The sequence below is a fragment of the Brachypodium distachyon genome, chromosome 2 (genome assembly GCF_000005505.3).
Source record: "Brachypodium distachyon strain Bd21 chromosome 2, Brachypodium_distachyon_v3.0, whole genome shotgun sequence".
NCBI lineage: Eukaryota > Viridiplantae > Streptophyta > Magnoliopsida > Poales > Poaceae > Brachypodium > Brachypodium distachyon.
In genome coordinates this window covers 12,454,942-12,598,523 of record NC_016132.3, presented here as the reverse complement: position 1 = coordinate 12,598,523, position 143,582 = coordinate 12,454,942, and the positions used below count along the sequence as shown (strand labels likewise).

Genomic DNA, 143,582 nt, shown 5'->3' with positions numbered 1-143,582 from the left:
TGATATGTAGTGTCCTTATTCTTCAAATACGTCTTGATAACTCTATGTTGTAAAAATATAGAAGACTGGAGCTGGGCTTACTACTTCTTAATATTCTCATGATCCTAGGAAAAAGAACAAAATATAAAGTTGCGAGGCCTTAACATATTGATCGCCTAATATAGTGTGTTATCTAGGTTTCATACCATACAAAGAAATATTGGTTCTAACCGTAACATATTGGACAACTCTGGGTCTTAAACGCTTCCCTACTAACGTAGTGGGCCTAACCAATTTGATGTTTCATCTCTAGCCCATCAAATATATCCACCCGTTAGATATTTCCTTAAACCATTTTTAGTCGAGATGACCGTGCATTTACATGGTGTCTTGCCTTAGGAACCTTGTATTGTGCTTTTACTATATAATGTATCACACTTATCATATACTCTCTCCGTCCAAAATCAACTGATGTGGATTTGTATAGATTCTTATACAATTCAGGACAGAGGGAGTAGTACATTCTATGCCATTAAACTGCAATTATTTATTTGAGCTAGCATTATAAGTATACCGTCTACCTCTCTCCCAGAAGATCATGAACCAACTCTTATTCCAATCCAAACATAAAACTTGGAGAGGCAAGCCTTGGGCAAAAATTGGTTTTAAAAATATGATTATATTATCCACCTCACCTAGTCCGTTTAAGCTAGGTTTTGAGTTTGTAGGGAACTTGTTGGACATGAAAAAACTATACTATATGTAATATCGTCCTTCCTAGACACTCTACTAAAAACTATATTATATGTAACATATATATGTAACCAAACTATATGACTATTGCTAGTTGGATGACTAAACTTTCCTGGTTTTAGAGTTGAGTGACCAAAACTAGACTTCCATACAGTTAAGGGATTGAAAAAATATATATACTTTTCACTTTTTATAATATTTTTATTTTTGTTATTCATTTCTTCTAAATTTTCTGATCTTCAAGTTTTTCATTTTGTCGGAACGTAACTTTTTGTAGTATTTGTATGTTTTTTTTCAATGTTCATGTTTTCTGTTCTTTTGCCATAAATGTATATATGTTTTAGCTTCTTTTTATTTTTAGATTTCCTCGGATCCTTTTTCTGTTCAGTAGACAATGGTGTTGGCGAAACGGCCCACTACTATATCATTGGTCACAAATATTTGTGTACAACCTGAAAAAAATACGTCATGTGCAATTTAATCATTAGGATCTTCAGAACATGAAATATTTCCAATTAAATCTTTGAAAGATAGGGAGCTAAATAATAATTAGTGGTGGTACATATTGTGTGTCTTGAGGAAGAAGGAATAAAATGAAGAGTTTGTTTTCATCTAAAAAGGGGATGTACCACGGCCACTTATAATGAATACAACTACTCGGGTAAAACAAAAATCAAAAGAGTTTTCAAAGAATTGTTTGTGGCAAAATACCACGTAAGATTCATATGACCAAATATTGAAAATTCTACTTTCATCAATAACCACTTTACATGTTTCCTAGTTTATACAGTAGCAAAAATTATAATCTAGCATGCCCATGACTAATTGTGCATCGTCACTGAGTGGTTAATTAGTTGAGAATACATTTTCTATTTGACGAAAGAGTCTAAGATTGATATTTATTGCCATAGAATGTCGAAAACCAATTGACCCAGGGAATTCATATCGACAACACACACAAAGAGATGTACATATAGCCAGAACACAAATGTATCTTTTGTGGCCAGTTGGACATGAGCAAATAATGAAGAAAATTAAATTTACCATTGATTATTGATATTGCCATAGAGGTTGTGGGGATAATAAGACTATCAAGAGTTCAAGGACACATATGAATCTTTTGTGCTTACTTTGGACCGGTCTTTGGATTGTAATGATATTATTGGCTGCAGAGCTGCATGAACGTTTACACGTTGAGATATAGATGCATCTTGAAATGCACTAAATCTTTTAGTTTCGGTTTTGTCTAGTTTAGCTTGTCATCAGTCATTTTGAAAAGGTTGCCTTTTCCAAAACCAAATGTATACAAATTGATTTAATCATGGGGCACCATGTACTATTCATAGTATAAATTTACTTTATGAATTGCGGAGACGAAACATAATCTTTAAATATTACCATTAAAAACGTTTAATTCAACCGGACGGATTGGCTTGAAAGCTCATCAAACTATTGTCAATATTTTGTCAGTGAAGTATTAATAAAGATGGATAGTGCCAAAAAATAATGAGCTGATATATTATTATTTGCTCGTAAAGTCACTAATGACCTAGTTAGTTTCAATCAATAGGAGGATGTCTTTCTGCTTAGTCTCAATCATGGTTTGCTAAACAATCAACTATGTAGTTAAGAGGAATCGAAAGGCAAAAGCTCCCTTTCGACTCAACTATCACATTAGTTCAACAATAGAAACATGAAGAAAGATGAATAAAGACAATATTCTTCTCACAGGCAATTAATACAAAGCACAAACTTGATTAAAGACTTATCGGTAAACAGTTAGACAAAAAGTAAACTAGCAAAAATCTAGACATAAGCCTTTCTCCTTCTATAAAAGGATTTCTTTTGAGAGAAGGAATCACACAATAACTGCAACCATTATGATCAACCAGCACATTTGCACACTTAGTTTTCAGAGAAATCAGATGCTTCACCTGGTTATCGATGTAGACCCAAAATCTGCATTCGCATTGTAGGACGGCACAGCCTTCTTGCTATTTCTCCCGTGATGCCCCCTACCCTGGCGATTTAGCTTCACGCTTCAATTTTTTGTCTCCCTCGTCTATATATGAATCCTCCCCATCTCAAGGCACCCATTGCCAAGAGATCCAGTAAACACAAGGAATATTTGCAGCAGCTGGTAAACTGCAAACAAAGCCAGATGCGCAGTCGCCTGAGGCGCACGGGCTTTCAATACGTACCTCTGCTTCCTTCCGTGTTCCTCCCGAGTCCAATGGTACTCATCCTGCATGTGCCTTGGCATGCATATATTCCTCTTAGTAGATATACTTGTAAATTTCAGGGAGCTCACGCATGCTGCCGGGTGCGCGAGGAACATGTAAGCCGTGCTTCTGATGAGCAGCAGATCGATCGGTCGGTCTTGGATTGCTTGTCGCTGTTCAAATAGATAATAACCAGCGTTTTGTTGTGCAATGATGTCTAAACGGCAACATTAACATGTGAATGGGTTGCACCTTGACACAGTAGATCATTCTCAAGATTAGCACACCGATCGACCTCACTAATACGTACCGCAATGCCCAAATTTAATTCCGGAATGCTATATATTAATTTGGAGCTAGCTTCCTAAGTACTCACTCCGTCTCAAATTAAGTGAGTCAAATTTGTCCAAATATGAATGTATCTATGCTCAAAAAGCGTCTAGATACATGTAATCCCTCCTATTCTAAATTATTGCCAAAATATTACATATATCTAAACGCTTTTTAAGAATAAATATATCCATATTTGAAAAATTTAAGTCAAAAATTTAGAACGAGAAAGAGTACAAAATAATGGAATAATCTTGGTAGCAAAGCTGGAGGGGTTCGAGCTATGAAACTTGATCTAATCGAAGCATTATGGAATAATCTTGGTAGCAAAGCTGGAGGGGTTCGAGCTTTGAAACTTGATCTAATCGAAGCATTGGTTCCCGTTTGGTGATGAGCTGTGATACAGGAGCAACAAAATGGGTGCAGTAGCTCATCAATTAATACTACAGTAGTACAGTACAGTACAGACGGCATGATGCAATATTCATAATTAACTCGTGTGTAGACATGTACATGTTCCTGTACCAGCAGACAAGGACAGTAAACAAATCCTTTGCTTGTTCGTACTGTCACATGTAGGTTTGGCACACCCACATGCAGTTCAGTTTTTAAAATGATTTAAACTAAAGCACATCATGAAAGGCCGCACCGGGAATCTGAGCGGAGAGCGGTGCTCTCCCATTTATCCCAACGGCCTGGTGACAACCATCCAACGGGCTACCACAACCAGACAGCACCCAACTGGTATGATGCTACTGCACCAGATACCAATATATTAAATTGGAGTTGGTGATGATGGTAAGGATGTCGTGTTACGTCATTTCATCGAAATTACGAATCTATCACCACTCTTCTCACGCGCCTTTTAATCCCGGCTTCAGCGGTCCTCAAGCGCAGAAAAAACACGTACCATCCAAAAAAGAAAAATAAACCAACAGAGCCTTCCTTGCTCCTCTCCTACGAATCTCACCCCCATCCATGCCTGATCCGGATCTCGCTGCCGCCCTTCGGATCTTGCCAGCGTCCGCCGCCGCTCTTGGTCGCCTCCACCAGCTCGTGCGCGTCGGACGGCTACGGACCCGCGGCTCCGTCGCGCACCCCCACCGCCGCCTCCACCGGCTCGTGCACGTCGGTGGCTCCCGGAGGGACTTGGACGGCGATGGGATGAGCCTGATGCCGGGATGGCGGTGGCCTCACGCAAGGCAGCAGGGACCGTGTCGGCGCGACCCACCCGTGGCCGTCCCGACCGGTAGTGGCGTGCCATCGAAATTACGTATCTGCCACCGCCGTCCCCACGCGCCTTTTAATCTCAGCTCCCGTGGTCCTCAAGCGCAAAAAAAACGTGTACCGCCCAAAAAAGAAAAAAAACCAACAGAGCCCTCCTCGCTCCCCTCCTACGAATCTCACCCCCACCCATGCTCGATCCGGATATCACCGTCGCCCTTCAGATCTCGCCGGCGGCCGCCGCCGCTTTTGGTCGCCTCCACCAGCTCGTGCGCGTCGGCGGCGTCTGTGTGCGGAAGGTGGCTGCGGACCCGTGGCTCCGTCGCGCACCCCGACCGCCGCCTCCACCATCTCGTGCGCGCCGGTGGCTCCCCGCGGGACTTGTCGGCGATGGGATGAGCCTGATGCCGGGATGGCGGTGGTCTCGCGCAAGGCAGCAGGGACCACGTCGGCGTGAGCCACCGGTGGCCCTCCCGATGGGCAGTGGCATGCGGCGACCAGTGGCCGGACACGATGTGTGGGCGGCGAACGGGCGGACAAGGCTGCGAGAGGGTGCAGGCGGGCGGCGCATAGGCGTACCGGGTGGCAAGTGGGAGCAGGCGGCGCGCAGGAGCGGACGGGCGGCGGGAATCTACAGGCGGAGGCGGTGCGCACAAGTGGGCAGCCGCTCAAGGCGGCGCGATCTTCGGTGGCGGGATGAATCGGGATGGGGAGAGAAGGAGTTTGCACTTAGGATGGATGGAGAGGATAGTCAGAGGGAGAGCGAGAAATTGGGAGAAGGGATTTGAGAAAAAACGTACGGAGTAGGAGTAATAGGAGAGCAGGGCAAGAATAAATATAGAAATAAGACATGTGCAAAAGAGAAAGAGACCAAAGTATAGCCCACGAAAATAAACATATCACAATCATTATATACATATGTGCTCATGAAACACATCAACATTTAATTTTACGTTTTGATACAATTTTCCGTTGTTCCGTAGCATCGCACGGGTTCTTTTGCTAATCCATAATACACATGATGTTATGATATGCTAACCATGTACACGACCTTTGGCACACTTAATTTTAGAGTATTCGATACCATTTATAATCAGGTGAAGTTAATTAGTATTTGTTTTCAATGTCATATGCATGAAGAGGCAGAGCTACTATCTTGCCTCATTTTATTATGTAGGTATTTCGTAGCTTTTCAAGTCCAAGATCAGAATGAGATACAATGAAGGGCAGCAGGATGTGCAACAAGAATTAAGCATCCACCCAGCTGAGAGAGAAGAATTTCAAGCGTACTTCCCAAAAAATGAAACCGAACATGATTCGGAGTTTGCTAGTGTGAGATCAAGATAGGCAATCAGAGGGGGATGAATGATTGCGCGAAAGCAAATTAAAACTTTTAACGAAAGTTAAAACCCTAAATCACCTTTCTGTACGTGATAGTAAAACAGCCGTACCTTTTGATTGGATGAACCAAAAATATGTATTAGCATGCAAAAGAAATTTATTGAAATTATCTAACCAACGCAACAATAATCACCTAAATCGTACGTACTAATCAAAAGATATGATCAAAACAGTAACAGCTGACAGAAAGTTACGAGAATTAATCTATAATCGATTTCGAGGAATAACAAGAAAGATGAAATAATCGCGATCTTTCCTTGATCTCGCGATAAACCTTCAGCAAAGTATTATGGACTCGTGATAAACCTGCATTAAAGTGTTAGAAAGATCTAGCACGAAGAATCCACGAAGATCCGAGAAGAACAGAGATGACACCGCTGTATATGGTTAATTTACATATTCACGTTCATTAATTTGAGAAGAGGGAAACAATTGTTTGGCATGTGTTAAATCAGTTGGTCGCTCTTTTTCCATCGCTGCAGGAACTGAAGCAACCGCCTCCTTACAAGGGTTCGATCTCTGTGCTTATTTGTGCTAGTCCCTGGATCGACTCACTAGCACACACAGTTTCAAGATGTAATACCAAGATACAAAGGTCAAAATGTACTTTATTACATCGTATCATCCAGAACTTAATTGTACTTATAAATATGCATGACCCCTTAGGCCAGCATAAACAAATAGTGTTTCAAGACCATAAAACATTGTATCATAAAACAGTAGCGGAAAGGTAGAGCAAATGGGCCTCAACTACTCCTAGAGGAGAGAGCATGTTGGAATCTAAGCACATGACCCAACGAAACATCGACGAACCTCACTCTTCGTCAGATTCAGTTGCATTATTGATTGCAGCCACTACGTGGTCAATACATTGAATGTATTGGCAAGTTCACCTGGAAGTTATAACAGATCCTACCAAGTATATGCAATTAAGGTATAGTGGGGTTCAGGCTTTATGGCGTGGTAGCAAAACATAGTTTATCCTACTACAATTAAAGGTTACATTATTATTAACTAATGGACACCGGGTAGAAACACCGATGCTCCTATTAATCTAAGGACATTGAGTAGAAACATCAATGCTTCTAATCCCAAGTTCAAACCATTCATTTTATTTAAGAAATTGGAATGAGTGAGACCTTCCTTACAGCCCCCAAATCTAGTTGCTCATAATTGTCCGTAACCGGGGACACGGCTAAGTACTTAGTTTGACACTCTCGAGAGATGGTACACTTTACCCACAAGAAATCGACGTGTTAATCCCTTGCTGTCCTCAGGGTAGAATAGCAACGGCATCGATTACAGAAATTTTCAGAACATAATCCCCCAAACTGCCTGAGGGACGCGCTCCCACCTACACGGCTACATACCGATGTCATCCTCGGATCCGGGTTCATATTTCTTACATCCATCCTGCCAGAGCCCATTTATCATGTGATTGTACTAGAAGCTACTAAATAGGAAACTAGTCCAGTCTCTGGTTACCCCGGGTGGCATTCCACATTTGCGACGCAAGCGCTCCCCGAATCCACGGGAAGACGTCCATGGACGATCCGCCCCCGAGTCCACGGGGACTCGACTCAGAGGGACCCATAGAAATGGACCTAACGTCGCATAACATCTCAAATCCTCAAAGCAGCCCACCCAGGATGGTTCATTAGGGTTGTTTTTGCCAAGTTTCCAAAATAACTCCACATAATCAGTCTCACAGTGATTGAGATTCCCTCCCACGTTTACTAACATAGCATGGCTAAGCAATATCTAATCACGATGGCTATTGGTGGAGGATTCATGGCAAATGTAACCTTATAGCTAGTAGGTCAATCATAGCTAGCATAAGTACGAGTAATAATCCTATCACTGCATCTCTACAAACAACTCTAATGCATAAGTATTTTAAAACAAACAGTAATAGGATATGATCAAAGTGAACTTGCCTTGGTAGCAGTTGTAGTTCAAACACTCGTCACAATCACAAGGTTCGCTCTCCGAGAAAACTATTCAAATACAAACAATACACACACACATAAACACACAATTCAGATCATGACAAAAGAAAGTATGCTATGATACGATGCAAGCATGTGACATGATTTGGTTCATTTTATTTGGGTGATCAACTGATCCTAAGCATTGGTAATTAAAACAAATGCATAGGGTTTTAATCAAAAAGCAAAAGCTAGGGTTTAACCCCTAAAATAAGATTTTATTTGCATCTGCAAAACAAATTAATTAAAAATATTTATTTTTCTGTCCCAATGGACAGAGGATAATAAAACAAACTTTTGGGCACTGGTTTGAATTAAAAAGGATTTCTAAATAATTAGTTATGAATTAGATAGCATTAAACCCTATTCTATAAATTGACTGTGATTCAAATATTCAAATTTAAATTTAAACACTGCAAAAAGATTCTACAGGTTGAGAGATTTCCAAAAAGGTCAAGTTTGTCAATTTTGGCCAAAGGGTTTAAAAGTTATAAGCATTTGAAGTTACAGGGGCTTTTCTGCAAAATTGCCATTTAATTAAACTGGGGGATTAAAATTAGATTTTCATTTTATAATTCGGGTGCCACATGTCGCTATCTCATTTGATGATACCGGTTCGTTTTAAAAGAAATAACACGATCTAATCTCGGCCGTCGAATGAGATCGGACGATCGAGGGCTCTCGGGCTCACCTCCGGCCGGCTAGGGTTCCGGCGAACGGTGTACGGCGGTGGTGCGGTGCGGGCGGGGTGGCGGCGGGGTGTTCCGGCAGTCGCCGGAGCTCGGAAAGCGACGGAGAGAGGCGGCGCGGTGCGGCGAGTCCGGTGACGCGGTCCGTTCGGCGAGGCGAGGACGAGGGCGATGCCTAGGATGACGGTGAGCGGCGGTGGCGCGACGCGGGCTCCGGCGAGGTCGGGAGGCGCTACTCCGGCGGCTGCAAGGCACCAAGAACAAATCCGCTCGCGTCAAAATGTGCGCGCGGACGATGCGGTCCAGAAATTTGAAGACGCGTGCCGAGAGGCTCATCGGCGCAGTCGGCGCGACGCGAAGACGGCGGCGGCGGCGCTAGGGTTTCAGCGAGCAATCGCGGCGGCGTGGGCGCGCAAGAGAGAGGGGAACCAAAGGGGAAGAAGAGAGGGGAGCTCGGGCTTTTAAAGGACGCGAGTGGATCGCTTCGGGAAGGTCGGGACAAGGAGATCGCGGCGGAGACGGCGCGGTGGCGTACATGGCAGGCGCGCGCGGGATCAGCGGCGGCTTTTCCCGAAAGTTCCCGAAAGTTCAAAGAGAGGGGGTTGAATGATTGCGTGGAAGCAAATTAAAACTTTTCCCGAAAGTTGAAACCCTAAATCATCTTTCTGTCCGTGATAGTAAAACAGCCGTAACTTTTGATTGGATGAACCAAAAAATACGTATGAGTATGCAAAAGAAAGGTATTGAAATTATCTAACCAACGCAACAAAAATCAGCTCAATCGGACGAACCAATCAGAAGATATAGTCAAAACAGTAACAGCTGACAGAAAGTTACGAGGATTAATCTAAAACCAATTTCGAGGAAAAACAAGAAAGATGAATTAATCCCAATCTTCCCTTGATCTCGTGAGAAACCTGCAGCAATGTGTTATGATCTTGTGAGAAAGCTGCACCAAAGTGTTAGAAAGATCTAGCACGAAAATTTCACGAAGATCCGAGAAGAACAGAGATGACATTGCCAACGAATCTCTTTATTGCAACGATGTCAATCGATTACAAAAGATGCAACCATGCATCCAAGAACTCTCCAAGGATTGATCTAGATCCAAAGCTCTGAGTTCCTAGCCTAGACGTCCTTTATTTATAAGGAAAAATTCGCGACCCTAAACCGAGTCCGAATCCAACACGAACACCTCTGTCCTGGTCGGTATTCTGCACGTGGAGGCCACATACGACCTCGGATTGAAATGACTCCAAAAGCAAAGTTGTTCATCTTGACGACGCGCACAACTCTAATGTGAACCACGTTTCCATCGGATGCCATCTTCATGACGTTACTGTTTAGTCTTTAAACAGCTCTCATCCAGCCACGTCTGGACCTACATGTCTTCACGTCGATGCCACTCCATGGCATCAACTCTTCTGATGATGTCTTCAAAACTTGACCATCACGTGTCGAATATCTCCAATATCGTACACCTCCGGTATAAATAACGTACGACAAACCAGTGCCCTCCCAGATCATCGTAGCCTTCACTTCAATTGTTCCTTCGCACGAACGTCCCGCATGACATTGATCCTCGACCTCAGCTTCTCCCAAGCTTCGTCCCTCGATCTGTCATCCACCACATTCCTCTAGCTCCAGCAACACCTGAAAGTGAACACACAAATAACCAGTACGAGCACGAGTCCACGACTTGACTCGTGGTAAGTTCCACACAACTCGTGCCACGTTTTCACATAAGAAACTAATGGATCAACACACCAATAGCAAAGCACTAAGTCCAAAACATGATACATGTCATCACATAAGTATCTATATTATCCAAAATATCCACATCAATGTTTCATCTAAAACACTTGCCAATGTTACACAACACCTATGATTTCACAGATCCCGCGTGGGATGGTCCGCGGGCTCAGAAGAATCCGGCACCCACTACACCAGCTATCAGAGGAGCAGGAGACCTGTAGCTCCACCCTTAGTGGCTGTATGGTCCTTCTACAAAATCTTAATGGGCTAGGGGGCGGTGCCCCCCTACCTGAACATAGTTCCACGTGAGCTCCTGTGTTTTGTCCTTAATGGCGCTTACCCTGAACAATCACCTCGAGTGCGACGGCCTGTCACTCAAAGATGCCACGAACAACTCAACTAGGGTAGAAGGGTGGGGGCCATAGAGCATTTGGTCCCTATGATACACAAAACTGCGACAAGCAGGCTGCAGTACCATCATCACCTCGTAGAGGTGGCGGCGAGTCGCTGGAAACTCAAACCGTGTGCGGGAGAGAGCATCATACGATAGCGAAGGCTGCTGCGGCGCTGGCGACGGCGAGTGCCACCGCGATGGCGGCGTCGCTACGGGTAGTGGTGCTTGGCTTGATGACGTCCTACTCGCAGGCGGCGGCGGCGTAAAGAGCATGTCGTCGACGACCCTATCGCCGACTGCTCCGACGAAGACGCGAGCAAGAGGACCAAAACGATGTGCGCCATGAGATAATTGAGAAAGTTAAATTTTTTTTACCGCGCACTCTCCTCAACCCGACCCTTTTATCATCTGCGAATTTCATGGCTTCGCCACCCACTTTGTCCCCCCTATTTAACATTTGTTAAATCTATTCCTACATGTTTATTCCCCGGTAGAAAACTAAACATTCTTACACTCCTTGTCAGCTAGTTCAATGCCATCGATAGATGCGCTATACCGCTCCTTTGTATTTCTGTAAAGACTAAAGAGAGAGATGGGTGCTTGCTCGGCCTGCCCCGGTACGCTCGCTCTACCTACCAACCTGCCTTAAGGGTATTAGATGCCATGCTCATGAGGTTGATGATGAATTCACCTTATTAGCTATAGCTACCTTCTTCTTCAAAATGTTGCATCCCTAGCTAGCACGTAGCTAGGGCACGCTAGCTAGCCATGTCCTAGGTAGGGGTATGGGCAGGCTTCTACATTTTGCCTTGAACCTCTGCTGGCACTATGGCAAAGGCAGAATGTATTGATCGATAGACCAAAATGATACGCCTACGGTTCTGATCCATGATGTCTACTGGACTCGATCCCTGACGTGCAAGTGATGTGATGCTTGCAACAGTTGTTTCGATCAAAGCCAATTAACTAAATTAATCATGCACATGCCATGCATGATTGGTTACTAATTTGAAAAATAATAATGCATATTAATAATTGTTAGCCTGAAAGAATTAATATATATGTATGGTCAGTACACCAGAGTAATCGGGCTAGCTAGCTAGTCTGAGTTTATTGATTAAGCTATAGCTGAAGCTTTTACTACAGGGCATGTGCCTAGGCTGGGCATGCATGCACGCAGAGACACAATGACACACGCATTGACATTTGCATACAAGATGTGAGTGAGACCATGAGAAGCAAAGCAGGTGCATATATACAGGCAGATGCCTATCCAAGTGCTCCTTTTGGCCCTGCAGTGGAATGGAAAGGAGATGAAGATTATTCAGGCAATCAGGCAGGCTACCTACCTATACACACACTGCACCACTCTCTCTTAGCTACCAGCATCTCTCTGAGACTCTGACCCCCTCTTCTCTTCTCTTCTAAAAACAAAGGAGTGAGGGGGGCTCCCTACAAGCATTCCTTCTCTCATCTCATCTCATGACACTGGCTCGAAACAGCTATCATAGGATGGATGGATACACCTCTCCTCTCATTAATACCCACCTGCAGCTTTCTCTGCTGCATGCTGCTAGCTCTGTGCAATTGCTGCAAGGCTTTGTTACCACTACATGCATGCAAACAATTCTATGCAACGCGCGTACAGATCAGATCAGATCAGATCGACCTGGCCTATCGACATCTCTCTGTGCCATCTTTAGCTGCCTAGCTCTTTCCCCCCTTCAATTCTCCCTCTCCTCCCTCATTTAACCATTTGCATGTTCCTGCCTATGCATTATGATTGCAGGGTGCTGGGGTCCTAGCTATAGCTAGAGATGACAGACATATATATATGCCTCTAGCTTACTCAATGCATGTGTCTAAATGTACTTTCCTATCCTATTTGTGGAGCCTAACTAGGGTGTGCCATCCGGAGCCGATAGTTAGTGTTGAAGTATAAGTGGATTGCCTTGCCCCTTCCATAAGATCGGTGTTTTGGTTGCGTTGGCTACCGCATGAAGTTCTTTATGATATCAGAACCAAGAGGTCTCGAGTTCGAAACTTCATGTTGTTCATACTAAATTGTCCTTAGTCATTGAGGTTGTGCTGGACACATAACCTAGACTAATGTGAAAGTTGGCTGATGACTCGGTTCCACTTGTCATGGGCATGGTGATGTCATTCCAGCTTACACGGACTCGGCTAAAGAGTTTAGCGAGTCGGACTGACCCATATTGAGATGCAACGAGTAGGTCGTCATTTGCATGTCTCAATCAATGTAATCCTTAGACCTGAGGTTATCGCACAATCCGAGTTGTGGATCACCAACTTAGGTTCTGTCAAACGTTGTTCCGTAACAGGGCAGTTATAAAGGCAGAGTTCGGGTTGACTGAGAATCAAGTTGTGTGATGTGGATAACCAAGATGGGATTTTGCCCCTCCGACTGGAGAGATATTCTCTAGGCCCTCTCGAGTGATATGATTCGGGAAGCATGGCCATGCGCGACTCGGTTAACTGTTAACCGGGTCGATCGACTAAGAGTTAGTCGGATGAATCGTATATCACAGATCGAGAAGAGAGTTGAACTATTAAAGGGATGACGATTAATCGCCTATAGTTTGACAAGGTATATTGTGAGTCAAAAGGGACTAAGACGTATGTCACATTGGAAGGTACGTCGTCATGACTCGATGGTACTTGGGAGTCGGCACGTTCTGCTAGGAGCCGCTACCGATTGATCGATTGAGAGTCGGACTCCAATCGTGTCCAAGTCGCCATGAGCCTGCGGGGTCACACACTTAAGAGCGGGAGCAAGTATTTGGTCGGGTTGGACCCGAACCGGAATTGGGCTGACAATGCGAGTTGGACTCGCAGAGTGGATGGGCCACAAGTGTTGGAGCCCACTTCCACTCGGTATATAAGCAGGGGCGTGGAATGCCTAAGGGGCACGGTTTTTCCACTCTCATGCGTTGAGAACCCTAGCCCCATTCAGTCCAACCGTCGCATCGGACATAGCAGTCCGCCTCCGGAGCTCCTCCTCGCACGTGTGGATACCGGCAGAGGTGCTGTACGTTCAGCACTTCGACGATCGCGGGATTGGATCGGCTGGATCGGATCGAGGGACTGCACTGCATCAAGGCACCGCATCGATAATCCGCAACTGCGCGTCTAGTGGTAATCCTCGTGGCCTTCTACCTCGGCTAGATCTTGGGAGTTCGCGTAGGAAAAGTTTTTGTTTATCTCTACGCGCCCCTTCACCGGCACACCTACGCGAAGGCGCACTGTATGGAGAACGGTAGGCCTTGCTCGAAGGTGGGGTAGCGGGCGATGAAGGTGATATCCTGTGTGGCAGGCGCGATCTCACGCCGCGGATCTTCGCCTCAATCTCCCACCGTGGTTGCCATCCTTCTGGCACGGCGGGCTCGACTCGGCCTCTGAACCTGGGTGGTGGCAGGTCAAGAGACGCACACAGTGCCGCCAAAGGGGCACTGAACAACTGGTCGTCGTCCGTGGAAGGGTAGTAGACTCTGGTAAACGGTGGTACGTTGCCAAACGGTGTTGGGCTTCCCATCTATAGAAAATAAAAAAGGTAGATAAGGGAGTATCAGTGACATGATCAAATGGTCGGATGTAAGAAGAAGAATTAAAATAAAGTAAAGGTAGTAGAGTGGGAATAAAGTGATAAACATTAATATTAAAGGTGGAAATGCAAGTATAGAATTGGATGCATAATATTATGTGAATAACATGGCAACATGATTATAGTGGTGGATGGTATAATAAAAATAAATATGCATCTGTGGTATAATATAATAAACATGCATATGTGGTATAAAGCATAATATTTGGTGTATGTGGAATAAATCAATAAACATGTCATGCATATGGAAGATATAAATGCAAATATTCAGAAATATTCAGATGAATAGGGATAAGGAGTAAATATATATATATATATATATATATATATAGAGAGAGAGAGAGAGAGAGATCAGATAGGGATAAGGAATAATCCTAAGGTTTGGTCTTAGCCTAATCCAAACTAGGGTCACGTTCCTACAGGCAACACATTGCTCTGATACCATCTGAAGCGATCCTCCCCCTTACGAGGGTTCGATCTCTATGCTTACTGTGCTAGTCCCTGGATCGACTCACTAGCACACACAGTTTCATGATGAAATATACAGAAACAAAGGTCAAAAGTACTTTATTACAACGCATCATCCAGAATTTAATAGTAATTACAACCTCGCATAACCTCTTGGGTCAGCATATCAAATAGAGTTTCAAACGATAAACATTGTTTCAAAATCTGCAGCGGAAAAGAGTAGAACGTAGGGCCACACTACTCCAAGGTGAGAGCATGTTGGAATGTAAGCACATGACCCACAACATAATGACGAACCTCACTCATCATCGGATCCACCTGCATTGTTAATTGCAGCCACTACATGGTCAATATATTTGAATGTATTGGCAAGTTCACCAGAGTTATAAAGGACCTACCAAGTACATGCATAATTTGGCTATGTGGAGTTTGGTTGTTTGCATAAAAGCATCATAGTTCAATCCTATCATTTTTAAACAAATAGTTTTAAATTCTATTGGACACGAGTTAGAAACACCCAAGCTCCTACCCGGTTCAATCCATTCGTTTTATTATGAAATTGGAATGAGTGAGACCTTCCTTACAGACCCAATATCTAGTTGCTCATAATTGTCCATAACCGGGGACACGGCTAAGTACTTAGTTTGACACTCTCAAGAGGTTGTACACATTCGCTACAAGAAATCGACGTGTTAATCCCTTGCTGTCCTCAGGGTAGAGTAGCAACGGCATCGATTACAGAAATTTTCAGAACATATTACCCCAAACCACCTGAGGGTCGCATTCCAACCTACACTGCTACATACCGATGTCACCTCGGATCCAGGTTCAGATTTCTTACATCCATCATGGCAGAGCCCATAATACCATGTGGTTGTACTGGAAGCTACTAAACAGGAAACTAGTCCAGTCTCTGGTTACCCCGGGTGGCATTCCTCAGTTGCAACGCAGGCGCTCCCATAGAAATGGCGAGAAGACTCGTAGAAATGGACCCCATAGAAATGGAGCTGATGTCGCATACATCTCCACTTCCTCAAAGCAGCCCACCCAGGACGGTTCATTGAATTACTTGTTTTGCTATACACTAGGAAAACCATATTGTAATTCAATAGTATCACATTGTAATAATACCACCCTCGTATATTATCATAGCATAGCATTTTACTACCATGATGGCAATTGGGGGTGAGGACATGGCAAAGGTATCTTATACTACTAGGAGAATCATACCTAGCGTAGATACAATAATAATCCTAACAATGCAACTAATAAAAGCTAGTGCATAATAAAAAAATGTGATGATGGTCAAAGTGAATTTGCCTTGATTGCAGTTGGTATTCAAGCACTCTTCACAATCACACAGTTCGCAATACAAACAATACATACATAAACACAAAATACAAATGAATGGAAAAGGAGTATGCCATGATGCAATGCAGAACATGTGACATGATTTGATTTTTTTTTGGGTGATCAACCGATCCTAAACATTGGTAATTATAAACACATGCATAGGGTTTTAATCAGAAAGCAAAAGCTAGGTCTAAACCCTATAATAAGGTTTTATTTGCATCTGCAAAACAATTTAATTCAAAATATTTGTTTCCCTGTCCTAATCGACAGAGGATGATAAAACAAAAATTTGGGCACTGGTTTCAATTAAAAAGGACTTCTAAATAATTAGTTATGAAATAAATGGCATTAAACCCTATTCTGTAAATTGACTGTCATTTAAATATTCAAATTTAAATTTAAACAGTCCCAAAAGATTCTACAGGTTGAGAGCTTTCCAAAAAGGTCAAGTTTGTCAAATTTGGCCAAAGGGTTTAAAAGTTATAAGTTTTTAAAGTTGCAGGGGCTTTTCTGCAAAAGTGCTATTTAAATAAAATCCTGGATTAAAATTTTATTCTCGTTTTTATTTAAGCAGTGACACGTGGCGGCTTCTCATTGGTGCGTACCGGTTCGGTTAAAAATAAAAGCGAGGTCTAATCCTGACCGCCGGATCTGGATCGGACGAACAAGGGGAGGACTAGGGTTTACCGGCGGCGGCGGCGTTCACCGAAGTTGGAGGAGACGGCGGCGTGGGCACGGGGGCGGCGACGCGGGCGGTTCCGGCGATGCGGGCGCCTCGGGGAAGTGACGGAGATGGGCGGCGCGACGAAGCAAAGGCCGTAACGCGGTCTACGCGACGAAACGAGGTCGAGGGCGACGCCTAGGACGGCGGCGGCGTGACGCGGGCTCCGGCGAGGTCAGGTGGGCGGCGTCCGGCTGCTACGGTCTACCAAACAAGAAACCGCGCGCGTCAAAATGTGCACGAGGTTGATGCGGTCCAGAAATTTGAGGGCGCGAGCGAAGAGGCTCACCCGCGTGTCGTCCCGGAGCAAAAGACGGCGGCGGCGGTGTTCTCTGGCGGCAAAATCCGGCAGCCTGGGGGCATGTGCGTGTGGGGGTTTGGGGGGGGGGAAGAAGAGGAGGCCATGGCCTTTATATGGACGCGGTCGGGGCTGCGAAAACAGGACGGGGCGAGGAGATTGTGGCGGAGACGGCGCGCGGACGACGAAAAAGGCAGGTGGCGGCAGACGCGGGCGCTTTCCATCAGGGACGAGGACCCTGATAGGTGAGCCCCCCTGTCAGTGGCTGCGGGCGCGCGTGCGTGCGGCTGGGCTGGCTTGGTCCGGTTCGGTGCGGGCGAAGCGGGGCAGGTTCGGTCCATTTGGCCGGGCCGGTCCGGTTTTCTCCCTTTTTTTTCTTTTAGCCTTTTCTTTTTCTCCTTTTCTCATTTCTTTGATATTTTTTGATTTTGAACTCTAAATTGGTCCAAATAAATTCCATGATACAATTTGTAAAATCATGTTTTATCATGATACAACTTTTGGGAGTAATTTCCCCTCAAAATAAAATATACAAAAATACATTTGCCCAATAAATGCCTTTAGGGCTAAATAACTATTTAAATAAATAGTTTTTCAACTCCAAAAATTATCCAAAAATTATGGGATAGCTCATTTATGCAATAAACCCCTTTTATAAATAAACCTTATTAGTTTGAAGATCCAAATCTCAAATGGGTGAAAACCCTAGGGTTTACTTTGAAATAAAATCTTTTTAAAAGCCTTTTGAGAAGGGCGACTTTGAAATAAATGAGAAAAAAGAGAATATGGTTGCCAGGAAAGCAAAGGATTTTCATGAAGATGACCAAGGAACCATATGGTTCGGAAAACGCATTTGTGTACCGCAGGATCCGGAAATCAGAAGGCTGATTTTACAAGAAGCCCATGATTCACCATACTCAATTCACCCTGGAAACATGAAGATGTACATGGACCTCAAGGAGACATTTTGGTGGTCCGGATTGAAGCGAGACATCGCAGAGTTTATTGCCTTGTGCGATGTGTGCATCAGAGTTAAGGCAAAACACCAGAAGCCAGCAGGATTACTAAGACCATTGCCAATACCGGACTGGAAATGGGATAAAGTTGGCATGGATTTTATCACCGGTCTACCAAGGACCAGATCAGGATATGATTCCATTTGGGTAGTGGTTGATCGATTGACCAAGGTTGCCCACTTCATACCAGTGAAGACCACCTACACTAGTGCACAGTTAGCGAAACGCTACATAACCAGAATAGTGTGTTTACACGGAGTACCCAAGGAAATAGTTTCAGACAGAGGTACCCAATTTACCTCAAGATTTTGGGGACAACTACATGAGTCTCTAGGAACGAGACTAGAGTTCAGCACAGCTTTTCATCCGCAGACGGATGGACAAACCGAGAGGGTTAATCAGATCCTTGAAGACATGTTGAGAGCCTGCGCTCTAGATTATGGATCCAGTTGGGATGACAATCTGCTGTATGCAGAATTCTCATACAACAACAGCTTCCAAGCCAGCATAGGAATGTCACCGTTTGAAGCTTTGTATGGAAGGAAGTGCAGAACACCATTGTTATGGGATGGTGTAGGAGACCGTAGCCTATTCGGCCCGGATATGATAAAGGATGCCGAAGAAAAGGTTAGACTCATCCGAGACCGGCTGAAAGTAGCTCAGACAACGCAGAAGAGCTATGCAGACTCCAATTGTAGGGAAGTTACCTACGAGATTGAAGGTAGGGCGTATCTCAGAGTTTCACCGATACGCGGGGTAAAGAGATTTGGTATAAAAGGAAAGTTAGCACCCCGATTCATTGGACCTTTCAAGATCTTGTCACGCCAAGGAGAAGTGGCCTTCAAACTGGATTTACCGGAAGCACTGTCCAATGTCCACAATGTGTTCCATGTATCGCAACTGAAGAAGTTTCATCCTGAGATGGTCGACACACCACTAAGGGATACGATACCCCTAGAAGAAGTCCAACTGCAGAGTGACCTCACCTATGAGGAGAAACCGATCAGAATCTTGGATACAGCTGAGAGACAAACCTGATCCAAGACCATCAAGTTTTGCAAAGTACAGTGGGACCATCACACTGAAGAGGAAGCCACTTGGGAACGCGAAGATGATCTTTGAGAAGACCACCCACACCTCTTTTCTAGCCACACCGAATCTCGAGGACGAGATTCATCTTAAGGGGGTTAGGTCTGTAACATCCCCAAAATTCAAATTCTTACATGTGCATTGCATCCATAAGCATCATGCCAGAATTGCATATTTGAATTCAAATTTGAATCTCAAAAGCCTTTAAAAGTATTTATTTAAATTTAAACCCTAGGGTTTTCACCTATTTGAGCTTTGGATCTTCAAACCAATTGGGTTTATCTATAAAAGGGGTTTATTGCATAAATAAGCTATCCCATAATTTTTGGATAATTATTTGGAGTTGAAAAAGTATTTTATTTAAATAGTTATATAGCCCTAAAGGCATTTATAGGGCAAATGTATTTTTATATATTTTATTTTTGGGGAAATTGCTCCCAAAAGGTTAATCATGATAAAACATGATTTTACAAAATTTCTGGAATTTATTTGGGCCAATTTGGAGTTCAAAATCAACAGATATGAAAGAAATGAAAAAAGGAGAAAAAGAAAAGGCTAAAAGAAAAAAAAGGGAGAAAACCGGCCCGGCCCGGCCAAATGGACCGAACCGGCCCAGCTTCGCCGGCGGCGAACCGGACCGAGCCGGCCTAGCCGCACGCACGCGCGCCCGAGCCACTGATGCGTGGGACCCACGCGTCAGGGTCTTCTTCCCCGCAAGGAATACATATCAGATGTTCAAAAAAGGACAACTTAATAATCTTTATGAATACATTGGGAATTACATCATACGTGATTGCCTCTAGGGCATATTCCCAACAGCCGAGACTATCGGCACGAGTTCCCCGAGGACTCCCCCTTCCGTCTCCTTGGGAGGTGGAACCATGTGTGCACAGCCGTGGCCATCACCGACAGCGAGAATGCAACTCTGGTGACGACTCACTTCGAGAACTTGGAGGCAAACTCAGTGGACTTGGAGTCTTGCCTCGAGCACAAGATGACCAGGGCCGACCTGGCCGAGGAGCAGATTGGTCATCTGCTGGAGGAGAAGACCCACTGGCAGGAGGATAAGGCATTGCTACAGAACACTATCCTCAACATGGGAGACGCCATTGACAAGCTGAAGTACGAGAGAGACCTGGCTCGCTACTACTGCAAGCAGTTCAAGGCCTTCATTGAGGCAGCAGCCGCAGCCGCCGCCGAGCCAGCACCAGCTGCCGCACCGACACCAGACCAGGCCCCACCTCCACCACAGGATCAGGAGGTGGAACCTCAGGAGGGGGTACCGACTGAGGAGGAGGAGCCCCAGGAGGTCCACGAGATGGACACCCCTGCCACCAACACCCGCTCCAAGAGGAAGAGGGTGAACGAGGCCACGACGACAGCCACACCTCCCTAGTCTCGATACCTGCCAGACTTTATCAGTTATTTATCGTTATCAGTATTGCGAGTTAGTCATTGACCATACAATCCATGTGTATGGCAATGTAGAATGATTGCATTTTTTTCCCGTACACTTTTATTATGGGCAATACCCCATCATGAACAAGTGTGTTTTTGCTATAATTTCCAAAACCTTTTTATGATTGATTGAGTGTATGATTGATATATGCTTGAGTCAATATCTTGTTTCGGGGGTTAGTGAAGCGGTCCTCCCCCTTACAGGGTTCGATCTCTGTGCTTACTATGCTAGTCCCTGGATTGACTCACTAGAACACACAGTTTCATGATGAAATATACAGAAACAAAGGTCAAAGTACTTTATTACATTGCATCATCCAGAATTTAATACTACTTACAACCTCGCATGACCTCTTGGGCCAGCATAAAACAAATACTGTTTCAACATCATAAAACATTATTTTCAAAACTGCAGCGGAAAAGGGTAGAACATAGGGCCACACTACTCCAAGGTGAGAGCAGGTTGGAATGTAAGCACATGACCCACAACATAACGACGAACCTCACTCATCGTCGGATCCACCTGCATTGTTAATTGCAGCTACTACGTGGTCAATACATTTGAATGTATTGGCAAGTTCACCAGAGTTATAAAGGACCTACCAAGTACATGCATAATTTGGCTATGTGGAGTTTGGTTGTTTGCATAAAAGCAATATCTAGTTGCTCATAATTGTCCGTTTTATTAGGAAATTGGAATTAGTGAGACCTTCCTTACAGCCCCAATATCTAGTTGCTCATAATTGTCCGTAACCGGGGACACGGCTAAGTACTTAGTTTGACACTCTCAAGAGGTGGTACACTTTACCCACAAGAAATCGACGTGTTAATCCCTTGCTGTACTCAAGATAGAGTAGCAACGGTATCGATTACAGGAATTTTCAAAACATATTTCAACCTACACTGCTACATACCGATGTCACCTCGGATACAGGTTCATATTTCTTACATCCATCCTGGCAGAGCCCATAATACCATGTGGTTGTACTGGAAGCTACTAAACAGGAAACTAGTCCAGTCTCTGGTTACCCCGGGTGGCATTCCTCAGTTGCAACGCAGGCGCTCCCATAGAAATGGCGAGACAACTCATAGAAATGGACCCATAGAAATGGACCTGACGTCGCATACATCTCCACTTCCTCAAAGCAACCCACTCAGGACGGTTCATTGAATTACTTGTTTTGCCAAACACTAGGAAAACTATATTGTAATTCAATAGTATCACATTGTGAAAATACCAACCTCGTATATTATCATAGCGTAGCGTTTTACTACCACGATGGCAATTGGAGGTGAGGACATGGCGATGGTATCCTATACTACTAGGAGAAACATAGCTAGCATAGATACAATAATAATCCTAAAAGTGAACTTGCCTTGATAGTAGTTGGTATTCAAGCACTCTTCGCAATCACATAGTTCGCTCTCCGAGAAAACTAATCAAATACAAACATTGCATACATAAACACACAATACAATCAAAAGTGAAAATGTATGCCATGATGCAATGTATAACATGTGACATGACTTGGTTTATTTTATTTGGATGATCAACTGATCCTAAACATTGGTAATTAAAATTAATGCTTTAGGGTTTTAAACAAAAGGCAAAAATAATTAAATAAAACCCTAATTTATACTTTTATTGGCATCAGCCAAATAATTTAATTCAAAATATTTTTTGCTCTGTCCCAATGGATAGAGGATAATAAAACTAATTTTTGGGCACTAGTTTCAATTAAAAAGGATCTCTAAATAATTAGTTATGAATTAAATGGCATTAAACCCTATTCTGTAAATTTACTGTGATTTAAATATTCAAATTCAAAATTAACAGTGCGAAAAGATTCTACAGGTTGAGAGCTTTCCAAAAAGGTAAAGTTTGTTAAATTTGGCCAAAGGGTTTAAAAGTTATGATCATTTGAAGTTATAGGGGCTTTTCTGCAAAAGTGCCTTTTATTCTAAACCGGGGGATTAAAATTGCATTTTTATTTTTTTATTACAGTGCCACGTGTCGCATCCCTATTGGACTGTACCGGTTTGTTTAAATGAATTAATACGATCTAATCTCGGCCGTTGATTTAGATCGGACGGACGAGAGGCGGGCTAGGGTTTACCGGCGGCGGCGGTCACCGGAGACGGAAGAGACGGCGACGCGGGCACGGGAGCGGCGGCGCGGGGTGCTCCGGCGATGCGGGCGGCTCGGGGAAGCGCGCAGGAGGTGCGGCGCGTCGAGGCGGGGTCGGGGACGCGGTCGGCGCGACTCGGGGAGGTCGGGCGTCTTGCCTAGGACGGCGCGAAGGCGATGGCGGGCGGCGGACGGCGGTGGAGCTTCGGGCTCGGGCGTCGGGGCGCTGCGGTGGACCAAAATCGACGAGGTTCGCGTCAGAAGAAGCGCGAGAGAGAGAGAGAGAGAAGAATAGAGAACCGAGACGTCGTCGGCGAGAGGAAAAGCGGCGGCGGCAGGGGCATCTCCGGCGAAGAATCGCGGCGGCGTGGGCGCGTAATCGAGGCGGCGAGAAGGGGGAAAAGAACGAGGAGAGGCGGAGCTTTATAGGGACTCGAGCGCGCAGCTTCGGGAAGGCCGGGGTTAGCGGGAACGGCGATGGCAGCGCGGAGTCCGGCGCGGACACGGCGCGCGTGAAGGGCGGCGGCTTTCCATCGGGGACGAACGCCCTGACAGGTGGGCCCCACCTGTCAGCAACAGCGGGCGCGCGCGCGTGGCGCTGGGCCGGTCTGGTTCGGGCAGGCTCGGGCGATGTGGGCCGGTTCGGCCCGAAACGGCCGGGCTGGTCCGGTTTTCCCCCTTTTTTTCTCTTTTAGCCCTTTTCTTTTTCTATTTTTCTTATTTCTTTGATATCTTTTGATTTTGAACTCTAAATTGGTCCAAATAAATTCCAGAAAAGTTGTAAATCATGTTTTATCATGTTTCATCTTTTGGGAGCAATTTCCCCTCAAAATAAAATATATAAAAATACATTTGCCCTATAAATGCCTTTAGGGCTATATAACTATTTAAATACAATAGTTTTCCCACTCCAAATAATTATCCAAAAATTATGGGATAGTTTATTTATGCAATAGACCCCTTTTATAAATAAACCCTATTGGTTTGAAGATCCAAAGCTCAAATGGGTGTAAACCCCAAGGTTTAAATTGAAATAAATTCTTTCCAAAGCCTTTTGAGATTCAAATTTGAATTCAAATATGCAATTGTGGCATGATGCTTATGAATGCAATGCAGATGTAAAAGTTTGAAATTTTTGGGATGTTACAGTTAGACATCCTTAGCTCTACTCTATCTGTTTCCTCATCTATGTTACCCTAAACAGATGCCTCCAAGACGTCAGAACCCCGCCAACAACGCCGAGGCTAACAATGCCGAAGCAGACGGAAATGCTGCCACCATGTAGTAGTTACTGGCCGCACAGACCCAATTCCTACAGCTGATTACTCAGCAAATGGCTAACAACAATCAGCAGAACAACAACAACCAGCAACACCACCCACCTCAAGTGGATATGCTGACAAGATTTCTGCGTTTGCGCCCGCCCACTTTTTCCAGCTCCACTGAGCCCATTATGGCTGACGATTGGTTTCGTTCAGTCAACAAGAATTTGGTCACCATCAACTGCACTGACGAAGAAAAAGTGAGGTTTGCAGCTCATTTGCTAGAAGGACCCGCAGCATCTTGGTGGGAGAACTTTCAGATCACCACCCCTATCGAGGATGTCACCTGGGACATGTTCCAGGAAGCCTTCCGCACCGCTCACATCTCTGCGGGAGTGCTCAGCCTGAAGAAGAAGGAGTTTCACAGACTGTGACAAGGGGTCCGTACTGTGTCAGAATATTTAGAGGTCTTCAACTAGCTGTCCCGCTACACGCCGGACGATGTGAACACCGACGCCAAGCGCAGGGAGAAGTTCTTGGATGGTCTGAACGACGAACTATCGGTTCAACTTGCTGTTGCTTACACCCCCACTTACCAGTCCTTAATTGACAAGGCCATCATTCTGGAAAGTAAGCTCACTCAAATGGAGAGCCGCAAGAAGAGACTCCATCAAGGAGGCTCTCACACTGGCCCGGACCAGAAGCAGCGCACCTCCTATGATGGAAGTGGCAGTTCCTCCTTGAGCAGGAACGGGAACCAGAACAGCCACCGCAGTGGAGGAAATAGTCACCACCACCGCCAGGGAAGCCAAGGACACCACCACCAGGGTGGCAATGTGAACCGGCACCATCAGCAGCACCAGCAGCTTCAGTTCGCTCGCCCAAGGCCCATCAATGGCAATGGCAATGGTAGGACCAACGGCAATGGCCAGGGCAACAATGGTCAGAACCACAATGCCAACAAGGACATGAGCAAGGTGGAATGCTTTAAGTGTCACAAGATGGGACACTACGCCACCAACTGCCCGGAGAACCAGGATGGCACTGAGAACAAGCCCAATCCATTCCAAAAGGGCCACGTGAATCACGTGGATGTGGAAGAGATCACCGAGGAACCAGGTATCATACTTGGCACCTTCCACATTAATGCTTTTGAAGTACTAGTTCTATTCGACACTGGTGCATCACATTCATTCATTTCAAGAGTATTGGTAGAAAGAGGCAAATTACCCTCTGAGACCATCGGTAGACCTATGAAAGTAAACTCACCGGGTGAAACAATACTAGCAACCCGACACTGCCACCAGCTACCCCTAAGTATTGGGAGGCACACTTTTCCCTTTGATCTCATAGTTATAGATTCCCGAGGACTGGACCTAATCCTGGGAATGGACTGGTTGACCCTGTATGAAGGACTAGTAGACTGTGCCCAGAGGACTGTCACACTTACAACCCCAAACAAGAGACGCATCCGGTACAAGTCAACCCATGAGCTTAAGAAACCCAAGGTTAATGCTCTTAAGGGGGTTAGCATGGACGAAGTACCAATAGTAAAGGAATACCCAGACGTATTTCCAGAGGAGTTACCAGGCATGCCACCGGACCGTGACGTTGAGTTTCTCATCGAGTTAATGCCAGGAAGTGGACCCATAGCCAAGAGACCATATAAGATGGCTGTGGATGAATTGAAGGAATTGAAGAAGCAACTAGCTGAACAGTTAGCGAAAGGTTTCATCCGCCCTAGTTCATCACCATGGGGAGCACCTGTCCTGTTTGTGGAAAAGAAGGACAAGAGCCAACGAATGTGCATTGACTATCGTTCACTAAATGACGTGACGATAAAGAATAAGTATCCTTTGCCCATAATCAATGATCTGTTCGATCAATTGAAGGGAGCTCAAGTGTTCTCAAAGATCGATCTGCGATCAGGATATTTTTAACTGAATATCTGAGAGATGGACATTCCCAAAACAGTTTTCACCACTAGGTATGGACTGTATCAGTACACCATGATGCCTTTTGGTTTGACCAATGCACCAGCATACTTCATGAACATGATGAACAAGGTGTTCATGGAATTCTTGGACAAGTTTGTCGTGGTTTTTATCGATGACATCTTGGTATATTCCAAGAGCAAGGAAGAGCATGAGCAGAACCTGCGCATGATATTGGAGAAGCTGAGAGCGCACAAGCTATACACCAAATTCAGCAAGTGCGACTTTTGATTGTCAGAAGTTAGCTTCCTTGGACACATAGTGTCAGGAGCCGGGGTAGCTGTTGACCCAGCTAAGATTGCAGCAGTTACAGAATGGGAGGCACCGAAGAACGTCGGAGAAGTCCACAGTTTCCTTGGACTTGCTGGATATTATCGGAGGTTTATTGAAAACTTCTCCAAGATAGCAAAACCCATGACCGCACTCTTAAAGAAAGAGAAGAAGTTTTCCTGGAATGAGAACTGTGAAGAAAGCTTTCAAGAATTGAAGAAAAGATTAGTGTCTGCGCCCATCCTTGTTTTGCCTGACCTGCAGGAGGATTTTCAAGTATACTGTGACGCCTCACGTCAAGGAATGGGAGGAGTCTTAATGCAGAATGGAAGAATTGTAGCTTACGCTTCGCGGCAACTAAAGAGCCACGAAGGCAACTATCGCACGCATGATTTGGAATTAGCATCAGTAGTGCACGCTTTGAAGACTTGGAGACACTACCTGATGGGACAACACTGTGAACTATTTACTGATCACAAGAGCCTGAAGTATATATTCACTCAGAAGGAGTTGAGTCTGAGGCAGAGAAGATGGCTAGAGCTAATAAAGGATTATGACCTGAATTTGCAATACCATCCAGGCAAGGCTAATGTAGTAGCCGACGCTTTGAGCCGCAAGGGCTATTTGAATGGACTGACAGCTGGTGAATTGCCACCAGAACTGTGCGAACAGTTCAAAGACCTCAGACTGGAAATAGTACCGGAAGGTTACTTAGCCACTTTGGAAGTACAACCCACATTGCTGGATAGGATTAGAGAAGCACAGAAGGGTGATTCGGAAATAATAGAAATAAAAGAGAATATGGTTATCGGAAAAGCCAAAGATTTTCGGGAAGACGACCAGGGTACCATATGGTTCGGTAAACAACATTTGCGTGCCGCAAGATCCGGAAATCAGAAAGTTGATACTGCAAGAAGCCCATGACTCACCGTACTCAATCCACCCTGGAAACACAAAGATGTACATGGACCTAAAGGAAACATTTTGGTGGTCCGGATTAAAGCGAGATATCGCCGAATTTATTGTGTTGTGCGATGTGTGCAGCAGGGTTAAGGCAGAGCACCAGAAACCAGCAGGATTGCTAAGACCGCCGCCAATACCGGACTAAAAATGGAATAAAGTTGGCATGGACGTTATCACCGGTTTACCAAGGACCAGGTCAGGATATGATTCCATTTGGGTAGTGGTCGATCGTTTGACCAAGGTTGCCCACTTTATACCGGTAAAGACCACTTACACCAGTGCACAGTTAGCGAAACGCTATATATCCAGAATAGTGTGTCTACACGGAGTACCCAAGGAAATAGTTTCAGACAGAGGTACCCAATTCACCTCAAGATTTTGGGTACAACTACATGAGTCTCTAGGAACGAGACTAGAGTTCAGCACAGCTTTTCATCCGCAGACGGATGGACAGACCGAAAGAGTAAATTAGATCCTTGAGGATATGTTGAGAGCCTGCGCTCTAGATTATGGATCCAGTTGGGATGACAATCTGCCGTATGCAGAATTCTCATACAACAACAGCTTCCAAGCCAGCATTGGGATGTCACCATTTGAAGCTTTCTATGGAAGGAAGTGCAGAACACCATTGCTATGGGATGGTGTAGGAGACCGTAGCCTATTCGGTCCGGACATGATAAAGGATGCCGAAGAAAAGGTTAGACTCATCCGAGACCAGCTGAAAGTAGCTCAGTCAAGGCAGAAGAGCTACGCGGATACCAAACGTAGGAAGGTTACCTGTAGCGGGCGATGTCGGCGACGTGGCGGTCCGCGAACATTGGCGTCCAGTTCGCGCCGGTGGCAAGGTTCCACGCCGAGTCCTGGCGCTCCTCCGCCGTCAGCCCGTGCCACCAGTGGGTGTTGATGGCGGCCGTGCGGGTATGGCCAGTGGGCACCGGCGGCGTTGGGATGCCGCCGATGCTCAGTGCTCGGTGGACCGGCAGTCGGGCAGCGTCGGGTAGTCATGCTCAGGGAGGGTCTCGGCCTCCTCGAGCGTGAGCGTCCAGCGCGGCCAGTCAAACCGGCAGCCGGCAGTCGGGCAGCGTCGGGTAGTCGTGCTCATGGAGGGTCTCGCCCTCCTCGAGCGTGAGCGTCCAGCGTGGCCAGTCCTCATGACCGGCAACCATGGCGTTGGAGGGCGAGGGAGATGAGAGGGCGAGAGAGTGGAGAGGGCGAGAGGAATGCCGAGAACTGCCGGGGGCGACCGTTTTTATAGCGTCGGAATGCGAACCTGCGGGGGTGTGAACGCGTCGATAAAGGGGCGGGGCGGGGGGGGGGGCGGGAATGCGCAGGGGCGCGGCTGCGTGGAAAACCGGCGAGCCACCGCCATTAATCGCCTCGGGCACGAAGGAGAAGCTGGTGCAAAACCGGTGAGGACAATTAATAGCTGCTAACAAAGCTTGCCTCCCCGTGGGCTGGGTTCGGCCTGGGGACGCCGGCTAACTTTTAGTGGGCCAGTGAGTTGCTCTTACGAGAAACAATGTGCCATCGATCTTTCACTACTGTTAAAAATACGAGTAGTAGCGGTGTGACTCGGCAGGACGAGAGAGGAAGCAAAAACTGAAGCAGGACCCATAATTGGGAAGCGTACACGTGTGGGTCGGTGGTCGAAGCTCATTCTGCTGCCTAAGGTTGGTCATAGTGGGGAGTAACTTAGAGTAGTAACATGTATTTGTTAGTAGACTAAGTTACTACCTCCATAATAGGTAGTAACATATATGTGGTGTCATGCATAGTGTCATTTATTAGGTTGTAGACTCATCTTGCCTTGATTTGTGTGATGTTATGGTAACATATCTAGTTATCAACTCCCTCTCTTTTTTCATTTAATGCCATGTCACCAAAATGCCTAGTTAGCATCTTATGTTACTATCTAATTACTTACCTTTGCGAGGGACCACCACCGCACGGCCGCTAGACATCGAGATCGCCGGAGCAACAGCACAGAGATTCGGCCCCTCTTTCGCCTCGTGGCATCTCCAGTACCACTGCAGTGTGGTCCAGTGAATTTGCCAGCACCAGCCAAAGACCAGAGGCTCCGTCTCTCACACCACGCCAAATAGCAGTATAATTAACCTGGGAATTTCCAGGAAGCTTCAACGTTTTAACGCAGCCTGGTCACGCGCCCTCTGGTTGTTTCTCACCGGACACCAAGGTCACGCGCATCGCGGGAGCTCGTCTTTTGCGGTTATAATTTACTCTGAACTAAAACCGACAATAATTTAGTAACAGAGAAAGTACAAATCAGTCACTCGGTTACGTACTAGTCCCATCTCATGAAACACACAACACACACACAACGCAATAGTGTTAGGTTAGCTTCGGTAGTCATCGCGCGGTTTCTTTTATTTTCTTTTTCTATCAAGTTTTTACATCCATTGTCACGGCATTCTTTCGATTTACCTACTAAAGCGGAAAAAAATTGCTCATTGGTGATCATGCACCGACCCCGGTGTGCCAGTGCAGTCAGATGTGATCGTCGCATCACACGGTGACTACAAGGGAGAGAAATAGCAATGTTTAGAGCATCTTCACTCCCCCTCCCCTAAAGATCCCCAAACGCCATATGGGGGCACCGACACCCCAAAACCCACCCAGCCTGCCCCCCTAAACCAAAACGAAGCCGACGCGGCCCATCAATACATCTGGCGCCGGATGAAGCCAGAAAGGAAGGCGGCCCACCCTGTCGATGAGACAAACAAAATTCCCCACCAAATTTTTGCCGGCCTCTCCATTTTCCCTCCTCTTCCATCCCATTCCCCTGCCTCGCCGACTACTCCTGTCATTTCCCCCTCTTCGCAGACCTCGACATCACAACCGGCGAAATCAACTGCACCATCGTCGTCCGACACAGCAACACTTATACACTTCAACACTCCTCACATCGCCTTCCCACCGCTTCCTCCAGCGTAGCGCCCCGCAGCTCTCCCCCTTGCAGCGCCTCTACGCCAACATCCTCCAACGCGCCTCCACTAACCTCCTCCATCTTGTTAGATGATACTCCTCCAAGTTTAATTTTTTGGAAACAAGATATATACTACTAAAAACAAAGGGGTTACACTACTCTTAAAAAGAGAGCATAGACAAGTGCAAACTTGCACAGATTGGTTACAAGAACAGTGAAAACATTAAGGCTAAGACGGGGAAGACTATGATGGCAGGTCACTTGAGAAGACTCACACAAAGCCACAACTGAAGTCTTCAACATGCCTCGAAGTGCGAACCAGCCGTAGATCAGGGTGGACATTCGAGCCGGGCCGGCTCGGCCCGAGCCTGCTCCTGTTTCAGCCCGAGCCGAGTTCCGAAAAGCGGCTCATTCGGCCTTCGGGCCGAGCCTGGCTCGACCCGGTCTGGCTCGCGAGCTGACCGGCCGCCAGCTACAGTAGCACCCAGCCCAATTTCAAAGCCCACAGGCCACAGGCGACACGAATTAGGGCAGGCCGCATCTCCATTCTCCCCCGAGTCGTCTCCACTCGGTCCTCTCCCCATCTCCCCCGAGTCCGCCGATGCCAGATCTCGCCTGCAGCCGCTCCATAGCCGTCCCGGCCGCCGTCTTCCTCGCCATCTCGCCCACGCTGGCGCCAGTCTCCCGTCGCCAATGAAGAAGGAGAGCAAGGAGAGGGAGAAGGAGCGAAGCATGTCCTTCTTGCAGATGAAGCCCGCGGGGAAGAAGATCCCGCCGGCTGTTAGGAAGGCGTTGGGGAAGAAGAAGCAGCCGGCAGAGGAATCTTCTGGCTTTTGATTGAACATTTAGTGTTTTCTAGTGCTATTATCGTTACTGTGTTGGGTGTTGCTGCTTGCTAAGCTGATTGCTGCTGCTGTTCTGCTTGCTGCCTGTAATTCTAACCGCTGTTCTGCTTGCTGTTGTTGCTGCTCTGAATTTTAGCAGCGCCCAGCTCGCCAGCTCGCCGAGCCAGCCCGAGCTATGTGCCGGACCGAGCCGAGCCGGCCAAATCAGCTCGTCGGAATTTCAGGCCGAGCCAGGCTCGGCTCGCCGGAGGCGAGCTCGTGACGAGCTGGACCGAGCCGAGCCGGCTTGGCTCGGCGTCCACCCTGAGCCGTAGAGCTAGCGACTCTTCATGCAATCGAGCGGGCAAATGCACACGAGGTTAGGAACATTAGGCTGTAGATCTTGAAGGCGCTTCACTGAGCCCAATATGAAACTCTCTCAACCATCTGATCTGGGGATCAACAACCATTGCTATCTCAACTGCCATCTGCAAATCAACCTGGATGATTGAGAATCACCGTCTTCAGCTTGTTCAGTACCTAGTCTTGCTTCCAAGATGCAAAGGAAGCACATGTGACCAATGCACTTAGCACCCTTGATGAACCACTCCAGAGTCCAAACAATAGATCGATCTTGCATAGCCTGGACCTCTGAAGAGGAACAACAAACACCAAGACCGAACTCATCCATCTCCCAAAACATCGTCAAACTTTGGAAAACCAGCAGTGGCCCAAAGCCAACATCTCCTGTCTTCATGGCGCGGGTCGTCGGCGTTAGCGGACAGCAGGAGCGAGGGGGGCGGCGCGACAGCATGAAGGAAGAGGCGGCGGAAGCTTCCACCACCCACTCCTTTTTTTTTTTGCGGGTGCACCACCCACTCCTTCCAAGTGCTAGCCACACCTGGCCGCCCTCCATGACTGGGAATCACCAGACCGAAGTACCCAGATCTGGGCAACCATTGGTTAGCAATCCCAATCACAACGCCATCCACCATAGGCCTGGCTCCGCTAGGTAGACCACCAGAACGAGGAGCAGTCAGATCAGGCCGAAGGCCAAAAGAAAGGGCAAAGACGAGTTGGATATGAGAGAGGAGAGGCATGTGATTTATTGGCAAAGAAAGGAAGAAGAGAGGGAGTACTCCAGGCCAGGATGCATCGGCTCTTGTTCACCCCGTCTGCCTTTGGCAGAGAAGGGGACTCCAAGACAGCCCAGGCAGCCATGGCTCCAAGAAGAACCGCCGAAAGGACGACGAGAAAGAGGCTACTAGGTACAAGCGACACACATAGTCCACTTCCTCTCCCTCTCCGGCTAGCGACGCCGGCAGAGGAGAGAGGAAGGTGGCAGGTGAGCTTAACGGCAAGGCCCAAGCAAGAAGTTTCGGGAGAGAACTGTGCGTGGAGAGCGGTGGGAGAGAGCAGCTGAACTTTCGTACTCCTCCGAGTTGAATGCATCTAAGTTGAAGTACCAAGACTAGACTTCTTTTACGGTAGCCGAGATAAATATAAACCGTCTATCCATCCAAATCTAACGACTAATTTTACTTGGTATTCCAGCAGGATTCCTATGGAGTATCATCTACAGAAACTAGGGAGTACCATGTTGTCAGGAGTCCTATGAAGTATCATCTACAGAAACTAGGGAGTACCATGTTGTCAGGAGTCCTATGAAGTATCATCTACAGAAACTAGGGAGTACCATGTTGTCAGGGCAAAACCGTAATCAAATCAAAAATTTACTAAGTATTTAATTAATCAGTACTTTTGGAAACTGTACTTGATCGCTGGGTATCAATCAACCTTCAAGATAGAATCAAAATTCCTGCTAATTAAACCTTTGTCCCTGGGCGAAGAGATACGGCGGCCCGGCGGAGCTCCGGCACGGTGCACCTGTGAGCGGGGAGAGATCAAGGACTGTTCAGTCGGCGGGGCTCTCTTCTGAGGCTAAAGTCGGTCGAGGTGCAGCGTGCCGCCGTGTGCGAGCTGGATGACCTGACTATTCTGCGCCATCGCACCTCTGAGTGCAGGCACTGCCAGAGTAATTATGAATCTGCAAGACAACATCTCAACTAAAAACCTTGCCAGGCTCTTGAATGTAACTAGTGTCCCTCTGTACGATTCACGTTTAGCCATTCCTCATCAAACATTGAATCAGATTTTTCTCTGGTTGTGAGCAGAGCGCAAACAAAAAATAATTTGTGTAAATTAAACCATAAGAAATCGTGGAGAAGAGAGAATAGATTGATCAGTGGTTAAGCTATCTAGCTATGGCTTCCTGCTTTCTCATTTTCTTGATCTGCAGTCGTTCGGAGGGTGCAGCACACGTGATGGTGTGCAGACGGGATAGGCGTTGGGCCGTCGGCGGCGTGCTCGGCACTAAGGGCGCGGCCGCGGTGCGAGACAGTTGAATAGGAAAGGAAAGCTCCAGCGCAAAAAAAAAAAGAATAGGAAAGGAAAGCCCAAATTACCATGCGCAAAATCTAGATTACCATGTGCAAAATGTCTGAAGTCACCCCTTAAAACGAACGGTTAGATTTACTTGGTACTCCTACCCTTCTCTATGGAGTATCAGGTTACTGTAAAATTCCTCTAAGCACTAACAGCTAATCTGAGTCCTTAGATTAAAAAATGGACAGTTCATATTAATTACAAGTACCATAAAAGAGCTCTATTACTACTACTACTATTATCCTGAACTAGTTTTTTGTGGACAATTATTTCTCTATTCGTACTACAAAACAAATACCCAGCTTACAAAACAAAGCATCTAAGCTATGTTCTAAATCTAAACAAGGACATTTAGAAAGAAAGTCAGAGAATCTGAAATTTGGTCAGAAGATCCTAACGGTAAAATATTATTCCACCCCAAAGATGAATTTACTTTTACGACACCCAAAGCAGCCCAGTTTACGAAAGATATTCAAGGATACCAAGATGGAGTATCCCGTAGGTCAAACAGTAACCAAATGGTGTTCGAGAAAGAGAAACAGCAACTTAATGGGCTCTTTTGCTGTTTAACTGTAGCTACATTCTTGCAGCAGCGACCAGCCATTTGGATAAAACAGTTGGCAGACATGTCAAGAACTCAACAACATACCTATCAGCGCAATAACCACAGTTTAAAGTGTATTGATTTGCTGTCATGACGTCATACAGGCAATGTTCTCAGCAACTGAAGAGCTCGATTCCAGTGTGGGCTTTCCAAGCGAACAATCCGCTTCAATAAAGGTACTGCTCCAGCAGCAATTATTGCTGGGTGATTCTCTGGATCCATGCTTAGATTATACAAGACAGCTAGACCATCTTCCAATACATCTCCTTCACTCTCTTCAATCATTTTTACCAGTGGAAATATGCCTCCAGCTGTGGCAACTGCTCTTGTGTATTCCATCACACCACCAGATATTATACTGTTCAGCTCTATTACAGCTTTTATTTTATTTTCAAAAGACGATGAGGTCATCATCTGCTCAACGAGCCTGGGAATGGTGTGGTAGATAGTTATCTCCATGTCTATACTACCAACACTCCGATCAACCAAGCTAGCCCGTGGTTCCAGCTTGAAGAGGCATGCTGCAATCCAATCCTTTGACTGTAGGGGAACATTGGACTTAAGGATTCTTCTTAACAGGGCAACAAATTTTACAGTATTTATGCTGCGAGCAAAAATATCAAAGTTCAATAACTTTGTGAGTAACCTCACAGTTGCGACCACAGCCTGACTGACTTCAATCACAAGAGTAGGAGACTCATCAAGATTTTCAGGATCGCCTGCATTCCCTGTTATATAGCAGAGAATTACTTCAGAAAAGCAGTGTATACAGATGGCATTATTTAGAGTTTGCGAGGACACATACCAAAAAGCAAACTATGCCTTATTTGGTATGTGTCCTTACAAACTCTAAATAATGCTTTTTTTTTGCGATTCCAAAATATCGCCAAAATAAATGCACTACTATAAACTCTCCCCGATCTTCTGCTTGTCTTGAAAATTTATGTGCAGCAGATTTTTCAAATAAACTCTTCCCCTTTTCATGCTTTATAACAATACATATTTTAAGATTACCATTGCTGATAGGATATTGAACTTTTTAAACACCATGCTTATCTACAATTTCATTGACAAATGTAGAAATTAAGGGAAGTCAGGACACTGCACCTAGCACATAATCCTCAGGGATGTAAATTTTATCAAGTAGTGCCCAAACAAAAAACCATACACAGAAGTCAGTCAGAAAGTCATGTCTGCATTTGCATCAGCATTTTGAATGCAAAAACGAATCAAACAAATTACCTTGAATAACCCCTATTTCCAGAACAGATTCAATTACAGATCCAGTACAAGCAGCGGTCATGGCAGTGGCATGTTGCTCAGAAGTTGCAAAATGCTCCATGACAGTAGCACATTTTGCTTGCAAGCTTGGAGATGACTCCTTGATAACTTTGTTTAAGCGTGAGATGACATCAAAGTCGATGATTGACTCGCTACATATGTGAAAAGCACCAGTAACAGTCGTAAATGACATTGATACAACGCATAAGACCAGGTATACCACAAATGAATAAAATCAAAATGAAAAATTAAAACAGTTAATATGAGTTGTTGCGTCATATTGATTTTTTTTCAGTATCTCTCCAGAAAGTAAACAAACAAATAGGAGTTTATTTTGTATAATTAGATGCACTGGAGTCATCTAAGCGTATTTAGATCATTTGTTGAATTACATTAGCTGCAGCACGATGCACAGCTACAGAAGGCAGTTTGAATCTGTCATTTAACTGTTTCTCTAAATTCTGTAACTCATGGATTAAATATACAGATGTACTTGTTCTACAGTTTTCAGGTATGAAAAGATAGAATGATATGAAGTATTTGTCCTTAGTCCTTGCAAAACAGCATGTTATATGATTCAAGCTTTTCTAAGGGACAGACTCCATCAGTAAGCAGTAAAAAAGATCCATAAATAAGATTTCTTTTCCAGAAAATATTATTGTTCCTTGAATGCACAAATTAGAGGAATTTTACCATTAGAGCCCGAAGCCCAAGTCCAGGCCTGCTCATCTTTGGGTTCTCAATGGGTAAGCTGCAAAAGCTGCACGATTGCAGTCCGACATATAGATGTATATTTTTACAAAGTGAGACACCAAAGAGCGACCATCAAAGATCGAACTCTGGTGGGCTGCCAGCACACCTGGCTGGCTGACAACCCACGCTGTGCTTGGTTCTCTTCAGTTCTCAATGGTTCACCCTACGATCTATGTTTTTTTTTACCGACACCTCACAACCTATGTTCCTTCATCCATCTCCAGCGGATCAGCACACACACTACTGAATCGCACCCAGATGTTAGAACTCCATCCCGCACGGCCGCATCCAATAGGCACTGGCCTCTCCACTCTACAGGTGACCTGTCCCTCATTGCCATTCCCTTCGTTCTGCCACGAGGTAATTTCATGAGCAGGGTATCTTTGCAGAACGGCCTTGACCACGGTATCTTTGCAGCACGACGTCACGGAGGCCGAGGGAAGTAAGTGATGCACAAATCCTGTATTTTCTTCTCCGACTACCCGCTTCATCTCTTCAGTGTCCGGTGTCCGGATGGGCGCAAGTCCACATAAAAGACTTTTAGTGCTAAATGGGCTGTGGACATGGGCCGCACAACATGAACTATGGACCTGGATGTTGACTCATTCAAACTGACGAAATTACCCTTGCCAGAAAAAACTGAGGTGGTAAGTGGATTAATCACAGCCTCTTATTTAGCTTTAAAGTTCATGCAAAGGTTTTTTGGAAAGCACAGTAGCACTTCCCTTATGGCATTAATTAAATATACAAAGGCCTGAATAATACATTTCATTGCAAGTGCCACAGACCCTAGTGCTTGACCTCAATTGTTAGGAGTACCAATGAGGAAGTTAATAAAAGTAGGACTGTAATCTTACAGAGTGTCTTAGGATCCATTTGGCATCGGCAGTGTATTATGATAATCCCATTTTGCCAATCAGCTTTTTCATATGTTATTTGCTTAACCAATTTTCATGGTTTCATTAGTGTTTTCTGATGGCAGATTAAAAGCTAAAAAAAGAATTTATTTAGCTGACAGATTTGTTGTGAAGTTCACTGAAGTAAATGACATTCAGGCATGTGACAACAAACAAACCTAGCCGTCTCCTCTTGTTTCATGAATTTCTGAGAACTTCCATTGAATCCACCATCTACATTACCTTGAGTGAACCTCTCAGCATTCACTGTATCCTCAGACCCATTACTAGAGTAATCAGGCTGATAAATTACAAACATTGTAATTCAGGTTTGGAAGAACAAAATGAAGTTCAAGAGATTGACACATGAAGCCTAACTCACTGTGGTTATCATGCTGATCCCCATGTCAAATATTCGAGAAAGTATATCGATTATCTGCATTGAAACTGTCCAGTCAGTACCTGACAATGATAGGTTGATAAGAATACACTGGAAATTCATAAAATTAAAAGATAACATTGAAGATTGTGACCTTCTCCAGTTGTTCTACTTGGGTATTTGGATCCTTCACTAAGCTTACAAGCAGTTCTAGACCATCTTCGGCTCTGATCATCTCACAAACTTTGGAACTACAGAAGAAAGGTAAATAAAAAACTGAGCTTGGCAAAGGGGAAATAGAATCTGCGTAAAAACATTAGTTCGGCATGTTGCACCCACTATATCACCACTGCTACCTGGTAGTCAGTATAAAAACACTTTCACTATACACTGTGTGGTTTTCACTGCCACTAGACACTGTTTAGTTACCTGCCACAAAACACTTCACTGTTATACTGTACTTGCTACGAAAACGTTTGCCACTACAAGTTATATAAGAAGTTGAACTCCTCTGTTATGCTCGCAGGGATGGAGGATCCTTAAGTCCAACCTGAGTTTAACTTATGAGTTTTAGTATCTTCTCTTACGTAATCTGTGACTCCCATTCACAGGCCATTGGCAGCTAGATCAAGTCCTACGTGCAATCCTAACACTTGGCCAGACACGACCACACAAATGGCGATCTCTGAGGATGGCAACACAAGTTGATCTATGTCAGCCATGAAGACCCCCGTGACATCCCAGAGGCCACCGGATGCTTCTCTATACGCCACATGACTTGCACTTCTGCATGTTTCTGTTCAATTAACACATCAGATATTCTGAAGACCAGACATCACAAACGCAAAGTCGTATTCGAAGTCATTATGGCATGACGTACCGCCATCGCAATTATTACGTACAGCAGCGCTCATGGAGAGATTGCCGCTGTCTTGGTGAAAGCAGCAGAGTACGCGTGATGTTCCTGGCAGATCTGATGGACTAGGAGACAATAGTTTTAAAAACCAGACAGGACCTGCAGTACAACCGGAAAAAAAAACAGGCACATTGTCCGATTCGGTTTTCTTACGACTGCTTTGGAAAAAACTGGGGGAAATAAAGATTTACAAGATGCTGTGGATAGATATTAAACTCCGGACCTCAGCCTGCCACATCTGTGGGTCCAAAGGAGGCCCAATACGAACATGATTGAGTTTGTTTTCTGCAAAACTAATTGAGTCCACCCTGTTGTATTATGAGTATCTTTTTGTCCACATTGAACCGGCTGAGCCGGTGGTCGGACCTGAGAACCAGTTGCGCAAATGGTTCGCTCACCGGTCCGGTTTATTAGACTATGGTCGAGATGCTGTATATGCATTCACTGGTGAGGAGTGTCTGTGCAAAACTGGACCGCCTGAGTCGCTTGTTTGCGATAGCCTCGCACACAACAATAATACACGGCCTTAACAAATCCAAAAGGGCATCTTCAAGTGCATGATGTGGCCACCTTTGCCACCTTACAGCACGACCTACGCGCTCACCATCCTATCAAACAACACCAGGGCAGCTGACGTACAAGGCGCACATGGAAGATAACTTTGGCTCGTCAGCACGTGGCTGAATGTAGCGCGCTAGTCTGCTTCATACAAAAAACCTAAAAAACACTAAGGAATCACAAGATCCAACAATAACAACTAATCTTTATACTAGCAAACTATCAATTGAAAAAGAAAACTTGGCTGCAAAGAATGCCACAGTAAACATGGTGCCATTCACGATATGGAAGTGCACATGTGCAACTCTCAGAACAGTTCAGATATATGGATGGGTATTTGATGGACATGTAAAATTTCATGATCAAAATCGATACATTTGAAATATATGAAAATAGTAAATTCTGCAAGAATGATCATTTGCCTTTTTCATATCTTCCAAATGTGATCGATTTTTATGCCCCTTCGATATATCTACAACTTTTTAGAACTTTTTAAGAACTTCACATGGTCGACGCTAATTTACACTCAATTTGAGTTGTCACCTGAAATTTACTCTCTTAGATCAGATGCACATCACACATATATAGAGATGTAGGCAGGCTAGCTAAATGTATGTGCGTTGCTACAGAATTTAGAATATACATGAGTTGTTTAACTGCTTGCACCCTTATATCCCCCAAATTTGTGCTAAATGGGTAACAATTATCTCACCCTATAAACCAGTTCAATCACCATTAATAAAAAGATCTTGATACATATTATCTACCACATATAGTAAACAATAGTGGTGATTTCCAGACAATCTAAGAAATAGTATTGATGAAGTGAACGGATGACCACCAACTCATATATCTTTATAAGAGTAATATAATATATCTATATCACAAATAAATGGAGCCCATGTAACTAGTTAACTACTCCCTCCGTCCCAAAGTAAGTGTCGTGAATTTGTATAAGATCTTGTACAAATCCACGACAGTTATTTTGGGACGGAGGGAGTATTCAGCACTGTAACCTAAACTAATAAAATATTGCTGTGTTGAAGTCGCAACACTCACAACAGCAACGGACGGAGTGATGGCTTCCATATGTGGATTCATTCTAATCAGTATTATGTGATATCATATTGCTGCAAACATACTTGATTTTGAATAAAAGGAAGATAATATACCTGAGACTTAGTTTTTCCAATGCATAAGCAGTCATTTCTCTAACAGGTAAGTCACTATGCATCAGCAACTGAAGTAAGGCTTTGACTGCCCCAGCTTCCTTGAATGATGTGCGCATGTGTTCATTTATTGATGCATCACCTATTGCTTTAGCAGCCTTTGCAATTGCAGAGGCATCTTCAAGACCAATGATTAAAACTAGCCGCGCAACGCCATCTACCCAAGGTAAAATGGTATTCCTTTGAGATCCAGATTGTTCTTTCCCCTCATCATCCAACTCGATAGCTCCAACACGGGCAAGAAATTGCTGATTAGAACGCCCTATCATAGCATTAATCTTAGCATCATCTGGTTCTGTTTTCTTTTCATTAACACTTAGGCCAAGAAGCAATTCAGTGGCCCCATATTTTGAAGGGCGAGAACTCCTCTGAATTTCAGAGCCATCAGGAAAAGAGGGCCATGAATAAGGTTGAGGTTTGAAGGTGTTATATGCAGATGAACCAACCAGAGGAACCCGTATTAGACCCTCCTCTACTATAAGGGCATGGTAATCATCATCCGCAGATAGTTCCACAAGCGAACTTCTCGCTTCCTTTCTGATAATTTTGTAATCATCTCCTTTAGTTTGCAAAAGATGAACCTAAAAAAGAAATCCAAGATTACTTCAAAGGAATGCCAATAAGTATATGCAAGCAAATGATTTTAGGAGACTGTGACCAAAATACACAACCACAGAAAGATTGAAGCAAGATATAAGTATATCTGAAAGACCAACTTAACGTGCATCACCGAAAAATATTGGCAATATATCTGTGATTAACAGCTGGATATGATTCTTATCTCACTTGTATTTTCTATTCCCACCAAATCTGATACATACATCAACTTTGTGCAGCGTTTTGGTAATGAACTTGTAACGTTCGAATCTAATCTCTTTTTATGTACTCCCTCCATAAATATATGACTTCCCAGAATGTGTGTAATCAAACTATTTTAACTTTTGAGCCATACTATATAAAAATATATTTAGATTGATAATGTGAAAATAGTATCGTTACAATTGACATGTTTTTTTTTCATAATATTTTTTTTACTAACATATACATACAAAAAGTAACAGTTAAAGGTATGTGTTAGAGATCGTGACAATTTCTAAAACTTCATCCATTTACAGATGGAGGGACTAGTATTTTGCCACTTCATCAGTCAACACTTGAATTTATTTTCCCACTTAATCAGTCCACATTTGGATTACAAACTTTCAAAACAATCTCTCGTTCACACTCGAGATCTTTCTAAATTTATTGATAGCATCATGCATTAGCAGATATATACACTATGCTAGTTAGTCCCACAAACAAGAATAAAACATCAGTGTAATTAGGGCTTCTATGAATTACTGGGAAAAGAAAACATCGGAACAGTAAAAACACAGGATTGGAATGCCATGCGCATTGAATACCTACAGGATTTGAAAACAAAGGAATTTTGGTACTGGTGTCTTTGGATGGTGCACAGGAAATGAACATAGGTTTCTACAGGAGTTAGGAGAGAGATGTAGAGATAAATTGTATTGGACTTCTCAAAGGAAAAAAAAGAATGAGGTTTGAGCTCATGTTAGATTTCCTATGGAATTTTGCCCAAAGTATGAATTCCATAGGATTTCGCCAACTCCATTCCTATGATCCAAAGGGATCTTTTAGGAAATAATTCATAAGCATTAGAATCCTCCAAAATTCCTTCGAAAACCCTACGATCCAAAGAGGCCTAAACATGCCAAATAGATTCTAAAGAGGGTAGGGTAGTCTCTCCTTGCTTGCAGTTGTCAACAATAGATGATGAATAAACAAGCAGGAAACAGAGAACTAATCAAGTCATGATTGATCAAATATTTCATATAGAGCGAAAAGAACCAAGGGGAAAAAGAAGAGTTAAATTTGAAATGGTGACAGAAAATGATAGTTCAGTAGTAGAACAATATTATAGAAGCACTAGCAGTGCCAATTCAACTAGAAATGCCTATATCCAGCAAGAAAAGCACAAATTTGAAGATTCCATATGCACCAACAGATTGTAGAGGTTTAACCACTGAATGAAGATGAAGAACAGAGCTCAGCAGATCGTCTTCCATAAGACTCTTGCACCAAATACGCTCAAAAAATCAAAACAATGAACTATACTACTTGAAATAAATGACCTCTTGGAAAATTATCCTACCAGTACCATCAAGATTCAGGACTGTGTTGACAGAAAGTGAAAATTAATTTTATATTGCATTAAAAGGAAAGATCTATCTAAGTACAAAACTGCTCCAGGTAGCACTGCTATTGTCGTATTGCGTAGAAGCCACAACATAGCTCAGGCCTAACAACTCAGATATTACCAATATTTCCACCATTACCAAATTATGAGAAGTTCCTTAGGAATAAGACGGTATGATAGTATTGCCATAGCATTAGCTTATTAGTTCATCATGCAATAGAAGTTTATCTATAAATATTTCTTTATAATATGATAACCAATATCTGGCATTAAAATAATATGAAAACTTTAAAATATTATGTCTAAGAACAACAGGTAACAACAGTATATATGAAACAGTGGCATAGATAGTTCCTGTAGACGTTAACTTGATGCAAGCATGTGTGCACAGATTTATTTGTTTAATAGGAAAAAATGAGCAGCAATTACCAATTTTGGAATTACGCCTGCTTCCACCAGAACTCCATGATAAGAATGACTTAAACATAAATTTGATATGATACCAGCAGCAGCCTCTTTGACTTTAAAATCTTCATCTTCTAGAAACCTAACAATAAGTATTAGCATGTCACTCCTAAAAATCTTATACCTCAAATTTTCATCGGTAGAGAAGTTCCAAATGGTACACAAACACTGCTCCTTCATCTGCAAGAAAACAGTATGTCTGGATAGGTTATCAAGTAACTCAAGATTCTTCACCAAGCATGCCAGAAATGGTAACTGTCAGTCATACACTTTTGCAGCGAAGATGGGAGGAAGGAGAAAAACATAGATTGCTGGTGGTTATTTTTGCAGTTACCTCTGGGGTCATGGTAGATTTACGAAGACAGCTAAAGATTTCTTCCATTGTTCCACTCTCAATTGCCACATCCCTGTATAACTTCACTGAAGTTACATTATGCAAAAGACCTGCCGCTGCTTCACAGGCACGAGCAGACTCTGACTTCAGAAGGCTGGTGATGAGGCTGATGCAACCTGGGAACTGCATTATCTCATCAACACACTTCTGCCCGCCAAGGGAATAATGCCGGAGTGTGCAAACAGCATGCTCCCTATCATGAGGGTCACTATCCAGGCCAAGCATTCGGACAAAGAGACCAACATATGCAGATCCTGAACTTGAAGTGCTCTCAGAACTACCAACATCCTAACAGAAGCAAGCAAAATGCATCACGTTTCAAACTACAACAACTGTAAAGAAAGTGCATGCGCAGAAGTTTGTGCTAGAAATTTAACATTGCTAACTACTGAAGAGGTACTGGGACATACATGAGAATGACAAGATGCTAAAGAAATTGGTCTCCAAAAGGGTGAAATTTAATTGCAGTTCAACCCACAAGCTCAGACAAGAATCTTAAAGCAGTGTCAAGGTCGCCTCAGCTATCTGATGGCCGACTCATGCAGTCAAAATTGAAGAATTTATTCCCGCACAAACACTTGTGGCCACAAACCTTTGCGCTGAAAACAATTGTATGCGGATATGGCACATTTTGATTATTTGATCCAAGGAACCCTGAGAGTTCAGAAAAGGCATATAATTTTTACAGGGTAGTGAGTACTGAAGGTCGCTACTCGATTATCATAATGAACGAACAAGAGAGAAACTAAGAGTAATATTATTTACAGTACTATACTGTATTCGCGAAGGAAAAATGTCGTTCGCAAATTTTACTGAATAACTAGAGCAAGTTCATGGATGCGAACTACCCTCCAGTTAGATATGCTTCCTAAAAGACGTTCAAAGCGTTTTTTTTTCCCAATATTATGAGCAGATATATATCACAACGCTACACGTTACCTATTGATCCAGGCCAAGTGAGTCAAGTTTGTTGTTACAGCCGGAACTGTGACCTAAAAAATACTACGGAGTACCACCATCAGAGCTCAAGCAACCTAAAATGGACGAGAGCTTACCTGTCCCGCACCACCATCAGCAGAGTCGAATGCGCAGGCCAGGAGTAGGCGACTGCGGGCACCGGTTAAGACAGGGAGGCGGCGGAGGTGGAGATAGACACCGTGGTGGTGTCGGTGGTGGCGCCGGAGGTGGGAGGATGCTAGAGAGGCGTGCTGCGACGGCGAGGCGGCGGCAAGAGCCGGGAGCATGGCGAGAGTTCCGGAGACTGGAGCAAGTGAGTGTCGCGTCGTGTCGTCTCCTGTCGTACTCGAGTCGTGGGTCGTGACGATAGGATTCGAGAACACTCCGGAACACTTTCTGGGCCTCGGGAGGAACGGCCCATTTTCCAGCCAGAGCTCTTTCGAGCATATCCAAAACTGGTACACAAAACTGAATACTGTTTTTTAAAAAGAAAAAAAAAGATGAAACCCTCAACCTCTGCATCAAAATGATGCACCCAGCCTAAACTGAATACTGGTATATTTGTTTGTTCTTCCCTTCTCATCTACTCGTCCATTTCCATTCCAAACTATATAAAAATTGTACTTATGCATATGAAATCTAAACATCATAAAATAAAATCTAAATAATGTGTTATTATTACAAATTTAGAAAACTGAATTGAACACAAAAGTTCATGAATGTCTCACACAACACAAAGTTCAAGCATAGATAAACATGATGCAACATAGATAAACTAGTTGTATTGTGCTCCATTCGCCTTCCACCACTCTTCAATTAGATCATTTCTAAGCCGGATATGAGTGTCCCGATCTTGAATTGCATGGCAAGTTTGTAAAAATCTTCTAATGCGATCTTCTTTGTTACGTGGTTTCACCACCCATCCAATGAAGTCGTATTTGTAGTTCACGTATTGGCCACGCTCATTCTCAATGATCATGTTGTGCAAGATTACACAAGATCACATGATCCTCCGAAGCGTCTTTTGGTCTCAAAACCGAGTCGGCCCTCACACAAGTGCAAATTGAGCTTGCCAAATCACAAATGCACACTCCACATCCTTTCTAGCCACGGCTTGAGCATTATGAAAACTAGATGATGCCCCGCACATTGTTGCGGAAATTTTTAGTTAACATACGTGAGCCCATATTATTGAGAATACACATGAGTGAAAAGTAGCAACAAAAATGTATCCAGTGGAAATGTATAAATGTGTATAATGAAATTGTATGATAGATTATAGATTTTTCACTTAGTGGAAATAGCTCGATGAAAAGTAGCATGCATGCATGTGCAAAAAATATGAGTTTTCCACTAAACAGGTGTGAACAAATTAATGGTGTGATGCTGTGGCATGCTTGCATGTTGAGAGAAATCAATCGATGGGTTTCTCCTACTTAGATATAGAAGATGAAGTTGTCTGTTTCCTTAAGGGTTTGCGGGTGGTTGACAAATGTGGCCATTGCGTGTAGATCCAATCCGCTAGCTAGTAGTGCATGTTGTATGTATGCTCATTAGCCTCAAACTCCATGTAGGGTGCTTCTCGATTGGCCAACTTTGCAAATAGTGGCGAATCGATGAGGCACATTGATATGATTGCAAGCTCCAGGCATCCCAACTCCCAAGTATACATGCCAAAACCATGTCTCATGATCGATGAAGTTACTGTAGGTTCAATAGGGTAAGTATGATCGACTTTGTGAAGCAATTAGTTAATTACTATATTTGTTGTTGGTAGTTTGCATATATAAATTGGTACTCCCTCCGACCCATATTACTTGTCCTTGATTTTGAGGGAGTATTAGATTACTGCAACTCCCCCTTGTGCTCTAGGTGCAGTCATGGTATTCTAATCTCCTATATAGCTATCTCTGAAGCTTTTCCACTACTACAGAAAATGTCATCAGTAACTGTCAAAAAACCGCATCACTAACGGGCGGGACGACCGTTACTAACTTCCTGCCAATAATGATGGTCATCATCACTAACAGTCGCTCCAACCGTTAGTGATGATCCCATCATCAGTGGCAGACGGCGCACCCGTTAGTGATGATGCCCATCATCAGTGTCGGTCACGTTTCCACTCCCGTCACTGATGATGGGAATAATCACTGACGGTCGTTGTGGTCCATCAATGTCGGTCCAGCGACCGACACTGATACGTTTTCAGCAATTAAAAAAATAATTAAATTGTTTCCAGAACACATAATATACAGCACATGTATGAACAGAAATACACAACATATAAACAGCACATATACTTCGAATTAAAACCATAACCACATTATTTAAAGCATACCGATATATCTCATGCAATGTTCACTTCACGACACTGATTACAAAGTTTAAAACTTTTATAGCAAAGTCAAGTTTGAAGCTATTATTGTGGGTGAACCCTAGTAACCACGAGTTCCAAATCCCACAACACTTTTTCTTTGCCCCACAAATCTTTTCTGATAGACATGAGTTCCAAGTCCTTCCGTGCATTGGGTCCATCTTTTGTCTTCTCTGAAATGTTCATCAGCAATCCCAACACGCTGTCGCATACATTTTTCTCCACGTGCATCACATCTATGCTGTGACGGCATTCTAAATGTGCCCAGTACTCCAGGTCCCAGAATACGGACCTCCTTTTCCACACGACGCCTTCCGATTCCTTATATTTCGTCGCAGCAATCTTTCCGGGGACAACTTCAAGATCGTTCATAATTTCTAAGATTTGCGGACCAGACTTCTCCTTCGGCACTGTCCCATGCTCCGACTTCCCATTAAAGCTTTCCTTGTCATCCCTCCAAGGGTCTTTAGCATTCAACCACTTTCGGTGGCCCATGTAAACAATTTTGGATGAAGCGGGCAACTTCTCTGATGTCGTGTTTTCCTCGCACTTTGTACAGGCCTCGTAGCCATGTGTCACCTGGCATGAAGTATTTCCATTCGTGGGGTAGTCATGCACGCAAATCAGCAGCGCTGCTCTCAGCGCGAAGTACTCTCTCATGTTTGGGTTCCAAACCACTTTGCCAGGGTTCCAAAGCTGCTTCAGCTCATTCTTCACTAGCTGCAGATACACATTTAGTCACTCCCGGCTACTTTGGACCCTGTATGAGCATGCACGGTGCATGTACTTTCTCTTCATGATTAACCATGGAGGAAGGTTGTAGACAAACAAGATCACTCGCCATATGTTGTGCTTGTTGTTCATGTTTCCGGGAGGATTTATCCTGTCAGTGCTGAGACCGAGCCTCAGGTTTTTGGGCTCCTCGCTGAAATCTGGAAATGCCATGTCGAAGTTCCTCCACTGACTGCCATCGGCAGGGTGTCTTAGGACCCCAGGTTACTCCACACGATAGTGCCCGTCAGGATCGATTGCTGCCTGCGCCGGATTGTGATGGATGAGATACATCGCATCCTTAAGGTTCTGCATCCAACACTCAGATCGGCCACCTGCCGAAAGATACCAGACAGTCTTTACCGGCCGATCCTTCATCACTTTTTCCCCATCGTCTTCGCCAGTTGTGGCGTTTTTCTTCTTGTATCTCGATGCACCGCAGATGTGGCAACTCTCATGGTTCTCGTACTCTCCAATGTATACCATGCAGTCGTTTGGACATGAATGATGTTTCACACAATCATATCCAAGCGGGCATGTAATCTTCTTCGCCTCGTATATGCTCTTGGGCAACTTGTTTGGGTGTGGAAAAATCGAAGCAAGGTAACTCAACAAGTCCGTGAAGCCCTTGTCTGACCAGCATGATGCTGCCTTCAGCCTCAGAAGTTCGAGCGTTACTTCGAGCACGTTGTGTTATTCGCCAGCTCCATCATACAATGGTGTGTTTGCGTCCTCCAACAATTTTTTGAACTTCACACACTCTGCCTCCTCGTCGGGGTCCTCCAACTGGTCCCGTAGGTACGAGTCATCTAGCATTTCGGCAATCCTGCCACGTGAAGCTCCTTCACCTTCCACATTAGCCTCAGAAGCTAGTGAGTTTGAAATTGAGGACATTCGGAGAGAAATTGGAGGCCGGAGAGAAAGATCAGGAGGGAGAGAGAACTCGCAAGGGAGAGGGAAGCTCGGGGCGATGACGAGGAGGGCGCAATTTGGCTGGCGTCCGGAGCTCAAAAAATGGAGCTTCATCGGCGGCCGGAGCTCAAAATTGGAGCTTATTGGGCGACGGGGAAACGGAGGGAAGAGAGAGAGAGAGAGAGAGAAAGAGAGAGAGAGGGGGGGGGGAGGGAGAGAGCTCGCAGGGGGGACGGAGAGCTCGCGGGGCGGATCTAGGTAAAATAGTGGATCGAGCTAAAGGAGGCCGGCCGGGGGAGAAGAGAGGTACCTGCTGGCCGACACCATGGGGAAATTTCGGCAGCGCTCCGCCATCGCCAGAGGAGAAGGCGCGGCAGCTGGACTGTGTGCAGACGCACAGCACGACCAGCTGCGTGTTCTGTTCGCCCGTTTTATATGTGCCAAGCTTCAGTGTCGGTCGGCAAAGGGGCGACCGTTACTGATAACCGCAGTAGTGTTTCTAGCGGGTGCTAGCGGCCGACCGAGAGTGATGTATTCTAACATCAGTGGAGGTCGTGGAGTTAGTGACCGCCACTGATGTGTCGGCGAGTATCATTGGCGGGCGCATTCGGGCGATCGCGAGTGATGTACAAAACATTAGTGGCGGTCGTCCCAAGAGCGTCCGCCACTGATGATCCTCGCCACGTATGTTGGGACCTCAGTGGTGAAAGATCGGTATGGTCGACTACAAGGGGGGGGGGTGAATAGGCGACTAACAATTTTACTTTTTCTTTTCACTTTTAGGGATACAAGAATCAATACATGGGTTCACTAAAATGTCTAAATGATGAACACCCCTAGTATGATGCAATAGCCGAAGCACTAACACAAGCAATAGATAATCAATTGAAACTTGCTTGATAGCCGAAGCACAAGATAAATAATTAAGCTTTGCAAGTAAGTAAAGGGGCAATAATGATACCACACAGGAAGACGAAGATTTCACCGGAGTTCCACCTATTGGGGTCGGTGTACGTCTCCGTTTGGAGGAGTGCTCTACCACAATGATAGAGGCGCCACAAAGGCTCACTCTATTCTCCAACTCACCACACCATAAAGGTGGGACGAGCTCTCACAACACCACAAAGGCGAGGTGAGTTCCACTAGTGGCTTACTTGAGGGAGAACGCCAACCCTTACAAACTTGACCGGGGCTCTCTCCACAACTTAATCGGAAGCTCCCAATCCGAGGAGATGGACACGTCTCCACAACTTAATTGGAGGCTCCTTCCTGAATCCACAAGCACCACCTCACAAGATTAGTGGTCTTGAGGAGACACCTTCCGGCTAGAGATCCCAAAATCCCAAGAGTAACAAAATCCACAAAGGAAACAAGGAGAATCAACTTTTTGCTTTGGTGAAACCCTAAATCTTGATCTTCTCCTCCAATCCTCAAAAGATGAATCAAAGGGGGAACTAGGGAGGGAGATCAAGGGAAATGAAGATCTTGTGTTCTTGGGGAGAGAGAGAGAGGCTTTTTTTGGCTGTGCTTGGTGTGGAAACCCGTTGGGGACGAAGCCCCTTTAAGTAGCCTCGAAATCTAACCGTTACGACCAATTTCAGTTAGACCAGTACCTGGGAGGAGGCAGCCCTGCTACCGTCCTCCTATCGCTATACGCAGTTGGATTCCAGTAGTGTTACAGTACCTGGGCAGAAGTTCTTCCCACCGGAACCTCCTCTTAATTAGGAGGTAGTACCGGCTAAAACTGAAATTGTCTGGCAGACTTAACGGGATTAAAGCAACTCTCAACTCAAAACTGGGTTTAGGCTTTATGTGGGTGCAATTAGATTTGTGTACGTGATGTTGATTCACCCAAAGCTTTTCCAAATGGACTCCCTCTTTATAGTACGGATTTTCCTACGACTCAATAAAATAAAAGGCCGTAAATCCTTATACGCTTCTTTCCTTTTTGAGGGCGATGAATCGTGTCACAACACTAGTTATCAAATCTAAAAACACTTGGCGCACGATTAGTCCACAAGTTATGTTGTCATTAATACCAAAACTCATTAGGGATCAAAATGTCCTTTCAAGTGGCGGGTGCCGCGCACGCCCGTCACTGATGTTTGGCGGGTCGGGGATGGGCAGACCCCGGTGAATTCATCAGTGGCGGTCGGAGGCATGACCGACAGTGATGATGTTCATCACCAACGGTCGTTCCGGACCGTTACTGATAGGCCGTGAGATATAAATCGTTTTGTACTACTGTCCGTTTTAACCTATCTGTCACTTCGCCCTGAAAATATTATCAGACAATGCCAATAGAGCGGCCTGTCTGACGTCAGTTAAGTGCCAATAGAGTGGCATGTGCTGATCGTTCATCATGTGTAGACGACCAGAACTGTTCACTAAGATCGTTGGAAATCCTAATTACATGGCCGCAGAGATGTTAGAGAGAAATTATGGCCCAAAGGTTGATGTTTGGAGCACTGGAGTGATTCTTTACGTTCTTTGGTTGTCTGGGCAGGTTAGTTTTGTAGTACCTGCAAAAGATCAATTTTTTTGAGGGAAAAACAGTAGATCAACAGATCTACTGCCAATATATAAAGTCTATTTCTTAGTTCAAGATCCCTCTTACTAACTGGAATAAAAGAATTAGTAGATCTGTTCCGCCAAAAATGGGAATGGGCGCTAGGGTTACGAACTTATAATCATGGAATCGACTCGATCATCAGATTATAAGTTCATTCCAGTTGACCAATCTCCCTATGTATTGGCCCCACCAAACTGTTTGATGAGACATCAAGTGTCAACTGGTTCACCAATCGTTGTTATTCCCGGGAATATTGATCCAGTGAGGTTATTCTGGCTTGCAGAAAGGTGCTAGAGCCGAGACTAAAGCAACAATCTGTACAAGAGGATAACCAAAATAGTTATCCAGAGCCAAAATGAAAAAAGAAAGAGAATTACAGAAAACTATCTATCCAGTCTTTAAGGCCAACATGGGACTTTCTTTTAGCTCTATGAAATAGTTATCCAGAGCCAAAATGAAAAAAGAAAGAGAATTACAGAAAACTATCTATCCAGTCTTTAAGGCCAACATGGGACTTTCTTTTAGCTCTATGAAATACCAAATTCATCTCCTCAATAAAGATTCTTCTGCATCTATAAAGAGATGGCTGAACCCTGTTGAAAATGTAGTCATTCCTGACCTTCCAGATACTCCAGCAAGCAGCAGTGATAATTTCAAATGCAAATGGGACAGCCAACTTGGTTCTGAGATTTTTAATGTTGTGATGCACATTATTAACTGGGGCAAAGCGAGGACATAAGTAGTTCCAGCAGGCAACTGCAAAGGGGCAATGAAAGAAGAGATGATCTCTAGTCTCCATATCATGCCCATGGCATAGAACACAGTTATAAGAAGGAAGATGAAAATTTCTCCTCAGGAGCATCCCTCTGGTGTTAAGGCGATCAATGAGGAGAAGCCAGCAGAAAACTTTATGCTTAAGCTGGCTGCAAGACTTCCAGAGCCACTTGAATGAATCTGCAACCTCAATATGCTCCATGAAAGATAAATATGCCTTAGTAGTGGAGAAGCCTTTCTGGGATGAATTATAGAACCAGGCATCTTGATCAGAGTCAGTATTAATCCCTTCCACCAGTTGGAGCAATAGTTGAAACTCCTCAAAAGCTTGAACAGAGAGAGGAAGATGGAAGAGAGTGGTTTTGTCAGCACATTCCATGACCTCAGCGACAGAAGTACCAATATCAATAGCAAAAGAATAGAGATGTGGCCATTCAGTGCTAAGAGGGTTCGGCTGCCAGTTATCAGTCCAGAAAAGTACTGTTTTTCCATTGTGAATGGTCACAGTAGCATTAGCCTTGTATGCCGGCAAGAGCTTAAGTGAGTCTCTCCACCAAAATGAAGCAGCCACTGAAGTATCAGAAGGAACACTATGGGTGTAATATGTTTCCCGCAAAAGATCAATTGGGGCAGTGTCATATGTCAACTAGGATAATATAAGTTGAACGTGTTCCTGTCTTTGCAAATGGACCATGTTTCACATTGCAATGGCAAGAGTTTTTTCTTTTATCTAATTTGCAATGGGGCGATGGTTTGTGTACTGTGATTGAGAAAACGAAATTATCTTGTGCTACTGAATGTTCTTTCTGATATTTTTCCATGCTGACACAAACCACATTAACAGTTATCACTCTGTCGCACAGAAACAAAGTTGTACAAATCAGAAAGAATGTCACCACTTCATAAACGTAGACAAGTAATTGGAGAGCCTCCAGGTGCAAAAGAAAGAAGGAATAAAAGGAGATGCAACTTGAGAAGGGAGGGAAGGAACAAGAAGATTTGTTCCTGGCATCTCAACGATTAATATATGTTTGAAATGAGACACATATAATTTACATCCGGCAAATGGAAATCGGTCCCCAGTTGAAACTCTGCAAGGATCAACCGATACACCGCGGGAGGATACTGGTAATTACATCCACATTTGTTGAACCTTACCCGGGTGCGTGATCATAAGACAGCAGTTGCATCAGTCAGCAAATACTTACATTATTCGCCTGCATTCCCTGCACTGCACTCATCTACTGTATGTTACATCCAGGAGAGGATCAGGGACGGACGGCTACACAAAACGAATCAAGACTGAAGAAAGAACAAGGAAGAAATGCTTCTGTTATGCAGGAGCAAGAGCAAAGACCAATGCAAACAAGATGGAGTAAGTAGCAACTGGTTATTGATGCATCTTTGCCTGGGGAGCCGGGTATCCTACGGGCATGACGTAGGGCGAGTGCCCCGGCGGGAACATGACCGGCGTGCCGACGGCGGCGGGGACCATGTGGCCTGGCGCGACGGGGTGGCCCATGGGCGCCCCCCCGTACATGCCCATCCCGGGCATCGGCGGCGGCCCGGGCCCGAGATGCTTCATGCCGGGCGGGCCCGCGGCCTGGCCCGTGATGGGCCCCTGCTGCGCGACGACCTCGCCGGCCGTGATGCTGGTGATGTCGTGGATGCTGGAGCGGCGCCGGTCCCGGTTCATTGAGTTAAGGCGGATGAAGTACTTCTGCGCATGGCTCGCCACCTGCGTGGGCGTCCGCGAGATGACGAAGTTGCGCGAGATGCTCCGCCAGTCGCCCTTGCCGAATTTGTCCAGCCCCAGCAAAAACAACCTGCCATCAATCCCGGTTCAAAAGTAAACACCAGCTGATGCCATGAACCTTGCCCAATTAAGCTGGAGAAGAAGAAGAAGAATCGAACAGTTTTGAGCCAAGAGAATGTCCTGTACGCACCTGTGCTCTTCCTCTGTCCACGGGATCCCCTTGCGCCTCTCCTGCTCCGCCTTGGAGCAGCTCTTACCGGAGTCGAAGCTCTTCCGATCCTCGCGCCGGTGCCCGGCGCCGCCGCCGCCGTTCTTATGCCCGTCGGGCGGCGCGGCGGACGGCTCCTCCCCGGCGTAGCGCGGGAGCGGGACGCGGCCTGCCTCGATGGCGCCCACGTCCTCCACCAGCGCCTCGTAGTGGCGCCGCACCTCCTCCGTCGACCGCGCCGGCACGCTCGCCGCCAGCGCCACGAACCACTCATCCTCCGGCAGGCCGTCCAGCGGCGGAGGCGCGGCTGCTGCGACCGCGTTCTCGAACGCCTTGTCCTCTTCCTTGCTCCACGCCGCCGCCTGCAGAGAGCTCATCGGGCGATGAGACGGTTGCGCGCGGTGGTTAGCCACGGCCGGCGTACGATAAGTATAGTAATTAACGAAGGCGGGACAGAGCCTTATCCACAAGGGCCCGAGCGCGTATACGATATTTGCTTTGTGGCTGGCTTTAGGTGCAAATACAGCCGGCGTCTCGTCATTATTTGTGCTTTCTACCGTGGCAAGCGAACGTAAACAGTCCTGCTCAAAATCAATTTTGAAACATAGAATTTCGGAGTATATTAGTAACTACGTAAAGTTGTATGCCATTCGGCTGTCAAAAAAAAAGTTGTATGCCATTCGACTACAACCAAAAATGACTTCTAACGATAAATAAATAAATAATACTACTAGGGAAAAAGGGGAAATTGAAACACTGTACCAATATCACAAAAGTTACTTTGAGAACGACCTCCGGTTCGAAAAAAAACTTTGAGAACGACCTCGGGTGCAAGGCTACAATCCAGAGTCATGGTCACCGGCCGATGAAATCAAGGAACATGATTGATGGATCAAATGATTATAGTATTTGTTTAAACTAGAAGCAAAGGGTTCCTGTAAATCGAGGAAAATTAGGAGCCACCGATTCCATGAAGCGACAGGATTTGGCCCTCGATTCGGTGACAGTTTCACTTTCGTCCCGTACTTGCCACCGAACTGCAATATATATACCCAGTCCACTTGTTTAGATTCTTCAGGGATAAATGGTGAAAGTTTTCAAGAAAATTGACTTGCTATGTGCCATGGTATACGGGTGAAGACAAATGTGACACCATCATAGTAGTCCCGCCAATCTATTTTGACAATTACAATGCGTGGGGTGGGGATTGCAGATGATGGTACATAGTAGTCTCCTAGAGTAGATGCCTTGATATTTCCTCAAGATAATGTGTATTCCATTTGTATTGATGCGAAACGGTTAACATGTACACCATAGCTAATGCGCTCGCGCTCTCTCTCTCTTCGTTGTTTTATGTGACGGATGTGAGGGGGGTTGAGGATAGGTCTAGTTCCGACAACGCAAGTACTCTCTGCGTCGCATATTAAGTGACTTAAATTTGTCGAAATATGAGATAGTGATTTCTAAAATGCGTTTACATACATGTAATAGAAAGTCACTTAATATGAGACGGAGGGAGTAGATCGCGGTTCGCACGTACTCGAAACTTTTACGGCCAGTGGCGGAGCTGCTATAGAACCATGGGTTCAAATGAACCCAATAAATATGTAATTCCTTCATTAATCTAGTCCTTGATTTACTCATTAGTGAAATTTTACACCGTAATCAAAGGGATTGAACCCAATGATTTTCTTACTCCTTCCATTTGGGTTTATAAGGCCCCTATTGAAGTTTGTGTCACATTTTGATCAACAATTATTCAAATTATATTTAGTATATGTATAAAAAAGTTATAATATTAGAAATGATTTTTCAATACGAATTCAACAATATATCTTTTGTGCCATAATAATCTCATATTACCAATGTAATTTTTGATCAAAGTTTGTCATAAAATTCCGCGTGGGCCCAGCCAACCGAGGGAGTACCTAACTTCGCCACTGTTTACGGCTGTATACTTTTTTACCTTGCATTCATCAAGTGTTTTGCTAGCGCCCAGGCGCCTGAAATTTTTGTAAATTTCAGGCGATTGCTACACCGTCCGATGTGTGCATGGAGATCCGTGGAAATTTGCTGAGCTTTTTCTTTTTTTTTTCTTTTGGTTTCCTCCGCTTCCTTTTGCTGGTCGTTCAGACGTTGACTGTGACGCTTGGAGTTCTGGAGGGTTGGGCGGAGAGGGGACTCAGGGAGAGGCGATTTGCATTTCGATCTGCTCGCCGGCGTTCGGACTACGTCGAGCCTCCCCTTGCCCTGCTCAGCTGGTCGCTGCACCTGCGCCCGGCGGCCGCCGGCACAGGTCCGCTCCACCTCCCACGGCGCCGCCGCTCGCGCCAGCGCCGGCCTCCTCTTCTGCAGTGTCTCGATGGACGCAACGAACCTGGACAGCGCGTCCTCTGCGGGCGAGGAGGCTCGGGAAACGGCGGCACGGCGAGGATGAGAAGGAGTACGGAGCTGGCGTTGTGGGAGCGCGCAGAGGAGGCCGCGGAAGATGTTGAAGCCGCTGAGCCTGTCTTCGGCGACACGGAGCAGCAGCCGCTCGTCCAGCTGCAACGATTGCGGCGCGATTTGCGACTCGGACATCGCCCGGTTCTCCTATGCCGCGGCCATGGCTTCCCTCCTCGAAGCAGAGATTTCCCTCATCACCTGTGAGTTGCCGGTGCGCCATGTTTTAGGTGGCTTCCTCTTGCTTTTGGGGCTCATTTCACTGGCGATGTTTTGGTTGCACGGATGGGCGTTTGTTCTGTTGGTGTGCTCGTTATTTGTGATGCGATGCTTGCTGTAGTTTCTAGTTCGGTAAGCTTTCTGGGCTCATTCCCGCTGCGACTAATTGGTGATTGACCCTAATAAGATTCAGTGGTTTCTGCTGTTGTTTCTGATGTAGGCATTCAGACCTAGCTGAACCATATCTGAACGCCGTCTAACTGTAGTAGCGATTCAGAGTATTCAGTCCATTCAGCTAATGTATTATGGTTTGATGATGTGTTGTGGTTCTGTTCCTGTATATGATTTTGGCTGTGCCCACTGAAAATAATTTAACTCTTGTACTTTTGGAACTAATACATTAACTGAATAGTCATCATAATTTCATTTCATGTATCATGGTTCTATTCCTGGATATGCAAAATTTCATTTCATGGCCATCTTCTGTTTCTATGTCTTGGCCAATATAATTGTCAATTTGTTGTCTATTGGTAACCATGAGTGTCAATTCTGTCGCTTCTAAATCAGTTTTGCTATCCGTTTGCTACATAGGTTCCTTTTTGTAATAAAGTGACATGTATCCAACACATGTAAGATTATTTCTGCATCTGCATCTTTCTTTTTGTTACTTTACTCATTTGTCTGAAGCTGATGGAGCCGATGGATCTGCCCAAGTTCTGGGCAACGTGTGACAACTTTAGGTCTTTTGGCCATACAAAAGTTTTGGAAATCTGAATGTTTGATGAACTTAAAACAAACTATCTATATTTCTTGTTGCTGAAGGTTATGAGTTATATGGCTACTTTGAACTTATGAGATATTTTTTATCTTTTTGTTATTGTTTACAGGAACCGAAACAATCAGAACCAGAGCTAGGTTCGAAATGAGAAGGTATAAACGCAGTTTCTTGGGTTTTTTCACTCAAATTGCACTACCTTTTTAAGTTAATTGCATGAAGTTTTACTATTGCAATCTTAGTTTTTTTCACTACTACCTTTTTAAGTTAATTGCATGAGGTTTTACTATCGTAGTTTTTTTAGAAGTGCAATTGCAGTGTATTTATTTTGAAATTGCATCCTAGTTATTTCTGTTTTTGCACCTTTAGCTGTGCAATTGTAACCTTTCAAAATTAGTTGCATATAGTTTTACTATTGCAATCTCAATTCTTTATAAATGCAATTGCAATGGTTTTTTTTTGGAGGACATACAATGGCTACTCATAGATACTATATCTTTTTATGTAAAAAAATTGCGATGAACAAATTGCACTATTGAATCTAATTATTTGCACTGCTTTATCGGTGTAATCCCAATGCTATCAATGTGCAATTGCAGGTTTCCCTATGAGGATGGAAACTTGGTACTTCTAAGTTTTGGATGTTTGTCAATAGTTGCCAATTTGATTACTACTTTTTTGGATTTTTGTTACTACTATTAGAGCCAAAACATCATATGCGATTATGGCAATAGTTGGGAGAGCTGGATGCTGATAGTCTGGAGCATGAGACATTAAAAGATCCATGATAACTTGTGTCTTATCACAAGTTTTCACAAATGTTTTCTTTTCAAAGATGCATGCCTGAAATCTGCTTGTTTCTGGTTCTGAATTCTTGTTTAATTCTGTTTTTTTAGAAATGTTTAGTTCTCCTTGTTTCTGGTGCTTGTGTTGTGGTGTTTTAGTGTCATGTTTGCTCCTTGATATGCAGAATAGCTATGTTGTCCTGCAGATGTTCAAAGGTACATTATTGCCTAACCATTATATTGAAAGGTCTCTAGTTTGAACAGCTCTATTATGCAGATGCTGAAACCCTGTGCATGGTGCATTGGTGCATTTATGATTCCCAATACAAGTAAAAAGTGTGTTGCAGTTTTGGGGAAAACATCTGTGCAAGCCCATGTCAATGCTTCTTTTTTCGTTTCTTTTTGTCTAAATACGCTCGTCTATTCTTTTGTCCGAAAGAGACACATGGAGAAAGCTCGCGAGGGGGAAGAGACGCAGGGAAGAAATGAAGGATTCCAGGCGCTTCGCGGTAGGGGGCGGCGACTTCCCATCGGTTCGGCGTGGTGGTTCATTCGTTGGGGGTGGCATAGCACTAGTGAAGAGGAAGTGTCGCCCACGCAAGAAGCGCCACTGCGTCACCCGGTTTGTGTCCCCCTCCCCCCCCCCCCCCACTCTCTGGTCGTGGCCAGTGGCTTGCTGTTTTTTCTCTATGGTTTATTTGCTCTGTAGCTTGTTTGCTTCGTATAATGGTGAAACTAAAGACTTGGGTCTCAGTTTGAGCTTAGGAGTATTTGTGTATAGTATTAGTGTCATTATTAGTCTTATATTAGTGTATCTGGTTCCCTTTTTTTTATTCCTGTCACTCGATAATGTAGTTTTGCTGCTTTTCAGTCCAAGCATGAGGCCATTATATGCCCTTCTTTTTTGTGCTGCTGTTTGAGCTTATTTCTGCTAAGCTCACACATGTTTTTGGTTCTGCCCATATACACTGATTCCACATACATTTCTTTTTCAGTTTTTAGGTGATCAAGCAATTGCAAAATCATTTCTGCTGCCAATACATATACACCCGCATGTATGCCTCAACAGTTTCACATTTTTCTGGTTATCTGTAGTTAAGGGAGTTGATGTTTTCTCTGATGTATAAATGACACTAGTCTAAAGTGCAATCCCGGTTTACAAATGCAATTGCAGTGGGTTTAATTGGAATTGCATGCCCAGCTAGTATTTTTTCTTTTTTGCACCTGTAGCTTTTTCTGACGTGCAATTGCAGTATTTCGTAGTGCAATTTTGCATGTTGTTCCAAAGCAGATTTTTGCTCAGCTGAAATGAGACTGGTTTTTGATGAAAAACCAGGCGACTGTTTTTTAACAAAATAACAGGTGACTGTTTTAGAAAGAAAAAACAGACGCCTAGCCAATAGACAGACCCAACTCCGCTAATTGAGAGGATTTACACAGCTCCAGGGAAATTTCCATGACACTCCTGTATGTTGAAGCAAATCAACCAGGCGTGGCAAGGTAGATGAATGTAGCCAATGTATATACTGGGACTCGTATAAAACAGGCAATGTGAGGCGGATACGTGATACCGTATTCCTTTTGGCAATTATACTCCATACATAGATACATGCATGCAGCGGCAAGTATGCAAGGGAGGGATGCGGAAGAAAGAGTGGCTCTGGCTAGGTAGGCGACTGATTGGAGTGGTCGCGCGAGCAAACGTGGGCGATTCTCCGTTTCTCATTCCCCTGGTGCGTAATCCGCAGGCTCGGCCTATTCTTTTGGGCACATGCGTTCGGTGGGTGCGGACGCTGACACGGTGAAAAAGCCAACCAACCGTACCCTACGCTTTATTACCTCCTACGACATGAGACAACAACTCATTTACCTTTTTCTTTCGGAGGACCAACATTTTTTTAGCGAAACCATGCTCTTTATTAATCAATCACACACAAGTTTTTTTTAGGGTAATATAGGGCATAAGACCTGCTGCGCAATTATAGTAATGAAAATGAATATGTACAATGGAAAGAAAAGAAAGAAATACAAATCTATCTAAAGGCATCAATCCAAGCCTTGAAAGTTTCTCTGAAGTGGAACTCCTTGATCAGGCCATTGCTGATGCTGATATGTCTATCACGAGGATTGATTCCTAGAAATCCGTCTGGGGTAGTGTTTTCTCTGCAGGTAAATTCTACACCTTCTGTTTCAGAAGAGTTGAGGCCCCGAAACCTTTCAAATGGATATGGAAGTCGAAGATCACGATGAAAGTCAAAGTCTTTGCTTGGCTGCTGCTTAGGGACAGACTCAACACTAGAAATATGCTCAACAGGAGAAATTTCATGACTGGTGATGATCTAAAATGTGTCCTTTGTGACACCGGCATGGAAGAAACTCTCAACCATCTATTCATCAACCGTCCTTTTAGCTTTGAATGCTGGCTGCAGTTGGGTATTCATTGGCCCCTCGATGCTAATTGTCTGGAAATTCTCCCGGAGATAAAAGCCAACTTTGGCAGCCCCATCTTCTTTGAGGTTTTTGTTTTAGCTGCCTGGAATATCTGGAAAATCCGCAACAATTTAATCTTCAAGGGAGTACCAGCATTTGTTCAAACCTGGAGAGCTAGACTTAGAGCTGATCTCACTCTTCTAGGCTTTAGGGTGCCTCAAAACCTGTCTTCTGAGATTTCTATTTTGATAGACTACCTCTAGCTTTTCCACTCTGGGGCTTGTCCCAGTTTGTAAATATGTAACCTCATGTATATAACCCTTTATATTGATATACCGAAGAGTAGCCTTTCCTACTAATTTTCAGTCGAAAAAAAATCCAAGCCATGAAAGTGTGATAGCTCGTTCTTCTAGCTCTATGGAAGACCAAATTGAGTTCTTCTTTGAAGATTTTCCTGCAACTATAAAGTGAGGGAGGGACCACTTGAAAAATGCAGTCATTTCTTGTCCTCCGTATGCTCCAGGCAATAAGGATGGTAATCTCCAGATGGAAGGGGATCTTCAGCTCAGTTTACAGTGAAGTAATATTTGCATGGACAGATAACTGAGGGGCAAATTGTGGGCATATGTATTTCCAGCAGGCCATAGCGAATGGATATTAAAAAAATAAGTGATCTCTTGTCTCATTGGTCATGTTGTTGCACATGATGCAAAAGTATGATGGCGGGTAGAAGTTCTTCTTATGTAGCATGTCTCTTGTATTTAGTCTGTCAATTAAGAGAAGCCATAAAAAGACTTTGTGTTTTAGTTGGCGACACGAGTTCCATAGCCAGATTATGGAAAGCCAGAGGAACCACCCTGGTTGAGGAATAGAGAGCTTCTAACCAAATTATGGACATCTTTATTAGACACTCTCGCCACGTGGACAAAACAAGCGTCTAGAAACTCATAACTTCTAGCTCTTATTTCACGAATAATAGCACTATAAGAGCATCTACTCCCATCTAAGATACCATTGATCACCACGGCTGCATCAGATGCGATGTAGATCTTCTGGGCATTGAGATCTTTGGCCAAAGACAAAGCTTCATGACTAGCTAGAGCTTCAAGTGTTGGTGGATCAAACTATACCATCGAAAATTCTCGCTGAAGAGCCCTGATAGAGGCCACGATCATCATGACAAACCACCACAACAGCTCCCATGTTCTGTCCCTTGGGCACGCCCCCATCAACCTTGAATTTAAGAAAGACCGGAGGCGGGGGAGTCCAGCGAGACGATGCAACCTTTTTTGATCTTGGACGAACCGAAGACAGAGTTTGCAACACCTGGAGCTCCGACATAAGGTTGGTAACAAAGCCATTGATCGTGATTGGGACTTTTTAGATCGAATCATGAATCGCCTTGCGGCGTGCTAACCAAATCGCCCATAAAGTTCGAGAATCTGAACAAATTCAACCGGCGCAACAGATTCCATTAAACTGAATAGCCACTCCGGTGCATTAGGACACGTCGAAGCATAGAGATGTTCAGTAAGTTCCACATCAGCTAGAGCCCACACACACTTGGCCACGGTACACTTGATCAGTGAGTGCCTCCAGCTGTCCTCAGCGGAATGTCATATAGCACAAAGGGAGGTCTTGGCCATGTTTCAATGTTGAAGTACGTCTCCTGTAGGAAGCGACTGCTGAGCCAAATGCCATGAGAATACACAGACCACGGTCAAATCTGAAGTTATTACTGATGTGAAGAACTTTTTCCGCACGGGCGTGATGCAAGAAGGTGTGAACAACATTGTGATTGTCGTAGCCCGGGGCTTAGACACCGGGGATGCTAGGCACCCCCTTTCAGGTTCGGCAGTGGGCGTTGGGGATTGCTCCGACGATCGCCGGCGAGGCCAACGTCAAGCGCAAAGAGGCACAAGTCCGTTTACCCAGGTTCGGGCCATCCTGAGGTGTAAAACCCTACGTCCTGCTTCTGAGTTTGTATTAACCAATGAACAAGTGCTTTACAGGTTGCCGGGGGAGTCCCCAGACGCTCTCTCCCTTTCTGCTAAGTGGCTACTTGCTATTTCTGGGCTAAAACTAGAAAGAACCGAACCCTTTGACTACTGGCGTTGGTCCTCCTTTTATACTCAAGGGGATACCATAGGTGCCTCGGTGCATAGGGGAGAAGTGTCGAGCAAAGACCCTAAGCAGCTTGCCCTTGCTGCGCTGGCATGCATGCATGGCACAAAGCACTGTACCTGGGGCGGTACGTGCCTTGGATTCACTGAGAGCCACTCACTGTGGGCTGACTTGACAAGGAACCACCCTTCTGTCGGAGCATTTAATGCTTGCTTGTGCCACACTCCATGCCCTGACCATCCCTGCTTACGGGGAGCCTGCCGGGCGGCCACGTGGCGTCAATTCCCCGCCTGCTGGGTACCGGCCCTGTGGTAAGTGCCTGCGCCAGGGAGCGCTCTCCCGGCAAGTGACCTTCCCGGGGGGCGCCCTAACGGAGATTCTCCTATTGCCTTATGGGTGACCCCCGCAGCCCGGCTAGTCCTGCCAGGCCGATGACTTCCCGGGCAGCTTGGGCGGTGCTGCCTGGGGTGCTGCCCTTACCGGGGGCAAGTGAGGCGACCCACGCGTTAAGCAACGGTGGTACCCCGGGTGCCACTGGTGAGACAGTAGCCCCCGGGCGTGGGCTGGCAACGCCTGCTCCCGGGCAAACTCACCCTTGGTCGGTTGCCGGGCTACGCCCTTATCTGACGCGTGGGTCCCGAGTCGTTTCAGGTTCCCATTTATGCGTCACTCCAAGGACTCCGCTGTTACGGGCAGAGTGGTGGGGGCGAGATTTCCGCCCTAACCTCCCCTTAATTGCGGGTGGTTCAGGCCACGTTCCGCATTCCCCCTCTTTAAGCGCAGTTATTCCCAGCGCACCCGTAGGGTGCGGATGCGACCGTTGCTCAGCGCTGGGGTGCTATAAAACCCCACCGCTGTGCTGAGGAGCAAACACTTATCTCCCCAGTCCCTCTTCTTCGCCCTCATTCCTCCTTGCGCCCCTGAATCCTGCTAACCACCGCCTGCATTCTCCATGGTGCTGACAGCCCCCAAGAGAGGGAAGGGCTCCAAAAGTTCCGCGGCTGACAAGGGCGAGAAGGCTCCCAAGAAGCCTCTCTCGGAGAAGGACCAAAGGAACCGGGAGATGAGGGCCAAGTTGGCCTTCTTCAAGCCCGGTTACAACGGCGAGGGGATCGACAAGATTCGGCACGCCGTCGCCTCCTCGTTCAACGAGTACGGCGAGACGCTCATCTTCCCCGCCAGTACCGACCACCAGGACAACGACTTCCGAGTGTTTGCCCGCTTCATCCTTGCCGGGCTGGTAGCTCCGTACTCCCTCTTTCTCCATGCTCTCATGGCAGCGTACCAGCTCCGGGTTGCACAGCTCCACCGTACTTCTCTCATCCTCCTCGCCGTCTTCCAGTTTCTTTGCGAGGGGTTTGTCGGAGTGATGCCGTCAGTGGCGTTGTTCCGGCACTAGTTCTACCCGTGCGTCGAGCAGTCGGGCGCAATGTCGTCGAGGGTGGTGTTCCGCGCCCGCGACAAGATGAAATCAGAGTTCATCGTGCGGACGGAGAAGAAGATCGAGAAGGAGTGGCACGCAGACTGGTGTTGGGTCCGCGTGCACGAGCCCGACGAGTTCATCTACACGCCCCCCGAGCTGCAGGCGAGCAACGATAGTTGGCGGGACCGCTACGGCCGCGACGCGGAGCTCCTCCCCATCGTCGAGAAGATCAAGACCCTGCGACTAGCGGGGCTCACTGATCTGGACGTGGCGCGTACCTACATCAGCCGGCGCATCGTGCCGCTGCAACTGCGGTCTCGTCCCGCGTGGATGTACACCGGGCCCGGGGACATCACGCCCCTCCAAAGCGCGGGCGTGACCCCGGAGGCGATCCAGGCAGGGGTGAACGGAATCACCGGCGAGGATGCCCCGTTCACGGATCTGCTCCTGGGGGTTCCCTCCCTTCACGCCGGCATCATGGAGCTGCACGACATCGTCAGCAGCTACCCGCCCTGCCACGAGTGGGGGCTGATGTCCAGTCCAATTCCCCTACTCGAGCCCCGCAGCCTCCGCCACTCGCAGCCCGTGGGAAGCAAGCGGCCGAGGAGAGCGAGGGGGGATTGGACTCCGGCTGGCCCGGCGACGAGTCCTCCAGTGACGAGGCTGGCCGCGTTGCCGGGGCCCAAACGGTCCTCCCCGAGGCGGAGGTGGAGGACGAGGATGACGCGCCCCTGGTGGGTGACCAAGGGCGCCGGCGGCAGCGGCCGCAAGCGCCGTGGTGGCTTGCGCAGCAACCGGGGCTGTGGCAACTCCACGAGGGTGTGTAGCCCCGCCCAAGCGGGGAATCTTCAGGGGCTACTCGCTCAAGCTCAACCCCTCAAAGTAAGCTGACCCTCTTCCCCCCCTTCTACTTACAAGTTTGCGCTCGCGCTGATTCCTTTGCTTCTTCGCTAACGCCTTGCAGGGACAGTGCTCCGGCCGGAGCCGGCAAGAGGGGGAGAACCGACACCGCACCCGCCGCGCCTAGCAAGAAGCCGCGCACCCGGGCCAGTGTCAGTGCCAGCCAAGCCAGCACGCGGGCTTGCGGCGCCACCACTACGCCTGCCGCCGACCCGGTCCCGGAGGAGGCGGATCCCGCAACAGGTACGGTCCCCTCTCCTGATTCCCTTGTACACGCTCTTCCTGCGCGTTGACCCATGACCGTGTGATTACCTTGACTGGCAGGCGAAACCCGGCCTACAGTGAACAGCCCGGCAGCATACTCGGGACAGAGGGGGACAAATCTCCCCCACAAGCGCGGCGGCCCCGTAAGGTACTTGTCCAGAACTCCCCTGCGCTCGCTGCCGGGTACCTATATTTGGTTTGAAGTACATACTTTGCTTCTGTTACAGGTCCCGATGCGCACTCCACGGGGGCGGATGACACCGTGATCGACCTCACCTCTAACGTCGAGGACACAGAGCTGAGGGACGAGCCAGAGGTGGCCCCCGCGCCGAGCCCTGCCGCCCCAGACACAACGGTGGTGGCACCCACCGCCGCTACTGGAGTGGGGCACGACGGCACGTCCCCGGTCCCGCAGGCTGGAGGCGCGGACCCCACAGCCGCTCAGCAGGAGGTGGTTCCTGCCAGGGGCGTGGCCCCCCCACCAGACCTGCAACCCACTGATGCGGGTGTGGAGGAAGACGTGGCTGAGGAGCAGCAAGCGGCTCCCCTGCTAGGGGACGATGCTCCCCCCGGCAAGACCATGGTAGCGGGGGTCTCGTCCTCGTCCGCCGCTACTTCTGGCCCGGACCTCGGCACCCTTGCCGGGACGACTTGGGATCCAATCACCTGGGACCCAAGGATCTACGATCAGGGGCACCGGTTCCTCGATGCCATCAAGGAGCAACAACTGGCGTTTGTCACCTCGTTCAACAAGGTGAGGGAGCACCACGAGCTTGGGAAGGGTCAGCTGGGCGAAGTGCGGCAGGAAGTCATGAGGGAGCGGCAGGAGCTCTCCCGGCTAAGGGAGGAGACCCGCCGGGCTCGGCAGGCCAGGGACGAGGTTGCAACACTGGTCGTCCCCGAGGCAGAGCTCCACCGGCAACTGGAGGCCCAGCATGCCGAGCACCAGCAGGTAGGACTCGCTGGCCGCGGTGCGGGAGAGGGCCAACAAGGAGCACGAGGAGGTGCTCGCGACAGCCCAAGCTCGCCTCAACGAGAAGAGCGAGCTGGTCAGCAGCTACTCCTCCCAGCTCCAGGCGCTGCGCACGAAGCTGGAGGAGCAGGCCAAGGCCGCGGAGGACGCGGTAGCGGTGTCGGCGCAGCGTGAGAAGGAACTCAATTCCACCAAGGAAAAGAGCGCCCGTCTCGAGTCTGAATTGTCCACCTCCCGGGGCGAGCTCGTCAAGATGGGCGAGGACAACGTGGCCAAGGCCAAGGAGATCGCGCGGCTCGTAGAACTCCTCCGCAAGGCCAGACATGCGGTGGCGTTGGCGCGCGGCAACCACGACAAGCTGGCGGAGCAGCGGCGGAGGGGGACCGAGAAGCTACACGACATCGCCCGGGCCGTACGCGAGCTGCTGCCGAGGTTCGAGCTGCAGATTGCCAAGGTGGACGGCACAGACGTCAGCACCCTGATCCCGTTCTTCTCCGACATGGTGGGGAAGCTCGGGGCGTTGGACGTGTGGATCTCCAAGTTCTGTGACGGAGAGATAGTGTCATGCGCCAGGGAGATCGCCGAGACGATCCTCCCCCGGGTGCATTACCACCACCCCGACTTCCCCTTCGAGACGCTGCTGGACGCGTGGTCGGACAGTGAGGTCGGCCCCTCCCACACCAGGGCAGTAGGCCGGTTCATCGACGAAGTGGTGGATCGGATGCAGAGGAAGCCGGAGCCGGAGCCCCCAGCGGAAGCCCCCGGCAACCAGCCGTCTTAGTCCCCTGCAAGTTTTTGTTTTTCCTTTATTTCCTGCAAGTGGTGCTTGGCGCTGTTGAACAATCATGGTTTCATTATTCCATGTAATTATTCGCTACTCTTTTAGCAATTTCGCTTCCGGGTTCTACTTGGTACTTGTCCCCGAAATTGACTCGCGGGGTGGATCTTCTTGTCCTTGTGTGTTATGCTTTGTGTCGCCGGGGGCTCACGCGGTACCCACTTAACCAGACCAGGGACCCAGGACAGACCCGCAGTGCCAACCTGGGGCCAAGTAGCAGCGGCGAGTCACTCCGCTTGCGGGTTAGCTACTCCCAAGCATGCGCCCACGGGGCAGACCCACAAGCCGCATGAGGAGTGCACTCCTCCCACAAACGTTCTTCTAACACTCCAACCTCACGCAAGACCCGACCCACACCAACGAGCCAGCATTAAATATTAGAAAGCTAGGCGCCTAAGATAATGCACTTAGCTGTCTGTTCTCATGTCGAATGTATCAGTTCCGCACTTGGAATGCCTGCTGGGGGGGTGCGGCAGGGACGCGGTGGCAGTGCACCCATCGGTGCTGAGCACCGACGGCATGCACCGCCACAGCGTCTCCGCATCAACCCTCGCCTTGAAACCGCCCGCTGTAGGGATGCGGCAAGGGCACGGTGGCAGTGCACCCATTAGCACTGAGCACTGATGGCATGCACCATCATCGTGTCTCTACGGCCTCCCTCGCTTTTGTAGCCATCTCCTTAGCTTTGCTCTGAGTTGCTCCGTGGCCACCACGCCCTTTTATAGGCATGGTGAAGAATCCCGCCGCCGTGCTACCGCTGCACCCGTGGCGACATCCCCCTGCTGTAAGAACCTTGAAGCGGTCACCATGCACCAGTGGCTTCCCGCTAGGCGACACAGCCCGTGAGTACTCCACGAGCATCACAGTGTGTCCGATCCCTATCTCTATCCTGCATGTCAGATTCTTACCAAGCCCGAGATGCTGCAATTTTTTTTTCGAAATACACGAAAAAAGGTACAGCACAGACAACCCTCCCGCCTCCCAGCCCCGGGCACAGAAGGGTCGATACCAAACTTGGGTGTGAGCACTCTTCCATTCCCAAGACGTAGCTATTGCGTGGTGCACGTTGCGGGGAAACCGGCAATGGCAGGACCCCGTGCCGGAGTGATCTGGCAACGGGATTTTTGTTTTCGAGGCTCTGGCAGACCCCTGCTCACAACCAAGGATGGAAAGATACTTTTGTGCACCTAGAGCAGGAGGCAGAAGAAAAAACACGCAATAAACGAATCAACTTGAAATTCAGAGGAAAACACTCATCTTTATTCATAGAAACTAGCGGATTACAATCGGGGGTTGCCCGGCTACACTAGTTCGAGAGGCATGCTGCAGCGGCATCACCCGTGGGTCAGGCTCTGCCGCTTCACGAGTAGAACTTGCGCAAGTGCTCAAGATTCCAGTTGTTTTGCACCGGCAAGCCTTCTTCGGTTTCCAGCCGGATAGCCCCCGGCCTGGTCACCTGCACTACCCGGAAGGGGCCCTCCCATTTCGGAGCCAACTTGTTCCCGGCCTTCGTTCCTTGTATCCGGCGCAGGACAAGGTCTCCGACCTCGAGCTCCCGGGTACGGACCCGCCTGTCATGATAACGGCGGAGCCCCTGCTGATAGCGTGCAGCTCGTACAGCAGCCCGGCATCGAAGTTCTTCGATGAAGTTAAGATCGTCAACCCTCTGCTCGTGTTGGCTATGCTTGTTGTACGCGCGTACTCGAGGGGATCCATGCTTGAGCTCGAGGGGCACCACCGCTTCTACCCCATAGACAAGGGCGAAAGGGGTTTCACCCGTTGCCCGGCTAGGTGTGGTCCTGATTGACCACAGCACGGGATCGAGTTCTTCGACCCAGTGATTCCCGTGCCCTGTGAGCTTGTCAAAGGTTCTCGTCTTGAGCCCCCGCAGCACCTCTGCGTTGGCTCACTCCGCCTGTCCATTGCTCCTCGGATGAGCAACAGAGGCGAAGTGGATCTTGGTGCCCATGCCCTCGCAGTAGGCTTGGAACACGACGCTCGTAAATTGTGTGCCATTATCGGTGATGATGCCGTTAGGCACACCAAACCAGCACACAATGCTCTTGAAGAATTTGATGGCCGCCTGAGCGGTCACCTTCCGCACTGGTTCCACTTCCACCCACTTGGAGAACTTGTCGAGGGCCACGAGTAAATACTCATAGCCGCCAACCGCTCTCGGCAACTTGCCGACGATGTCCAGCCCTCAGACCGCGAACGGCCAGGAGGATGGAATGACTTGCAGGGCTTGTGCCGGCTGGTTACTCTTCTTTGCATGGAACTGGCACGCCTTGCACGTATTGACTAGTTGCTTGGCATCGGCTAGCGCTGTAGGCCAGTAGAAGCCTTGCCGGCTAGAGACCGGGAGGCCACATGGTGCGAACATGTGCCTCGGTGTATGTCTTCTAGAAGTGCACGCCCTTCGTCTTGGGGCACGCAGAGGAGTTTTACTCCATTTGCATGCCTCCGGTAGAGATCCCTGTCCACCAGAGCGTACATCTTGGCTTGCCGGGCTACGCGCTCCGCGGCAACGTCCTCTTCAGCGAGAGCTTCCTCCTTGAGGTAGCGGGCGATGTCTACCGCCCAAGGAAGGGTTTCCCTACTCGTGCATGCCACCACATCGGCGGCATGGACTTCCGCTATTGCGGGGTTTCCCTCGGTTGCTGCGGGGGGGGGGGGGGGGGTGGGGCTTTCCCGATAGCCGGCTTGGGAGTGACTGAAGGCGCAGTCTGCCTGTGCCAGAACACCCCCGCCGGGACTTTCCGGCGCTCTGCTGCCCACTTGGATAGTTCATCAGCCGCGAAGTTGTCCTTGCGCTTGATGTGCTCGAATCACAAAACCTTAAACTTGTGTTCTAGCTTGCGGACTTCATCCACGTACGCTGCCATCTGTGGGCAGTCGTAGTCCTTGTTAACCTGGTTGATCACAAGTTGGGAATTCCCGCGAACAACCAGGCGCTTGATCTCGAGGGCGATCACCGCCCGCAACCTGGCGAGCAACCCCTCGTACTCAGCCATGTTGTTGGTGGAGTTAGGGAAGTCGAGTTGGATGGCGAATTTCAACTGGTCGCCCGTGGGCGACTCGATGACGACTCCAGCGCCAGCCCCCTACAGGCCGAACGCGCCGTCGAAGTACATGATCCAGTGGCCTTCGTCCAGCTTGCCGGCAGGCTGGTCTCTGGCTCCTCTTCTTCTATGCCCGTCGAGGTCCACTCTGCAACGAAATCTGCCAGAGCGGCACTCTTGATACTCTTGGTGTTCGCGAAGTGCAGATCAAACTCGGACAACTCCATCCTCCACTCGGCCACCCTCCCGGTGGCTTCACGGTTGGTGAGGGCCCGCTCGAGGTAGAACCCGGACACCACCGTGATGCGGTGCATCTGGAAGTAATGGCGCAGCTTGCGTGATGCAAGAAGAATCCCCAGCAAGAGCTTCTGCACTTGCGGGTATCGCGTGCGGGCGTCGTGCAACACCGTGCTGACGAAGTACACAAGGTGCTGCACGAGTCGCCTGGGCGGCGGCGGCGGCGCCGCTGGTTCGATGGTGGTTCTCAGGTCCGAGGCGGTTGCTGGGGCTGACCCAGCCCCCCGGCCCCGGGAGCTCAGCCGCCGGGAGATCTTCTTCTCTCTCGGCAACAAGCACCGAGCTGACCACTTGGTCAGTCGCCGCTAGATAGAGCAGCAGCGGCTCGCCCGGCTTGGGGGCGACGAGGATTGGCGGCGACTTCAGGTACCGCTTCAAGTCCTGGAACACCGCCTCAGCCTCGGGGGTCCAATCAATTGGGCCCTTCTTCTTCATTACCTTGAAGAAAGGCAAGGCGCGCTCGCCCAGCGTTGAGATGAAGTGCCCTAGCGTGGCTACACAGCCGTTGAGGCGCTGGACGTCCTTCACCCTGCGGGAAGCCTCCATCTTCTCGATAGCTTCTATCTTCTTTGGGTTGGCCTGAATCCCCCTGTGTGAAACCAAAAAGCCCAGAAGCTGCCCTGAGTCTACACCAAAAATGCACTTCTCAGGGTTCAACTTGAGCTTGATCCTGCGGATATTATCAAACGTCTCCCGCAAGTCATCAATAAGCGAGTCCCCGCGCTTTGACTTGATGACGATATCATCCATGCAGGACTCAACGTTTCGGCCTAGCTAGGGTCCCAAACACTCGTGCAATGCATGCTGGAATGTTGAGCCCGCGTTCTTCAACCCAAAAGGCATGCACGTGTAGCAGTAGCAGCCAACTGGGGTGATGAACGCCGTTTTTTCCTCGTCCTCGACTGCCATCTTGATCTGATGGTAGCCGAAAAGAGCATCCAAAAAGCACAACAAATCGCAACCGGCAGTGGAATATACTATTTGATCAATGCGAGGTACAGGGAAAGGGCATTTTGGACATGCACGATTAAGATCGGTAAAGTCTACACACATGCGTAATTTATTCTCCCTCTTGGGCACTACGACTAGATTTTCTAACCAAGTGGGGTACAGTACTTCTCTGATAGCCCCACAGCCTTCAGCTTGTCCACCTTTTCCTTGATGAAGTCTTTGCGCTCCTGTGCTTGCCGGCGGATCTTCTGCTTGACGGGGCGGGCGTCTGGACGCACCACAAGTCGATGCTCGATCACTTCCCTAGGGACTCCGGGAAGATCCGACGGTTCCCAAGCGAACACGTCGGCGTTCTCCCGGAGGAAAGTGACGAGGGTGTTTTCCTATTTGGCATCGAGGTTCGCACCGATGGTGACGGTGCGCTCCTCGTTGCCGGCCTGGAGGGGCACCTTCTTCACCTTGAAGGCCTCCTCCTTGAGCTTTTGGCCCTTGCCAGGGCGCGAGCTCGAGCTGGTGCTTCCCCCGGCAAGCTGCTGCGGGGTAACACGAGCCTTTTTCGCTGCGGGGCAGTCGCCCGGCAGCGAGCCTTCGCTTCCGGCGACGCCTTCGTCCCCGAAATCGGCTACGGCGGCGGCCCTGACGACCTCGCCAACACACCAAGCCGTGTCCTTGAGATTGCACTTGATGGAGAGGACTCCGTAAGTGGACGGCATCTTCATCACGCCATAGGCGCAATGGGTTGCCGCCATGAACTTGATCAGCGCCGGCCGACCAAGGATCCCGTTGTATGGCAACGGGGTGTGAGCCACATCAAACACAATGTGTTCAGTTCTGAATGCCTCTCGGGACCCGAAGTATAACCGGCAGTGTGATGCGCCCCAGGGGGTGCATGATCCCGGGGTTCACCCCCCGGAACGGGTCGGTGGGCTTCATCTGCTCCAGCGGCAGCTGAAGCTTCTCCACCAACCTGGCGGACAGGAGGTTTAACCCCGCTCCATTGTCCACCAGCACCTTGATCACCGTCATGTTGTTGATGATCGGTGACACCACGAAGGGCAAGACCCCTGACCCCAGCTGCCGGGCTGGGTGATCGTCGGGGCGGAAAGTGATCGGCACGTGCCACCACTTCAGCGACTGCTGCGGCTCCATGTCCGACAACAGCGCACACACCTCCCGGGTGAGGCGCTTCACCGCGCTATGGGATGAAAGAGCGTAAGCCCCCCCATGGATGCAGGCGACGCCGCGGGGCTCCTGAAAGCCTGGCTCATCGTCCTCATTGTAGTCGGACCCGCGCTGCTCCTTAGCGCGGGCCTTGTCTCGTCCCCGGGGAGGCCGCTCCCTGCCAACGCGGGCTTGGGCTGGACCCCCCTGGGCTTCTTCTCTGCCGGCATCCCCGCCGGTAGGCTTCGCTCCAGCTCTGGGGTCATTTGGGCACTCGCGGGAGAGATGCCTGATGTCCCCGCAATTGAAGCAGGCGCCGGCTGCTCGGCGCTCCTCGTGGCGCTGTTCGCACCTCTGCTTGATGCCCTATAGGATGCGACAATCCTGTGCGTCATGGGTGGCGTTGGCGTGGATGGGGCAGCGGGGCGCGTCGCCCGGCTTGCCACCAGACCCACCAGCGGGCGAGGCCTTCTTCGCAGGCCTGGAGGCAGCCCTCGGTTCCGCGGCAAGCACTTGCTTCCCGCTGCGCTTCAGGGAGCCCTTCTTCTGCGAGCCCTCAGCGGGACTCGCGGTAGCCTTGGCTGCAAGTTTGGGCGCCAAGCGCCCTTCCTCAGCCATGGCACACGTGTGCACCAAGACGTAGAGCTCTTGCGTCGTTCGGATCCGGTGCTGGCTCAGTTTCTCACGCATCTTGAGGTCACGGACGTTAATGGCGAAGGTGTTGATGATGGCGGCAGCCTCCGCCTCAGGAATGAAGTAGGAGAGACTGAAGAAGCGGTTGAAGAAGCTCCGCAACATCTCCTCTTGCTTCTGCACAACGGTGTGCAGCTCTGCCATAGTTCCCGGGCGCTTGTAGCCGCCCTGGAAAGCACTCACAAACTGCTCACGCAGGTCAGCCCAGGAGGCTATGGACCCAGCGGGCAGATTGAGCAGCTAGGTCCCCGCTGATTTTTTGAGGACCATCGGGAACCAGTTGGCCCTGACCTTGTCGTCGGCGCTAATGGCATGCATCCCCAACATGTAGGTCAGGAGGAAATCCTTGGGGTTCACGGTCCCGTCGTACGTCCCGAGCGCCGGTGCTCAGAACTTGCGGGGCCATGTCACCTGGCGCAGCTCGCGGCTGAACGCGGTGCAGCCGTCCTCGGCGCCCATGGGAGCATCCTCCTGCTCCTCTGGGCATTGGCGTTCTGCCTCACGCCGGTGACGCGCTCCAAGCGCTGGCGGAGGTCTTCTTGCTGGCGGGCGTTCAGGACGGCCCGCGCATCACCCCGCGTAACGGTCGGTGACGAATCCGAGGACCCCTCAGGATCCTCGCCTCCTTGCCCTCCCTGCGGGGGAGGGTTTTCTCCCTGCCCCGAGACGCGGGGCGCGTCTCCGCGTTCCAGGTTCTGCCCTCTGCCTGAACCAACCGGGGCGCCTTCGCCTTGCGGTTGCTGGGCGGCGAGCGCAAGGAGCGCGTCCAGCTCCGCCCTCCATGCCTCATGCGCCGGCGTGCCTTGCGGTGGTTCGTAGCACACCATGACACGCGCAACTATGATGGCCTCTGTCAGGGTTTGGGTGGGAGGCTGCCGATTCTCTGACCGGCAGCCCTCCGCCCTGTCCCCGGCGCCCTCGGGTGAGTGGGGCGGGATTCCATCGGCGTCGCACGCGACGCGCTGTGCTCTTGGCGCAGCTGCCGCTGCGTGTCCTCGGCCGCGAGTGGACTCGCTGGCCGGCGCAGGCGGCGTCATGGCCTCTCGGGCAACTGGCTCCGGCACTGGGAGCCGCTGGCCCCCTCAGCCGGTTGTCCGCCAACGGTTGAGGAGGTGGAGGTGGCAGCTGCGACTGATGCTGCACCCGGGAGGGCTCAGGGTTCTCCTGGTCCTGCGACGTGGGCTGCACGTCGTGTGATCGCGTGTGCGCCGCGGGGGCACCACGCGGGTCAATCCGGGAGTCGCCAGCCCGCTTGGGAGGCATAGCAACGGGTTCTGTCGTCGGAGAAGACGAAGCTGACGTAGTTGTAGACGACGGCACCGGCGGTCTCCGGTGAGCTCTCCACACGCGCCCCCTACCTGGCGCGCCAGATGTCGTAGCCCGGGGCTTAGACACCGGGGATGCTAGGCACCCCCTTTCAGGTTCGGCAGTGGGCGTTGGGGATCGCTCCGGCGATCGCCAGCGAGGCCAATGTCAAGCGCAAAGAGGCACAAGTCCGTTTACCCAGGTTTGGGCCACCCTGATGTGTAAAACCCTACGTCCTACTTCTGAGTTTGTATTAGCCAATGAACAAGTGCTTTACAGGTTGCCGGGGGAGTCCCCGGGCGCTCTCTCCACTTCTGCTAAGTGGCTACTTGCTATTTCTGGGCTAAAACTAGAAAGAACCGAACCCTTTGACCGCTGGCGTTAGTCCTCCTTTTATACTCAAGGAGATACCGCAGGTGCCTCGGTGCATGGGGGACAAGTGTCGAGCAAAGACCCTATAGGCAGCTTGTCCTTGCTGCGCTGGCATGCATACATGGCACAAAGCATTGTACCTGGGGCGGTACGTGCCTTGGATTCACTGAGAGCCACTAATTGTGGGCTGACTTGACAAGGAATCACCCTTCTGTCGGAGCATTTAATGCTTGCTTGTGCCATACTCCACGCCCTGACCATCCCTGCTCACGGGGAGCCTGCCGGGCGGCCACATGGCGTCAATGCTCTGCCTGTGGGGTACCGGCCCTGTGGTAAATGCTTGCACCAGGGAGCGCTCTCCCGGCAAGTGACCTTCCCGGGGGGCGCCCTGACGGAGATTCTCTTGTTGCCTTACGGCATGTCCCCTGCAGCCCGGCTAGTCCTGCCGGGCCGATGACTTGATTGTCCTCATTCCAAAAACAAAGAACCCAACCAAGCTTAAAGATTTCAGACCAATAAGTCTTTGCAATGTCATCTACAAGATCGTCTCCAAATGTATGGTCAATCGCCTGAGACCGCTTCTTGACGGCATCATTTCGTAAACGTAAAGTGCCTTCATCCCGGGGCGTATGATCTCGAACAATGCCATAATTGCTTTCGAATGTTTCAACTCAATCAGGAAGAGAAAGGACAAAAAAGGCAAGTTCTGCGCCTATAAATTGGGCATGGCCAAATCCTACGACCATGTCGACTGGAACTTCCTTGAGAAGGCGCTCCGCAGATTGGGCTTCAGCGAATAGTGGATTCGCTGGACTATGGCATGTGTCACCTTCGTCGCCTACTCATTGAAACTTAACGGAGCCCTGCTCCCGCCTTTCCGCCCCTCCCGCGGCCTAAGACAAGGTGATCCACTCTCGCCCTACCTCTTCCTCCTGGTGGGAGAGGGACTGTCTGCCCTCATCAAGAAAGAGATCTCCGACAACAGACTTAAAGAACATCAAATCAGTAGATCCGGCCCGGGCATCTCTCACCTTCTCTTCACCGACGACTGCCTCTTGTTCTTCAAAGCTACTGCAAATCAAGCCCAAGCCGTCAAAAGGATCCTCGACAATTATGAAAAAGGTACTAAACAGCTCCTTAGCCAAGAAAAATGCTCTCTCCTGCTAGGCAATGCCTGTTGCCCATCTCAGGGTGCCAACGTGGCTGCTGTCCTAAACGTCAGAAACACGGGCTTCGATGAGAAATACATGGGCCTCCCGATCCCCAAGGGGCGAATGAAAGATGGCAAATTCCAGAACATCAAGGATCAATTCGAGAAACGGTGTGCTGATTGGACCGAAAAGAACCTCTCTACGAGGGGAAAGGAGGTCATGATCAAGGCTGTTCTGCAGGCTCTCCCCACATATGCCATGAGCGTGTTTAAATTCTCGGCTGGGCTTTGCGAGGACCTGATGCAAATCTCTCACAATTTCTGGTGGGGCGACGAACAGGAAAGAAGAAAATTCATTGGCTCGCTTGGGACCGGCTGATCCTCCCCAAAAGACAAGGTGGCTTGGGTTTCGAAGACTTCCACCTTTTTCAACCAGGCCCTGCTAGCTCGCCAAGCTTGGCGCCTCATCACCATTCCCGACAGTCTATGTGCCCGCCTGCTCAGAGCAAAATATTTTCCGGCAGGCAACCTCGCGGACATGCATTCATCCAAAATGCCTCTCCTTGTTGGAGAGGGATTGAGCATGGTCTAGAGCTTCTCAAAAGGGCCTGATCTGGAGAGTGGGCGACGGCAACAACATTCGCATCTGGCGCGATAATTGGCCGCCTGAGGCCCTGTTTGTTTGGGCTTCTGCTTCAGCTTTTGCTGCTTCTTACTCTCAAACAAGCACTTCTCCCGTTTACACATAAAGCTGAGAAGCACGTCCTGCAGCTTCTGGAGGGAAGCACCTTCCAACATGCTTCTGGAGGGAAGCACCTTCCAACATGCTTCTCAGCTTCATGTGTAAAGAAGAGAAGTGTTTTTTAGAACGCTAGAAGCATCAAAAGACTGAATCGCTCTCCATTCAGAAGGGTCGCAGACCTCATAGACCCAACCTCGGGCACTTGGCTGGAACAGCGCATCAGGGAGATCTGCATTTCTCCGGACGCCGACACCATCCTCGCTGTTCCTCTGCCCACTACAACGATGGTTGAACCATGAAACTTGAGGAACTTTCTCAGTACGCAGCGCGTACAGACTGGACCTTACCGACCACTGCCAAGCCTTGGCGCACGGGCATGGCATTACCCACCCCTTCGGAAACAGGCCAATTTGGGATCTTATTTGGAAAGCTGATGTTCAACCAAAGATTAAGATTTTCGGGTGGAAATTGGCGACCAACTCTCTTGCAGTATAGGAAAACATAGCTCACCGAATCCCAAATGAACTTCCTACTTGTCAGATCTGCGGTACTGAACCTGAAGACGACTACCACGCCATCATGATTTGCCCTCGATCGCGTGCCCTTCGTGCTGCAATGAAAGAACACTGGGACCTCCCCCCAGATAGTCGTCTGCGGTGCAACGGAGATGATTGGCTCATCGCTGCCCTGGCCAGTGTCGACATGACTACTCGCTCGAGACTGCTCATGTTGTGGTGGCGTGCCTGGCACCGCAGAAATAACATCATCTTCAATAATGGCGACTGCCCCTGCAAGCATCAATCTCCCTGCCCAGCTCGCCTTTGCGGTTGGATGCACACTGCTCTCCGGCGCTCCATGGCAAGGCCCCTGCCCACCTGGCGCCACCTGTGGTCCACTGTCCGCCTCCGCCGGACAGCACCTCGTCCCCCCCACCCCCCCTCCCAGCGGGTGGCTCAAGCTCAATGTGGATGCCAGCTACCACGACGACGATGGAAGAGGCGCCTGGGGCGCCATTCTTCGCGACCACACTGGGACCATTGTCGGCTCCGCCTGGGACGGTTCCGTGAGGTGCCTCGGTGCTGCCACGACTGAAGCTTTGGCGGCGAGGGACGGGCTCCGCTCCCTCCGGCACCTCATCCGTGGTCCCCTCTACCTGGAGAGCGACTGCATCGCTCTGACCAGGGAGCTCGCCCAGCCTCTCCATGGCCGCTCGCCTACTTCCCTCTTGGCAGCTGAGATCTTGGACATGCTCAGGTCCCTCGACGACTTCTGCATCAGCAAGACGCCAAGATCCACCAACACGGCGGCCCACGACATCGCTACTTTTGCCTGGTTAGGTGTGAGTTTGGGTGTGTTGACTGGTTCAGCGCCTGTTTTTTTGTTGGCATGAACCCAGTCGAAACTTGTAATGAATTTACCTGATCTATATACACACCGCTTTAAAAAAAAGAACACACACACAAGCGAGACCAAGACTCTTCAGTCTTCGTGGAGCTAAAGATGGTCTTTTGTGAAGCCAGTCCTCCTGGGTCTTTTTAGTGTTTATGACCATCTTATGGCAAGAGCGAACCGTGAACACACCGGTTTCCTCAAAATGCCAGGCCCAAAAATCCCCATAACTAGCAGTGCTAAAGGATAGCTCGGATAGCATCAACATCCATTGTGAGGAAATACTTAGGAAGTTTCTGCATGTTTCACGTGCCTTCCGTAGGGATGATCAATTCAGAGACTCGACCGGGGGAATCAAACGACACTTTCCATCACCAAACCGGCGGACAACGCCAGTTTCAATACATATCGCCCTTCAATGATGGCTCTCTAGATTTGAGATGGACGATCGCCAAGCAGAGCCTTCATCAAAGAACATGCAGGATAATATTCAGCACGTAGGATCCTACCACTTAGAGAATTAGGGAAGTCAGTAGGCGCCACGCTTGTCGAGCAAGTAAAGATAAATTGAAAAGTTCAATACCCCTGAACCAAGCCTGCTCATATACTTTGGCATAGTCATAGTCTCCCATGAAACCAGTGAGTCCTACGCTTGGTGTTCTTGCTTCCACACCAAAAGCGAAGCCCTCGTGGGAGTTTGAAACATATAGGTTGGGAGAGCATGCTCTACAGATTTAATTAAAACCTCCTTGCCCCCGACAGACAAAGTTAACGCGTTAACCAAAACGGGTACGTGACATTACAACCGGTTAGCTAGAGACATCTTTCACTCCTAGAAGATCACAATCATTTAACCAATAAACAATTCATTTTACTTCAAGTACCAATTGAATAAAGAGTTCATTGTATATCAAGTATCAATTGTTAGCTTGATCAGTCCACTCATTTCGTTTCGGTCTACAAGTCACGTAGTATTAAAATATTACTGCATTCTGTGATTCTCAGATGTAAATGGTGGGCCATCAGCTATAAGGCCTTCAAAAACATCCAGAGTTGTTACGGAAAAGTGGAAAACAGCTCACAAGCACAAGCCAACCCCAACAGGATATATCGAATATAACTAATCTGGCATTCTCCTGTTTCTGTGCCCCTAACAACTTCAACATTTTCATGAAAAGAAAACATTGGCATTCGACACCAAGTATCAGCTAGGCAACTGCTCATCTGCGGCTACGTCTAAATTACTCAGAGGAAGTTCCTTTGCACAGCTCCGGATGAAAAACGGGACGACAATCCTTGAGTCATGTTCTCTGGATCTAAAGCCACATTCTGCCGCCCGGCAGTCAGATCTTTCTCACGATCCCATGGCTTCCATGGGTGATTTTCCTCCCATCCTTCTTTATCTCGTTGCTTATGCTTCTTTTTCTCCTTTTTGCTCTCTCGGTGCTTCTGCACAAGAGATACTGATCTCTTGGACGAGTTGTATTTATCTACAAGAGAAGCATCTGAGCTTTTGCCCTTGTCTTCATATCCATCTGCAATTGCTTTCGCTTTGTTATAGGCCTCTAAGTAGCTGCAGCAAACAGAACGAGCCATTATGACATACAGAAATATCATGAGAAAATACTACTGTCTTGCGGGTGCAGAAAATAATTGATTGATAGCGTATCACAGAGAGGAAAAAACAATCAACGGTGGAACCATACTTCTGCTGTGCCTTTTGGGCTCTATCAAGAGGACTATCTGTCCAAACACTTGTGTCACCACGTCCTTCTTTACCATTCATACTGAATGACGTAGTTGAATGCATTGGTACTCCAGCCTGTGAAAAAAAAAAGTAGATATTATCAGATACAAACATGCAACAAAACACAAGGCATGCAAAAAAGGAAACAAGTAGATATTCTAGTCATTCACTTTTCTTTCAGGTGGCAGTGTGGTCATCCATTCATCCCGTGTAGGTGGTTCTTGTGGCTGTTTTGGAGCGGCCAAAAGTTCTTCATCACCCTCAAGAGATATACCTGTGAATGAAATAGCTACCATATTAATACCATGTTCTGCTCTTCATAAAATCTACTACTCCCTCCATCCCATATTAAGTGTCAAAATATTGCATGTATCTAGACGCATTTTAGGTATAGATACATCCATATTTGGACAAATTTGAGACACTTAATATGGGACAGAGGGAGTATAACAGTCTAGATCATTAAAGTCTTATAACGGGCATTTACAAGTGTACATAGCCCCCATCATGCATATATAATATATATGATGCTAATTATTACTTGAGGCCAACTCCAGTGAATAAATTTTACAAAAGGATCAACAGCATGAGTCATATTAGGTCAATAATATCAACAGAGGAAGACTTGAGAAGATGGACTTGCTGGACGAGAGAAGCAGGCAGGCATAGAAAGGCATGAGTGTTACACAGCTCTGGTAAGAAAACAAGCAGCCTTGTCTCAGTAGGATTATGATAACAAGGGTGTAGCAGAATAGGGATCGGCACAAGTATTAGTTTTTGAACTGGAAGGAAGAGGCTAGTTAACTTGGAACAATATCATGCATAGGAGTATAGCCGATTGTAATCTTTGGGGCAAGCAATAAAATCTACCCTTCTTGTTTTTCAGTTGTCTAGTATCTCTCGCCTACCCCGACTACCTCCTGCAATCCACCAGGCAGTGTCTACTATCGCTGTCTGGTCAGGCCACCAGTGAACCGCATCAAAGGAAAGCACATGTCCTTATCCTCATCTTCCACAGAGACATCACCAAGTATCAGGGCTCCTTCATGACTTCATCTACTGGGTCACTTGCTACTGCTTCATTAGCTGCCCAGCTAGCACCATCAGTTATAGCACCTCTGCTATCTGCCAGCCACTGGTACCAATCATACCCTTTGCTCCACAGTAGCCTCCAATTGGCCTTTCAAAGTACACTAGTCGTCCATACAGCAGGGATTTCCAAGATAACACAAACTCGACTCCTGATGTGCAGTGAGGCAACAACATACACTCAAGAGGGTCAACTGTGCAAGTGATTCTTCTGCGGCCAAAATAAAATAATGTCTTCTACCCCAATTCTAACAATCCTGTCCTCTCAAATCTACCTCAACTACCTCTGCAATCTGCTAGCCACAGTGCCTACTGACCACTGTCAGCTTGGGCCACACTGGTGAACCACCCATATACCTCCGTCGAAGGCAAGCAGTAGAACACATCATTATATAAAGCCATAGTCAATTAAACCCAACTAAAAATATATTCCTTCACAGTTGAACAAAATGAAGAAAAGAAGAGCAATTGTGTGTTGTTAGTGACACAAAATGGGATTTCAAATCGAGAGCAGCACATTAGGGTCTTCTCTCATAAAATATCCCATTGAAGACCAAATAGTTATTGCTATTGCTGCAACTGCAATGCATATCATTTTCCTATATTAGTAAATTTCTGAGTTGACGCTGTTGCCTTGTTAACATTACAGAAACTTACCTTGTAACCGTCTCCATTCTGCAGCCTCACGCATTGCTTTAAGCTCAACCTACAAAAATACATGAAAAATATAACATTGATTCATGCAACAGATAGTCGTACTGTCAGCAATCCTAACCACTAGAAAGATGATCTTGACAAATCAACAAGTTACCTCAAATTGTTCCATCTCCTCTTTCTTTTTTATCTTCTCATCTATCACACCTCTCTGCAATCATGGAAATTTGCTCATCACAAAATATCCGTAGAATTTTCGTCAAAAAAAATATCCGTAGAAAAGGGGAAAGCAAGCTGAGTCAACAAAATGGGAATTTATGGCATTCACATGGCGAGCTAGTGTTAAAACAATTAACAGTAAAAAGTAAAAACAAGCTGACAACATGAAAGGGTATATCCCTAGATTACCATGCCCACAAAGCATGTGATGACGCGTTCAGTACTAGGTACTCCACACTTGGCGTACAAGGGGACCCTGGCCGGGTAAGGAATCTACCCCATGGACACTAAACCGGTACCCTGACTCGGAAGGTTTTCTCCTATTAAAGGGTGTGATGGGAGTCTTGATGGGTACGAGTCTCGCCATGAACCGCCATACAGACCACCTATAAAGAGGGGTCCTAGGGGGTCTAAAGGAGGGACAAGCGAGATCAGATCAACAAGGAGCAAGTCAGGAAATCCTCGCCAAGTTGCTAGTTCGATTAGCTACACAACCATCAGTATCGTGAAATAATAATGGTATTTGCAGGATGTAGGAGCCTATTGGCCTGAAGCTGGATAAACTGTGTTTGGCATATCTCTGAAGTCCACACGGTATCCTCTTGTTGCCACCAGCTCTCTACCATTCGCGTAACCATTGCTTGCAGGATCGATGTAAAGACCTACCCCACAGATGGATAACTGACAACTGGCACCCACCCTGGCGCAATGCGTCGATTCCGTTGAATCAACTTCATTGACTTCATCATGGACATCACATGACACGGCGGCGGTATCCTGTCTGGTTACACCGCGTACCTGTTCTCCGACGGGGTTGCTACAATAACCCTAGTATCTCATCAGAAAGAGCTAGTCAAGGCGAGCAAGTCTATCTCCGACTTACGACTCGATCTTGGGCTCAGAGGTGTTAGTACTAATCTTGTCATAATTAAGTTGTGGTATCTAAGAGAATCTAGTTGACTGTCAGTATATGGAGCTAGCTTAGTCTTGAAGTATCCAAGGTATGTAGGAGTCCTACTAGAAGTAAGAGTCTTAAGCCTTTGTGTTCAAATCAGTTTTGAATAGCACTGTGAACAGTAACCGACCTAGAAAGCCTATATAAGGATGTATCCCCTTTGTAAGAAAATGAAGTTTGTATCACTTGAGATATCTAATAAAGCTTCCTACTAGTAGAAACCCTGTGTGTGTACGTGTGTGTGAAGCACATTTAGACAGAGTTGTGTGTGCAAAGCTCATCTTTTAAAAGGTGAGAGGCTGAGAGCCCCCTAGCTACAAGAGGAAGAACGAGATAGCTAGCGGCTTGGGAGCTCTAGAAGTCCCAACCCTAGTCATAGCTCCGACTCCGCGTACAACGCTCCAGGTTTTCTGCATGATGAACCCATCATCGACAGATCAGGTGTTTCATGGACCCGGCCTCGGACGAAGCTCCGATCCTGGACCCTGCTCCAGGTTATCTACACACCCAGCGTCCGGTTTGACAATGGGATTCAATTCCCCCAACATGACCATCCCCTGCTTTGGCCAGTACCCAACATCAACGAAAATAAGGGAATCCGGATTCTGTTACCGATTGGGCAGCTAACCTTCGCAGAAAGCATCATAGGGACAAAGCACAGCTACAACTCGGGCGGCCCCTGGGCTACTGGTGCCTGCACTCAGAAGCACCGATACGGCTAGCTCGGCCATATCGGTGTGATGAGCATCTCTAACTCTAAAAGACTAACATTCACTAATCCGGCAAGCGTCCCTATTCTTGGAATGGTACCCACTTCCAACCAAATTTATAAATATTAAAAGATTTAGTAATTTCCTTTCCGCCTATCTCAAACTTCGTGCATAGCTACATATACTATTGTGTTGGACCATTCGCATGCCAAAATGAAGACAAGTCATACGAATCCTTGCTCCAAACTCAAAATGTGTGATGTTAATAAATATAGTCAATAGTGGTAGTAGGCGTGGTGGTGCCCCATCCGAGAACAAAAGATCAAATTTTGAACATAGCTCGTACGAATGTTCAGGAGTTGATTCGAAACTGCTCAAACCATAGACTCAAAACAACATGACCTATCTTCACGGGCTAGGTTTAGTTGGGTTCGAGCCAGCTAAACTGATAGGAACAGCCGCTTGGCAGGCTAGCACTACAAGCGCCTCCTCACTGAACAGAACGAACCCACAACTATAGGTTGTCTTTGTCTCATTGTTCTTCACACCTCAACCAACAGTCACAGCGACGATGACAAAAATCGGTTGACCAAAGGAGGAACTGAAACGCAGTGTGCTATGGCGGCCATAAGCCCACTTTTCATCTCAACTGTCGTCTTCCTGTTATGCAGCGTTTGTCAAGAGAAAAGAAAAGGTAAGATCCTGACTTCGATGCTTCACCCTGGACTCGGTCGGATATCTGGCTTTTCGTGTCTTCTTAGCTCCGCTTACTGCTTCTTCTTAACTGAGAAGCCAACACAGCCTTTTTGGATCTGATCGAATAGAACCTCGCCTTAGACCTTGCGACCGAATGCTCTTCGTTCGGATTGACGACTTGGACCCACTTCTCCATACGGTGAGAGATAAAGAGAGCTGTAGATTCGAACAGGTAACGCAGTTGTAGCAGCTTGCATGCCTGCGAGGCTAAGGTGACATGTGTTTTGGATCTTCCTCTCATTGCTTGCCTATTCTCAATGTACTGTGGATTCCACTCCCAGGGGCTAGACGCAGTGCTCCGGAAGCCACCATTCCACCACTTGCGCAAAGACAGCAACCCCGCGCTCCTACTCCTAATCGTCGTCATATAGGCACATGAGTATGCAGCAGGGAAGACAATCTCGCCGCAAAGCGCAAAATGTGGCGCTGGTGCAAAGACGATGGCTCCATAATGCCGTTCCTCCCCTATGTCGGCGTCCGGTCAATGACAGGGTTCGGTGCTGCTCCAGTTCTTGGCTGAGTTCAACCTGTACGACCCGTGTAAACAAGCTAGCCCAAACTATCACACCGTGTCACTTCTGGGTTCAGGCCTAATAGCTCATCATACCTTCCCTTTCCTTCTTGGCACAATATAACCTTTCATGGTTAAAAAAAACTCATTTAAACTACTCTTCCGTCCCATATTAAGTGACTCAAATATACCCAAATATGAATGTATGACTGTATCCATACCCAAAAAACATCTAGATACATGTAATATTTCGTCACTTAATATGAGATGGAGGGAGTATTATGCTACCTCCGCCAATTGAAATATCCAGTTATTTATTGTTTCTATAGAAGTGCAAGAGAATAGCTTTTGTAACTACTTGTCATGAGTGAAATCCGAGCATGAGGTATTCAAGATATGTACCTTTCCGGGGTCTTGTAAGTCTTTGAAAGCATTGTTCAACTTTACAAATGCCTCCTGAGCTGAAGGATGGGGGCACTTGTCTGGATGCACTAAAAGAGATAGCTTCCAATACCTACCATATAAGATAAGAGGAATAATCAGCAAGTAGATGGTTGAACGAAAGTACATGAGCAACAGAGGCAGCAGCCACAGGTGCTCTGACATAGAGATTAGTTTTACTTATTAACTGAGATGCCATGTTAGTTAAAAACTAAGGTGGTTAGGCAGGCAGCTATTGATCCAACCTGCTTTGGTAGTTCGAGGATGGAGGCTGTATTTGTCGTAGTTCAGCATGAAAATTAGATCGTAGTAGCTTGGGGGGTACCTTTTCCTCCAAGAAAAGGTAGAGAAGTGATACAGCGGTAGGATTTGAACTCACAACTCCCCATGCTCCTACCTGAGCAAACTATTTACTTATCCTCACAAATCTTACGATGTGATATGTACTACAGTAGACGCACCTGGCTCAACAAGCTATGCCATAGACTACATATCCTCATAAATCTTACAAATGGGTATGTTTAATAGGCATCCAGGGCTGGTATCCCACTCAATCAGGGTGTAGCTGCAACCCTGACAGGGTTAGTGATATCTACTGAGCTTTTTCTGATCATAAAAAACTCTAAAGTAAAACATTTTTCTGAAAAAACATAATCAAAGAACACTGACAGAGAGGAAAAGAAAAGGGTGAGAGGCGCGCTCTTTGATATCAGTGAACGGGCCACAGGGTAAAGTCCCCCACCCACCCACCCAAAAAATAGTACTTACACAACATAAATATAATACGACATGCAAAGTACAAAAACAGCACCTTTTCTTAATGTTCTCAGATGACATCTTCCAGTTTATGCCCAGAACATCATAGAGCGCGTCTGCATCAGCACCCAATATTCGAGTAACCTACAACCAACTCCATGAAAATAAAGAATTAAAGACCAATAAATAGTATACATCAAATCAAAACTAGATATGCGATACCAAATAGCCTAACAAAAATGATTTCCAATCGACCACAGTTTACTCAAAGCAAGAAAAATGTTAAGAGCGCTAAGTAGTTTGCCTATGACCAATATGATGGAACAGAAAAATTAGAATCCTGGTAACAACTTAACCAAGAAATAACATTACGTAATGCTCAGTACGAAATTTCGAAATACCAATACAATCACAGGTTAGATGATACTCTCTCCGATCCTAAATTGTTGTCGAAATATTACATGTATCTAGACGCTTTTAACGAATAGATACATCCATATTTGAGCAAATTTGAGTCAAGAATTTAGGATCAGAGGGAGTACATGCCAACTATTGGAATATATCTGACATCGTTGACAAGATAAACTGGCTCCACAAATAGATTATACGAACACTGCCAATAGCAAACTAATAAACAAAAGGGTAAGAAAACGGCCTAGTAAATATGTTCATGGCTCACAAACAAATGAGAATGGAACCTACACTGCACTTACGATGTCTTCTGCCAACTTAAAGGCCTAGCATAGACCATAGAGATGCGAATAACAAAGGACCTAAGAGGTTAAGACAACTTTTAGAGCTAAATATAACTAGTCAAAGCAGGAAACAATGTAGACCACACAAGAACGGCAGACTGTTGTGTCAACACTTGTACATACTACATAATTGTCATGCAGAACAATCTAAAATTATGTATAAACATTTGCAAATAAAATTGTCACTAAAATGTACCTCTTCAAATCGCTCAGCTTCATTTGCAGATGCAGCTTCAGCAACCATGGCAGGTGGTGGAGGTCCTATAAGAGAATCATTATCAGCTTCCAATTCAGCATCCCTGGAGGTAGAAAAGGTATATTTAGTATTAAGAGTATAAAACGGTGCTCAATGAGTTATGATTCAGTGACTCATTGGATGACAGAGGTAGAAAAGGTATATTTAGTATTAAGAGTATAAAACGGTGCTCGATGAGTTATGATTCAGTGACTCATTGGATGACAGAACTTCTTACAGTCCCTGCATTGTATCATAAGGTCACAGAAATAAAACCTTACCGGCACCTAAGAGCCTCTGTCATTTCAGCTGCTGCAGCTAGTAACTCACGTGATGGCATTGCAGGACCAATTACCCTACACACAAGAAACCTTGTTGGACAAAACTGAGAAATTATTTTAAAAGGCATCTTATTATTTTGCTGGATAACAAGTGAGAGATGAATAAGCATTTCCCAAAAACATTCAGCTACAATAAGAGCCCGCTAAATGCCAAATCTAGAAAACAGGAATTCTAGAAAAGTAGGATATTTTGTGCAAGAAAGAAAAGGCAGCAATTATGAAGCATCAACGAAGAGGATCCTGATATGGGTCCAGATTAAGTTATGTGATTTGCCTAGTCATTATACAGAACAGACACCAATAGCAAACATACAACACTGTACCATTCCCATGCAATCAGTGTCCTCTGGTAGCACCACTACAGTACAACCGAGAACTTGACATTTGATTATGGACAATTCACATCATACTGATTATGTACAGGCCAATATATCATCTACTGTTGAACAAATCATAAATCAGGTGAAGTTAAAAAAATACCAGGGGGGCAGTACATCTACTGCTATTGCTCAAACACTAAGAAAATCATATATCAAGTAAATAAATACGAAGACCTACGGGCAGGGTGCCCTTGATATTTTGTCTAAGCAGCCCCCTTTGTTTTTGTCCAAGTAGAAGCGAGAAACTCAGTTGTATACTTGCCCATGTGGAGTTGAACCAGGCTGGTTCAGAACACCCAATAGTACCTGGCCACTGAACTAGCGCTCAGTTCTCTCACAAATCAGGTCAAATTATCTGCCTGAAATGAACATCTGACCGTAGGCTGTAAACAGTCAATACAACATCTACTAGTATTACCCAAAGCATAAAAATAAATCAGTTAAATATCTGCCAGACCCAGAAGCAAGAAGGCACAACCACTTATTGTCATCAGTCCAGAGAACACTAATAATTACCTCTTTTTCGGGGTGTCATCTTCCCTGTCAACTTTTCCTCCGTGTGCAGGAGGGAAATCATCTTTATTTTGTACATCAAAATTAGATGACAGTAGTTGTTGTCTCTTCTGTAACATCGCATTCTCATTTTGATCATCCCCACATTTAGCACTTCCTGATAATATTGGTCCAATAATATCAAGAGTAGGAACTCTTTTTGGTGGTAGCAAGTAAGCTCCATTTGAACTTTCTTTCAGCTTCAGCGATCTGAAAAGTTTCTTCAGGCGCTTCACCAATGGCTTGTCAGATATTCCAGAAATATCAATGCCTTCACCGCCATCTATCATTTGAAGGAGCTGCGCGTTAACAGAAGTTATTATTTCATAGGGATATCAGAGATAGCCGATATGATGTAGAACAAAACTAACTAAAAGTAGGACAAAAAAATCTCTCCCTTCAACTCTCTCATATCCAGTGAAACTAGCAGCAACAGCAGCGAGCAAGCATTGGTAATACTATAACAGAAAGTGCATTTGAATAAGTACAAAATATAAGTAGATTGAATCATTGAATTGAAATGAAGTGGGCACGAACTGAAAATATACTTGTGTAATATTGTGGAAATATGTGCATGTGGCTGTGTGCAGTAGAGTGAGCTCAGAACCCTTGAAAATGCACCAAAACTAAATGAACCATATGCCATTTGAAAAAAAGTGTATGTGTTGGATTAACAAAAGAATAAACCAATCTATGCGAAATGTGCGCATCCTAGTTACAGCTTCAACTCCATTTACTAAAATGAGTGCAAGCCAAGCCACCATTGAAAATGGATTAGTGTGTACTTTACAACAAAAGAATAGAGTAAATATCACAGAAACCCTATAATTAAACGAAGTGTATCAAACTACTCCCTCCGTCCCATAATTCTTGTCGAAATATTACATGTATCGAAACGCTTTTTAGTAATAGATACATCCATTTTTGGACAAATTTGAGACAAGAATTATGGAATGGAGGGAGTACATTTTTTGGATTTTTTATCACTTAACCCTGACTTCTGTACTAAACTGTATCAGAAAACCCCTAATTTGGTCATCAGCTCAGGTAACAGCGATTCTGACAGTGGGTCCCACTTGTCAGCCTCAGAATCATAAAAGCGCTTAGGTTTAGGCGGTCCAGTGGTCCGCCCAGGTCCGGTTCTTGGCCGGTTCAGACTGGTTCGGTTGCGCCTGCCGCTAACAGTTCTTATGCCACCGCTGTCCCATGCCTCTCGCTGCCCGCCGCTTCGTCTCTCGCGATGGAAGAGGGGAGACTTCACATGAAGCGGCTAGTAAGTACATTGTGCCCCTTAAGTTTTTCAGGCCAGTTTGCGGATTCTGTTCTGCCCGGGTAAAATTGGTACCGAAAAACACGAGTTCGGTAGACTGAACTCACGTTTTTCCGTTCCGATTTTACAGGATCTGCTAGAGTTGCTCTAACACTCTGCCCTTCCAGAACGCCATCTTCTATGCCTAGTTCTTTGACGACAAGAACAGCATGCAGCTGTATCTCCCCAAAGGCACAGTGGCTCACAGAATCTCCATAGATGGTCTCAGGGTGGCCTGAACCGGTCCGGACCAGCCAAGAACCGGACCGGACCGCCTAAACCTAAGCCTTTATATAATTCTGAGGCTGACAGGTGGGACCCACAGCCGGAATAGCTGTTAGCTGACCTGATGGCCGAATTAGGGGTTTTCTGATACAGTTTAGTTCAAGAATCAGGTTTATGTGATAAGAATTCCAAAAGGTGTAGTTTTCTGATACACATTGTTCAACTGCAGGGGTTCTGTGATATTTACTCAAAAAAATAATAAGAAAAGCATCTTCAGTGCATTCCATTAGAAATGCTCATTACACTGTCACTTGTAAAATAGATCTAGGGATGCACAAACCAACTAAGTATACTTCTACTAGCAGAATAACTGTAGAAATGAGAAACATAAGATTGAAATACAAGAAAAGAACAAAATGCGATATTAACATCAAAATGCAGTTTCTGTTTGAATTATTGCTAAATAAAAAATGACATTCATGTGTTACTATTAGTACCATAGTTTACCAAGACTATTTGCAGTGCAGTGTTAACAATTAGTAGATGATATAAATCAAGAACTTTGGCGTCTTTTATAAAATATAGACAGGTCATTCCAATGATGCACAGTAAATGTAACAGATTGGTTCACACTGTAATATCCTGATATCCCACTCTCTTTTACATTTTTAAGATACTAGCAAAATACCGGGGCATTGCTACAGACTTAAAAAATACACCGCATGTTTAAAGAGAATAATGTACTATCATTCCTTATCTCAGCTAAAGTAATCCATAGCCATTCTCATCTCAGTGGTTTGTGCCAAATGAACAGGTGGCAGCCACAAGTTGAGATCTTTACAGGAATAAAGACTACAAATTACGACTCAAAATATCTTCACAAATATGGATTAGAACATAACTATAATTTATCCACTTCAGCTGTAACAGCTATAGTTTTCAATTGGTAAGAATACTTCATCGGATAGACTACTGTCTTATGCAAATTAACTGATTTTTTTCTTTTATTGTGATGTAATTTGCAGGTCTAGAGTCGGTCAACCTGTAATAGAAAAATCCCCAATGAAGAACTTGAAATGAATTATTGAAGATTGTACCTGACAAAGCTCACCAGCAACAGCTGGGAATTCACTGAGAATGCCGCGCACAATCTGCCGCGCCTCCTCATTATCTGAATCCTCTGAACCTGATCCAGAAAAGTCACTGGCATCGCCATGGCGCTGTACCCGCCCCTCATCCCTGCGTCTCCTACGGCGGCGGCGACGGTTTTCGTCGCGGGAACAGTGTGAGCGGCCACTGCTTTTGTGGTGATGATGTTGGCGATGGGACGAGTTGGACGACTTTCTGTGCTTGCTGCCGCTATGGCTCCGGTGCTCGAGACTACGGCCGGGGGAGGAAGCCGAGGAAGGGTAAGAATCGGAGTCAGATGATGGTGAGGCGTCCCGAGATCTCTTGCTGCTGCGGCCGCGGCGGCGTTTGCCTTCTTTCTCTCCGTCGCCTCTTCCCATCTTAGGGCTCATTTGGTTGTGAGGGAAATAAAAGCCTGGGAAACAAAGCCCTAGCGGGGATTTTTAAGAGCACACGGGATCCCCTCCCACCATCGGGGAAATCTCAAGCATCCCTGTTGACGAAATGACCATGGAGGTAGGGAAGAAATTCTACAAGGAAGCTAGTGGCATATGCAATCAAAAAGGGATGCTCATAGAAGAGGAGCCGCCATGGATCTGCACAAGGAAGCTGTTGGAGGAGGAACTACCGCCTGATCGTGAAGATAAGAAATTGTAGGAGGAGCCGCCGCCGGATCTGTGTAGGGAAGAGACAGGAGGACGGGTCGGCGCCGGATCCAGCAGGGAAGAAACAGAGGGGCCGCCGCCGGGTCGTCGCAGTGAAGGAATTGAAGGGCCGCCGGGTATGCTCTAGGACGCGGCGTTAGGAGCGACGCGGGACAGAGGGAGGGGGAGGAGTTCGTGCGAGCGAGAGAGAGAGAGGATTAGCGCAGGCGCGAGAGAGCGAGGAGAGAGACGAGGTTTTCTCCCCGACGTCCCCACACGCGGATTCTTTCCCCGCGGAAACGGCGTGGATGGCAGGATGGGGCCGAAAAGACACGGGATGGAGGGCAGCCAAATGCGCCAGTGGGCTACCCAGAGCTAAAGTGCCCCGTGGATTCTAACACCGGGTATTGGGCCGGGATCCCGGGGGGATTCCGAGGAACCAAACGAGCCCTTAGGGATGGGTTTCGCGCTGGCCCAACCTGCAAACGGCGCAGACGAGCGGCGGCCGCGGAGGCGTACCACACGGGACGATGCGGAACGTAAGAGGAGCGACACAGCCGGTAGGGCGATAGACTAGGCGGAGCTAGGAGATCACCTGGGAACGCAGAGGAGCTAGTCGCGCGGGACGTCGGCCGAGGGAAACCCTAGCGTGGGAGGGGGGCGCGGGAGACGCTCGGCGGCTCGGGGCAGGAGCAGCGGAGACCAGAGCACTGCAAGATCAGTAACACACTGCTCCCTCCATCCCCGGTTTATTTCGAAAATTTACGGAGATTTTCTTCGAAAAAAGACCGTCACCAATTAATGTGTACCTAATAATAAAAACAATAGTGTTTCTGTCGTTGGTCTTCGTCCCGGCAATTTTGTGTTTTGCTCCTTCCTTTTTTTAGAAATCAACGCGCAGTCCCAATTGAGAACGGAACTGGGCTTTTCTATAAAAGCTGAGGTTATTTTGGCAAATCTCCACTGCCTCCACCCCTCCTCCTCCCGTGGCCGCTCCTTGCGCCCGTGCCCGGCGCCGCCGGCCCGCTCCTCCACCTCCTGTCCCCACGGGGTGGCCGCCGCCCCCCTGCTCCTGCTCCCGTGGCCACCAATCACCTCCTCCTCCAGTGGTCGTCGGGCACCCCGATCCATTCCTATTTCACTTTGCCCTCGGATCGAGGAAGCCACGTAGAAAAAAAATATCCCTCCTCACGCCGCCGCCTCTCGGGGGGCCCACCGCCGAGTGCTCCCGACGCTCGATGAGGGCGTCCCCTCCACTCGCAGCTACCCCTCTGCTGCGTGTTGCTCGACTTCTCCATAGACCGGGGCAGGGACTCGGAGCCCCTTGTTGGGAATATGCCCTAGAGGCAATCACGTATGATGTAATTCCCAATGTATTCATAAAGATTATTGAGTTGTCCTTTTTTGAACATCTGATATGTATCATTGAATATGTGATTTGATTGTGAAACTATGTATTCATGTTGTTCATACTAAATTGTCCTTAGTCATTGAGGTTGTGCTGGACACATAACCTAAACTAATGTGAAAGTTGGCTGATGACTCGGTTCCACTTGTCATGGGCATGGTGATGTCATTCCAGCTTACACGGACTCGGCTAAAGAGTTTAGCGAGTCGGACTGACCCATATTGAGATGCAACGAGTAGGTCGTCATTTGCATGTCTCAATCAATGTAATCCTTAGACCTGAGGTTATCGCACAATCCGAGTTGTGGATCACCAACTTAGGTTCTGTCAAACGTTGTTCCGTAACAGGGCAGTTATAAAGGCAGAGTTCGGGTTGACTGAGAATCAAGCCGTGTGATGTCGATAACCAAGATGGGATTTTGCCCCTCCGACTGGAGAGATACTCTCTGGGCCCTCTCGAGTGATAGGATTCGGGAAGCATGGCCATGCGCGACTCGGTTAACTGTTAACCGGGTCGATCAACTAAGAGTTAGTCGGATGAATCGTATATCACGGATCGAGAAGAGAGTTAAACTATTAAAGGGATGACGATTAATTGCCTATAGTTCGACAAGGTATATCGTGAGGCAAAAGGGGCTAAGACGTATGTCACATTGGAAGGTACGTCGTCATGACTCGATGGTACTTGGGAGTCGGCACGTTCTGCTAGGAGCCGCTACCGATTGATCGATTGAGAGTCGGACTCCAATCGTGTCCAAGTCGCCATGAGCCTGCGGGGTCACACACTTAAGAGCGGGAGCAAGTATTTGGTCGGGTTGGACCCGAACCGGAAATGGACTGACAATGCGAGTTGGACTCGCAGAGTGGATGGGCCACAAGTGCTGGAGCCCACTTCCACTCGATATATAAGCAGGGGCGTGGGATGTCCAAGGGGCACGGTTCGCCACTCTCATGCGTTGAGAACCCTAACCCCATTTAGTCCAACCGTCGCACCGTACCTAGCAGTCCGCCGCCGGAGCTCCTCCTCGCACGTGTGGATATCGGCAGAGGTGTTGTACCTTCAGCACTTCGACGATCGCGGGATTGGATCGACTGGATCGGATCGAGGGACTGCACTGCATCAAGGCGCTGCATTGATAATCCGCAACTGCGCATCTAGTGGTAATCCTTGTGGCCTTCTACCTCGGCTAGATCTTGGGAGTTCACGTAGGAAAAGTTTTGTTTATCTCTATGCGCCCCTTCACCCCTCGCCTCACGGAGGCGATGGTCTCGGCCTGCGTGCGTATGTTTGCCATCAACCTATTCGGGTTCTTCCCGTCCAAGGTCCGGCTAGGCGGCAGGGAACCAGGAGGCCGACGTGGACAATCCGTTCTTCGACCTCTCATGGTACCACCTACTGGTCGTATCTCTGGTTGTTGATGCGAAGGTGGCCGGGAAGTACATGTTAGAATTTGTCTAACAGTGCATGAACAATTCGTTTATCTCTAGGCTGCCCGATTTGTTCTAGATAAAAGGATTGCTTGAAAACATTTTGCATATGATATATGAGAAATTCATGGGCGGTATACGCCATAAATCCGCAAGGCTGTGAGCAATATCTTCTATAAGGCAGACCCCCACAATGGGATTGCAGAGCTCTTGGAGGTGTTTGGGAGTGTGATTAGTGGGGTTTGCAAAGACACTGAAGGAGGAGCATAAGTTGTTTCTGTGGAAGGCATTAATTCCTCTTTATAAATCAAAGACAGTGCGAATTTACCTGCCACAATTGACGTACTGCATTACTCAGTTTATATATTGACAAGGAAACGAAGCTCTCAGGGACTGTGAACAGAGGCCTATTGGAGTATTGGCCAATGACAACAGTCAGACGGAGATGATGTTCTTGGAGGACGTTCTGAAATTGACAGGAATGCATGAGTTCCAGAAGTGCGCGCATGGTTCCATTGTTTCGAAAGGGTTGCACACTCCCTCAACAGCTCTCATTTGCAAGTAAAATTTAATCTTTAAAAGTCTAATGGGCTAATGGACAGTTCTGGCCGCTTTATTATTTTCCTTTATTAGCTTATAGCTCACATTATTGAACATCCGCTCAAATCACAAGCGGCATGAATAAGTAGCTTCAGTATGTAATTATCAATAGTATGTAATTATCATGGACGAGTAAAGTATTTGTTTTGGGTTAGATTGCATATGGTTTCTTTCAATTGAGTTTTTTGTTTTGTTCCTGTATTCCAATGGCAGGTCCGTAAGAACTTTGATTAAATTTAAAAGGGAATACAACATCGTCTGTACAAACAAAACACATGCCACGTTTGACTAATACTTAGGAAGTAAATTACACTTTGATTAATACTCGTTGTTTGCTTATTTCGAATGAATGTTAAATTATGCCGTTGTCCTTTTTAAAATGTGAATTTCCATGTGCATATGTTTAAGAGGCCGTGGCAACGCACAGGCACTGTGCTAGTTAGGAAGTAACATGTGAGGAAAAAAAGTAAAATGCGAAGTTGGTTTCATTCTCAATTTATTCACTGTATTTTGTAAATCAAAAGTTACGGTTCATGAACTTGTACGTATGTGTCTGTTTCCTATGACAGCTCAGCTTGGATGTTTGCATTTTGGCTCCTGAAAACACAAAAAAATGCGCCCTGATCCTTGTGGATTATTTTTCAGGTGGCAAAAATGCAAAAATCCGAGCTAAGCCGGCATAGTCTATGGACCCATACGTACAAAATATTGTACCGATGATCGTATTTGAGATATTTCGTCAAGTTCACGGACCATAACTTTTTCGGTTTTCAAAATACAGCGACTAAATTTTGAAAAGTGCAATGATCATGAGAGCATTTTACTAAAAAAACATCGTTCTTACTCTCTCCTAGCGGCGGTGCTTTATCACATGCCGTCGAGAAACAAGATTTCCGATAGTTGTTTCGCTCAATTTGTTCCCATCCAATGTTACAGAACTTGGCTGACCAAGATTCTCAATAGTGTCGGTGCAAAGTCATACAAATTCCTAATTTTTATGGTATGTTACCACGGAGAAGATTGTAATCCATATCCATGTACAACAACCCGTGGTCTAGAAATTTTTGTTGTTTCTTAGCCAAAACGTCTCGAGACTACCGGAAAGATTGCCTTCGCGTACACAATAACATAGTGAATCTGAAGAAATTCGAGAGTAAAGAGCTAAGGGTGTTTGAATTGGTGCCAAAATGCAGCACTTCAATTTTTCTAGTCATGATAAAACATTTGGAGTTTTTTAAGTAACTTTTTGACATGTCAATTTTTGTAGCCATTATTATTATATTTTATTAAAGGCCCCGACTGGGTTCTCATCCCTAATTTCGCACCGGCCCCGAAAATCTCAAGACCAAGCCTGGATCTTCCTTTCTTGCTACGTGTTGGCTAGACTAGAAGGCCCAGCAAAGCTCAGATCGCTAAGTACAGCTGCTTCTCCACTCGAATAAAACTCCTGCTTGTTCCTCATTTCAATTTCCCCACAGAAAATTCTTGCTTTTCTCCACAAATTAGATCGACATTTGACCTGCAACCGGCGGTAGCCATAGTTTGCTCCTGGTCTGATTTGCTTGGCACTGCATTAGCTCAAGTGAGAAGTGCATGATCAGACACAAGCTTCAGAACCAATGGTTCATGGGAGCAGTTACGGAAGAGCAAGCATGGAGGTAGCAACCAGCGGATAAGAATGGCTGCTGGAACTTTCGCGGCTGCAAGTGGTCGTCGCAGAACATGCAGGATGGCGAGTGACAAGGGAATTGAAAGAAATATGGCCGAGAGGCAATAATAAAATGGTTATTATCTTATTCCATGTTTATGATAGATGTTTATTTCTCATGCTAAAATTGTATTAACCGGAAACGTTAATGCATGTGTGTCTAATAAACAAACAAGAGTTCTTAGTGATGTCTCTCATTTAACTAGCTTGTTGATTAACAGATAATCAAGGTTTTCTGATCATGAACATTGGATGATGTTAATAACAGGGTCACGTCATTAGGAGAATGATGTGATGAACACACACCATAGTAGGTATAGAAATTCGATCAAGTCTTTTAAGTTTACATTGATGTATCAAACACATACGAAGTAGCCCTGATCCTTAGACCATGAGATCATGTCAATCACTGACACCGGAGGAGTGCTTTGATGACATTAAACGTCACACCGTATCATGGTGACTATAAAGGTGGCGTTGGGTACTCTGAAAGTATTAGTTGAGGCTCAGTTATCAAGAGTGGGATTTGTCCATCCAGATGACGGAAAGATATACTCTGGGCCCTCTCGGTGATATCACATCGACACCGCTTGCAAGCACGTAACTAGGTCACAAGGATGTCATATCACGGAATGAGTAAAGAGTACTTGTCAGTAACGAGATCGAACTAGGTATAGTTGATTCCGATGATCGGATCTCGGACATGTAAAATATCGCAAGACAAAATGAATTGGTTACGACGTTTATGGTTCACGCGATCACAAGATTCATCGTTGAATGAGTGGGAGTCATTACGGATCATCCCGCTGATGATAATTGATTGGAGATATGTCTCGATCATGTCCACATCATTCACGAACCGTAGGGTGACACACTTAAGGTTCATCGACGCTTTTGAGTGGATACGGAACACCGGAGAAAAGATTGGACAGCGCGCGCGGCGATTGTTTGCAGGAGCACCGAAATTGTTTCGGGATATCAGAATAGTTCAAGGGGATAAGTGTTAATGTTTGTTGATTAAATGAATTGACAAATATTAAATAAAAGAATTAAAAATGTTTTATTCGTTTATGGGAGAAAACCCCCTTCATTTTGAGTGGAGTTTTACACCCATTATATATGGGGACCTTTGAGTTTGTGAGTGGAGTGTCCACTCACATGAAGAGGGGAGAGGTGGAGGCACCCCTTGGGGCTGTTGCCCTTCCACTCCTATATATACTAAGGGGTGGTGCTCTTCTCTTCCTTACACACTCATTTGCACCTCTTGGTCCCTTCCTCCCGCTGCTCCACCTCACGAGCCATGGCTTAGGCGAAGCCCTGCTCAAATAGTTTCTCCACCACCACCACCACCACGCCGTAGTGCTGCTGGAGTTCCCGGTGGATCCACTACTTCCGTTGCCCCGCTGGAACGAGGGATCGGAGGTCGTCGTCGAGCCGTACGTGTGACCGAGTGCGGATGCGCTGCTCGTTTGCACCGCTCATCTTCGCGATCTTGAGATCGGCAAGTGATCGTCTACATCATCCACGAGGACCGTTCTCGATAACAAAGCTTTTGGTCTTCGAAGGTGAGTCCTTCTAGACTACGGTTTACCCGTTACTTTCATCTCCTAGATATGATCTTCGCCCGTTTGTGGTTTCAACCGTAGGAATTTTTTTGTTTTCTATGCAACGAACCCTTCAGGAATGACCCTTCGGGTCCTCAACCTTCGTATACCTAGTACAGCCCAACAGGCAATCCCCACGAAGGCCCATCAAGTATACGCAAGTCGAGTCCCTTAGAATGTGGCACAAGCTAAGGAACGTAATCTTACTATAGCAGAATGTACTGATCTGATTGTAACCATCCCGATTATCACGCCCAAGACCTAACCGCTTGTATATAAGGCTAGGATGGGAGATCGTGAAGGGCGATCCTCTACACACACGCTAGATCCCATCTGCGCACCATAACCTCAGAGCTTCCCTGTAACCTTGATCAATACAAAACACCAAAGCAGGACGTAGGGATTGTTACCTCTTTGAGGGCCCCAAACCTAGGTAATCCTTGTGTCCCCCTAGGTCCTTGTTAGTCGACGAGGTTGTTGGTGCACCCCGTGCTCTCCTTAGTCGAAAACCCTCGAGTTTGGGTATTGCCGAGTTAGAACCTCGTCAGCAAGGATCGATTGCGGTGTTCTGGAAACAACGGAAGAGCGAAAATAATGGCGCCAAGTGTTGTGTGATTGTCGCCCAAAACGATCACAGGATAATAATTTGTGCCTTTCCATGAGCGTTATCCCTTGATGGGTCTGGGACTGTTGCCCGTCTGACCAGGAAAGCAATAAGCAGGCAGCGCAAATCCAAACCACTCAGATGTAAACAATGGCTCTTATTTTAGAACCGCAAGCTTGTGTCGTCAGGGCAACTCCCAATGCATCACATCTTATGTTGTATTATATTCATTAAGTACATGTTTAGATACAACTCTTCCAATGCTTTGTATCTTAGTGTTGTATCTAAATAGTCTCTCATTTATTATGTTTTGTGAGAGGGAATTTATGAATTTTCTTGGATTTAGAGCTAAGAATTGTATCAAAATTAAGATACCACATCAATCTATCTCCTCTTTAAATATCCGTTCACCTCAGCTTTTTGATTATGTGGCAATTTTAGATACGGTACACGTCATTGCATTGTTTAAAGAGCCTGAAGTTGTCAAATTCCGAGATTAGATACAAGACATCCAAACAGCGGCGGCATGCCAGATCTGAAAGATGTGATGCCATTTCAAATCTGTGATATCAAATACATGTGTCTTTATTAGTTTTTATTAATCATAAGTTATGCTTGTATACAAAGGATTTGTCAAAAAGCCAATTCATCACACAGCTCTCAATGTGGCACCACTATGGATGGCAATGGGTACCCGATCCCCGAATACCTGACGGGTCTAGACCTGATTAGCAAACGGGTATGGTAAGGAATCAGACCCGCGGTATAAACGGGAAATTTTTGGACCCGTCGGGTCTGGCGGGTCCGGGTCTGGTAGTGCCGGACCCGGCCCCGGATCCCCGTATACCCGATTCAAATTACAGCCCAGAGTACGCATAACTAAAAACCGTAGCTTCCAGTCGGTCACTCCCCAATCCCCATCCCAGTCCCCACGAGTCCACGGTTTAGTTTTTTTAAATAATACGATTTTTTTAATCATTTTCAAAAATAATACGCGTTTTTCAAAATTTCAAAAATAATACGGCCTCAGCCTCGTCCAGGCCGAATGGGCCCAGTCGGCCTGGCCGAAGCCGGTTAGGCCAAGTCGGCCTAGGCCAGGCCGACTGAAGCTCAGTTGGCTTCGCCCAGGCCAACTGGAGCGGTCGGTTTCGGCCAGGCCGACTGGATGCAGTTGGTTTTGCCGAAGCCGATTTAGGCTTATCAGCTTCGCAAAAGTAGTTGGTTGCATGATCAATGCATACACGGTCGAGGCCAATTTTTGTCTGGAATCCTTGCGGTTTTTTGAACTAAAAGACTTGACAACTTGGATAAAGTAACATACATCGATAATGTGCTGGACAATATTTGTGTCGATTCCTTGCGGGTTTTTTGAACTGAAAGACTTGACAACTTGGATAAATTAACATACATCGATAATGTGCTGGTTACAGAACCAAGGCACGACTAAATTAACATACATCGATAATACCGCAATTGGACAGAATTAAAGATAGCAAATATAATTGAAACACGGTACAAGCACTACTGAGTCCACTTAGGCCATTTTCCGCTCGTATCGCCACATTCTTCTGCAGCCTTTGCCTCTCTCTTTCTGCCTCACGAGCATCCTTGCACCTTCGTTCCTCCTCTTGCATCTCAAGCGCTTTCTCCCTGTTTTTCCTTAGTGCTTCATCAAAGTAACGACGTTGTTCCGCCCTATGCTCTTTCAGCTCTCTCTCTTACTCCTCTTTCTCCTGGGCTGCAGCTTTTTCCGCACACTCCTCCGCGTGGAAACGCTGCCATGCACTTCGGGACCTTGTTTTAATCTCTTTCACCACCCAATCCAGCATCTTCGTGTCAATCCAACGATACCACATGCATAGGGGCGGAGGAGACTACAAAATAGCCTAATGTTACAAATAAATCGAATGTGACACACACAACATGTTTAAGCACACCTATATGTGCTTACCGGAGGCTTGTCGTACGGCGAAACCGGGATTAGGTGGATCATGCTCATAGTTCGCACACATGAAAAACTTCATACCCAGCTTATCTAAAAAATCTGTCACCTCCTTCACCTTGCATAGATTGCCGCACCAACACTTGAGATGTTCCACCCTCGGAGGCAACATCGCTTCTTTCATCTTCCTCGGCCTCTCGCCCTGGACGGAGCAAGTCAAACTCATTGGGGGACACTGGAATATTGGAAAAAACAGTAGTGGAAAGGATGCTTGGAGGACTACCACAGATGAGGTATTTATAAGCTCTCAAACTCATTCTCCAGCCACCGTTTCCTGCCTGATTTTCCCGCCAGCGTTTCCCACCACCGTTTCTCGCCTCCTTTTCCTGCCAGCGTTTCCTGCCTCCTTTTCCCGCCACTGTTTCCCGCCTATTTGTATCTTCTATAACTATAAAAGACCGTCCATCGTATTGAAGTGTAGTCTCACCATTTGTCTGGGAAGATGTCGTCCGGCTTCCCAGATGATCGTAGATTTTGGTCAGGTATGTCCCGGAGGCTATTTTGGTTAGCCGGTGATTTCAAGGTAGACAATAGGATAGTTCCATGGGACAAACTCATTAGTAGTGACACCCTACTAACTGAGCTGGGCCACCAATTAAGAAGGTGCAATTTCCCATTGAGGACTTCTGCAGAGATACGGCAAGAACTGCTAAGGTTGCACGAAATGTGAAAGAAGCACAATCAAGGTAAGAGTGAGTCATACCTACAATGGGCTAGAAAACATCCATTGTTATGGGTTGAAGAAGAGGAATCTGATGAAGATATCTTCATGCCAAGCAAAACGGGTAAGAGTTCTTCATTGTCCAAGGGGAAGAGTACTGCACCGTCGAAGGGAAAGAGTACATCATCGTCCAAGGGCAAGAGCACTTCGTCTTCGTAGGGCTAGAGTTAGGTTATCTTATTTTAAGTTGTCGGTTTTAATTTCAGTCTTTCTATTGCATATGTATTTCAGTCCTACCGTTTTTTATTTGCAACTGTAAATTGAATAAGAATGCGAAAAATAGTAACATGTCTCTCTCATACATAGGTATAAATATGTATCATACATAGGTATAAATATGTCTCATACATAAGTAGAAATATGTCTTATACATAGATAGAAATATGTCTCATATATAGGTAGAAATAAGTCTCATGCATAGGTAGAAATAAGTCTCATGCATAGGTCCTACATGCAAATATCAGGCACGGCGTCTGGGACGGCATTCCGGGGGTGCCTGTGGCGTGGTCCAGCCATACCTATGAGGTGGCAAAACATTGCGCGGAGGAATCACGGACCCATCCTCGCGATACTATGTATCCTCCTGTGTGGGGTCTGGTGGCGGAGTATTGAACATCCAGCTGTGTTGGACAGAATAGTCCTCTCCTTGAGCGTGATCACTACCCCACGAGGGTTCGGACAACGACGACTGATGCCCGTAGGCTCCTGCATGTGGGAAAGTACTTAGCATTAGAATTGTGTAGCAGTCGTGGTAATGAACACAATAGATAGAAATATACATACCCTGTGGTTGGGTCTGTGGACAAAACTCAAAGTTCATCGTGGGACTCTGCTGGTGCTGCCACGCCGAACCTCCAGCCTGAAAAGAGGGGGCTGCTGCTCCCACGCCGAACCTCCAGCCTGAAAAGAGGGCTGCTGCTGGTGCCAGTAGTCGAAAGAAGACTGCGGCTGGTGCCACGACGAACCTCCGGTCTGCTCAGGAGGTGGTGGCCTGGGCGTCGACTGCTTTGGTAGACGTGGACGCGGGTGGTGTCGTGGGTGCGGTGCTTCCTGCTGACGTGGCCGTTGCTGGTGCGTGGAGGGACGCGGGGGCCGTACGGATGCCTGGTGATGAATGATGTCCAAAGTGCGGGTGCACGTGATAGCCACGTAAACAGAGCGTAGCTTCTCCTCCATTCATCTAAGCCAGGACTGGTGCGGCTCCCGTGGTAGTAGAAGTGGATCGGTCGAAAGCGAACGTCCATACGCAACGAACTCGGCCTGTAAATCCTGTGTCAACTGAGCCTGCAATTGGCACGAAGAGAATTACATATATATGGCAAAGTACATAACAAACACATGCATTATGTTAAGAGAAAATATTTACCGCGTGCTGTCTAGAGCCTGAAGTAGACTGGCTAGGGTACATATCTTGCAAACTCGGCTCTGCTGTCTCCTGTGGGTGAGAGTGTTGAATGATGCTCAATCGGGTAGCTGTCATGTACCTCTGCAAATAGCCGTTGAATAGATCGAGATCAAAGGCCTCCAATGGCCAAACTCGTGTCATCGCAGTCTCCCACTCTGTGACGTATGACTGAACCCTCTGCAGCCACTGAGTCTGAGTCCTGGTACTTCCCTTCCTGGTAAACCTAAGATCACAATAGAAAGTTGAACAATTAAATTATGGACCATTCTGGACGACAATCATAAATTGTAGAACCGCACATACCTGTGGACAATCGGTGGAAGTGGATCCTCCGTCGGTGGAGGAACAACCAACTGGCGTGCCCCAAACTGCCTCATGACCCTCTGCTGGGCCATCTCCTCCATGCAGACGTCGAAGATGATCTATTTTGTCATCCAGTAAGCGTAATCTCTCATGCAGACCATGGAGATCCCGCCAGGGTATCTAACATCGATGGCGTCCGATGTGTACGGCTCCCAGACAACCGCCTCAAAGTGCAACACGTCGAACTGCTCATTGAATGATGGGTAGCAATTCTTGACCTGATGGTGTGCAAACCGTCTTTGTAAAAAAACGAAGTTAGTTCATTCATGGTTTATGTAAACTAATGTATAAATTTTACATTTGACATACCTCGTTACGTGTCCAAATTGTCGCTAAAGTAGGCAGGCCGATGTGTTCTAAGTCAAACAACTCCTGTTCAGGGTTAGGGTGATCACCCGTAACGTCTGGTCGGCCGATAGAAAACCTCTCCCACGACCAGAGCTGCAACAATAAAGGACATCCAAGCAGGGCTGACTTGGGCAACGCAAGCTGGCAAGTGTTGCACATACCTCGGTACGTAGCCGCTAAGACAGCCGAACCCCAACTCCTCTGTATGATGTCGTCACCACAAGTTGCATTCGCGATCTCCACTGTAATAGGGATGTAGCGTGCGCTAATGGTGGTGACGTGGTTCTCGGTGAACATCACCTTCCCGAGAAGCCACATTATATATGCCTCAAGGCTCCGAGTGATCTGAAGCTCAGTCATTTGGGTCTCTGGATCCCCAAACTTCTGAATCTGCATGCAACAAAAACCAAGTGGTAGTAAACCCATGCAAGTATATGAGGTATGCTCTTAGATATATTAACTTAAAACACATCGATCTAACCTGGTAATTGAGCAACCAATCTAGCTTAGGTCCGTGAGCCTCTGAGGTGAGTGGCCCAGCTCCGGCAAGAATACCTTGAAAACGTAGGGCACAAATTAACACATAATTCCACATAGAGTACAAATTAAAACACAGTGCACAAATTAACACATACCTTGAAAGCGTAGTGCCATACCCTCCTGCCAATCAGCTGGTGCCTGCAACGGTCCTATGGGATCACCCACCAATGGTAGTCCCAGCAGCATCGACACATCCTGGAGAGTAGGAGCCATCTCTCCCCAGCGAAAGTGAAACGTGTGTGTCTCGGGCCTCCATCTATCCACTAAGCAGCTCAGCAGCGAGTGCTCAATTTGTAGCCGTGTAGAGTTGAAGCCTCGTCGCTCGCCCTCTACCATTTCCGCATGAGTTGCCTCAACAAGTCGTGCGAAAGGTAAAAGGCCAGCCCACTTCAAACTGCATAAATAAAATGGACATGCAAGGGATGAATAAATAAAATGGACATGCAAGGGATGAATAAATAAAATATACATGCAAGGGATGAATGAATAAATACCGCCGAATCCAGGTAAGGTGTATCATCCAATTTTCCTTAGGAGTGCGCGTGACAAGGGGCTCGACACTCCCATGATGCGCCACCAATTGAGCAGCTCGATGCTTACTCTCAATCTCCGGAGATAGCAATGATACTCTCTCCATTTTGTACCTGAAAGTTTTTAATCTGCCTCCCAACCCTTCTCCTAGTGCCGGGTGGGTCAAACCCTGGCAAGTCACAAAACCCAACAGGTTCTTCCTCAGATGGTCCTGTTCCAACTGTTGTCTGTGCAGCCACTGCTGCTACATGTGCTGCTACCGCTGCGTTCCGTGCCGCTGTCCTCTCCCTAACATCGTTTCTTCGTGAACTCATTAAGATAACCACGTATCCTAGTGTACTTCCATTGTTGGTTCTGTTTGCAGAGTTTCTTGAATAGATTCATAAGTGACTTGTTCCTGAACTGCGAGAAGAAGTTGGCCCCAAATGCTGCATGCAACAACGACTCTGCATGTCCTGCCATGGAGTTTGTTCATCAGGCCCAGGGTTTGTCAGTGTCCTTATCGCACTGAGTATGCCTGCATGTCTGTCATGAAGGATGCACACATTCGGCTTATCATGCATGAAGCGACCGCCCCCGTTCAGGGTTCGATCTCTGTGCTTATTTGTGCTAGTCCCTAGATCGACTCACTAGCACACATAGTTTCAAGATGTAATACCAAGATACAAAGGTCAAAAGTACTTTATTACATCGTATCATCCAGAACTTAATTGTACTTACAAACTTGCATGACCCCTTAGGCCAGCATAAACAAATATGGTTTCAAAACCATAAAACATTGTATCATAAAACTGCAGCGGAAAGGAAGAGCAAAAGGGCCTCAACTACTCCCAGAGTAGAGAGCATGTTGGAATGTAAGCACATGACCCAAAGAACATCGACGAACCTCACTCTTCGTCAGATTCACCTGCATTATTAATTGCAGCCACTACGTGGTCAATACATTGAATGTATTGGCAAGTTCACCTGGAAGTTATAACAAATCCTACCAAGTATATGCAATTGAGGTATAGTGGGGTTCAAGCTTTATGGCGTGGTAGCAAAACATAGTTTATCTTACTACAATTAAATGTTACATTATTGTTAACTAATGGACACCGGGTAGAAACACCGATGCTCCTATTAATCTATGGACAATGAGTAGACACATCAATGCTCCTAACCCAAGTTCAAACCATTCATTTTATTTAGAAATTGGAATGAGTGAGACCTTCCTTACAGCCCCCAAATCTAATGGCTCATAATTGTCCGTAACCGGGGACACGGCTAAGTACTTAGTTTGACACTCTCGAGAGGTGGTACATTTTACCCACAAAAATCGACGTGTTAATCCCTTGCTGTCCTCAGGATAGAGTAGCAACGACATCGATTACAGGAATTTTCAGAACATAATCCCCCAGACCGCCTGAGGGACGCGCTCCCACCTACACGGCTACATACCGATGTCATCCTTGGATCCGGGTTCATATTTCTTACATCCATCCTACCAGAGCCCATTTAGCATGTGGTTGTACTGGAAGCTACTAAACAGGAAAACTAGTGTAGTCTCTGGATACCCCGGGTGGCATTCCACATTTGCGACGCAAGCGCTCCCCGAATCCACGGGGAGACGTCCATGGACGATCCACCCTCGAATCCACGAGGACTCGACTTAGAGGGACCCATAGAAATGGACCTCACGTCGCACAACATCTCGAATATTCAAAGCCGTCCACCCAGGATGATTCGTTAGGGTTGTTTTGCCAAGTTTCCAAAAATTACTCCACATAAACAGTTTCACAGTGATTGAGATTCCCTCCCACGTATACTAACATAGCATGGCTAAGCAATATCTAATCACGATGGCTATTGGTGGAGGATTCATGGCAAAGGTAACCCTACCGCTAGTAGGTCAAATCATAGCTAGCATAAGTACGAGTAATAATCCAATCAATGCATTCTACAAGCAACACTAATGCATAAGTATTTTAAAAACAATAATAGTAGTAGGACAATGATCAACGTGAACTTGCCTTGGTAGCAGTTGGAGTTCAAACACTCGTCACAATCACAAGGTTCGCTCTCCGAGAAAACTATACGAAACAAACAACATACATATACATAAACACACAATTCACATCACGACAAAATAAGATATGCTATGATGCGATGTAACATGTGACATGAATTGGTGGTTTATTTTATTTGGGTGATCAACTGGTCCTAAGCATTTGTGATTAAAACAAATGCATTAGGGTTTTAAACAAAAAAGGCAAAAACAAGGGATTAAAACCCTAATTAAGGTTTTATTGTCATCCGCCAATTCATTTAATTCAAAATATTTATTTCTCTGTCCCAATGGACAAAGGATAATAAAACAAATTTTTGGGCACGAGTTTCAATTAAAAAGGATTTCTAAATAAAAAGATATGATTTAAATGGCATTAAAAGCCTTTCTGTAAATTGACTGTAGTTAAGTTATTAAAATTTAAATTTAAACTATGCCAAAAGATTCTACAGGTCAAGAGCTTTCCAGAAAGGTAAAATTTGTCAAATTTGGCCCAGTAGTTTAAAAGATATGATCATTTGAAGTTCTAGGGGCTTTTCTGCAAAAGTGCCATTTCAATTAATCCGGGGAATAAAAATTACATCTTATTTTTATAATACAGTGCCACGTGTCAAGCTGTGATTGGTCGGTACCGGTTCACTTAAACGAATTAACGGGATCTAATCTCGGCCGTAGATCAAAATCGGACGGCTGAGATGGAGCATGGGCTCACCGTGGCGGTGCTAGGGTGACGGCGGACTCCGGCGAGCGCAGGGACGCGGTGGCGAGCGGTTCCGGCGAGCTCGGGCGTCAGTCGAGGCGTGCGGGAGGCGCGGCCCGTCGAGGCGGAAACGGGGACGGGGTCGGCGAGGCTCGGGGACGCCGGCGTTGACGCCTAGACGACGCGAAGGCGGCGGTCGGCGGCGGAGCTTTGAACGGCGACGGGCTGCGGTGCACCAAAGAGGAAACGGCGCGCGTCAGCTTGACCGCGAGGGAGAGAGGAGAGAGATAGGCGTGGTCTCGTCGACCATGGCGTCCCGAGTGTTCGGCGGCGGGCAACGGCGAGCGACGGCGACAAATTCTGGCAGCGTGGGCGCACAATCGAGGGGGAGCAGAGGGGGAAAAGAGGGAGGAGGGCTCAAGCTTTATAGTGACGCGGGCGGCAAGTCGCGGGGAGCAAGGGATTGACGGGGCGAGCAATCACGGCGGCGAAGGCGCGGCGCGGGTCGGCGGCGGAGATCGCGGGGACTTTCCCTGCGGGGAAGATGCTGCTGACAGGTGGGCCCCACCTGTCAGTGGCTTGCGGCGGGTGCACGCGGCGCGGGGCCGGCTCGGTCTGGTTCGGGCGCGGGCGAAGTCGGGCCGGTTCGGCCCATTTGGCCGGTCCGGTCCGGTTTTCCGTTCTTTTCTTTTCTTTTTTTTCTGATTTCTTTTATATCTTTTGATTTTGAACTCCAAATTGATCCAAATAAATTCCAGAAAATTTGTAAAATCATATTGTAATATGATTCAACTTTTGGGACTAATTTCCCTTCCAAATAAAATATATAAAATACATTTTCCCTATAAATGCCTTTAAGGCTTTATAACTATTTAAATAAAATAGTTTTTTCAACTCCAAATAATTATCCAAAAATTATGGGATAGCTTATTTATGCAATAAACCCCTTTTGTAGTTAAACGCTATTGGTTTAAAGATCCAAAGCTCAAATGGGTGAAACCTATGGTTTAAAATGAAATAGAAACCTTTTTAAAGCCTTTTTGGAATTCAAAATTGATTCAAATATGCAATTGTGGCATGATGCTCATGAGTGCAATGCATATGAAAGAGTTTGAAATTTTGAGATGGTACAATGCACAAATGCTCTCTTGAGCTGTCTGAAAAACCATAACCAACTTTCAGTGTTCTCACCCTCCACGAAAGCAAATGCGAGCGGAACTATTTGATTGTTACCGTCTTGACCAATGGCAGTCAATATCTGCCCCCTGTATTTGCCAGTGAGAAAAGTGCCATCTACGCATATCACCGGTCGACAATGAGTGAAAGCTTGGACGCATACACCGAAAGTGAAGAACGTTCGTTGCAGCACCCTCACAGTTGGATACTCTGGGTGCAAGAAGTGTTGGATGTCGACATAGGTGCCTGGATTACGGGCTTGCAGTGTATGGAGGAGGCGGACAACAGAGTCGTACGAGTCGAAAAACGAACCAAATCTTTCCTCAAGAGCCCTCTGCTTAGCCCTCCAAGCCTTGCCATACGAAATGTTGTACTTAAATCTTACCCTGACCTTATGCATGATGGCCTTCACTTCAATTACTTTGCTCTCCACTATCTCCGTGTAAAGCAACCGAGCAAGAAGTATCGACGAAAGGTTACGATGGTCTTGAGGGATACTGGGAATGACACATGTGTGCAACACCAAGTCACTCACAACCCAATCTGTGTCATACTTAGGAACATAGCCATGCACCCTCCCGGGACAATCTATTTGTTCGCACTCCATTGTCAGATATCTTTGTGAAGAGACTATTGTTTTGAAAACCCTTTGCGTGGACATTGCCCAAGCAATTATCGCATCCTGCAGATGTTTCTTGTCAGGAAATCTGGCACCCTTCGCAATGTTGTTCTGATGATATTGCCATGCAGAGTCGTGCCCATCTTTCACGGCCATAGCTGAAGAGAAGTCCTGATTCCATGATGCAGGAATCGGCACCTCCTCTGCGTCCGACTCATGAGACTCATCGTCATAAGAACTACGACCATCTATATCTTCATTCTCCATCTGGTTCTGCAAGTGACCATCTTCTTCGTCCGCATCTGCCTCGCTAGTGTACTCATCCTCTACAACTGCCCCGGAGCTCTGGCCTGATTCATAACCACCACCTCTAGCATTCGACACAGAGTTTGCATTGGACAAGTCATAACTTGATTCACCCTTGCCTTCAGCTGGATTGGTCTCATGAGCGGCAACCTGGATTAAGGCGACAGGTGTAGTTCCCCTTTTCTCGCAATTTTCTAACCAGCGCACCCACTTTGATGTCCGGTCTATCGGCCTCAAAACCCAGAAAATATTTGAAGTTGACTTGGTCCACAATGCTTGCACACGGACGATGTCCGTTTCAGGATTGAGCGCTAAACATCCTACCAACCATTCCTGCAACTGACCAAACATCCATGTTTGAGGGGCCGTTAGATCCAACTCCACGTACTTAAACTGACTCAGATCAGCTCCGTGCTCGGTTGTTAAGACAGTACCGGAACCGTAGTAAAAAAGAAACTTCACTACACCGGACATCTCTGATGTTTAAAAAATTGTTTAGACGCGTCAAATACTAAGCAGTACGGCATACAAAAAATATTAGTACGCGTTAAATATTAAGGAGCACGGCATATTAGCGTCAAATACTAAACAGTACGACATAAATAAAATCTAGTCTATCAAAACATATTACTACCGGCCATAATATTTAGACGCGTCAAATACTAAGCAGTATTATTTTTGAAATTTTTAAAAAACACGTATTATTTTTGAAAATGATTAAAAAAATCGTATTATTTTAAAAAAATTAGCCGAGTCCACGGCCCATCCGCCGCTGGTCCTTCTGCCCCTGCCCCCTGGCCATCCCGCAGCCGCAACCAATCGCCGCCCCATCCAGCCACCGCGAGAGGAGGGAGGGAGAGGGAGCTCCGGTCCGAGCCACCGCCACCATCACCAACTCCAGCCGCGCCGCCTATCCCGAGCCACGCGGGGGGTCCGTGGGGACGCAGGACTTGACGAGCCAGGAGAGGCTGCAGGAGCGCAGCTGTCGTCCGCGGCCATGGCCAACGAGCTACTCTCGCCGGGGTGGATTTGGAGCGCAGCAGTAGCTAGCTAGCCTTGTTGCTGCTGCGTTCGTGACTAGTAGTACTACTGTGCGTCCGTAGAGTTCTATTAGGAGTTGATTTGCATAGCTTTGCGTGCAATTTAGATTAGAAAATGGTGATGGCATGAGTTCGTTTTCAAGTTTCCTGGGAGAAGGGCTGGGACTAGGACTTGATTGCTTTTTCCTATTTTGTTTCGGGGTCCTTTGTGTCAAAGTGCAGGTCTTGGTTATAATTTTCTTACCTTTCGGACCTTTATGATGTATCATTGGAGCCGGGTCAGGACCCAACGCGTACCCGAGACCTGATCGGGGCCGGGTCTGGGTCGCCGGGCGGATGTCTGGTATGCCCCGGCCTGGCCCCGAACCTGTCAGGTGCCATCCATAGGCACCACCACTGCCAAACAACATTAATAGTGGAACCAAATTCAATTTTCCAATTTCAGTTCCAATTCTTCTATCTACACGTGTTAGGGAAAACATGTATCTGTAGTCTGCCAGAAAACATCTTTTTGCCCCCGGTCTTCAGCCAAGAATACAATTGATCATATTTGAGATTTTTGGACAGCTCACGTAAAACATCCAGCTCTTCAAGATCCAACATCTGTTAGTTGGTACCAGTGGGAGTACATGATCGTTCTTACAGTTTCACATATAATCACCTGATAACAAATGCAACAAGGTTCGATTTCACTCCCCAGAAAAACACATAAACAACTTGTCAGCGAAACTTCTGGATCTCACGACACTATAGTTCCTGGGGCCGGAAAAGGGGCGACCTACGAGCTTGGTTCTTCCGCTGGCTATTCTGTCGCTCACTCTCACCTCCGGTCGCTGCTTTGGCGTCGCGAGTCGGTTGGGAGCTCCGGATGATGCCTGGCGTGTAGATAGGGTCCTCGTTAGTCTAGGTTTGGTTGTCATTGCCATCGCTGGTTTGATGGAGTGGCCGACGTTGGTGTTGGAAATAAAGGTAGCCCGGCCCTTGCTCTTGCTCATCGGTGGCTTTGGCAGCACCGGTGAGGGGATTGTGGATCTTTGGCTTTTGGAGCAGTGGCGTTCCAGCGACGGAGACCTGCTCAAGGAGGATGCCGGTGGTGGCGGTCGTGGGCTCGTGGATGAGGAAGGAGGATCTGGCCGTCTCTTGGTGGGCGGAGCGACAGCGTCCCCAGATCCGGTGAAGTTGCTTGGGGAGCAGGTTTCGTGTGAATCTCGCCTCCGGCCAATGGTGGCAGCTGCGGCTCGCGAACACCGATGGGCAAGGAGAATCTTCAGCTCCATGGTTCTCCATGGTTTTAGAATAGTGGTATTCTTCTTCTCCGGCGACATCTTCGCCTTCGGCGGAGCAGATGGGCATGCGCTGGTCGTGAGGAAGACGAAGGCCTCCAGGAAGACGCGAGGGGCCTTTGTGTAACATGGGTGCGGCAATTTCACTTCGCTTGGTTTCGCACTTGTATCCATATTTGAATTGTTTTCTTACTCGTATGAATACAAGTAATGTATGCTTATGGGCGAACGTCTTCAAAAGAAAAGCACATACAACCATACAAGGGGCGAAAAAACAAACATAAACAGATACGTCAACATGTAGTTTTTGATAATCATTCTCGGATCAAATTTGATTTTTTTTATTGAAAAGGAGGTCACCGCCCCGGCCTCTGTATTGATCGATTGCAACACCATTTTATATTATTGAAAAGTAAAAACATCCAACCTCAGATATTACAATCCGCCGTCCAAACGGCCGAAGGAATCGAGTGCTCCGTCTCCAACCAATTGCAGTAAAACAACTCATTTGGTTGGAGGGAGTTTGTGGCGACCCAGACCATTAAGGACCTGGAATCATTGTGTTTATAGTACTAGTCCCTGGATCAATGCTAGTACCCACAGTTCACGATGAAATATCACAATTCATGTCTTTATTACAACGTATAAAAGATAACAATCCAGAGTATTATTATCCAACAAAAGTCTAAACATATGAAATGAAGATAAATGAGTTTCCATCCACGCCACAGGCAAGTTGAATGTAGATTCGTGACCCTGCGTACCTCCTTCCTTTAATTATCACTCTCTGCACATGATAGGTGCAGATAAGTACATTGAATGTACTTGCAAGTAAATACCTGTGAGGTTAGTAGAAATGCAAGTACATGCTTATTGCATAGTTCTTAAGTGGCTTCTATGGTTCTTTTGCCAAAACAGCAAGTTTCATTTTGAAATACTCATAATAGCTTTTCTTTGGAAAACTCTAAATCTAGAATTTCATAGAAAATAGTTTTGAAAAGTAGATATGGTCTTTCTGTGGAATCTCCACGACCTAACTATGTATTCTGGGTCAAACTAATACTCACATAGCAACCCTTGATTTTCCTGACCCATTTTGTGGGATCCATCGAGTAGATACTCATTCTGTGGATGCTTCCATCGAGTCAAAACAGTTTTTGGTTTTTGAAAAACAAACTAGAAGATCTCCTCTTGACCAGGCTTAGTAGCTCAATTCGCCCTTAACTAGGGGCATGGCTAATCGATTAGATTGACACTCTCGAGAGATTTGTACACTTTACACACCAGACACAATCAATCCAAAGTGTTGCCTAACGACAAACGTGCGCAATAGGTAAAGATTGTGACGAAGTCTTTCACAAGAATCCCCCTATACTTAATCCTGGCACCACCCGCTCCGTAAAGCACATCGGCCCCTCTCCGGATGACGATACCCAAGTAAGGGTTTCCCACTAGTTACTCGACTAAACCAGAGCCATAATAGCAAGTGGTTGGCAGGTAAGCTTTTGGGTTCCATTGGAAAAGACTTGAACTTTTTGATACTGGACGGCGGTCCCCACCGAAAACGTGAGCATCTGCAGAGCCAAACTGGATGCTGCCATTGTCGACAACCAATAATGGTCTCAAACATACCACTCCGCCCAGTTGAAAACATTTTGAGGTTTTGTTTCGAAAACATTTTTTTCCAAACAGATACGACTCAATTCTGAGCACTTAATACTTTGAAAATAGTTTTGGGTCCCTCCCGTTACAATAATGTAGCAATCACTTTGTAAAAATCATACAAGTAATAACTTAGGGTAATTGGTGGCATGACAATAACCTATAGGCATACTACTTAGGACATAGCTAATAAATTGCAAACACATTTTATAATTACTTCATAACAATATAAACCTACACATGCATGCCTACAACTTCTAAACAAAGTAGCATATGCAAAGATTATAGGATTCTAGATGATCAAAGGTATCCACTTGCCTTGGCCTGTGTTGATACAAACTTCTTCTTCACAACACTTAGCACAATCGCACTCCGAATCATCTATCGTGAAGAACAAATAACAACAATAACCACATTGTTCGATAACTCCAAATAAATCCAAATGAAGAACCAAAAGTGATAATCAACGATTATCTTTATTGCTAAAGCACAGGATTGGGTTTCGGAAAGGATGGAAATAGTTTCATAGGATTTATAACTAAGGAATAATACTAAGCCCTTAATATCCCACATGTTTTATTTATTAAAGCATGAACAATGCACATGTCACGATTCAACTAAAGTTAATACAAGATATGCAACATTATGACAAAGCTATGATGCAAACTATGAACTTGGATGAACATGATAGATAATAGAAAGCATCAAGTTAATTTTTATTCTAGCATGCTATGCTACTGTTATTTAGTGAGAGCACTTAATTTCAATGCATCAAGTTCATCTATGCAATGCAAACATAACTATACATTTAATTTATCAATGCAAATTGATTAAGCTATACGAGAGTTAATTTTATTAGTTGTTGCTTATTTACATGCAAAGGCTAACGACATAAACCTCATGATGCAATTTATGGTTATCAAAATATATTTATATATTTATACAAATACTTTAGTGATACCCAAACCTAGAAAAGATAGATAAAGAACCTAGGATTTATGATAACAAGATTGAAAAAGAATCTCTAAGTTGTTGGGACAAAATAGAGAAAAGAAAACTAATCTAAATGAGTTGTAGACATGGGACATGTTTGATCAGATCATAACATGTGATAGACGCAAAGAAAACTTGGATTAGAAATCGATACAAAAGGCTAGGATTGAATTGGAGTGGAAACAGTGAAGTTTTGGCTGCTAACAGATACAAACTTCTATGGATCATGGGATACCGTATATGGACATGAAAAGGTGCAAAAAGGGTTCAGAATGTAGGGTTGGATTGGTTATTGTCAAAAAAAGAAAGAATCATCTAATTTGGAGCAATGGATCAAAAGATAGTTACTTCGGAATACAGCTAATCAATGTTTCAACACAGATAGCGTGTAACAGTGTTAACAGATAGCAACTTCGGTTGAGGATGCACAGGTGTGCATGATACAGAACTTGTGCAAGAAGTTCACTGACGTTTAGAACATGATGTAGTAGATAATCTGAAGAAGGTTTGAGACCAAACGGATCTATGGAATATTCTACAAGAATTTCGAAACATGGCTAATCCAGAAGCAGGATGCTGTCCAATAGCAACTTCAGATAAAGATTAACTATTGAAGATAATCCAGACGGGGCATGCAAACTGATCTAATCTGTAGAGCACGACGTGGTCTCGGTGTAGCAGAAGGAATCGGATGAATAGGATATACGGTTGATAATCTACAAGCTAAGGAAGTAGTCTAGTCAAAACAGACTGCAGCTCGGAAAAAAAACAGAAGAAGCTCACCGGAGAAGATGAAGTTCGCCGGAGTTGATGGGAGTCGGCGAAATAGAGGTTTCTGGAGGTAAGGCAGTGGTGTATGGTGTTCTAGGCGTCTATATGGATCTAAAGGTGGTGGTGGCTCGGGCTAATTTGGGGCGAGGTGGTAGGAATTGCTCGCCGGAGTTTGCGTGGAAACGACGATAAAACTTGAAATTGGCGGCAAGATTGACTGCGGCTTCGAGCTAGGTTTCGAGGGATTGGTCGGGGCGCTCGACGGCGTCAGGTTGGAGGTATTTATAGGACGCGGGGCGCTCGGGGTAAGGCCGGCAGCGGTGGAAATTTGAACGGGATCGGTTTCGCTTAAAATTCGGACGAGATAGAGTTCGGGATGGTTTCAATCTTGTTGGGATAGACTCCTTGCCGTGTGGGGCACGAACTAGAGTAGAAAATGCGGGGAAAAACGGTTCGGATTTTGAAATTCGAGGTGGAGGCAGCCATGGCCGGCTGGAACTCGAGCTCGAGCTTGGCTCGGCTATGGCGCAGCGCGGGCAGAGGCAGGAGGGCGCGGGCTTGGCGGCGGGGCTGCGGGGGCGAGCGGCGGAGCCAGGGCAGCGTTGGGCGGCAGGGGTCGCCGGAGAGCAGCAGCGGCCGGGGCTGGCTTGGCCATGGCGCTGTGCAGCCAGGAAGAAGAGCACGGGCTGGGCAGCCACGTGAGGAAAAAAGAAGAAAGAGAGAAAAAGAGAAAAAGAAAAGAAAAGAAAGGAAAAAAAAGAGAGAGATGGGCCGTTGGACGAGAGATGAATGGTTGAGATTAGAAGATACCTCTTCGCTACACTTAAGTGGAGATGGGTTTCAGTAGAATACGCCTCCTCGCAAAGAAAACGTACTCCGCGGAAGAAATAGAAAATGAAATAAAAGAAATAACTTCTCTGGGTCTCTAAATGGTCAGAAATTCACATAAGGCAAATAAAATACCAAACGGATTCAGAAAAATTTCAGAAAATTCCAGGAATGCTAATTAACTGTTTAGAACGCAAGAAAGTAATTTCCTCATGAAATAAAATATTTCAATAGGTTTTATAGCACAGGAACCTCAAATAAATCCAGAAAAAATATATCTAGGTTCCAATAAATTACCAAATGGGCTTCTAACACCAAATGAACCTTATGCGTACCAAATTAAATGTTCTCCAACTTTATAATCTAGAAAGTCACATTATTCCTTCTCATTAACAAATAGGCAAGTGTTGGAAAAATCATATAATTGATTTTAACGCCAAACCAAGAACATGCGTACTTTTGAAAATGTTTTCTCAACTATAGAATTAGGAAAGTCACGTTATTTCCACTCTTGAATAAATGTCAGAAAATCATCTTCACGCGAGGATGTCATGTTAACCTTTTCTCTTTATTTGATCATTTACTTGGAAATGAAAAGAACATACCAAAATAATAATCTATCATAGGTGAACAATTTATGTTTTCCAACTATATACTTGGAAAAGTCAAATTATTCCCTTTTTTATCATTTAATAAATGTTGGGAAACTTCTGAATTGATTTAAAAATTCCAATGATGCTCTCAAATGGTCATGGCATCCAAATTGGAAATTTGGGATATCATAAATCCTTTATCAGATCCTTCAAACAGAAAGGATTTATTTAGTATCTTGAAATCCCATGTAATAATATAAGACACCAAATGGATCAGAATTAAATACTGTTAACTTGAAAGAAAACGTATCAACCATGTGATATAAATTGGATAGTCATATTAATCCTCTCTTTTGAGTTAAAATTCAAACACAGTGAGAAAAAAATTCAAACAAGTCCTGAAATCTATAAATTCTTCAGAAATTCTCAAACAAAAATGTTAACATCAAACAAATTAGATAAAATAATTAATATTAATTAACATTCCAAAATGGAAATTTTTTGGGATGTTACAAACTACCCCCCTTAAACAGAATCTCGACCCCGAGATTCAACGAGGCTAGAGGAGAAAGTTCACTCATCACTCACCAGGAAATCCTTATTACTTGCTTTCTCGCACAAGGTTAGGATAGGTTTATTCTTTTTGTAAAATGGTGTCAATCCGAGTGGTGCTCAAGGGTGAATGTTGCATTGTAGGTTCGCCATTCTTCAGCTTGATGGTCCAAACCACAACTAGAGAGGTTTATTGGGTGCTTCTCGGAGTTGCGTACTAACTTCTTGTAGGCTTCATGTTCACTCCAAGAATCATGTTGGCTTCCTTGTGATTCCAAAGCTAGGTGGACAGGGCTTGAGCATGGTCCTCACTTTTGCTCACTAACTGATGGTTTTCAGATAGGAAAGAATAGATCTAAATGAGGAGGAAAACGTCTACTACCCAAAACAACGTCTACCGTGAGTAACTACATACCATGGGGTTATTACCTATCAAGGTCAGCTTGAAAACTTGCATATCTTCATTACTTTATTGGAACCTTCAGAAATCCTTGTTGCACTCTTAATCCTCAACTTGACATACTCAACTATTGGGTTAACTCAGATTCTTTTCAAAGCATAGGGGTGTTTGAACTCATTTTCAAATAGGTGAGAATGAAAGAATAGATGAGAACAAAATACGAGAGTTTCACAAATATTTACTTTTGAGAATAAGTCCTTAAGGTCTTTCCAAAACTAAGGGTCACGTCCTACAGACAACATGAGCTCTGATACCATCTGTGGCGACCCAGACCATTAAGGACCTGGAATCACTGTGTTTATAGTACTAGTCCCTGGATCAATGCTAGTACCCACAGTTCACGATGAAATATCACAATTCATGTCTTTATTACAACGTATAAAAGATAACAATCCAGAGTATTATTACACAACGAAAATCTACAAATATCAAATGAAGATAAATGAGCTTCCATCCACGACAGGCAAGTTGAATGATCGCGACCCTGCGTACCTCCTTCCTTTAATTATCACTCTCTGCACATGATAGGTGCAGGTCAGTACATTGAATGTACTGAGTACATTCAATGTACTGACCTGCACCTATCATGTGCAGATGTGACGTATGAAGAAAGGTTACGCAGAGCCGCGGGTCTATACTCAACAAGCCTGTGGCGTTGATGGACTCATTGGTGTTCAATTTGATTTTCCACTGTGTAATAAAATATGTACTCTGGATTATTGTTTATCGTTAATAAAAGACATGTGTTTTGATATTTCATCTTGGACTGCGTGTACTAGCTATTGATCCAGGAACTAATACAGAATACACAGAGATTCCGGATCCTTACGGGTCTGGGTTGCCACAGAGTTAGGGAAAGGGAATGAGAATTGAAGGGGTACATGACGTTAATCATCTATTTAGTTAGAGAGAATGAGAGTTTAAGAAAGAGTAGGCAGGACCAACTCTCACTATTTTAATAACAGGGATAGGGGTGGGAATTCAGAGGAAATTGTTTCGTACGGATGGTCTCAACCGTTCATCATAACTTATCTTATCCACTTTAAACTAATATATTCCCTCCATCCAACAAAAGATATCTCAAGTTTGTCAAAATTTGGATGTATCTAAAGATGACTTAGTGTATAAATGCATTCAAATTTAGTTAAAGTTGAGACATCTTTTCTTAAATGGAAAAAGTATAAAAACTATAAAGTTGAATCCCAATAACTACAGTTCATTTTACAAGCCGCGCATGCAGCGTATCCCGTCAGCATCCCATCTTGTAATTTCCCACGTCGAGCAGTCAGTCCCCGTACGCTTCGCCAGCGCCCAGAGGAAAAACCCACGAAACATGATTAGTTGGGCCAAGTTCGCAGCCCATAGCAGCAGAACATGGCACGGCCCATCTCTCATCTGAACCTATCCCTGGCAGCCTAGACAACCCGACCTATCCTCTTCCTCCTCTCTTCGAGCAAACGCACCTAGGCGCAGCCATGAACCGTGTCCGCCACCTCGAATCCCATCACATCAACCGTTTCTTGCAAAGCAAACACCGAAAAGTTAATTCCCGTCTCTTCATGAACCGATTCAGGCCACCAACAGTCTGTATCCCCTCTACAATCAATCCCCATGCAACTGACGAGCCGCGAATGCCAGCCGTCGGCATCCAACTCTCGATCTTTCTCCGTGGCCTATAAAACAAATTTATGATCGTGTCATCTCGAGCCCCTTCCCATTCTTTCTCAAACCCCTCTCCTCACTTGCCCTCGTGCTACAGAAGGTGACAGCAGCCGTGTGCCGACCATCGGTGTCAGATGGCGTGCGGCCCTCCCCCATAGGAACCACCAAGCTACGTACAAACATGCCGAAGGGCATCATGGGTGGCAGGAAGAACGCCACGGATACGCCGATGGTGCTCAACATGTACAGCCGGATTCGTCTGCTCCGCTACGTCTCGAAGACGCTCAAGATCACCACGACCGTGAAGGTTCCTCTGCTATGCCTCATGTCTTGGTGGGCAACGATGTTGCCGGTGCTGAGGCCGAGCATGATGATATGATGTAAGCATACCTATCTTATACAATGTTTTTAAATATTTTTTATACTTGCTAGCATTAGTTAGTCCTAACTACATTTACTTTATCCTATGCTCAAAATATTCTCATAGATATTACACCATTCTGTATGAACTCCCACCAAACAAACACCGCAATAGATCTTCCTTATTAGTTCTCACATGTATTCCCCGTCCCATACCAAACAATGGATTGAGACTGAAATTCAATTTCTCATGTCTAATCTCATCTAATCTCCCTCCTCTAAACTCCCACTAGTTTTTGTGTTCGTGCTTTGCTATAGAATCATCAAGAAAAAAAAATTACAACTAACGAAAACATGATAGTCAACTTATGAACCAATGTCATAAAGTCTGATGATAGACTTTGCTAACTTTGAACTCTGAACCAAACTCATGGAGACTGAAGATGAAAGGCAACAACAGAGACTCTGTAAGGGATGATTATGATGAGTTGAAGTTTTAACTCGTGGGTTTTTATAATCAACTTGTCAAAGGGTTAGGAAGAAGTGAATTGATGACCACGAACTCCAAAATTTATAAGTAAGACTAGTACAGTGCCCGTGCATTGCCACGGCCTCTTAAACATATCACACAAAAATTCACGTTCGTTGAAATGACAATAAGATAATTTGACATTCAATCGAATTTAACGGAACAGTTGCTTTTGTCATGGAATCCATAATTGTCATATTCTTGAACGTGAGAATTCTAAGTCACTCAGTGTATTACCGACTTTATCGTTGATTTCTTCAAAGGGTGCAAAGGTCGGTCCTTGCCCGCCCCCCCCCCCCCCCCCCCACGGGAGCTAGGCACAGGGTGCTGCAGGATGGCCACCTTGTCCAAAGGGTGCAGAGGCCGGTCCTTGCCTCCACCGGAGCTAGACACTGGGTGCTCCAGGATGGCCACCTTGCCCGGCGGCAGCCCGTGCATGAGCAGACATACAGAGAACCCGCTAGCGGAGGAGGCGGACGAGCACGCCGTGGCAGCGGGCGGCACCTGACCCCGGGTGATGAGAGGAGGGTATTGGCGTGGCAAGCGGCGAAGCGGATGCGGGAGCTTGAGCGCAGGCACGAGGGAGGCGATGCAGGGAACACAGAAGGAGGAGGCAGCGGGGGTTGCCGGAGAAGGCGGCAACGGCAGGCGAGACGAAGGTGGAGGAGACCATGGGTGGCGCTCTAGATTCGGGTGGCCGGTGGGTGAATGGCGGCGGTGAAGCGCAGGAGGTCGGTGTGGATGAGGGGACGGGCAGCTGTGCAGCGTCGGGGCGGAGGCGAGCGCCCGGCCGTAGAAGGTGGAGCAGCGTCGTGGCAACCAGAGCGCCGCCGCAGCTATTGGGCCGGCAGATGGAGAGAGAGCGCGGGGAGGGGGGGCAAACTTGCAGAAAAACCCAGATCCGTGGCACGGCGGGACAACACCTTGGGTCCCAATCCAGTAGGAGGCAGGGCGAGATGCGGGTCGGGGACTCGGGGATGAGTCGAAGTGAGATCTGTGGAGGGAGATGCAAGATTGCAGTTTAGCCGAAACCTTGGAAAACAAACCCAGTTCCGTCCTTTAATTGGACGACGGGTTGAATTAACAAAAACTTGAAGGGGCAAATTGCAAAATTCACGGACGGACGACGACAAAGGAAGCGTTCCTCCCTTTATTATTTTATTAGTACAGTGCCCGTGCGTTGCCACGGTCACAAGAGGTCGGGAGGAAGAGTAGTAGAGGCAGATCGGTATTGGGGTCAGGGAGAGATCTGGGGAAGGAGACGCATATATGCAGAATAGCCCATATAATTTGGACCGCGAGTTAAATTATCAAAACTTGAAGGGGCAAATTGCAAAGTTCACAGAGGGACGACGACGAAGGAAACGTTCCTCCCTTTATTATTTGGGTAGATTTGAAATTGCAAAATTCACGGACGGACAACGACAAAGGAAACGTTCCTCCGTTTATTATTTGGGTAGGGGTAGAGGTTAGAGATAGATAGATAGATAGATAGATAGATAGATAGATAGATAGAGGTAGATAGATGCGTAGGAAAGGTTCCTCTTCCCACGTGTTTCCAAACACGCCGCAAACTCCATAGAACCGCCTGAATCTGATATACAAATCCAGTGTGTAGACGGAAGAATTACCGCTCAAAGCTACCGTTGCAAGGCGCCCATATTGCAGCTACCGCCCCAACGACAACTGAAGACGTTGCTAGTATGCCGTATGCCTGTTGCAGCCGTGTCGAGGCGGGAGTAGCACAGCCCCGACCCCACCTTCTGCAGCGACATGTTGCCCCCAACCTTGCCCCGAACCACGTCACCACCCCGGAACCGCCCGCGCGAGGGAGCAAAACGTCCCCAGCCATGCTTGGCAAAGCCGCAATCGAAACCCCCGCCGTATCCGCCATTGAAGCCGCCGTGGCCACCGTGGAAGCTTGCACCATATAGCCCCCACAATAGCCGGCATTGAAGCCGTCGTCATAGCCACCCGTGAAGCGCGAGAGGCGAAGCCACCGTCGATCGAAACTTTGCTCATGCGTCATAATTTGGATGCCATGCATATGGAGAAGAACGTTTTTGACAACATAGTCAACACTCTTCTCGGTGTTGACAACAAGACCAAGGATAACCTTCAATCTCGCCATGATCTTAAAGAGATGAATATAAGAGAACATCTCCAGGTTGATGAATCACAAGCTAAACCAAACATTCCTGAAGCATTGTACAACATGAGTCCAAAGCGAAGGAAGTTATTCTGCAAAGTCATTAAAGATGCTAGGTTTCCTGATGGTTATGCTTCAAATATGTACAGCAAGGTTAGCTCAGAGGATAAGAAACTTGTTGGGTTAAAAACCCATGACAGCCACATCATAATGCATGATCTGTTACCCTTGGCCATAAGTAGGACCTTGCCCGAAAGTGTTGCTGTTCCATTGCTGCGACTTTGCAACTATTTCAAGCAAGTATGTGCAAAGGTTATCAATGTTAGTGAAATCCAAAAGCTAGAAGCTGAGATTCCTGAAATATTGTGCCAGCTAGAAAAGGTATTTCCTCCAAGCTTCTTCGATATTATGGAGCATCTCACCATTCATCTTGCAACGGAGGTGAGACTTGCTGGACCAGTACAATACAGGGACATGTGGTCAATTGAGAGGTATATAGGAAAATTGAAGAGCATGATCCGTACAAAAAGCCACCCCGAGGGATCAATAGCAGAAGGATACATGTTTGACAAAAGTTTGCAGGGCTGTTATACCAAATTGAATCAACCTCCTCGTCACAATGATTGCATTACTTCTAGTGCCCACCCTAATGAATGTCAATACTTGATAAGAATTGGCCGCCCTTTATCTGCTTGTGCTACTAGTGAACTAGATTTCATCTCCTGGACGCAAGCTCAAAGATATGTGCTTTTCAACTATCCCCAAATTACTAGCTATGCCCAGTAAGTCCATACCTGACCTCTTGCTAATATGCTTCATTTCGTACATGAACTAGAAATAACCACTTTTCTTAAATGCAGAAAGCACATCAAAATCCTATCTGCTCGTAAAGGCAAAAGAAAACGTGATGTTGATTGTGCCCACCATAGTAATTTCCACACTTGGTTTGTCGATCATGTGCAATCTCTAAGTGCTAAAGGTATTGGAGTACCAGAAGAAGTAAATCTTTTAGCTCAAAAGCCATATATGATGGTCAAGAAGTACAATAGTTATTGTATAAATGGTTGCAATTTCCATACAAGGGACTATGGTGAGGGCAAAACTACACAATGTGATGCAGTTTCTCTCTCCGCAAAGACACCATGTTACTCTAGTGCAAAAGATAAGAATCCAGCCATAGGAAATGTTGACTATTATGGTAGAATCACGGAAATAATTGAATTGAATTATTCAAATGTAGGACATGTGGTCTTGTTCAAATGTGATTATTTAAGAGTTTGATTGACTAACTGTTGTTATTGAAGTTGAATTAACCCATACATATTTTAACAAACCATTGTTATTTTGCAAACTGCAGGAAGTTCAATGATAGGAAGCCAACCTCGAAGATTGAATGAAATCAACTCTAAGCTACCATTACTTGATCTAACTCCAGAAGAAAAATATAGCTACTATATTATTCAGGAGGCTAAGAAAAGAGGAATCTATTATGAAGAACTAGAAGTGAGTTATTTCATAATCTCACCTGCTGTACCATTACTTATTTCATACTCTGATCTGTTATTTCGTGATTACAGAAATCCAGAGTATATGATGATGAATTTGATGAACCGGAAGAATGCGATGATAGGGTAAATGGAGATGATAGTGAAGGACATTCTAGTTATGGACATGAGAATGAAGCAACAGAAAGTGATGAATCATATGAAAGCGACCCAGATGTTGGTCAAATGGACATGGATGAAATTCAGCCAAGTACGTTGTCGAATACTTGATAGAAACTTCAGACACTTGTAGTTTTTAAACTATTCACCCAAATCTGATGAAACTTTCCCAGATCACATAGTTTTACATTTACTATTTCCTGGATTTATTTCAGAATTTCCTGGAAAGTTTGAAATAAATGGTCAAAATCTGGTCAATTTTTATTAATTTCACTTCTTATTTGTGTTCCAGTGCCCTCCTTGACTACCAAAACAAACAAGAAGAAAGGAAGAGGACCTACCGAGCTTAAGAGATTGTGGAGAGAATATGACCCAAATAACAAGATTAATTTGCAATTTAACCACCTTGGTCAACCATGTGGGTTAAAGACATGTAAGTTAACCAATTTCATTGGAAGCTTAGTGAAAGGAAAGGAAATATCGCTGGCACATATAAACTGGAGCAAGGTCCCAAAATCAGAGAAAGATAAATTGTGGTCTACTGCTAAGGTAAATATATACTTCATTTGCATAGTTGATATGAATACTGTAATATAACATATGCAATACTTGGCAACTTTGATAGGCATTCTTCAACATTGATGATTCTTTCAAGCCCTGGGTCCTGAGATCGGCAAGCAAAAAATGGAAAGATTTTAAGGCGGTCTTTAAAAGCAAATATTACAAGTCAGAGTTGTCTACTAGACAAAGCATTGCAAATGCTACCCATTTGGATGGTGATCAACATAGAATCCCTACTAGACAATGGGCATGGTTGGTCAGATATTGGAAAACAGACAAGGCAAAGGTATTCATCTACTAATGTAGTGAAATTCATTAGAATATATTGATGCTTATTTTTATTTGTTCAATGCAATTCTGAGTGTAGGTTATGTCTCAGAAGAATAAATCTACAAGGGAATCACAACAAAATGGTACCCATTCGACTGGTTCAAGAAGCTTTGCCGTTGTTCATAATCAGATGGTAAAGATGCATTCTATATTCAAAGTATATAAGGGTGTCTATCTTTGATCAAATTATATTATGAAGTTATGCACCGTATACCCGCAGGAGATAAATGAAGGTAGAAGAGTTGGGCGTGCTGAGCTGTATTGTGTAACACATACCAACAAAAAGGGAAAGCCGGTTGATGATTACAGTGCTAGCAAAATTGTAAGTCATGCTGTACAACTGAGCTTGTTATATCTCTGTTTACTAATAATGCCTGCTAATGGGTTTGTTTGCGAAATGTTAGGACGAAATACAAAATAGATTGAAGGCCAATCCTTCACTCATTGGTGAGGAAGCCCATGAAGGTGACCTCTACTCGTCGATCTTCCCAAGAACATCAAGGACGCATGGCCTTGGGCTGATTGTTGGCGGAAAGGGAAAACTCTTGGATCAAGTTGTTGCTGCCCTACAAGAATCTAAAGAAGAGAATAGAGAGCTTAGGCGTGTGGTTGATAATCTGCAGGCTAAGAGTGAAAGAATGGAAGAACAGTGCAATGAAATGAGAGCCTTTTTCCTAACTTTTCAGGAGCAGGGGCACCAACCAGGCCAACAAGAAGGAACAAATCTTGAACATGTGAGCAAAGTTAAAGATGTCTCGGAGAAGAATTTGTCATCCCAACAGCAACCTGGCAATCAAAACACTTCACATGAGCCTGTCGCAAAGAAACAACAAGCAATGGCTAAAGATTTGCCAACTACAAATCAAGTCTTTGATTCCCACATTCTAAATGGAGAAGTCACAGCTTCAAAAATGAAAAGATCATATAAGCAGATACAATCAGAGGTATGCATGTGTGTGTGTGTACATATGCTTTTTTTCCCTCCAATATCATATATAATTGCCATTAACTTTGAGTTGCAAGTTACAAAGGTGCTTGTACTACTTTCTTCTTTGTTGCTGAATACCTACCATTTTAAAAGATGATATTTAGCTTATCACATTGTGCGCAGGCTGAGATAATTAAATGTGGAATGGAGGTTGGGTTGACATCACCTAATAGTGCACAAGTGGTAGCGCTTGGAACAATTTAAAATGTTGACGAGAAAGCTAATTGTATGGATGGTAAGCCACTATGTGATTATGTGAGGTGCTTGTCAACATAGTAATGAAAACCACAACAGTGTTGCCACGTGCCCAAGGGAGGATCTGCAATATGGGAAGTGCTCAAGCACATTGCATTCCATGGCCTAAGAAAAATGTGAGATTTCTGCAAATATTCTTCTTTGAATACTACTGCATACACCATATGTCCAACATGGTTTCTTAACTACTATTCTGAATAAACATTGCAGCTCGTACATGCAGATGGTACGCAGCTGCATTCTAAGGTCCGGCACATGCACATAACACTCCTTTAAGTCATCAATCTATTGCTGCCGCTGTTGTAATGTGTGAATTGAAACAACACATTCTGGTCATGCCCATATTGTAGGCTTCAGATCTTGCTAGTGAGATGTCTGCCAACCATACAAGGAAAGTGGCCACAAACCAGGCAAATTTTTTTTGACCGAAAACTATAGGAGAGGCTCCGACAGTATGTGTGTGTGTGTGTGTGTGTGTGTGTGTGTGTGTAAAACAACAACAAACAAACGAGCAGGTTACAGGGGGAGAGACCAAAGAACACCAAGGAGAGGAAGGAAGAGAGGAAACCTATTTAGGGGACAGAGGCGAGGGAGACAAGCCAAACCCTTAGGACCTCTTTGGCCCCAGCGTTAAACCTACAACTCTGAGAGTTGAGAGAGATACGGAGTTTGGCCAACCAAGACTCAATAGAGGGAGTACAATTGTTGAAGATCTTATCATTCCTAATTTTCCAAATTTCCCAGGCAGCCGAGAGGAACACCTCCCGGTATAACGGAACGGGAATGCAAGCCCTGAAACCAGGCAAATTCAGAAGCTGAGATGACTACAAATGCTACACAGCCACAACCACAACTTCCACAAACTACCATTGAAAGGGTTGAAAAGGAACGCAAGAAGAGGGCTTCAAATGAAACGATGAAGGAGGCCGCAAAGAACAATGCAACAACGATGGAAGCGACGGCAAAGCACAATGCAACAAGGATGGAAGCGACGGCAAAGCACAATGGAAGAGTTCAAAAGGCAGGCAAGAAGAAGAAGACATCAAATGATACGATGGAAGCAGCGGCAAAGAACAATGCAGCGACGGTGGAAGCTACAACGGGGCCTTGAACTGATTGCTTCTCCTATAAGTGTCTTCTCAGCCAATAGCATTGATATTGTACAAACTGGAGTTTGAATGTTGACTTTTGTCTTGAGTTGAATTGCGCGATCAGATTATACCATTGAAATGTGTGTTCATTTGAACTGAATGACAGATTGTAACATGATTAGATTGTAAACTGAAATGTGTGGTTGCATTCATCAGTAGTGCCTCAAATTGCATTTTGAGTGCTTTTCAATAGTGCCTTAAAGTAGGCTATGTGTGGCAATTTTTAAACATGCCTCCGTTTGAATTTGGGGGCACCATTCAAAACTTGCCACTAATTATTTTAGGTGGCAAAAATCAAAAGTGTCTTGAAATGTAGTACTTGCACGGCACTTTTGAAAAGTGCCCTGAAAGACCTTTCCCTACCCAAGTAAATCTAGCATTTTTTAACTGCCTTGTAATACTTTTCATGGCAATATTTTGAGTTTTTTAGGCATTTTTGAGTGCATTGTATCCTCATACGTGATGTAGTGCGAGCCATCCACCATTGGCAGCGAAGTTGCGATCACCGCCGCCACACCTGACATCCCCTCGACCAAAGCACCTCCTCTATCCCATGATAGGCCGCCAGGCCCGCCAAAACATGGGCCGACCCACCATGCACTGGCGACCTCCACCCGCGCTTGGTCGCCAGCGCATTGCCAGATCCCGTTTTTCTGCTTTGCAGCTGGATGAGCTTTGATAGGCCTGGAGATTGATTCGCGGTTTCATTCAGGTATACAAGATTCCTTTCAAAGGAGAAGACACAGGAAAACTGGACAACTTCGAGCTGCTAATCCTGTTTTCTCTTTAAAACTGCCGAGTCGAAGTTGTGAACCTGGAACTCGGTCTGTTTTTGGCTTATCATGTTCAAACGTCATTGTTTTTCAAAGCATAAACAGCATGACAGCATGTATACATATACCAGTCTTGTTTCCGACAAGGATAAAAAAAAACAGATCCCCATCGACATCACTATGGTACTACTCCTTACTATCCCTCCTCGAATCTTTCTTCTACATGGGGTAGAAGTATGCAGAGGGCAGCGTGTGTTGTATACTCCTATGCACAAACCTACATACGGCAACACCTGCCCAGAGAATTCCACATCATGCATTCGGTTCACCTGGTACCTCTTCATCTACGCCTCTAGACTCCGTGCCACAATCACTCTCAATCTCTGACTGGACTTTCTTTTGCCTCCTAAGTCGAACAGTGGTTTGCTTGATGCGGCCTTTACCTGGGTCAGCTGCTAAGTGTAGGCGGGACATAACATAAGACAAAAGCTCCTCTCTGTGTGAGAACGTGAAATCCAAATGAGCGTACTCAAATTCATTGTAGGAGACCTCAACACCAGCTTTTCGCATTAACTTGTAGTGCTTCTTCACCATGGTTGGTGAGATAACTCTATCTCTTTGCCCAGCAACTAAGTCCATGGGGATGTCAATGAGACCATAGTGAGCTCCCAGGTCCAGAGGTTCTGGTGTACCATACGCTTCCATGTTTGCTGCAGCACTTCCGTAGTCATACATTTGGAACCTTTTTGTCCTCTTTATCTGTGCAAGGTGAAGAACAACATGAAATGATACACCGGGCATGTCATCCATATTGTAGTGAGGCAACCCAAGTACTCCGACCCAATTTGAACTGTCACCACCGACAACATACCCCATAAGGGTTTGGACAAGACCGCCCAAAGCAGGATAGTTGTGGAAGTCCCTAGCTAATTTGTTCAGAAGCATCCTGAAAAATCGAGTTGGTATGTACAGCCCAGGTATAAGTGGAGCAAGTATTGGACCAACAAACAGGATGATCTTCTCCACTATACTGAACACCACATTGGAATCCTCGTGAAAACCTGCAGGAGAAAGCAACACCAGTCTCGACAGCCTGTGGGGCTTCTGTGCAATCCTTGATGTCACCACATACATTAACATAACTGCACCACCCAGGCTGTGGCAGACAGCACAAAGCTTGTAAGGCTGATCTTCTATCACATCTTCCTGTGAAGTCTGTATTTCCAAGTTCTTTATGTTATCATTTTGATCTTCTGTCTCCTCTTGAGCGTGATGCTGACTTTTACCAAGTTCTGAAGTTTTAATCTTGTGAATTTCCTCAATAATTGCCGGCATATCTTTCATTCCATGCTCATTAACAGAATATTTCCAGTACCTAAAATAAATTATAAAAGAGCATCAGGCATCAGCAAGTACAGCGACTAAATTGACCTGACCTGTAAAATTTACTGCCTGCTTGTGATCTCAATCAGATACACTTAGAAGCACTTACTTGGAGGAAGAAAGATTTTTATCTATATGCTCCCTTGAAACCAAACCGCGGAGATTTCCTAGAAAAACATCATAACCTACATGGACACAAAAACGAGGGAAGAACTTTGAGCATTTGCTTCCAGTAATGGAGTGTATTAATAGGCACTTCAATTACTGACCTTGATCATAAGCTGCAAATGCAGGTGAGCCAACAACACCATTTGACACCCATCTGCAGGGGAAATAACAGGACAATACATGAGGCACAGGCGCACAGCGCATATGATGCAAGGTTAACAGCATTAACCAGAGTCAAGGTAAAACAGCTTTATCTCACTTCCATTATCCCCAGTCCCTTCAGCTATACTTTTCTGTTGGTAACTTTTCTATACTTTTCTAGGCTCGGGGAGTTTTTTCTTGCTTTCCTGTTCAGTTGATACGTGCAAAAATTTCTTCACATTACTACATATAGGATACAATTCATCTACACAAGTCCAGAAATGTTCTAGAAATGCTTCAGCAGCTCCTATAGCTGAACACAATCGACAAATTTACAACTTCGAAACAAAAGACAGACATGATTTTGCATGAAATAGCAACACCTAACCACTTCATCTGATGAAGGTAATAGATATTTCCAGTTGAGAGTTTCAGCAATTCAGTATCAACTGAAGCCATGGTGCAACCTTTAAGACACCAGTTGGATGAAGATGACTGTTTTGCTCCATCTTGGGCCATTGTTCTTTGACAGAAATTTTGATTATCTTTCACGTATTTTTTGCTAGCCATTATTTCCAACAGAGTGAAGACTCCATCAACTTGTAGAGATAATCAAGGTACTGCAAAACATTCCATATGTCCTTCTTTTGCTTAAGCTATTGAATATTGTTGACCTTTTGCGATGTTCTTGTAGGTTCTTGGTACTCCAACTAGGGAGGAAATGTGTTGCATGAACTTGGACAAAAGCTCATACTTGGCACAAGATAGGCATGTAATCTCATTCTAATGTCAACCATGTATCATATTCTCCGAAAACACATTGGGTGCAGTCGATCAATTCATAGAGATCAATCATAATAGTGTATTCCCACCATTATTAGATGAGTTGTTGGACTGCCTTTTGAGTGCAAAGCTTGACATAGTTGTTGATGCTTCCTTGAATCTACTATGAATGAGCTTGTAATGTGAATTTATATCAATCGAGACGCGAGTTGCATGTGCAAGATTACTAGTTATTGGCCAAGGACAAACATCAGGCTATCAATGTGTGATTAATGCTCGCAATCATAATTGCACTAAGGGGGCTTCTGTTTAGCACGAATGTCGTGAAGATTCCCAGTAATCTGTTCCTGTGTTTGGTGTAGACACCTCGAATGCTTGCAAAAGTGCTAATTTTGTGGTTGTGCACGGGGAGGACAATTCTGACTGCAGATGCGAGCTCATCATGTTTTAAGTGGTGTCCACCCAACTTTCTCTTTCTTCTTATCTCTTTTCTCGCCCACAGCAGCAAAGCTTATCTTTCCCGCAGTCTTTTCCCCTTCCTCACCCGCAGAAAACTCATCAGAGAACGAGATCGTTAGCAAATAAATCGTTCACATTAGCAATAAACTACTCCATGCATTTTTCGCATTCTTGCTGGCTTCATCCTTTTGCCTGCTTCCAAAATCCACCCTAGGAAATTCTCCTCTGCTCCCACTTCATCAAGCATCATACTCTCACAATGTCTCTTTATCAAGGCCTAGCCATGCACCTGGGGTGTCCTTTTGTCGCAACGATTTCCACGGGGTCCTATAGGATTCCCACATGGAACCAATGCGAACTTTGACAATGAACAATAGCAAGTTGACCAACTATATTCCTTTTCTTCTTTCCCTGGTCCTGATGATAATCCAACTTGAGCGTCACTGACGACTTACCATCTTTCTTTGTTGTTGCCCGATTTTTGTCTTTCTTCCTAACTTTACAGGCCGGTGTAGCTGCCTTGGGGATTTCCTTTCGTGACTTATCTTTCGTGACCTTAAATCATGGAGTCCCCTTTGTGGATTGGCCAGGCATGCTCCATTTTAACTTGATAGGTGCAATCTTGTTAGAGTAGTGACTCTCCTGCGGCAATTGTCCCACTTTTTTGCTATTGTAACACCTTGGCCCAAATTTCCTCAATGCCTAGCCCACCGATGGGGCAGGCCCACATGTCATAGCACCTCTCTTACACTTTCATCCTCACTTCGTGTAAAACGGTCAACTCGGAGGTGCTACATTTGGAACACAAGGGTATATATGCTAGTCCAACTCTATAAACTCACAATGTGTGACTAAACTACCACATAACACTCATGGGCCAAAACGAAACGAGCCCCCCTATGTATGTCGTTTCTTGTGTGGACTCTTGTGTGATATTTTTGGTTGGGTTATTGATTGATCGATTTTGAGCCTCTTCTCTCCGAGTGTTGTTGGGCATTTGTTTTGAAGCCAGGTGAGGAAGTCGCAAGTAACAACTCCGGAGCAGTTGGTGGGTAATTTACTATGTGGCAAATTCTGACGTGATTCAGCTAGGACAGTGAGTAATTCACATGGTTGACTGGTCTGCTGAGGTCGGTGAGAAAGCCAACGGTGAATATTTTTTAAAAGATACACTTCGTAAGATACAAATTCTTCAATCTTACAGTTTATCCTTCAGAAGTGTTGTTATTTTCAACCAAACTGTAGCTGTTGAGTATTGTTTACTCTTGCTTTCTGTTGGTTTTATTTGGATTTCAGGTACCCAAAGTAGCGGTATGCATGGGCGGGAGTAGCACACCTTCACCTGAATATGCATCACCTTTCACACATACTCATTAGTTATTGGAAGTTTATAATTGCTAGTTCAAACCTTGGCCCCACAGTGAACGCTTAGCATAGTTTTTGTTTAGTGCGAGCCTTGGGTTGCTCGATTATATCTTGTGTTTGTGTCTCGGAGTTTTATTAATTATCATATGAGCTGCGTGTTCTGGACAACCATAGAAACAAAGGAAGTGCTGCCGGCATTTACTGGTTTTCTCAAACTTGGAGAGGGAGGGAGTAGTGTGGTAGCTTGCCAGGTAGGGTAGATGTCTGGGGTGTTACAGCCATAGAGGACAACATGAAGTAGAAAAGGCTAGTCGCAGGGCAAGACAAAGAGCCATCCACGACTAATTGGCATGATGGCTTTTGCACAATCTTGGGGGTTGGCGGCATCATGAATCCAAGAGGCCTAATCCATCAAGATAAACAAATGATAACACATGCGACTATGGATACGCATGCAACCAAAAAAGGGCGTACATAAACAGATTTTTCTAAAGAACAACTCAGATTGATTGATTGATGAAGAGAGATATTAGTCATGACCAAGGAGCATAGGTGGAGGTAACAAGAGACCATGGTGTGTGCTTTCCCTTAACATAGTAGGTTTTTCTACAAAACCTACTATGTTGCCTTCTATCATCTCGCTATCTACTTTCCTTAACGTGCGTGCTTTCCAGAAGCCTCAGCGTATATGGCTCTTCTTCTTGCCCTACGGCTAGCCTTGGCTACGCTGCAACGCCCTCTACATCGGAGGAAATGGGACAAGCGCCCAAGGAGAGTAAGAACTCTGACAAGGTTGTACCTCAGGAAGAAGGTACCACTGCCATGCGCAATGCTGCCAGTGCTAGTACAGAACCTACCCTGGTTAAAGCAGTCCATACCCTTCAGAGCCCAGGCAAGATGTCCACAAAGGAGACTCCACAATTTGCAGTGAAGGAAGATCAATCGCGAAGCAAATCCTAAGGCAGCTACACCGGCTGAGAAAGTTCAGAAAAAGACAAGAATCGGGTAACAACAAAGAAAGATGGTAACTCATAGGCGAAACTAATTAGCCCACAGTAAACATAGATTTTCTGGTAGTGAGCTTCCTGTGAAGACACGGAGATGCTACCTTTCACCAATGAGGCAAGCCCTGCGACGTTAAGGCTTCTCCTGCTACTTTCACATGCCCTAGAGCTTGGTCTATGGCCTTGGTGGTCGTGTCAGTGCCTTGGTAGAACAGTGCATTGACGTTCCAGCTGCTTACCTGTTTTACTACAAAACCTACTATGCTGCCTTCTATCATCTCGCTATTTACTTTCTATAAAGCATTGTCCAAATGCTAAAAATGAACTAAAACAAAGTGCACACTTTTTTGTTGATCAATGAGCTGATTATTTCACCTGTTTTATGAATTGGAAAGCATGTCGTCACAGTAGATGTGCCAAGCGCTGGGGGTTAAGTGTGTGTTCTGTGGACGTTTACGTACTTCGGGAGTACGCCTTCTGTAAGCGTGAGTTGTCTTTAAAAGGGGCTGTGTTGTTGCCGTGGAAACGAGGTAAAAACAATGAGAAACTGAATCTGAATCCCCAATCCCCAAATTCGTCTCTCTCCCAGTCTCTGTGTTCGTTCTCTCGTTCGTCAAATCTCTGGTTAGGTGATTTCGATCATACACCGGGATACGACAGTTGGTATCAGATTGCTTCGTTCGGTCCAGCGCGCTCTCAAATTCTCTTGGTCGTACCAGTAAATCGACTGATAAGGTTGCCGATTGCTTTCGAGCAATTGGTGTAAGATCCTGTTCAGCGTTTGGTTGATTCGGAGGAGACGCTGCGACGGCGCCGTTCAAGCCTAGCGCGCAAGTTTGGTACACAGTGACAGCCATGGAGGCGATGGAGGTGCGGCTGTTGGAGAAATTGGAGACAGCGGCTGCCAATTTGGAGGCGGTGTCGAGTCGATTCAAGGGGATCGACGACAAGCTGGATCAGCAGGCGCTCCGTCTCGATCAAGTCCAGTACAAGGTGGATCTAACAATGACCTCGTTGGGCAAGCTTGAAACGGAGCAGCAGGTCCTTGCGAAGGAGCTGCGGGGTGCGAGTGGTTCCCGTCCTCGCCCGGATCCTATCCTGCTGGACAAGGAGAAGGGCATACGGGGTCCTCGCCTGGTGACTGCACCAAACCTGCAGGTAGCGCAAATTTTCCCTTCCTCTCCCATGTCTCCTACGGGTTCCAGTTCGTGCGAGGAGCCGATGTTACCGGCAGGGAGAGGTGAGCACCAGCACAAGCGCCCGTGGATGCCGCGGATGGATTTTCCCCGATTTGATGGTACTAATGCGAGTATCTGGTTAGACACTTGTGAGACATTTTTCACCCTCCATCAGATACCGGTGGGGTTTCAGGTTTCCTCTGCTACTATGCATTTAGTTGATTCTGCGGCCCATTCGTATCATGCTTTTAAGCGCAATAGTGAGGTCTTAGACTGGGATCAGTTCCGTCGGGCGGTCCTCCTGGAATTTGATATGAATACACATGGAGTGAAAATGAAGGAACTCCTACGGTTGCATCAAACGGGTACTGTGCTGGAGTACCGTCGTCTCTTTGACCAGCTTGTGTACACTATTCGTATGTATGATTCTCAAGTTGACAGTGTGATGCTCCTTACTCAGTTTATCCTGGGTCTGCGTGATGATATTAGGGTGGCAGTTGAATCTCAGTTACCTGATTCTATCCATCGTGCCACACTAATAGCTTCAGTACAAGAAGCCCATCTGGATGTTCAGAAACTTCCAAGTAAGTCTAGCAAGCAGTTTGCAACTGGGGGTCCTAAGGAATACAAGAACAAGTTTAATCAAGGTGATCTGTGGAAAGCACAACAATTGAAAGAGTACAGGCGTACCAATGGCTTATGTTTTAAGTGTGGTGAGAAGTATACACCGGGTCATCAGTGCACACCTCAGGCTGCCGCTCACCTGAAAGCCATTCAGTCAGAGGACAATCACACCTATTTATCTGATGAACTTTTAGATGTGGTGGCTGGTATGGAACATTTGTCTTTGGAAGAAACTGTCCAGGTGTCTCTCCATGCCTTGTCTGGTACTGAACATGCTCATACTATTAGACTCAGAGCCATGGTCAATAATCAAGTTATGCTGATGTTGGTGGATTCTGGCAGTACTCACAGTTTTGTTGACCAGGACTTAGTGAGTCGGTTGGGGTTAGCTCCACAACCTCGTCCAACCATCAAAGTAAAGGTGGCCAATGGGGATAAAATGTCTTGCAACTCAGTCATCCCACAGTTGACTTGGTATATACAAGGTCACACCTTCAGTCATTCTATGATGGTGGTGGATATGGGAGGATATGATGCCGTACTTGGCATGGACTGGCTGCAGCAGTTCAGTCCCATGAATTGTGGGTGGGCAGACAAATGGTTGGAGTTTCAGTATGGCCAACATACTATCAGGTTGCAGGGTGTGTTGCCTGCCCCTCAACTCCAGTTACAAGAGATTTCCCTCGATGAAGTCATTAAATTGCACAAAAGTAATGAGTTATGGGCCACTGCACTTTTGGAGCACAACAGTGAGCCTGTGGTTACTTGGTTCCAGATCAGGTCACCTCTCTGCTAACCCAGTATGAGGACATTTTTGCTACACCATCCACACTGCCTCCTGTCAGGCACATTGATCATGCCATTACCTTGCTTCCTGGTTCCCCACCTGTTAATGCTAGACCTTACAGGTATTCTCCGTTACAGAAAGATGAGATTGAAAGACAGGTTACTGATATGCTGCAATCTGGGTTGATCACTGCTAGTGTCAGCCCCTTTGCCTCTCCTGTGCTCTTGGTTAAGAAGAAAGATGGTACTTGGTGATTTTGCATTGATTATAGAAGGCTGAATGCAGCTACTATTAAGAACAAGTTTCCCATGCCCGTAGTGGATGAGTTATTAGATGAACTGGCTGGTACTGTTTTATTCTCTAAGCTGGACTTGAGGAGTGGGTACCATCAAATCAGAATGTTGGCTAAGGATGAGGAGAAAACTGCATTTAAAACACATCATGATCACTTCCAATTCAGAGTGATGCCTTTTGGTCTGACAAATGCTCCAGCTACCTTTCAGTGCCTTATGAATTCTATTTTTGCAGCTTACATCAAGAAGTTCATTTTGGTATTCATGGATGACATTTTGGTGTACAGCAAGTCCCTAGCTGAGCATCTTGGTCATTTGCAAGTTGTTTTTCAGCTGCTGAGACAGCATAAATTGTATGCTAAGTTTAGCAAATGTCAGTTTGCAGCACCTCAACTGGAATATCTTGGTCACATCATTTCTGCTCAAGGAGTGGCTACTGACCCTGCTAAAACTTCAGCTATGCTGCACTGGCCTGTGCCTCAGAATGTCACTGAACTAAGAGGTTTCCTTGGCCTGACTGGTTATTACAGGAAATTTGTTAAACATTATGGGTTGCTGGCTAAACCATTGACTGATCTCTTGCAAAAACACAAACAATTCTTGTGGTCTGAAGCAGCTCAACAGGCTTTTGTTGCTTTGAAATCTGCTATGGCTCACACTCCTGTCTTGGTATTGCCTGACTTTGCTAAACCTTTTGTTGTTGAAACTGATGCATGTATGGATGGCATTGGAGCTGTGTTACTTCAGGAAGGCCACCCTATTGCCTATTTCAGTAAGGCTCTTGGCACTGTCAACAGGAAGCTGTCCATCTATGAGGAGGAGTTCTTAGCTATCATGATGGCTGTTGATAGGTGGCGGCCATATTTACAAAGAGGACCCGTTGTGATTAAGACTGACCACAAGAGTCTCTGCAACTTGGATGATCAAGTGCCACACAGATTTGCAAAAGAAAGCAATGTCAAAATTGATTGGTCTCCAATATAAGTTTCAGTACAACAAAGGCACTGATAATACACCTGCACATGCTTTGTCTAGAGTGGGCCATTCTTTTGATCTCCATGCCATTTCGGTGGTCCAGCCTGCATGGCTTCAAGAAGTGGTGAATTCTTATCAGGTTGATCCAGAAGCACAGTCTCTTCTGGTGGAATTAGCTGTGGTTGGCTCTAATGCTGATGGTTTTTCCTTGTCTGATGGCCTTATTAAACAACATGGCAAGGTCTGGATAGGTGCTAATATAGGCTTGCAAACTAAACTAATTGCTGCTTTTCATGCTTCTGCCTTGGGAGGGCATTCTGGCATTCAGGCCACATTTCAACGGCTCAAGAAATTGTTTATTTGGTCTGGTCTCAAGCAAGCTGTGGAAATTTTTGTCAAGCAGTGTACTATTTGTCAGCAGGCTAGACATGAACAGTGCAAGACCCCTGGCTTGTTACAGCCCCTGCCCATCTCTACCACACCCTGGCAGAATGTCTCCATGGACTTTATTGAAGGTTTGCCTAAATCCTTGGGTTATTCAGTGATTATGGTGGTTGTGGACAGGTGCACTAAGTACTCTCACTTTATTCCTCTTAAACATCCTTTTACTGCTGCTACTGTTGCCAATGCATTTTTGGATAATGTGGTCAAGTTGCATAGTATGCCTGCATCTATTGTTTCTGATCGTGACAAGATATTCACTAGTCATTTTTGGCAACATTTGTTCAAGAGTATGAATACAACTCTGAACCTCACCACTGCCTACCATCCTCAATCTGATGGCCAAACAGAACGGATGAATCAATGCTTAGAGATGTATCTCCGATGTTCTGTTTCTGCATCCCCTACTAAGTGGGCTCAAGGGCTACCATTAGCTGAATATTGGTATAACACTTCTCACCATACTGCTATTGGAAGTTCTCCCTTTAAGGCATAATATGGTCTGGAAACTTCCCATGGCTTGTTTCCTACGGGGACCTCTACCATGTCACATGACGCTGATGTGGTGCTCCAGGACAGAGCTTTCTTGTCAGATTTCCTGAAACAGCAGCTGCTCCGTGCTCAAGCTCGTATGAAACAAGTGGCAGATCAGCATCGCTCTTTCAGGGAGTTTCAAGTGGTGATCAGGTATTACTGAAACTTCAGCCGTACGCCCAGCATTCTGTGGTTAATCGCCCATATCCCAAACTTTCCTTCAAGTACTTTGGACCTTACACTGTTCTGGACAAGTTTGGTACTGTGGCGTACAAGCTGGATCTTCCTGCTACTAGTGCTGTGCATCCTGTTTTTCATGTCTCTCAACTGAAGCCATTCTTGCCTGATCATACACCAGTATTCACTACCTTGCCATCGCCACTTCAGCTCGATGTCTCTGAATTATTTCCAGAGGAAATTCTTGATCGCCGCCTTGTCAAGAAGGGCAATGCAGCTTATCTTCAGGTGTTAATCAAGTGGTCTTCAATGCCGGCGGCAATGGCGACGTGGGAGGACTACTACGTTCTTCGCGAACGCTTTCCGGATGCTGCAGCTTGGGGACAAGCTGCATCTCAAGGGGGCGACAATGTCACAGTAGATGTGCCAAGCGCTGGGGGTTAAGTGTGTGTTCTGTGGGCGTTTACGTACTTCGGGAGTACGCCTTCTGTAAGCGTGAGTTGTCTTTAAAAGGGGCTGTGTTGTTGCCGTGGAAACGAGGTAAAAACAATGAGAAACTGAATCTGAATCCCCAATCCCCAAATTCGTCTCTCTCCCAGTCTCTGTGTTCGTTCTCTCGTTCGTCAAATCTCTGGTTAGGTGATTTCGATCATACACCGGGATACGACACATGTCCATTATGCCAGTGCAAAAGAAAGACTTAAGACTTGGCAATACAAAGGCAACCAGGAAACACACTATCACAATGTATGGACAATCAATTAGCAATACAAAAGCAACCAGAGACCAGATCCTCATGAGGATCACAGATGAACAGTCTAAACCTGAAGAACTTTAGATAATATTGCCAATAATATTCCGTAGAGACTCACCCCATAGACGAGTCCAGTACTCCATGTTGCAGCAGCACAACCTTCCGTGAATCACGCCTGAAAATGCCATGCAATCAAGTTCCAGTGCACAACTATTAGGAAAGATGATGGCAAGATATAGTTACAATTTTCACCTGGGGATTCTCTCCAGTAGCAGAACATATCCGTCTGAAGTAACTACCTTTATAGCCTCAAAAGGATACCTGAAAATGGGCATCGTGGTTTCATTACTGACAGACAAAATAATCTCACAGATATGAAGTATCAAGTTGATTAACAAAATAGTAGTTCTACTACATGGAGTCTCCAGGTATATGGATACTAAGTCAGGAACCAAGTTATGATAAAGACTACTATCAGCTTTCAGGATAGAACCAGCAAACAACTAGCAGGTAACTTGGTAACAGTATACTTGCAAACCTTATAAGAATGCTTAAATAATCATTAAAAAAAATTGAACCTATCTACAAACAATTTTGGAATCTTGAATTGCACATAAGTACCAGAAGCCTCAGCATATATGTTAATGATATATCATTAAACCACTAGCACAATACCCATGCGTTGCTACGTACTCAAAATTACATGTTTAAAGAGAATGGAGTACTATTATCTATTGTCTTATATTATATAATCCATATTCTTTGTCATTTGAAACAACAAGTGACGCACAAAACAAAATTGATGCAGTTTGCAGTCCAAAGATGACGGACCGCAGCCACCAACTGAGTCCTATATAGGAGTAAAGATATGCTGAATATCTCAAATAGGGAAGGCTCAGAGGTATCTACCCAAGTTCAGTAATAACATCCTCACATGTCCGAGAATCTGTATTCAATGCATGCCGATATACAGTCTTCCTTTCAGTTGGAACTGGATTATCACTGCCAATCTTAGCAGTTTGTACATCAACATCAGAATTTCTGTGGCCACGAATCCAGCAAAATAACTTCTGCCAGACCTCAGAAGGAGAAAGAACATAATGTGCTCCTTTGTGCACAACGTCAAAAACAGATTCAATGAAAATCTCAATTGCCAGGTGGACATCCTAAAAAGGAAAAATTAGGTAGTGAATAGCAGAAATGGATATAAAACTTTTAAACAACTTCAAGAAAGGTTCCAAAAAATATGATGTCATAATATGGTAGAAGTAAATAAACCAACTTTAAAATTGTAATACTACCTCAAAAACTCCACGCCTCCTATCAGTCGTGCGTTGTAGGACTTGATCCTTCATGTGAATTGGTTTTTTGGCAGATATGTTCCTTGCTAGATAAGGACTTTCTGGGCTTTTAGCAGATGTCCTTGATATCCGAAACATGACCGCATTGAACAAGATGAGCAGCAAAGAAAGGACAAACTTCACAGGCCAAATAATCCAGGAAACTGCATATTTGATCGGCCTTCTCAATCTACGATCACGTCTACCAAAGCTGCTTGTGTGTGATAATCGTGAACTTTGGGACATTGGAGATGGAGGGCAGACAAATTCTTCATTTTCATCATCCCCGGGAATAGAGTCAGCAATTGATTCAGAATCAGAATCGACCGAAAGTTCGTGAATGAACTCATTAAATGAAGAGACCCCACTAATATAAGAACAGACAAGTGAGGTTACAGAATTCAGAAATAGTAAAACATTGCTACCTATTTATCAAGCAAGCAGAATAAACTAGAATGGTTGACAGAAGTACCCATGCAACAAAAAAACCTGGGCCACATAAATGTACCACTTGCATATTACAAAAACTTCTATTAATCCGGCAACCAAAGATAAGTGCCAACATGTACTCGTGAATTGTGATACAAATTGTATCGAACACAGATCCCCCAGCCACCAAAGGACCAACTCTCTATGGCCACAGCTGCTGGTTCGAATATGTCCGTTTAAAGCACATTACTGACATCACAAATGTCCAAATTCCATACAGAAGCTCAAACTGTATACTAGGTCTGATTCTATACCGATGTCTAAATTTTATTTGCCTGCGCAGTTTTAGAGACAGTACATTCCAACTTATGAAAATAAACTATAAGCCCAATAGTAACCCTTAGAATATAATACGACACATAGTATAAGACTGGGAATTATGTTCAGAGAGCAACCGCTCCAGTACAAAGTTGCCAAACATAAAAAATGAATATGATAGTTTCTGGAGGACACAGAGAATATTTCTACCTTTTTATATCCAAAATCAAAGCGTAAAAACATGGCAATGCATGACTACTGAATTAGTAACATCCACCACACACAAAAATGGAAATGTGCAGTTCACCTTTCCATCCAACGGGGAAGACGTGGCCCACGAAATGCTGGCCTAAGTTCCCAGCCACTGATGCCTTCTAAGATATTGGCTTTTCCCGGTAACAGGGTCAATAAGAGTGCTGATATTCCATTTATCAATCTCGCAACATTGTTTAATGTCTCATATGTGAATGTCTTCACAGACCTGCGCAAACAAGTACCAGGAGTCAAATACTTAAATCGCAAGTACAAAAGATAAACCTAGAGCAATTGATCTGAAACCAAGCTACTCAGGTCCTATAGAAAGAACCTTACAGTTGGAAAAAAAATCCTCACGGAAGCATGGTATACACATCTGATATGAAAGTAAGTGGCTAAAGCAAATCTGTGCAGCATTCACTATCTTTTGTGCAACATGTTTACTTTATGCGCTTGGAATTATCTTACAGACTGATATAAGAAGCAAGATCAGAAAACCTCTTTATCTTTTGCAGTCAAGTTATAAATTCACAATGCGTAGTCTTAATATTTAGAAGGTATATCAAGTCTTTAGCTCCGAATTTAGCATTGCTAAGTTCAAATGTCAAAATACTAAGTTCATAAGTATTCCAAAGCTGGACACATCCCATATGACACTTCATTAACTATTTTCAATAAAATAAATAAAATGAAACACAAAAAGGTTATTGTACATATCAAATGAACATCACCACGAAGGTAAAAATTACCAATCATTTGTTCATGAAAACAAATTTGTGATTCAGTGCTCCCATGAAGCATTAACCAATGTACTATAATCCAATAACTTATTTACATAGAATGCTATCAATACTTCAAATATATCAAGAACGCAATTTTCAGCTCTACCAAATCACATTTGCTTCTGATGGACTTCTCACCGAATTACTACCCTAATGTATAAAGTTAATTCAGCTTACCATTTTTATAAACATGCCGTCTCCTCTTTCATTACCAAATGATTAATTCAAGTTTTAGTAGTGACTTATTTCAAATAGGATTTTATTCACAAAAACTATACTATTGACCTCATTCATCTAACCGAATGATTCAGTAAACTGCACCCTAGCCACCTTGGGCTTCAAACTAGTGCTTTTCTCTTTTACTAGTTGTTTCAGTCATCAATGCTTGAGGTGGGGAGGCAGAGGGGGTGAGAAGAGCCATCCCCCTACTTTTCTAAAAAACCATTGGTGGCCAAAGTTTTTAGAAAATCAATCTAAAACACACACCTATTAGGAACGTAGATAGTATACGAGACCAACTTTCCTGCTTGCTCCCGTCAAGCAACTTTCTTGGCAAACCTTCAATCAAATTAGCTGCGATCCTAGGGTTAGAAATCTAATATCCTTACTAAACCATTTTTCCCCAACCCTATTGTAATTGTAAGGCTAGCAAACTAGAAAATCTCCTCCATTTTTCTAACCAATTCAATATCCCTGATTAGAAAGAATTGTACAGCTAATAACCCGAAATTTCACCCGCCGCCTTATCCCCAAGTCGTTGGTTTCCCAACCCTATTGAACCGGTCCTTCCAGAAATAATACGGACTATAAACAAGCAACTAACCCTGAGACGGAGACGAAAAACTGCAAAATCAAAGAGGAGACGGGCGAGCGAGGGGGGGATTGCTCACTCCTTGATGACAGCTATGACGTTGTCGACGAACTCCTGCAGCATTATTACCGGCGGATTAACGAACCCCGACAGCCGGATTTGGGCGTCAGCTTCTTCTGGGGAAACTCGGGGAAGTGCGAGGCAAGAAAGGAATCCAGAGGAGGACGGAGAGGGCGAGGGCGCTGGGCAAAGAACCAAAAGAAAGGTTCGGGTCGGACAAGTTGGGAGACCTATTTTTTTTTATTAAAAACATTAATTTCATGGTAATGTTCGCCGAATTACCTGCTCCACATATTTTAGGGCGACGGAGATGGCGGTGCAAATTCTGGATATGACACGTGTGACATGAAGAATCCACGGACCACTTTTTGGCGACTCTTGACGAAAAAGTAGGTATTGCTTGGGTCAAGTCGCGGATAATATTTATCCGAATGATAATTCTCAACAATGTTACCGCCTCCGTCCAACAATAGGGGCATATTAGTTTTTCTTTGATCAATGTTTCGACCACGAA

General features: G+C 45.9%; 7 protein-coding genes and 2 long non-coding RNA genes across 18 annotated transcripts in view; 4 read left to right on the top strand and 5 right to left on the bottom strand.

The window, feature by feature from the left end:
* Positions 1-3,218, bottom strand: part of LOC112270556 — a 6,581-nt gene extending 3,363 nt beyond the window's left edge. Inside the window, exon 1 of the long non-coding RNA XR_002962799.1 lies at positions 2,667-3,218. This is a non-coding gene — a long non-coding RNA (uncharacterized LOC112270556). The remainder of the gene's footprint in view (positions 1-2,666) is intronic.
* Positions 3,219-34,048: 30,830 nt separating this feature from the next.
* LOC100833685 lies at positions 34,049-44,583 on the bottom strand. Of its 4 annotated transcripts, none has more exons than XM_024458691.1 (10): positions 44,324-44,583; positions 43,209-43,556; positions 42,839-43,054; positions 40,150-40,787; positions 37,658-37,754; positions 37,507-37,560; positions 37,304-37,425; positions 35,437-35,627; positions 34,841-34,943; positions 34,526-34,734 (listed from the first exon to the last, which is right to left on the bottom strand). In XM_024458691.1, the coding sequence occupies exons 1-10, from the start codon at positions 44,510-44,512 to the stop codon at positions 34,656-34,658; spliced, it is 2,037 nt and encodes a 678-aa protein (XP_024314459.1). In that variant the 5' UTR covers positions 44,513-44,583; the 3' UTR covers positions 34,526-34,655. The 4 variants fall into 4 exon arrangements, with proteins under 4 accessions (XP_024314458.1, XP_003567763.1, XP_024314459.1 ...); XM_010232636.3 differs by having other exon boundaries at positions 34,841-34,922; XM_024458690.1 differs by having other exon boundaries at positions 34,049-34,943; positions 44,324-44,582.
* An 8,015-nt stretch (positions 44,584-52,598) lies between these two features.
* On the bottom strand, positions 52,599-54,223 carry LOC100840715 (transcription factor MYBS1). The gene is made up of 2 exons (XM_003565746.4): positions 53,575-54,223; positions 52,599-53,454 (listed from the first exon to the last, which is right to left on the bottom strand). Exons 1-2 carry the CDS (start codon positions 53,967-53,969, stop codon positions 53,019-53,021), a joined length of 831 nt encoding a protein of 276 aa, XP_003565794.1. The 5' UTR covers positions 53,970-54,223; the 3' UTR covers positions 52,599-53,018.
* A 1,482-nt stretch (positions 54,224-55,705) lies between these two features.
* On the top strand, positions 55,706-59,100 carry LOC106866240. Of its 2 annotated transcripts, XR_002963141.1 has the most exons (3): positions 55,708-56,237; positions 57,141-58,435; positions 58,809-59,100. It is a non-coding gene; the product is annotated as an uncharacterized LOC106866240 (long non-coding RNA). The 2 variants fall into 2 exon arrangements; XR_002963140.1 differs by having other exon boundaries at positions 55,706-58,435.
* A 16,476-nt stretch (positions 59,101-75,576) lies between these two features.
* LOC104582573 lies at positions 75,577-77,961 on the top strand. The gene has a single exon (XM_024458435.1). The coding sequence runs from the start codon at positions 77,274-77,276 to the stop codon at positions 77,886-77,888; it is 615 nt and encodes a 204-aa protein (XP_024314203.1). The 5' UTR covers positions 75,577-77,273; the 3' UTR covers positions 77,889-77,961.
* An 811-nt stretch (positions 77,962-78,772) lies between these two features.
* On the bottom strand, positions 78,773-91,922 carry LOC100833068. Its single transcript, XM_003567713.4, has 11 exons — positions 90,620-91,922; positions 87,953-88,287; positions 86,997-87,071; positions 86,677-86,779; positions 85,781-85,869; positions 84,931-85,042; positions 81,535-81,588; positions 81,381-81,429; positions 79,805-79,908; positions 79,594-79,709; positions 78,773-79,460 (listed from the first exon to the last, which is right to left on the bottom strand). The coding sequence occupies exons 1-11, from the start codon at positions 91,040-91,042 to the stop codon at positions 79,133-79,135; spliced, it is 1,788 nt and encodes a 595-aa protein (XP_003567761.2). The 5' UTR covers positions 91,043-91,922; the 3' UTR covers positions 78,773-79,132.
* A 27,067-nt stretch (positions 91,923-118,989) lies between these two features.
* Positions 118,990-127,545, top strand: LOC100840408. Of its 6 annotated transcripts, none has more exons than XR_002962959.1 (11): positions 118,990-119,627; positions 123,643-123,788; positions 123,863-124,040; positions 124,242-124,498; positions 124,575-124,796; positions 124,878-124,973; positions 125,061-125,162; positions 125,245-125,784; positions 125,952-126,199; positions 126,294-126,329; positions 126,828-127,545. XR_002962959.1 is itself a non-coding variant. In XM_024458490.1 (9 exons), exons 2-9 carry the CDS (start codon positions 123,651-123,653, stop codon positions 126,030-126,032), a joined length of 1,614 nt encoding a protein of 537 aa, XP_024314258.1. In that variant the 5' UTR covers positions 118,990-119,627; positions 123,643-123,650; the 3' UTR covers positions 126,033-127,545. The 6 variants fall into 6 exon arrangements, 1 of the variants encoding a protein (XP_024314258.1); XR_002962957.1 differs by having other exon boundaries at positions 126,434-127,545; XR_002962958.1 differs by lacking the exon at positions 126,294-126,329.
* On the top strand, positions 122,178-123,566 carry LOC112270705. Its single transcript, XM_024458736.1, has 2 exons — positions 122,178-123,067; positions 123,146-123,566. The coding sequence occupies exons 1-2, from the start codon at positions 122,178-122,180 to the stop codon at positions 123,564-123,566; spliced, it is 1,311 nt and encodes a 436-aa protein (XP_024314504.1).
* A 449-nt stretch (positions 127,546-127,994) lies between the features above and the next one.
* Positions 127,995-143,283, bottom strand: LOC100832445. The gene is made up of 9 exons (XM_010232631.3): positions 143,088-143,283; positions 141,468-141,641; positions 140,375-140,780; positions 139,983-140,239; positions 139,326-139,394; positions 139,192-139,248; positions 129,660-129,712; positions 129,500-129,575; positions 127,995-129,382 (listed from the first exon to the last, which is right to left on the bottom strand). The coding sequence occupies exons 1-9, from the start codon at positions 143,129-143,131 to the stop codon at positions 128,320-128,322; spliced, it is 2,199 nt and encodes a 732-aa protein (XP_010230933.1). The 5' UTR covers positions 143,132-143,283; the 3' UTR covers positions 127,995-128,319.
* Positions 143,284-143,582: the final 299 nt, after the last annotated feature.

What these genes read in the sequence shown, in the direction of transcription:
- LOC100833068 (XM_003567713.4), bottom strand. Translation starts at nt 91,042, where the DNA reads ATGAGCCCTAAGATGGGAAGAGGCGACGGAGAGAAAGAAGGCAAACGC. An exon ending in GATGACACCCCGAAAAAGAG is followed by an intron (nt 87,072 to 87,952) that starts GTAATTATTAGT and finishes TCTTGTGTGTAG; the next exon opens with GGTAATTGGTCCTGCAATGC. An exon ending in GCCCAAAAGGCACAGCAGAA is followed by an intron (nt 79,461 to 79,593) that starts GTATGGTTCCAC and finishes TGTTTGCTGCAG; the next exon opens with CTACTTAGAGGCCTATAACA.
- LOC104582573 (XM_024458435.1), top strand. Translation starts at nt 77,274, where the DNA reads ATGGCGACTGCCCCTGCAAGCATCAATCTCCCTGCCCAGCTCGCCTTT.
- LOC100840715 (XM_003565746.4), bottom strand. Translation starts at nt 53,969, where the DNA reads ATGAGCTCTCTGCAGGCGGCGGCGTGGAGCAAGGAAGAGGACAAGGCG. An exon ending in TGGACAGAGGAAGAGCACAG is followed by an intron (nt 53,455 to 53,574) that starts GTGCGTACAGGA and finishes GATTGATGGCAG; the next exon opens with GTTGTTTTTGCTGGGGCTGG.
- LOC100832445 (XM_010232631.3), bottom strand. Translation starts at nt 143,131, where the DNA reads ATGCTGCAGGAGTTCGTCGACAACGTCATAGCTGTCATCAAGGA. An exon ending in CTACTGGAGAGAATCCCCAG is followed by an intron (nt 139,249 to 139,325) that starts GTGAAAATTGTA and finishes TGGCATTTTCAG; the next exon opens with GCGTGATTCACGGAAGGTTG. An exon ending in GTACTGGACTCGTCTATGGG is followed by an intron (nt 129,713 to 139,191) that starts GTGAGTCTCTAC and finishes TTTCCCCTGCAG; the next exon opens with ATGGGTGTCAAATGGTGTTG.
- LOC100840408 (XM_024458490.1), top strand. Translation starts at nt 123,651, where the DNA reads ATGATAGGAAGCCAACCTCGAAGATTGAATGAAATCAACTCTAAGCTA. An exon ending in AATTGTGGTCTACTGCTAAG is followed by an intron (nt 124,499 to 124,574) that starts GTAAATATATAC and finishes CAACTTTGATAG; the next exon opens with GCATTCTTCAACATTGATGA. An exon ending in ATTACAGTGCTAGCAAAATT is followed by an intron (nt 125,163 to 125,244) that starts GTAAGTCATGCT and finishes GCGAAATGTTAG; the next exon opens with GACGAAATACAAAATAGATT.
- LOC100833685 (XM_024458690.1), bottom strand. Translation starts at nt 44,512, where the DNA reads ATGCTCCCGGCTCTTGCCGCCGCCTCGCCGTCGCAGCACGCCTCTCTA. An exon ending in CTGATGGTGGTGCGGGACAG is followed by an intron (nt 43,557 to 44,323) that starts GTAAGCTCTCGT and finishes TGCTTCTGTTAG; the next exon opens with GATGTTGGTAGTTCTGAGAG. An exon ending in CAGGCGTAATTCCAAAATTG is followed by an intron (nt 40,788 to 42,838) that starts GTAATTGCTGCT and finishes TTTCTTTTTTAG; the next exon opens with GTTCATCTTTTGCAAACTAA.
- LOC112270705 (XM_024458736.1), top strand. Translation starts at nt 122,178, where the DNA reads ATGCATATGGAGAAGAACGTTTTTGACAACATAGTCAACACTCTTCTC. An exon ending in CAAATTACTAGCTATGCCCA is followed by an intron (nt 123,068 to 123,145) that starts GTAAGTCCATAC and finishes TCTTAAATGCAG; the next exon opens with AAAGCACATCAAAATCCTAT.